The 144,179-nt window shown below is 39.9% G+C and overlaps 2 protein-coding genes across 8 annotated transcripts; one reads left to right on the top strand and one right to left on the bottom strand.

Moving 5' to 3' along the window:
- Window positions 1–43,095: 43,095 nt before the first annotated feature.
- GDI2 (GDP dissociation inhibitor 2) lies at window positions 43,096–64,693 on the top strand. 2 transcript variants are annotated; one of them, XM_040967942.1, is made up of 11 exons: window positions 43,096–43,342; window positions 51,730–51,837; window positions 53,512–53,611; window positions 56,564–56,698; window positions 58,398–58,596; window positions 58,843–58,974; window positions 60,927–61,026; window positions 61,479–61,650; window positions 63,244–63,388; window positions 63,628–63,682; window positions 63,769–64,693. In XM_040967942.1, exons 1-11 carry the CDS (start codon window positions 43,298–43,300, stop codon window positions 63,913–63,915), a joined length of 1,338 nt encoding a protein of 445 aa, XP_040823876.1. In that variant the 5' UTR covers window positions 43,096–43,297; the 3' UTR covers window positions 63,916–64,693. The 2 variants fall into 2 exon arrangements, with proteins under 2 accessions (XP_040823876.1, XP_040823877.1); XM_040967943.1 differs by lacking the exon at window positions 56,564–56,698.
- Window positions 64,694–65,078: 385 nt separating this feature from the next.
- TASOR2 (transcription activation suppressor family member 2) lies at window positions 65,079–134,472 on the bottom strand. 6 transcript variants are annotated; one of them, XM_040967939.1, is made up of 25 exons: window positions 134,172–134,240; window positions 121,006–121,133; window positions 116,671–116,816; window positions 116,310–116,405; window positions 114,873–114,945; window positions 113,690–113,781; window positions 109,655–109,792; window positions 109,392–109,516; window positions 109,289–109,308; window positions 109,104–109,203; window positions 106,300–106,400; window positions 105,584–105,687; window positions 98,138–98,210; window positions 97,969–98,031; window positions 93,573–94,286; window positions 91,418–91,660; window positions 85,131–86,001; window positions 83,187–83,607; window positions 75,600–79,400; window positions 70,660–70,785; window positions 69,745–69,898; window positions 68,485–68,590; window positions 66,502–66,683; window positions 65,947–66,061; window positions 65,079–65,652 (listed from the first exon to the last, which is right to left on the bottom strand). In XM_040967939.1, the coding sequence occupies exons 8-25, from the start codon at window positions 109,415–109,417 to the stop codon at window positions 65,649–65,651; spliced, it is 7,224 nt and encodes a 2,407-aa protein (XP_040823873.1). In that variant the 5' UTR covers window positions 109,418–109,516; window positions 109,655–109,792; window positions 113,690–113,781; window positions 114,873–114,945; window positions 116,310–116,405; window positions 116,671–116,816; window positions 121,006–121,133; window positions 134,172–134,240; the 3' UTR covers window positions 65,079–65,648. The 6 variants fall into 6 exon arrangements, with proteins under 6 accessions (XP_040823873.1, XP_040823871.1, XP_040823869.1 ...); XM_040967937.1 differs by lacking the exon at window positions 121,006–121,133 and having other exon boundaries at window positions 134,172–134,472; XM_040967935.1 differs by lacking the exon at window positions 134,172–134,240 and having other exon boundaries at window positions 121,006–121,311.
- Between the last annotated feature and the right edge of the window lie 9,707 nt (window positions 134,473–144,179).

Raw genomic sequence — 144,179 nt, 5'->3', positions numbered from 1 at the left:
AGAATCTATTGTTCTATATATATCAAAATGTAATATCTATATTCCATTGGTGATGATAATCACCCTTTTTGATTTCATATTTTGGCTATTGTGAGCGATGCTCTTATAAACGTGGTGGTGAGGTATCTCTGATGCAATGTGTTCCCTTTTTTTGGGCGTGTCCAGTAGTAGGATTCCTGGATCCTGTGGCAAGTCTGTTTCTAGGTTGTTAAGAAATCCCTGCCTATTTAGACTTCCTCTACATCTTCACCGGTCTTTGTTATTCTATTTTGGAAAATAGCCATCCTAGCAGGGTAATTTTGACTTGTAATTTTGAGGTTGTAATTTTGACTTGCATTTCCCTAATGACTAATGATGTCGAGTGTTTTTCATGTATTTGTTTGCCATTTGCATTTCTTCTTTTGAAAATTCTCTTTTGAAGTCTGTGCCAATTGCTTACCTGGGTTGTTTTTGTTTGATTTTTCAAGTTGCTGAAGTATATTCTGGTTGTTTTCCTTTTTATTCAAACAGGAAGCTCACAAATATTTTCCCCATTTTTTCAGATTTTCTTTATTTTAATGTGCAGAACTTGATATAAAGTCATATGGCTGGTTTTACTTCTGTTATGTGTGATTTGTCTTACACACACAAATATTTGTTGCATATACAAATGCTTTATATTGAAAAATGCTTCAATACAAAATCATTGATCACAATTATAGATCATAGGAACACCTTAAACAGGTGAAGTTATGGTTCTAATGTTTTCCCAAGAGAATTTTTCTTAACTTAAGATTACACCACTAGAACATGTAATGTATTTTGCCATCAAAGAATGGTTTTTAAAATTCATTGATTCTTCTTTATTAATTTTTGATAATTAGTAGACAGGAAACTTTTCATGAATTTCATATACACTGTTCTATAATAACATATTACCTTCTAATGTAACTAATCTCCTTCTCGTGCTTATTTATTTATTCATAATATACATGGAATAAATGTAAAAGGGACAATTTTTGCTTATTAGTTTCTCTAGCATCTTTTCATAGATACAGATGACTACTTCCATGTTTTGTTGCAAGTACCTAATATTCTCATTTGATTCACAGTAGTTGTTGACTTGTTCCAAATGGAATTTTTAAATTGTTAATGAAATATATACTGGTCAACAGGATAAGTTTAAAGTATTACACACAAAAAAAAACCATAAAAAAATTGAGGTGACAATATACATTTGCTTTCTGGATAACACTAATACAATTCAGTATCTTATATTGTACTCCCAGAATTACCTAACCATTGCCACAACCAATAGTGAGGTATTTTATTTACCTGTAAAACAAGAGCATAATTGTACATTATGCAAAGGCATTGTGTTATAACAGTACTGTAGCTGATACAGGTAACATGGACTGGCATAGTGTTGTGAATTAAGCCACCACCTGCAATGCAGGCATCCTGTATGGACACTGATTGATGTCCTGGCTGCTCCATTTCTGATCCTCTTATCTGTTAATGCACCTGCAAGTCAGCGGTCAACGGTGCCAGTGTTTGGGTCCCTGCCACACACATGGGAGTGAAGAAGCTGCTGTATTTGGCCTGGCCTAACCCTGCCATCTGTGTCCATTTTGACAGCACAAATGTCTTTCCCTTTCCCTCTTTTTTCTAAATATTAAAAACAAAAGCCATGTAATTGACATTATTTTTGTTTAGTTCCAAGGAAAGGAAGCTCAGAATGAAGTAGCACAAAATATTAAGAAGGCACAAGATCACTTGAAATGTTATACAAGGTATTATATATGTAAACAATAACTTCATGAACCTTATGAAGCACAGAAGCCATAGACAATGAGAAATAGAACACATGTTCATTATCATAAATACATTTATATGACAAGTGAAAAATCTAGTTTTAAACTAGTTTAAAATGCATAGTTTGAGGGCATATTCTCTAAATGTTCATTTCACATTATCCACATAAAACAAAAGGAAACATGACAGAGGTGTCAAATAACTTACTTTTCAGGTTTTTGAAGAATATCCTTGATTGATTTATTCTTTTTTTATTATTTTATGATACAGTTCTATAGGCTCTTGGATTTCTCTTACTCCTTCCCAAAACTGACTTTCTCCCCCACTGATTTCCCCTATTTTATTACAATAGTTGTCCTTCATAAAAAGCCTTAAGTCCATCATTCTGTTAGTTAAGTATATCCTGACATTGTAGGTATGGACAATGACAAAGTCCATCATCTTATTGCCAAAATATATTGGACAGTTTCACTGGAAGTCCATCTTTGATTTGGAAGTAGAGATGCACACTGTATTATAGCTTCATATCTGGATAAGATACTTCCTATTACACAGTTATTATACATCTAATTAAATGAAAAGCCATAAACAAAATCAATAACAGAAGGAAGATAGAAAATTTACAACACCATGAAGTTAAATAATATGTTACTGAATGACTGGTGAATTGCTAAAGAAATGAAATAGGAAATCAATAGCTTTCTTAAAGAAAATGATGCTATTTTATGACCTATTGATTACTCCTTCTTAATTCAGAAATAATATGTAAGTTTAGGTTTTGCATGAAAATGTTCTTCCATGTACCTTTTAGGCTGGACTCTGATATTTCAGAAATAAAAAATAACATGAAAGTGGGAGCTGAAAAAAAAGATGAGCACAAGAAAAACCAAATAAGACCTAGTACAGTAAGTCAATCTCTTAGCTTCTATCACACTTAACATGGAATTTTTATTTATCTGTCAGAAGATTGTAGCAATATTTTAGCTAAAATGAAGTCTGATTGGTGTGGTATATGTACTACCAATGCTACTTGCTACTACCAGTGTTAACCCAGATAGCTTTGTAGAAAGATACCAAATATATTTTTATCAGTTAGATGTGAAACAATCTCCATTGCAGTGGTGCCAGCCAGGAAGCACATCCTATTGCTCAGGCAGCAGTGAAAATGATGACACATTATTGCATTAAATTCTATGAAAAGACAAAGGATTTAAAGAATTTATTAGGTGAAAGCAACAGACAAGTACATATGGTAGTTAATGTGTCAATAGAAATTCTAGAAGTGATTTATTAACAGGAAATAAATTTAGGAAACAAATTTCAGTAAAACACAGCTTTCTTGCTCAATTTCATTGTGGTATTAGTGTTGCATTGTCATCCCAATGCATTTATTGATTAATCTGACAGTCATAGAGTACAGGTTTCTGGCTTTAGCCACTCTCTGATTGTTATAGAAAGTGTATACCACTCATTTTGGAATCATTTATTATTTGTGCAGACAAAATGACCTATAAATTATAAGTGGAAAAATACCTGGTTTGCTAATGGAGTTTTATGATGCTGTGTCATGAATGAACTCCAGACTTTATCTTCTCCATTGTATGTCATTTTCCATTTTTAAGGATTTATTTTTTATTGGAATTTCAGAGTTACAGAGTTAGGGTAAGATGGACAATGAGATTATCCACACAGGGGTTTACTCCCCTCGTCAACACAATGGCCAGGGCTGATTCAGTTCGAAGACAACACACAGGAATTAATCTGGGTCTCCCACCTAGGCAGCAGGGGCCTAGGCACTTGGGCCATTTCCTACTGTTTTTCTGAGGCCAGTAGCAATGAGTTGGATTCAAAGTGAAACAGATGGGAGTGAATTGGAACTCAAACATACTGTTGATATCACAGGCATTGGCTGTACCATTTTCAGTGGTTTGGTAAGGATTGAATCACTTTCACTGACTTGCCTGTCTGAAATGTCAAAATGTATACAGTAAATCAATAGATAGAATTCTTGACCTGATAGTATTATTCAAGACACTGCATAAAATGATAACTGTTGTAATAAGTTAACCCTGTAGTTACAACATAAATGTAGCCTTGAACAATAGACAAATGAACAGGCGTTGTTCTGTTCTAAAATAACCTTTAGTTGCAAAAGCAACTAAATGAGCAAATCTGTACTGGGTACTTACAAAGATTTTTAAAATTTTTTCGTTTAGCATCAAGAGGCAGGAGCTCATTGCCAAGAACAGAAACAGAATGTGCAGAACTCACAAAACCACCAGGATTGCTACAATCCAAGGTATCTTGCAGAAATAACTTGAGCCTTTACAAAGCACAAAAACCAAGGACAATGAGATGTAGTCCACCTACTTATCATTATAAATACATCCAGGAACCCAGGGGAATATGACAATGTTAAACTCTTTGAAGTGTATGTTTCTGCACATATTCCCTAAATGTTCATTACTCATCCACACAAACCCAGGAGACATGATTGAGTCGCCAAATTATTTACTTTTCAATGTTTAAAAATTTACCTAAACATACATTCTGATGTTTATTTGTGAGTTGTGTAAGTGTATAGACTAATGTGTGATGACATTGCCATATACATTTTAGGCTGGAGTCTGAAAATTTGGACTTGATATATACCATCACAGAGTGTTTCAGCATAACTGAAGAGCCACAGGAAAATCTACTACAAGTAATTTCCGTACGTCAATCTTTTGGTGTCAGTCACCTTTGTCTCCTGGGAGAGTGCAATAATGGTTACCTAAGATGAAAAGCCTCATTGAAAATATCTGTCTTATATCCTTTTATCAATTGATGGGCATTTGCAAAATTTTTACCTTTGGTCAACTATGACAAATGTCACCATGGTTACAGGTATACAACTGTCAGCTGGAGTCTCTGTTAACACTTACAGCACCTTTTAAAATGCCAGAGAGTGGAATAATGATGTAATGTAGAATTCTGAATCTTCTTTTTTAAAAATCTAAGATCTCCAATGGAAATTTCAGTGTGAATTCCTTTCAGTTTGTCCTTAGCAGTGTGCACACTGGTTCTTTATACATGCATTTTTACCACAAGGAATATTATTCCCCTTTGGATTTTTAAAAGGAAATAGAAATGACTAATGAAGCATTGCCATACAAAATAAGATAGTGTACTCAAAACTGCAGGCTCAGAGAGAAACATTCCCCTATAGTCTTGTGTTTGTCACCTTTTGTGAGATTTAATGTCAGTCTCACAGAAGATTGATATGTGATCCAGGATTCCAATGTAAAAATGGATAGGAAATACTGTATAACCTCTCACCAGGAATCTTGTTGGGGCTCTTTGATATACCTCGAAGAATCCCAAGTTTCCCCTCATTCTCAGGGAGCTTGAGAGAAAACTAGCCTTGACTATTTTCAGTTGGGTGAGGTTGGGTACATGCTAATAGGTACATCCCGACAAGCCAGCAGGGACATTCTTGATTCTTTTTGTGTCGGATTGAGGGAACCCCCATTTATTTCATGGGCTATGTTTCCAAGCCCAAAATCAGAACACAGTGAGATGGGCAGAAAATGTGACCCACCAAACAGCAGGCAGAACACTCCACAATGTGTAGCTTCCTCCTCTGCAGAGTTCAGAGAAAACCGAATTGGAATTGGCAATGAAACCAAATTACAATTGTCAGTTTGTATAGGTTAGCAAATACATCCTCTGATGTATTTTTGGAAATACATCCTATGATCCCCTGTAAGCCATTGCAAGTTCTAGAATGCAAGGTTGTAATAATCCCTGAGAAATCATTAATCAAAATAGACATCCCTCAATCCTAAATTATAAAGTTAGGGGAAATGTATACTAATAGAAATGCAAATGTTACATATGCAGAATGAGTCTGATTCCCAAAGAGAATGTTAGTATGAAAACAAAGGTCACAGTAAAATGCTATACTACCCTCAGGTAACATCTTATAAGCATATTTAACCTCAGATCCAAGCCCATGAGGAAAACCTTGCTTGATGCAGCCTTGCTGAAATCGTCCAAAAGTTTGATGACAAAAACCCAGAGCTGCCAGTGCTGCTTTCTGAAGGAAAACCCTTCAGTGGCCCATGATTCCAATCTCCATAACAAAAATGCGGGCTTGTCAAATGCCACAAAAATATGTGAATGCACCTGCATAGATGCTGAGGACCATGAAGCTATATCTATGCTTGCCAATTCTGCAAAGTCATGGAACTTTAGTATAATCACAAGGTCACATAAAGCATTGGTTAGAATATTAGTTGTGCAAATGATACAATTAAGCCATTAAATGATACTTTGTGTTTATGCCAGCACCAATGTTGATTTTACATTCTCTGCTGTAACTTTACTTTTCTCAACATTGCTGAATTCATATACAAGCATCACCCTCTGTACTTCATAGTCCCCTGGGTCACTCTGCTCGGGTCCTCCCTTATTTGAAGTTGATATCTGAGATTCTGATTAGATAGATTTCAGCACTGTCATCATATAGATTGTTTTACATGATCTTCCTAACAAGCCAGCAGTAACATTCCAGAGGGATTGTTCTGTACTTCTAGCTAATGAAACCCAAACCTAGAGTGACCTTGCCGAGGTCACAGATTTTCAAAAGGTCCACAGGTTTCAGATTTCCAAAAGGTCACTGAAAACTTGAACTTGGTTCTTCAGTGCTCATGTCTTAAGTAATTTCATTAAAACATTCTCACCAATCATACAGGATACCTGCTTCCAGTCAACCACCTCCAGCTTGGTCACACAACTTACTTTGGGCCATACCTGAAACCTTTCTTTTTCCTATGGAAAGCCCTGCATTGCTTTGGCCATCCTTGAGCCTGTGACAAAATTGGAAATGATAGTGGCTGACTCACGGGGTGTTTGAAGGTCTGAATAAGCCAGCCTTGTCTGTTGCCATTGGTGGATTTTTGCACATTTCCATTCTGGGTGGACATCCATTTCGGGAAGGTTTTTACTGTGTCTATTGTCTCCCAGAGCCATCATTCTAAATCATAAAATTCTTACAGAGAGAAACCACGGTGAAAACCCCAATGCAAAGAAGTGAATGGGCTGGTGTTTCCAGTGAATGCCTCTGCCCTGGATCCCGTTCACCTGCCATATGTCAAGGGCCCATTCGTGAACTTCCAGTTCCCATCTCAGAGAGCCACAGCCAGTGCCCCTTCCCTGAAGCACCTGTCTATGACTTTGAAGACATGGCCTCTGATGTGTCACACTGGCAAGGGGAGCCTGCGGAACCTGCCACTAGGCGCCTGTGATCTCACCTGGCTTTTCCAGCAAGATGCAATATTCAAAACCCATTGAATTTTCTAAATATTTACCGATCGTACTTTTTTATCTTAATATATTTTTATTTTGAATTTTGAATCATGTGGTACAATTTTGTATAGGCTGGGATTCCCCCCCAAACTTCCACCCCCCAGTCAGATTTTTCCCGTTTTGTTGCAATAGTGTAGTCCTTCATAAGGAATCATAATTCTATCAGTTTCTTGTTTAAGCGTACCCTAACATTGTTGGTACAGACAATGTCAGACAGTCCAGCATACCATTGTCTACACATGTACAAGAGATTCATTGGGAATCCATCTTTCATCTGGATGCATGTTCCATTATACCCCCACATCTGTATATGGTAGACCCCAGTACTCCATCACTATACATTACCATAAGTGAGAAGCCATGAACAAGGTCTACAACTGGTATGGTTTAGAACAGTCACAACAACAACAACATCAACAACAAATTACTGCTCCATGAGGGGAAAAAACACACCACTGAGTAACCAACACATGAGTGACAAAAAGGAAACACAGAAGTTTCTTGGGAAAAATGATGCCATTGTATAATCCATGAGTCTGTGATGAATTCGACTAGAGAAAAGAGATTATTTGGAATGAACCAAACTGAAATTTAAAACATTAAAACACCTGGGATACAGACAAAAAAGCAAACAATCAAAAAACAGTATGGATTGGACTATTGGAATTACATTTTCCATGTTGGTTTCCTTATATAAGAGAAATATATGGTATTTGTTCTTTTGTGATCGACTCATTTCACTGAGCAAAATGGTCTCTAGTTGGGACCACCTGGTTGTAAATAGAATAATTTCGTTCTTCTTAATAGCTGAATAATATTCCATGGAGTAGATGTACCACAATTTCTTTAACCACTCTTCTTTGGATGCACATCTGGATTGTTTCCATGTCTTTGCTATTGTAGATTGTGCTGCTGCAAATATAGGATTACAGATCTCCTTCACATATGTAGATTTCACTTCTATTGGGTATATTCCTAGGAACAGGATAGCTGGGTCATATGGCAGTTTTATTTGCAATTTTTCAAGCACTCTCCATACTGATTTCCACAGTGGTTGTACTAGCTTACACTCCCACCAGCAGTGAAGGAGGGTGCCTTTCTCCCCACATCCATCCCAGCAGGTGTTGTTAGTTGAGTTCTGAATGTAGGCCAGTCCTACTGGAGTTAGGTGGTAGCTCAATGTGGTTTTTATTTGCATCTCTCTGATGGCTAGGGAGCCTGAGCATCTTTTCGTATGTCTGGTAGCCATTTGAATCTGTTCTTTTGAGAAATGTCTGTTCATTTCTTTTGCACCATTTTGTTACAGGGTTGTTTGTTTGTTTGTTTTGCTGTCCTTGGGTTTCTGAAGCTCTTTGTAGATCCTGGATATTAGTCCCCTATCACTTGTGTAGTATGCAAAAATTTTCTCCCATTCTGTTGGTTGCTTCTTCACTTTGTTGATTGCTTCCTTTGCTGTACAGAAGCTTTTTAGTTTGATGTAGTCCCATTTGTTCATTTTGGATTTGATTGCCTTTGCTTTGGGTATCATTTCTAAGAAGTCTTTCCTTGTTCCTATATCTTGGAATGTGCTTCCTATGTTTTCCTTTAATAGTTTGATGGTTTCTGAGTGTAGATTTAGGTCCTTGATCCATTTAGAGCTAATTTGTGTATAATGTGACAGGTGTGGGTCTTGCTTCTTAATTCTGCAAGCTGCTATCCAGTTGTCCCAACAGCATTTGTTGAAGAGACCCAGGATTTTGCCTGGATTGTTTTCAGTTTTCTTGTCAAAGATTAGTTGACTATACATGTGTGGGCTCCCTTCTGGTATTTCTATCCTGTTCCACTGATCTTCTCTGTTTATGTACCAGTACCAGACTGGTTTGATAACCACTGCTCTGTAGTATGTCTTGAGGTCTGGAATTGTGATTCCTCCAGCTTCATTTCTTTTTTTCAGTTCTAATCCCAGCAGCTCCACTTCCCATCCAGCTCTCTGCTTGTGGCCTGGGAAAACAGTCAAGGACGGCCCAAAGCCTTGGCACCCTGCACCCACATGGGAGACCTGGAGGAAGTTCCTGGCTCCTGGCTTTTGGTCGGCTCAGCACCAGCCATTGAGGTCACTTGAGGAATAAACCATTGGAGGGAAGATCTTCCTCTCTGTCTCTTCTCCTCTCTATATATCTGACTTTGCAATAAAAATAAATAAATCTTTAAAAAAAGAGAAGTGTTTCTTTAAAATTAACCTTCAATTAAGGGGATTACTCTGGAAAGTTCAGTTTAGACTTTTATGAGTGATAGAATAAGTTCTGTATCATGTAATGATTTTCCTCTGTAGTATTTTGCATATTTTACATATTAAAATTGGCAATCTTTTCTTCATGCTAATGTGATTTAAACCTAAAAATATGTCTCCTTTATATTGAGCCCTGGTTTGGGACAAATATGACGAATTTTTACCAAGATTATGTTTAATTTCATGTTGGTCTTTATATTTTCTTACTTTGGACATTGTTACAAAGAACTTATTATTTTCATCTACATGCTAAATTGCTATCGTTTGGTATAGCTTTGTCTTCTGCTAACATAATGATAGCTGTCTGATTTGTTAATGTGGCAGTGCATTCCCATTTTCAGATTTGTGAGAACTGCCTGGATTAATGAGATGTAGTTATTGGGTAATTGGGGCGATTATAGTTCTGAGGTTTGGAGAGAGGGTGGAAAGGATACTACTTAGGCCCCTGGAAGTTATTAATATTTCATTGCTATTCTGAAATGGAAATCTCTAGGAAGGCCTTGAACAAAGGATTGAAAGTGAACACTGTTGATTTGATCTGCAGTGACAAGACTTTTTCTGCACTGAAGAAGTTATTAGTATCAATTCAAAAGTATCTGTTCTATGGAATTTGTATCAGTTTCACACCATCACAAATTTGAAAAATCAAATTCAAACCATCACAAATCGAACTTAGAAGCAAATATTACTAAAAATTTTTTTAAATAAAGTGCTGTACAAAATAGTAGCAGAAATGTCTTTTCAGGAATCGGTGAGCCATCTTCATCAACTGGGTGATGAAGAAACACATCCCTTATCAGAACTTTCACTGGGGGCTCTAAAAAAGTACTGCTTTCACTTTGAAGATGAGATAAAGATATAAAGAAGACATTAAGGGAAATCCAAAGAATGTAATTTGGCAATAAATATTTAATATTTATTAAGTATTCATGAATAAAATAAATATTAAATATTATAAGTATTCATGAATAAAATTTCAGTGAATATAGTTTTCTTTTAGCTTTTTACTATGTTGATTTTTCAGATAATTTTCTCTTTATGATGAATTTATTAAACGGTCTTTTCTTTTGCCACATTTTCTTACACATACATGATAGTGTCAGCCAATGGACATTGGAAGGGATTCCTCATTCATAGCATTTAGAAACAAATGCATCCACCTGGGGATAACCTTCAGAACATGTGCCACTGTGACCCTGGGTTGATATTAGGTGGCCTTTCCCCATCCTCAGGTACTGAGATGATAGAGAGGCTGGGTATAGACTATCCCCTTATCTCTCCCGTGCCCCACCCCCCCCAGAAGTGGGAAGAAGAAATAGAAACCTTGGAAACAATGATCACACCCATTTCTCCCTAACCCTAGATCTTTCCCACCCTGATCAACTATGTAAACATCATCTAAAATAAAAATAAAAAGTATTAGGAGAGTTTGGCAAAGTTTTGAAGCTTTCCTCACTCAGAATCGATAAATACAGAGGGTGACATTATAGTATGGAATGTAAAGCTACCTGCTGCTCCTGCATCCCACACAGGCACTAGTTCAAGTCACAGTTGCTCCACTTCCAATCCAGCTCCTTACTGATGTGCCTGGGAAAGGCAGTAGGGAAGATGCTCCAAGTGCTTGGACCCTTACTACCCAAATAGAAGACCTAGATGAAGCTCCTAGCACCAGTCTGGGCCAACCCTGGCAATTGTGACCATTTGAGGAGTGAGCCAGCAGAGAGGAGATCTTTCCCTCTTTCTCTGTGACTCTGCCTTTTAAATGAATAAATATTTGTCTTAAGCTTTGTTTTTATTGGAAGTTAGATTTAAAGAGTGAAGAAGAGACAAAGAGAAAGATCTTTCATTTGCTGGTTTACTCCCTAAGTAGTTGCAACAGCCAGAGCTGAGATGAACCAAAGCCAGGAGCTGCTTCCAGGTCTCCCATGCAGGTAAAGGGTCCCAAGGCTTTGGGCCATCTTCTCCTGCTGTCCCAGGCACAAGCAGGGAGCTGGAAGGGAAGTGGAGCATCCAGGAAATGAACCGATACCCATATAAGATCCCAACATGTGCAAGGCAAGGACTTTAGCCATTAGGCTACCATGCTAGGCCCAGTCAATTATTTTTTAATTCCTGGTGATTTCTTTAAATCATTTCAGACAACCAGAATATCCAGCCAGTATGCAATTTCTAACTTTCCCTTATAGCTTTAGACCATTCAGCCACCACTTTTGAAGCAAAAATCATCCCATTATCACTTTAGACAGTCATAGGCAGGCCAATTTAGGACAATTTCTCCTTGCAGGCTTTTCATGACTTCTCCAGCTCTTTCTTTCTTCTTCCTCTTTTTTTTTTTTACTGATGTATTTAATTATCTTTTTTTCTTCATTTTATTATTATTATCATTTTATGACACAGCTCTACAGCCTCTGGGATTTCCCTTACCTCCTAAGTCCCCTCCTCCATGATGTTCCCCCATATCATTACAACAGTATAGTTCCTCAGAAACAGTCATAAGTCCATCATTGCAGGCATGAACAGTGGTAGAGAATCCAGCACCCCAATGTCAAGACACATCCAACAATTTCATTGGAAGTCCATCCTCAATCTGGAAGTAGAGATGCACACTGTACCGTATCCTGACATCTGGACATGACAGTCTCCACTACACAGTCACTACACATCCCTTTAAATGAAGTCACAAAAAAAAAAAAAATCAGAGGAAGAAAAAAAATTACAACACCATGAACCTAAATAAGATGCTGCAGAATGATGACTGTGTTGCTGAAGAATCAAAAAGAAAATTAAGAACCTTCTTGAAGAGAATGATGCTACTGTATCATCTATGAGTCAATGAAAAATTTAATGAGAAAAAAAAGTGTTTTGAAGAAATGAAACTTAAAAAAAAACACATCAAAATTCAACAGATGTGGTTTCTTCTGATCTTTGTTGGTGAGATGTATCCTCTGTAGGCAACAAATGCCTGGGTTTTGTTTTTTTCAATCCAGTCTACTAATTATGACATTTGATTGATGGCACAATAGGGTGAGGACACGTTTAAACAGACAAAGAAACATTAGCCAGAGTGAAGCAGAGAAGGCACATTCCAGAAAATAGGAAAGGACAGACCGATCGATGGCAGAGGGGCACCTAGATACTGATGGACACAGAAAAGCAGTGGAGAGCACGCTGTGATGTTGCAGTGACCAAATAGCCCAGCAGCCTTCAGCAAGCAGCGATCTGAATTCCAGCAGCAGCCACGGAACTCCACAGCAAGCAGGTGGAAAGGGGAATTCACCAGAAACTTCAGCTTGTGAATCCAGACAAAGATCTGCCTGTCCCGCTGGTGTGATCAAGAGCAGAGTCAGAGCGGCAAATTCCAAACAGGTGATGCTGGAACGGGGTGGATTTCACATCCCAGACCCCAGTAAAACTGAATCAAGCGCCATCTTCTCTAGACTTTTCAATCTTGCACTGGAAGGCTTCTATCCACCCAGTGAAAACACCTACAAACATCAGGAGTTTAGATTACCTTGAGGCTATAACCACAACCATGAAGTCAATCTTCTAATTCTTCCTGGCCAACACACCCCTCATCTGCACTACTTTACCTGGTGTGAATATGGGAGGCCTGATTTGCACACCATTTTAAGGTAACTTGTTTTACTATTTTAGCTCCCAGTTTCTTTACCCCTGGTCTTACAATTAAGTAGCCAAGTATCCATTGTCTTTTTCATAATAATGGGTGGAATCAGGGTCATATTTTATTAAATATGTTGAGCCTAGTTTCAGAGTACCAACATGTTTTCCCCTTTTGTTTATCATATAGCCCCCTGGTTTTTGTCTTCTAGCACCCCGTGCGTGAGCCAGTGGTCTTGAGAATCAAGTCATTAGGCTTCCTGTGATTCTGCATAGGAGTACTTGGATTGAAACAAATGCAAGACAAGGAAGGCATCAGAGCTGACTGAAGGCTCTTCTCTGGCAGGGCTCCTTTCTCTGCAGCAGCTTGCTTGACCAAGCAGTCCCCTCGTGTTACTATGAAATTTCCCTGTCTACGTCCTCATCCTTGATACTATCAACAGTCGGTAGCAGCCTGATACTTGAGAAGCTTTCTTTCTAGGTGGCCCCTAGAGTATGAACCACCAGGTGATGCCAGGTGATGCTGTACTTAGGATCAGTACAGACCATGACCATCTTTCCTATTCCCAGTTCCAGCACCACACCCAGAGTTTTTATTTTTGCCTTCTGTGTTGAAAATCCTGACAAGACTCAGTTTGAACTGTCCCATGTAAAGATAGAGTTGCACACTCTGCTCTCTGCTGGCCATTTATCATAAATGCCACAAGGAACCGTGTTTCTTACGCATTATGTACAGCTTCCTTTCTAAGGTCTTAGGTCACCAGATCTGAGCCATTACAGTTAGTGTGTCTGGGGCTCCTGAAACACTGGCAGTAATGTTCAGAATCTGACAAGGTTTTAGAACCATATTAGGAGCATCCTGCTACTAGGCTTGTTAGCAAAGCCAGGCAACCAGTCAACCAAAGTGCCATTTTATTTTAGAACATTTGCCACTTGAGGTAGAAATCTTGCATCATATGTTGGCCATTGTGGCCATCTTGGGAGAGAACCGGTAGTTACAGTAGTTAAAAGAACTTTCTTTCTGTGTGTGTAATTCTGGCTTTAAATGAACAAATCCTTTACTTTTTTTAAAAAAATTTATTTATTTTGCCAAATGTATATCTGACCTTAATCTCTACTAGATTTTAACTAATCAGTCATGAAATCTAAGATTCAAAACAGACACCTGTTTTCGCCTTTATATCAAAGAAAATAAAAAATACAGATCATTTATATAACATCCATATTTAGTTGCCCAAAAATTCAGATTATTAGATTCAATTTTCTAATTGACTAGATGGTATTAAGATGTCCTTCAGCCCAAATAGCTACAGACATGATCATAAATATATTTTTGATATTTATTTATTTTTTATTGCAAAATCAGATATCCAGAGAGAATTAGAGACAGAGAAGAAGATCGTCCATCCAATGATTCAATGCCAAGTGACCGCAACGGCCCGAGCTGTGCTGATACAAAGCCAGGATCCAGGAGTCTCTTCCAGGTCTCTCACACGGATGCAGGGTCCCAAGGCTTTGGGCTGTCCTTGACTGCTTTCCCAGGACAGAGGAGGGAGCTGGATGGGAAGCAGGGCTGCCAAGATTAGAACCAGCACCCATATGGGATCCCAGCATTTTCAAGGTGAGGACTTTAGTCTCTGGGCCACCGCACCAAGCCCGGTCACAAATATATTTACCACAGACAATGAAAAGAAACATTTACTTTACTCAACATGAAACGCATGGGGAAAGGAGCAGCTGGGAAAGATATTCAGCGTAGCTTAATTTCAAGCAATCTGTTAATGAGACTGATTCATTTCTTGGGGAGTGAATCATCTAGACACTCTGTCTTTGGAGCTTCCTGTTTGATTGTAGATTTTCTAACCTGTATGCATTTATAAGCTCCCGATTGTGGCTGTGCGTGTCAGTTTTCTGGGTAGTAGAGAGAGGGACTTCCTTCCTTTCAGTAAGAAAAGGCAAGTCAAGAATTTGTGGTTATGACATCAATGGAAATTTATTTGTCCAAAATATTGAAAATCAGAAAAAGGGATTAGAGGTTACTAAGAATTTTGGTGACTATAAGGTTGCCATCTGTGGTGGTAAATCTTGTCCCTTACCTATGAAAACTGTGTGAGTAACAAAGTGTTGTCTGGTAAGGGGTAGGTGAGACCATCAATGTGAGTGATGAATAGAGACATGGAGGTGACTTTTGTGATGAGGGCTGAAGAGTGAGAGCAAAGTCAATGTTCCTTTGTTAGAAGCTGGAGTAAGTGTAGACCCTAAACTTCTGCTAGAACATAAAGTTTGTATTCAGGGGAAGGAATGTTATTTCTACAATGAGCTACCATTTAAATAGTTCTAGAGAAATGAACATGCAGTGACATTAGCTATTCTTCCATTGACTGTGGTAAACTGATGCAAAATCAAAGCACAAACTTTGAAAAGTGAATCTGCATGCAGAATAAAATGCGATCACTACACACTCACTTGATATGCCAAATCTCTTGCAGAGGCTAATCACTGGGAGATGAAAATGGGTCCCACATCAGGGAAGTCACTATGGCCTTGGGGATTCAGTGGCAGTTTCTCATGTTTGAGCACACTGTCATGGCTTTAAAGTAATAGTCACCGCAAAAAGGATTTATATTTTGTATGGTTAGCCTAAAACTATGAGAACACCTTTTGGCACAATCAGGCCAACTTCTTACTTCCAGAGATAAATCAATGATAATCTTCAGGTGTTAGTTCCTGAGTTTAAGACAAATTCATTTTCTCCAGATGACAAGTTGATTTGTTTCAAAGAAAAGGCTTCATTTTAACAGTAAAATGCACCGGAATTATTTAAGTATTGTGGTTGTTCTCAGTGAGAACAGTTAAGATTTAACTCTGCCTATGTAATTTAATGGGAATGGCCTTGAATATCCAGCGTGGTCATTCTTAGAGAATTTCCAAGACATTTGATCAGTAAATCAGGCTTGTCAGGAACCAGAATTCTAATTTAGAAAGTCTCTGAACAGAAGAGAGAATGATGAATAAGGCATGGCATTTTCCCTCAAGAGCTCACAGATCAGAAGGGGAGGTGAAAAGTTACATTCATTGCACATAAAGTAGGATAATCATAACCTAGTCTCGCTACAACTCATTTCTAGGAATGAAAATAAGGGAATGGGGACAGTTAGTATTATGAAAATAAAATTATATGAATGACTTACTATCTAAATATAAGTCTGATTATGTGAAGGAAAAGTAATAGTTTGTATTCAGGCATCAAAGTTGTGTGTGTGTGTGTGTGTGTCTGTGTGTGTGTGTGTGTGTGTGTGTGTGTGTGTGTGTGTGTGTGTGTGTTTAATGAGGATATATATCATCTTGGTTGGGAATGTGCACTTCACAGGGTAAGATCAAACCCCTGACTTCCCCCTTACTATGTTGGAGACCTTAAGCCAGTTCTAACCTTCTGGGCCTCAGTTACCTTATCTGAAAAGTGGTGTGAAATCGGGATTCCCCTCTCGCCCTCTTATGCACAGGATGGTTTCATTTTATTCTTCAAGTGACTGAATTGCAAATCTATCTAGTGTATAGTAGTTCCAGAACTTTTTGATATGCATTATCTGCAAAAGTAATGTGACAGCCCCATACTATGGAGAACAGATTTATCATAATTGGTCTTTATGTAAATGATAAATGTTTATAAATTGCCTTATATACCATTCTGAGGTGTTTCATTCCACCAGGAAAACAGACCTTTTTTTTCTCTCTTAAATAAGGCAATACAAAAATAATTACTTTCTCTCCTTTCCTAAATGGGAAAATATGCCAGGGACAAAGTCACCACACAAAAACAAATAAGAAGACTGAGGAAGAGAAAGGTCAGTGTAGCTCCTCCCTGGGTTCTGGTGGTCCTCTCTAGCCAGGTGCCTATGCCTCCTACAGAAACTGGAGAAGTGCAGAAACTTCAAATGACTGCTGCGACAGAGCAACTCTGCCATGGTGTCAAATAGCTCCGTCTGAACTCTACCACGACAGATGAAAGACTGCTCTAGGGTCAACCCTCAGATGTTTGAAATCAATAGCACTGTTGGTGGAGAAGCACAGCCACTATTAATAAGGAAGTTATTTCTGGAGCTTACCTCACACAATCATGAAAAGGGGAATTGAAGAATATGAAAGACTTTAGCCAGCTCTGGCTGAATCAGTGAGTTGGTGCTTGCATAAAACCTGCACATCAACAACACTACTGTTGTAGCAGACACACATCGGTGTCTCTGTGAGTTTGCAGAAAAGCATCTGGCAGAAAGAGTGAGAGCGGCAACTGGGAAAGAGACTTGTTACCCATATCCACCCGAGGTAATCAACCAAGGTGAAAACCGAGGCTGTCTTAGATGTTTTCTCACTGAGCGAGCGTCATCATAAACAGTCGCAAGTGTATGGAATTTTTCTTCTTAACTATCTCTTCAGCCTCATTACAAATGCTCATAATCTCTTTCTTGGATATCACACCTCTTTCTCGACTGTTCTTTCACAGGCTTATCCATACCACCACTAATGAAGTAAGTCTCAGCTCTGACTGTGCTTCAGAATCACATGGGGAACTGAGAAAAAACCCAGTGGCTGGGCGCCCGTGCAGCTCAGACAGCAGGCCTGCGCAGATACCATTTGACATGATGCTAACAGTGAGTTGACTTCTCAGGTGAGCTGATGGAGACTTGGAAAGGTTAAATGACTTCTCAAGGTCTACATAAGAAATAGTGGTTCTTGTATATATTTGCAGTTGTCTGGTCATAGCTAAAATGCTCACAATTACGTAGTGATTTTTTAAAACTATGCTGAAGTTTTAATTAGATGGATCACAGGGTCAGCATCAGAGCTGTGGAATACAGAAACATAATATTTCATTTGCAGCATGTAACACAATCTTAGCTTACTTACACATAAGTGAACTCTTAGAAACCCTAACAAAGGGACTATATGGAAGGGAAGTGGAAAAAAAAGCAACATAGAGAAGAAAATTAAGTAACAATTTATAAGGATGTATGACAGTGGTCTCCGTTAACATTTAAAGAAAAAATACTTTTTTTCATTTTTTAAGAGTGATTTTATTTGTACTGGAAAGTCAGATATACAGAGAGGAGGAGAGACAGAGAGGAAGATCTTCTGTCTGATGATTCACTCCCAAAGTGGTCACAATGACTGGAGCTGCGCCGATCAGAAGCCAGGAGCCAGGAGCCTCGAGCCTCCCCTGAGTCTCCAACGCAGGTAACAGGGTCCCAAGGCTTTGGGCTGTTCTTGACTGCCTTCCCAAGACACAAACAGGGATGGGAAGCAGGGTTGCCAGGATACAGAACAGTGCCTATATGGGATCCAAGCATGTGCAAAGCAAGGACTTTACCCACTAGGCTCCTGCACTGGGCCCAGAAAAATAAATTTTAAAAAGTTGTTCAACTTTATTGTTTTTTTAAAGATTTCTCAAAATATTTTTTTAATACTCATCAAAAGCCAGAATTAAAGAAAGAAAAAGACAGAATTTCAGTCTACTGGTTCACTCCCCAGGTGACTACAATGGCCAGGACTAGACCAAGCAAAGAGCTAAACACCTTCAGGGTCTCTCATGTAGGTTTCACAGGCCCACGCATTGGCACCATTTCCCTCGCCTTCCCAGGCCATCATGACCCCACCATTCAGAGCATCTCTGTGCTGTGTCAGGTCCTCAGATGCAGTCCAACAGCAATAAGAAGAATCATCTCGTGTCTAATGAATTTCCAATGACAACTGTTAGGTCACTTATGTAGATGAGATTTCTCAATCCAGTGGGATTTTTCTACAGAGGAGTAGCACAGGAGGAGATGGAGTGAGCAAGGGAGGATCTTCAAAGAGAATCCTCTGCAGTGCATCAGTAGGGAAGAGTCCCTGTGCATTGTGATGCTCATGTTGTTTCTACTGAACCCAGAGATAGAACCAGTGCCCTGGGTTCCTTTTCTGTCAGCACCAAAGGAGCATTCCCAGGAGAGATGGCAGGGAAGCACCTTAGAATGAGAACATTGCCACAGGTCATTCACTGAACACAGGTGAGAAGTGTCCCTTCTGGAAAGTAATCATCTCTAGGAAAGAGATTTTCCATAAAATGGGAGGCTCCAGAGGAAATGCTCCTGCTCAATTACAAATATGACTTTCAATCTTCTTGATTATGAGATTAATAAGAACACCTTCTTGTGGAAACCCACAAGAGCTACAACTGCTTCCCCATTTTGGGGGTCCATCCAGGGAAGCCCCTTGATATATCTTTTCCTCAGATCTCCTTGGTATTAATTTTCTAATTGCAATCCTGGTCATTCAGAAAAATCATGTGAGATGTAGATGTTTTAACTACATCTTTAACTCTTCAAAGAGAATCCTCTGTAGGCCAAATATCTACTCCTGAATTTGTCTGCTTTAATTCAGAACATTATTTTCAAAGTTCATCCATGTTAAGCATACATTCTTCTATTCTCTTTTATGGCCAAACCATGTCCTGCTGTATGGATACCTCTCGGCTGATGGACATGTCAATTATTTTAACTATTTTGATTAGCCTTACATACGTAAACATTATTTTACCAGTTCTTATGTGGAAACATGCTTTTTTGTAAATAGGAGTAAAATCATAGGATCATATGTGGCAACTGTTTTATAAATAACTCCAGTACAGAAGTTTAATCATTTGAGGAAATTGCCAGGTTATTTCCATAGCCACTACAACATTTTACATTCTCACCAGCAGTGTGTGAGGGTTCTGACTTTTTTACATCCATACTATTTGTTACTTGAGTTTATTAAAAAATTTTTATCATTTTATTATTTTCCTTTTTGGAAGGCAGAGAAACACACACACACACACACACACACACCTTCCAACTCAGTGTGGGTTTCCCATGTGGATGGCAGAGCCCCATATGCTTGAGCAGACACCTGCTGCCTCCTATGGTGTACATTAGCAGGAAGTTGAGGTTAGAAGCAGAGGCAGCACTTGAATCCACACTGTCTAGTAGAAGATATGAACATCACAAGTAACATTTCACTGCTGTGCCAAATGTCCACCCCCTGCTATCTCTTTTTCTTTTTCTTTTTTTGATTACTTATTTTTATCACAAAGTCAGATATACAGAGAGGAGGAGAGACAAGGAGGAAGATCTTCCATCTGATGATTTACTCCCCAAGTGACCACAATGCCCGGAGCTGAGACAATCCAAAGCCAGGAGCCAGGAGTTTCTTTCAGGTTTCCCATACAGATGCAAGGTCCCAAGGCTTTGGGCCATCTTTGACTGCCTTCCCAGGCCACAAGCTGGGAGCTGGATGGGAATCGGGGCCACTGGGATTAGAACTGGTGCCCATATGGGATCCAGGTGCTTTTAAGCTGAGGACTTTAGTCACTAGGCTACCGCTCTTGGGCCCACTATGTTTTTTCTATGGAATTGCAAGTCTTCTGGAATCTCTCCAGAATCAAGTCCCCCTTCCGCATTCATTCCCTTCCCTCCCTCCTCTCACTAAGAAAACACTGGAGAAGCTGATACAGTTCCTGCACTTAAGGATCTCACAGCCTAGTCCATAAGATAAACACGGCTAAGGAGCAATGCATGTCAGAGACGGGAAGTCTGGGTGGGTTTCAAAGATGATACAAGTAGAACTTGTGGGCACTCCTCTGTGCACCAGGACTTCAGCTACAAATCATTCTAGATTCCATTCTCCAACTTAAGTGGACAGTGAAGGAAATGTTCTCATTGCATTTGTGCTCATAGTCACCTGTATGTCAGTTCTAAGGGTAAGTACTATGACTGAAAACTATTAAATAAAGCTAGTAAATTGCAGCTATTTAACTTAAATAGCTGTTAACTATGCAGATTTGGCAGCCACATTTGCTGCTTTGGGGTTCCTAGGAGGCTCCCCTCCCCCAAAAATATAAATCTATCCTACCTTTTTATAAATATACACTAATACCATAGAAACCTCTTCTATTTACTCTATGGTGGCATTATTCATTAGGGAATGATAATATTCCTAATAATTTGTTAATCAGTAGGGATCTGTTGATTGAACACTGAAGTTAAGCTTAAGAAAAAAAATCCTTTAATTTGCATTTCTACTTGCATTCTATGGTGCAACCAACCATTTACGTTGACCAAACTCCAAATGACCCCATAAAATAGATTGAAGTAATGCCTACTTTAAGTGATCCAGCATATAGTTTACCCAGTTAGTACCTAGCCAAAACTCAATAGTGATTTTTCTTATTTAAAAAAAAAAGTTGCAGGCCCAGCTTGGTAGCCTAGTGGCTAAAGTCCTCACCTTGCATGTTCCAGGATCCCTTGTAGGCACTTGTTCTAATCCTGGTAGCCCCACTTCCCATCCAGCTCCCTGCTTATGGCCTGAGAAAGCAGTCGAAGATGGCCCAAAGCCTTGGGACCCTGCACCTACATGGAAGACCTGGAAGAGGCTCTGGGCTCCTAGCTTCAGATCAGCACAGTTCTGGATGTTGTGGTCGCTTGGGGAGTGAATCATTGGATGGAAGATCTTCCTCTCTGTAGATCTGACTTTCCAATAGAAATAAATAGATCTTAAAAAAAAATGTTGCTTATTTATTTGAGTGCCAAGGGACACAGGAAGAGAGAAAGAGGAAGATATTCAGGAGAGAGAGTGAGAGGGGATGGAGAAAAGAGGCAGGAGAGAGAGAGAAGGGATGAAAGCGCAGGAACTCCTACCCGCTGTTTCCTTCCTGAATGCCTGAAAGGCTGGAATAGTCTGGGCTGCTGTCAGGGACTCAGTCCAGGTTGCCCACGTGGGTAGCAGGAACCCAAGCACTGAGCCATTTTCTGCTACTTTCATTATTATTAGCAGAGAACTGGATTGGAAACCAAGCAGAGGGACTGCAGCTGTTGCTGTGACACAGACTCTGGTGCTGCCAAGCAGTGACTTCATTTGCCACACACTCTGGCCCTGGCTACGGACCAGCTGGCCTGACTTGCCAAGCCTGAATTGCTTCCTCTCAGGGGTAGCCATGTGCTGAAATGGCACAGAGCTGAAATCCTCGAAAACCCCACCTCCTTTGGGACTTTGCTCCCTTACTTTCCACCAGCCGTCAAGTGTTTGCAGTAGAGCTCTGGATAAGATAGGTAAGGAAGAACATTCAATAAATCTAGACAGAGGTTCTGGAGCCTCCAGGGATCCCTGCTTACTGCAGCCCCACCTGTGGCGCTCAGTGGGCACGGTGACCCACAGAACCCTCAGACAGGATTTGAGATGAGAAAGAAATAAGTCTTCTTCCTGTTTTTCTGTGCCAGCAGGGGGAAAAAAATTTACTTTTTCACTGCTCTATCCATACAATAATGATAGCTTTGTTTTTCTGTCCAGTAAACTGGTCATCTCTGGGGCTGCTGCTCAGGCCTGTAGGGGCCATAGAGGCAGGGAACATGCAGTCCTTTGATAATCACCCTTCAGCCCAGCCTCTGAAAGCAACAAACACCGTGACAATGCCTCCAGCCAACATGACCAGTGCTCTGAGGCCTGAGCCTGAAGAGAAGGCCCACCACTGTAGGGAAAAGCAGAAGTTTGAGCCTTCTTGTGGGCTGTATACTCAAATGAAACAGGAACTCCAGGTCCCTGCACACAGCTGCACTTGTCTCAGCAGCTCAGACCAAATCTGTCACTGGGGCAATCTGAATGCCCAGAGAGACTCTCCTGACCCCACACATGGTATGACCACCCCTCCTCTGGCCTACCTTTCATATGCTTACTCTAACTTATGTACAACTTCATTTGCCTTTTTTTTGCTTCTGAAGGAGGTGAAAGTCACGAAAGAGTAACCACTTAAAAGACATCATGGCGTTTAATACATTCATCATGCTGTGCATGCACCATTTCTATTTGTGAAACATTTTCTCTCAGAACACAGCTCCATCCCTGTTCTGTAGTCACTCTTCGTTATCCACACCCTCGCTGCCCCCTCGCTTCAAAGCAACCACCAATCTGCTTTCTGACACTAGGCATTTACTTAATATGGACATTTCATGTCAGTGGAAGTCATACACCATGTGACATTTGGCCTTCAGCCTCTTTCACTAAGATTTTCTAAGTCCAAGGTTCGACAATGTGGTACGCGTGTCAGTGTGTCACTGCTTTTGGTGGCTGAGTAGTATTTGTTTGTACGGATTGACCACTGTGCGTTTACCCAGTCTAATGAATATTTGGATTGTCCTCATGTAGGATGGCTTAAATGATGTGTACCAAATAATTTGAGGACTTGATAAATATTAGTTATTAAGTGATCCTTTGACACAAAACAGGATCTACTCTTAAAAAAACAAAAAAGATTTGTTATTTGTGTTTGAAAGGCATAGTTGCAGATAGAGAAGGAAAGAGAGAGGGAGAGAGAGAAAGATCTTCCATCTGCTGGTTCACTCCCCAAACAGTTGCAATAGCCAGGGGTGAGCTGATCTGAAGCTAGGAGCAGGGATGTTGGCCTGAAGATTTGAGCCATCCTCCACTGTTTTTCCAGGCCATAATCAGGATCAGAAGTGGAGCTTCTGAAACTCGAACTGGCACCCTTATGAGACACCAGCACCACAGGCAGAGGCTTAGGATACTAAGCCACCACGCCAGCTTCAGTATTCATTCTTAGTATTCATTGGACTCTGGGCCAAAGTATGCAGCAGAGAGTAGGCTGACTGGAAAGGCAGAATGGTGTGGAGTGATTGAGAAGCACAGTGGGTGGGCATGTTTTTGTCCGCTCAGTACCTCTACCCTTTCTTGTGGCCACAAAATCCTCCTTCTCCTATGAGAAGCTCATTCTGTGTGGTTCAGATGGGGCTGCTACTGATGCCCACCCAAAGGTGGTCACAGGCTAGGCCCATGTTCCTAAAGGTTCCCTGTCAGGCTTAATGATGAGCATGTCACCAAAAGCAGGTGAGACGAAGCTGTCTCCAGGTTACCCAAAGCAGGGTCTTTCTGCTGGCATGGCCATGAAGCATGCCACTCTGGAGAGCCCTTTCAACAAATGGAGACATAGAGATAACAACTATAGTAGCCTCTGGATTGAGCCAGGCTTGGAGCCTACAAGGAAACTGCAGTTCTGTGACCCCAAAGCTTTTCTTCTGGGGTGAATGTTGGCCTAGCATTTAAGATGCCACTTCGGACGCCTGCATTCCATCCTGTAGAACCTAGGCTTCAATCTCAGCTTCATTTTCAATTCCATCTTCATGCTGATCTGTATCCTGGGAGGCAGTGAGTGATAGCTCCATTACTTGGCATCTTGTCTCTCATATGGAAGACTCAGAGTGAGTTCCATATTCTGGCTTTGGATCAGTTCAGCCTTAGTGTTGTGATGTTTGGGTGTTGAACCAGCAGATGAAGATCTTTGCCTCTCTTGCTCTCTCTCTCTCTCTTTCTCTCTCTCTCCTTCTTCTCTCACTCACTCTTGCCCTCTCTCATTCCCTCCCCATCTCTCCTTCCCTCCCTTGGAAATGAAGATAAATAAGTAAACATTATTTTTACAAAAAGATAGTCATTATAGCTGGTGTTGAGACACAGTGGATAAGAACTGCTGCTTGTGACGCCACCTTCCTGTGTCAGAGTACTACTTTGGATAGTCGCTACACTGCTTCCAATCCAGCCTCCTGCTTAAATACCTGAGAATACAGCTGAAGCTGATAAAAGCACTTGGGAATTTGCCACCTAAATTGGAGAGTAGGTTGGAGTTCCCAGATTCTAGTTTTGGCCTGCCCCAGACCAGGCTACTGTGGCCATTTGGGAAGTGAACCAGCAGACGAAGTATCTTTCTGTGTATCTTTCCCTTTATCATTTCAATTTTCAAATAATTCAACTACTTTTTCAAGATTCACTTTTATTGGAAAGGCAGATTCACAGAGAAAGAGACAAAGATCTTCCATCTGGTGGTTCATTCCCCAAATTGGTCGCAATGCTCAGAGATGAGCCAATCCAACATCAGAAGCCAGGATCTTCTTCTGAGTCTCCCATGAGGGTGCAGGGTCACAAGCTTTGGGCTATCCTCCAGTGCTTTCCCAAATCACAGGCAGGGAGCTGGATGGGAAGTGGATAAGTTGGGATTCAAATTAGTGCCTAAATGGGATCCCTGTACTTGCAAGGTGAGGATTAGCCAATTGAGCCATCATGCTGGGCTTCTAAACTATTACATTTTTTTTAAAAGAGTTAAATTTTTACATTTTTGATGAGATGGTGTATTTGGATATCCAACAGATCTCTGAATTCTAGTCCTACCATTTGAAGATGGCATGGCGGCTGGCATAGTGTCTCAACAGGCTAATCTTCCACCTGCAAGTGCCAGCATCCCAGAATGGTGCCAATTTGTGTCCTGGCTGCTCCACTCCCAGTCCATTTCCCTGCTTATGAAATGGGAAAGCAGCAGAGGATGGCTCAAATCCCTTGGACCCCTGCAACCATGTAGGAGAACCTGAAGAGGCGTCTGGCTTCAGATCAGCTGAGCTCTGGCCAAAGCAACTATTTGGGGAGTAAACCAGCAAATAAAGGATCTTTGTCTCTCCCTCTCTGTAAATCTGCCTTTCAAATAAAAATAAACAGATCTTTTTAAAAAAATAAAGATGGTGGAGCAAGGCATTTGATCTCTCGAGACTGAAGTTTCTCCATGCGTAGAATGAGGATAAAATTGACCTAATCAGAATATTAAGGACTTTTCATGGTAGGGATGGGGACCATAGTGCTGGCCTTCTCTTCGCATATACTCATGTAACACAAAGCTCTTGTTTACTGGAACACATGACCAATTTCGCATTGTTTTTACATCTGTGTTTTATGCTAGGGTGAAATCTGTGGTGCAGGGACTACAACTGACATGTTTACGACCCTGTCCTTCTCATCACAGTACCTGGAATATTTTATTCATACGTATTTTGTAGAAATATTGTCTATAGTTGACTGAATTTTTGCATACTCCCTCTGAAATCACTGTCTCTATGGTCTCAATCTGCCTGTAAGAATTTTCCTGAACAATCTAGGATACAAAGTTCAGCTGAGGGCCCAGCGCAATAACTCAATGGCTAAATCCTCATGTTACACACACCAGGATCCCATATAAGTCCTGGTAATGTCCGGGCTGCTTCACTTCCCATCCAGTTCCCTGCTGGGAGCCTCAGAAAGCAGTAGTAGATGGTCCCAAAGTCTTGGGACCCTGCACCCACATGGGACACCCAAAAGAAGCTCCTGGTTCCTGGCTTCCAATTGGCTCAGCTCCAACTGTCGCAGTCATTTAGGGAGTGAATCAGCAGATGGAAGATCTTTCTCTCTGTAAATCTGATTTGCCTTTCCAATAAAAATAAATAAATCTTTTTATTCAGTATAGTTTAGTGGTAGGCGTTTAGCATAGCAGCTAATACATTTGGTGAGACTCCAACCTCCATTATTGAAGTTGTGCAGGTTGGATTCCTGTCTTTGGCTCCCAGTTTCCACTTTCTGCTAATATAGACCCTAGAAGACAGTTGTGATGGCTCAAGCAAATAAATTCCTGCCTCCAATATGAGAGACCTGGATTGAATTTCCTGCACACCCAGCTTTAAGCCTCAGCTGTGCATCATTGCAGGCATTCAGTGAACCAGTAGGGGACATATTCTCGAAAGATCTGTCTCTCTTTGTTGCTACACTCCTCATGTAAGCAAATAGGAATTTAGATAAGTAAATAAAAATAAATAGTTGTTCTGTTTCTTTTCACCTTGCACTATGAAAATTTACTAGCTAATTGTCTTGGGATACACATCTCTCCCATGTTTCATGAGCAAAATGATCAGTCTCCTATTTGATGTCCATACTTCCTAAAACAGTTCCCTTTCCTGGGAATCTCCTTGCTGGCTACGTGAGAGGGGTCTCTTGTTTTCACGTGGACTCCTTCCATTCCCTCAGATACCCATGTATGCTTGTGGATTGCTCAGTGTCTGTCAGGCCCTCCCACAGGTGTGAGGGAGGCTGGAATATAATGTTCCCAAGATGCAAGTGGCCTCAGACTTCAGTGACCACCCTTCCCTCTGCATGTATGAAAACATCTGATGTCATCAGATGAAAGCACTCTTCCCCTTGCACCATCCCCCAGGCTTACTGTCTCCAGCCCTCAGAATCACCTGAAATTTGCAAACCCTTCTTGTTCTCCTCCCTCCAGCCTTGCTCCCTTAGGCTCTGCACTTCATAGATAGCTAAACCCACCCATGGCACACTTGCCCTCACAGCATTGCCAAGCAAAGAACCTGATGGGATCATTGTCCCTTCAGTCCTGATCCCAAATATGCCAGGATGGGTCACTGACTCTGGCCCCGTGATACAGGGTGGGTGGGACAATTCCAGCAGGGGAGCATGAGCCAGGAATCCTGAAGACAACTACTCTACAGGCACAGCTTGTGGCTGGCTGACTAGATATCATGGAATGTAGGAGGATGGGGAGACTGTGCATGGGAGAAAGAACTGGTTGTCTAGATCCGTTTTGTCTGCTTTGGGGGTTTGTTGTTGTTTAAAATGTGATTTGATTTTTTTGTTGTTGCATTTTTCTTACAGATCTCAAGGCCTGCAAATCTGATAAGTCAGCCCTGTTTTATCTGCCAGAAGCAATCAGAAGACACTGTTGGGGGATTCCTGAAATCTTGGAACAGTCCCACTCTCTTTCCTTCAATTTAAACAGGCAAGGGTTGGCTTTTATAGAAGAGAAAAAGCCTGAAATGTCCTCAACTTAATGACAAAAGCTGGAGATTGTGCGGGGGGTGGGGAAGGGAAAATGACCTGTTAATAGCTATGGGGCCACACAAAAAATAGACTGCTTATGTTGATACCTCACTTAAATCTCATTACAGGCAACCACCATGCCACTCTTCCTCATTAGCCTAACCAATCCAGAAGCAGTAAACACTTGCTCCGATGGAGTCCCTTCCTATGCCCAAACCCTAACATCTTCACATTAGCTCACTCCTCTCATATAGTCACTGTAGGTAACTCCACTTCCCCCGCATCCCAGGCCCAAGATATATAAATGAAAAATCAATCCTCTTGTCTCTGGTGTTGGATATTTCCCAAGTGCCACCTAGTCTTGCCACTGCTGCTTCTGGTAACCTGTCCTGAGGGGCCTGGTTCTTTCTCAGGCTAATATCATAATAAACAGAGCTCCAGTTGGTTCATTAACCGACATCTGTGATGCCCAGCCTGCTATGGATGAGGAATGGTTTAGAAAGCATAATGTTGACCTCAAGGAGCTTCAGACTATTTGAAAGATAAATACTGATATGCAATGAGATGATTTACCAATATCACCAAAATCATGGCTCACCAAAGGTCAAGCTCATGCTCTACACTGAGCTGGGGAAGGAGGAGACCCAAATACAAATGAAAGTAGTGATGGGAAGGGAGTGTCTTCCTGAAACCACAGTACCCTGTGTTTATAAGTTGTCAGTAGTACTTTCTTGACTCTTGTTGATCTGCCATTGATCTGTCCTACTTCTGAGATAGGCATCATGATGTTAGTGCTGGGTCCTTCCAATCCAGAGCTGGGCCATTGGAACATTTCCTGACACTTGGCTCTGGGATCTGAGACAGAGCAAGGTATGATTTCTCTGGTGGTGGAGCCCAGATGGGATGGAGATGGGAACTTAGCAGGTAGATGGGTTTTTAGGGAGTGTCTTGGAATTAATACCTGTGGAATGCAGAGTAAGGGCACAGAAACAGGTAAAAGGAGAAGCCAGATTGTCAAGGAGCCAAGTGCTAGTCCTGCCATCCTGGACATGAGTCTGAGAAGGGCATGGCCTTGGTCAAGTGCCCGTCTTCAGGTGTGGGTCTTCTAGCCACAGTGCCAGGATTCAGGTAGTAAGTTAGTGGTTCTTGAAGTGGAACAGAGTGTCATATCCTAACACCAAGCAGATATTCTTCTTTATTACATTATTTTGAATTGTGTTTTGACTATTACAGTGTTCTGATTTTTTGAGGACAAACTGTTCTTTCTAGTTGGGAGTAATCATGGTTCTTCATGCTGACACTCTCAGAAAAAGCCATAGATGACCACTTGAAAATAAGTACTCTGAAAAGAAAGGAGAAAACAGAACAAAAACCGTTCTGTGTAAAAAGGGCTAATAACGTAAGGGTTGGGATTTAAATCCTGCCCGAGTTAAATCCTGCTAAGGGGGGCCAGTGGCACAGCCTAGCGGCTAAAGTCCTCGCCTTGAATGCAAGGGTTCTAATCCCAGCAGCTCCACTTCCCATCCAGCTCTCTGCTTGTGGCCTGGGGAAGCAGTTGAGGACAGCCCAAAGCCTTGGGACCCTGCACCCGCGTGGGAGACCCAGAAGAAGTTCCTGTCTCCTGGCTTCGGATTGGCATAGCATCGGTGTTGCGGTCACTTGGGGAGTGAATCATCGGATGGAAGATCTTCCTGTTTGTCTCTTCTCCTCCTCTCTGTATATCTGACTTTCCAATAAATAAATAAATCTTTAAAAAAATCCTGCTGAGGGAAAGCACATCATGTTCATATCCTGTCACGTCACCTCTGACATCAAAGCTAACTTCTTCATGACATGTATCTGCTTGTCAAGACCATTTCATATGTGTCCAGAGTGCAGAAACTAATTTTGTGAGTATGACAAACTTCCATTCAAGGTCAAATCTGTTTTGAATCCAGACTTCTCCAGATCACTTGTCATAGCTTATGTCTTATGCATCCTCACCTGTCACTGGCCAGCAGACCTCTTCCAGCCTGCTCTTATAAACATTCTCTAAGACTTCACCTACAGGGAATCTTCTCTTGCCTGAATTTATAGCATTTTGCCTTGTAATGGATGTATGATCTGTCCATCTTGTACGATTTCATATTGCTATTGTAACTCTTTCAGTGTGCCTGTCTTAAATTTATAACTAGTTTGGAAATTATTTGAACTAGAAAGACATTTGTAAATAATTTGACCAAGTTTCTCATTTTTATTTAACTGTTTCTAAAGATGTGTTTATTTATTTGAAAGGCTGTATTGGAGAGAAAGCACACAGAGAAATATCTTCCAACTACTGCTTCACTCCTCAAGTGGCCACAATAGCCAGATGGGGTTGGTCCAAAGCCAGGAGCCAGGAGCTTCTTCTAGGTCTTTCACATGCATGCAGGGATTCAAGAATCTGGACTAACCTCTGCTGCTTTTGTAGACAAAGTAACAGGGAGCTGGATCAGAAGTAGAGTAGCCAGGACTTGAACTGGCACCCATCAGGGATGCTGGTATCACTGGTGGTGGCTTAATGTGCTACACCACAACATTGACCCCAAGTTTCTCATTTTCAGAGATGAAGAAACTCAAGACCCAGGATGAGTTAGATGGCTTAGTTGAGATCACTCATTTAATGCTATAATTTAAAAGGGTGTGGCCAGGACTCCTAACATACTCTAGCTTCCTGTATTAATTGCAGGAAGTAGCAAATTATTGCAATTGAGTGACTTAGAAAACAGAAATAAGGTTTCTCATCATTCTAGAGGCTAAAAGTCTGAAACTCAGGTTTCAGCAAAGGTGTGCTTCTTTGGAAGACTCCAGATATGGAGCCTCCCTTCCCTTTTCTAGCTTCCAGTTATTCTAGGCTTTTCTTGGCCTGCAGCCACATCATTCCTATCTTGCCTCCATAGTAGTGTGACCGTCTCTGCTGTGTCCATGTCTTATCTCCCCCTGCTTTCTCTTATAAAGACGTCAGTCACTGGATTTGGGGCTTATCCTAAATCTGGGATGATTTCATCTGGAGACCCTGAACTGAATCACATTTGAAAGTAAGCTCACATTTATAGTTCCCAGGGGTTTGAACTTGGAGTTTCTGAAAACCACTACTTAATCTACTGTGTATTTTTTGAGGGTAAAAGCTCACTCACCTTGGCCTACCATACATACAATGGTAAACCCAAAAGACACAGGCTGCTATTTTATTTGAGTGTTTATAACAAGAGTCTGTTTTCAGCCTTATATCTCAATAACATTTCAAAATTTATTCTGTAATCTTAATGAATGAAGGTATGATTACTACACAACAAGGCAAATCCCTCAAGGCCATATCCCAGAACATACTTTGTTGTTATATTCTCATTTTATTGGAAAGTCGGGGAGAAGAAAGGAGGGGATGTGAATTCGTAAATTCCTTCTTCCATCTGCTGATTTCCTCCCTAAATGCACACAATACTCAGAGCTGAACCAGGCTGAAGCCAGGAGCTTTGTGAAGTTTTGTGAGCCTTCCATGTAGGTGGAAGGAACCCGACTACTGGAGCCATCATCTGCTGCCTCTCAGGATGTGCACTATCGGGATGTGCATCATCAGCAAGGTGGATCCAAAGCAGAGTAGCCAGAACTCACCCTGGTATGAGACTTAGTTTTCCCAAGCACAGTCTCAACTATGGAACCAAACAGCTGCCTCCCAGGACACTTTTACCCTGAAGCCTAAGGATTTGTTTTTTTTCCTGCTGGGAATATACAAATCCAGCCCCAAGAATCCCACCATTTGATAGAACTTGGAGCACAGACTAAAAGGGAATGAAAGATAGGGGAGCTCATGGTCCATGTCAGATGGGTGGGAATTTCTTAGTTGTGCCATTTCCAAACAAGACACCTGTATTAGTCAACTTTTCATGACTACAACTGAAATAACTGAGAGGAGCAGCTTAGAAGGAAAGGAGATTCATTTTGGTTTATGATTTAGAAGTTCACAGTTCATGATTAGGTAAGCTGTATTCAAGCATGAGATGAGGCTGAAGGGCAATGGGGAGAGAACCACATGGTGAGGCAGGAAACAGAGAGACAGGAAGCAGACTCAGCTTAAATAACCAACCCTCTCAAAAGAACTCTGAGGACAAGTGCAGCACGAAAGACTTTCCTCTAGGACCATCTCTCAGAGGCTGTAACTAAAATTAACCCCTCATCTTTAATCCACTACATTAGTCCATTACAGCTTTACCTAGGACTGGGAGGTTTAAAGATTTGAGGAGTCAAACCCTGTTTAAATCATAGCAATACCTTCTCATGCTGGTGATTTGGTAACTGTCAAAGGTGGTCTAGATTGCAGAGCTTGTGAGAGGAAAGGTCTGACAGAAAGGGGGAGAAAGAAGACAAGAAACTCAGAGGCAAGAGAAAACAAGAGAAACTGTAGGAAAGTGATGAGAGGAAATAGAATTTGCTCTATTATCCCAAGACAAACTAAATGGCCCACTGACTTGTCTTCTAATCTCCTGGTGATTTGCCCCTGCCAGTTACTGCTGCTAAAATATAATGAAAAAATAAAGTGTTGTTTAAAATAAAAATGAAATTTGGTCAAAGAAGGTGTAGGCATCAAGGATATTGTTACTGGGTGTGAGTGAGATCACACCAGACATGTCTAAGGTTTATGAAGGAGCCTTTATTAACCAAACTCGGTGATAATAGAGCATATTAGAAACAGCAAATCACAAGTCCATATGGCAATCCAACCAATCATAATCCAAAAGGGGAACAAATGGACATTACCCTTAAGTTTATCCATTAAGTTGAAGACCTATGTCCTAGCTTCCCCAATAATATAAGTTATCCTAAGAGATATGCAATGAATAACCTGGACACAATTACAAAGCTGCAGACATTCACCTTTCCCTGGGTTCTCTGCCCACATTCCACTACTGCTAGGCCTCACCTCTCCTGGAACTCCTGACAGCACACAAACCAGAAACAACATTACTATATCCATTGTCCCATCTAAGCAGTACACAGGGACCATGATTGCTCCGACCAGCAGAGCAGTAATGTGGACAGGGAGAGGGTCTGGGGATGAAGCACCGACAGGAGACCAGTGATGGTAGAAGTCTCTGCCAAATCTCACTTTATTGCTCCTTCACCTCTGCTAATATACTCTTCCCCACCCACGTCCTAATTTAGCCAGGATATTGCATACAGATGAGTCCAATTAGCCTAGGTGTTTTTAGCCGCAAGACCAGTTCCTGTTCCTGCCCAACTCAAGGAGCACTAATCAACTCCTTAGCCCACTGTCAATGGGTGCTGGCTATCACTGGCTGCACCCCATAACAATATGACAGTCACTGCCATTGCATATACTTGTATTTTCACTGCTCTATTATATGCCAACTGGTAAAATTTTAAGTAAAGCACAGAAACTGTTCAGCCAAACCTCTCAGCTCTATCTCCCTTACTGCAAAGACAAAGCACATTGACAGGTTTTCAGTGCAAAGAGTTTTTACTATATCAGAGAGCTAAAAGCTGAGGAAATTCCCAGGGCCTACATTACAACCTTTATAAAACAAAGCAAAGTTTCACAAAATAGAAAATCTCTTTAGTACATGTGCTCAGGAAACAAATTCCAGGACATAAGATTTACAGATCCTGAATTTACTAACACTATCAGATTTCTTTCCAAAATGACCATGGCAATGAAAACTTCTCAAATCCCTTCTCGTTGATATTGTGGCTTTCCAAATGAAGATTAAATGTGCATAGTTCTCAAACTTTCATGATTTCAGAACCCTTCTTGAAAGCATCTTGAAGCTTCAGTGTTACCCAGAATATGCTGAGATACTGATGTAGATTAAGCAGAAGTGGAAGAGCAGCACACTGTTTTGGAAGCTGAAGAAAATCCCTTTCTGTGAATTTTTTTTTTCTTATTTTAACCTAACTAGATCGTCCTGTATAATCTTTGCTGAAGAGTAACCCTTATTTGTTAGCTGACAGGATGGCTTGTTAATTATCTGGGACAAGACAAAAGGTCTTTCTTAATGTGTTACTATTTATCTATAATAGGTGTCAAGACTAACCTTGTACTTTTTCCACCAGAACTGTAGACACATTAGATTTAGCTGTTACAATTATGATGATTTCAGTAAAACAAGGATTTGTTGACAAAGTGTCATTACAATATCAGAAATGACATGCGGTTCTCATAAGCAGGGAACACCATAGAGGTAAAGAAGCAGAATGATTTTAAAAACTGGAGGACTGTTTAGGATTTGGGAGGTAAAAGGTTCTGCAAAGATAGAAACGCATGTTACTAACTAATGCTCAGAAACATAATTTAAAGGAGACACAATAAATAAGTGTTGAAGTGTTAATGAAATCAATTTGAAAAACAGATTTTTAACTTTAGACCCCTTATGGCAAAATACTGGGGTTGAAAAGTTTTTAAAGCATATAAACATCTTAAATATATGTCTAGTAAAATTTCCTCCCAGGAGTCAGGATACACAAAGTCAAGCAAGAAAATACTCAGTTGTAGGATTAAGACAATGTAACTGACTCTCCCTAAAATATCTGCCCACCTCTCTTATGTGGGAACTGGCCATCCTTCCCAACAGTGTGGATGTCTGGAAGCATATTTCTGCCATATGATCCTATGCTCTGGCTATAGTTAATTGGATCAGGTTGAACACAGTGCCTAACCTGGGCCACAGTTTCTCTTCCAAAAATTTGGTATTGAATCATGAAAGCATAGGTAATCCAACCTAGTCCCTCCCAACCGAGTTAGATTTTCCCATCTGGGGACTTTGGCAAAGTCTCGAGATATTTGTCACTCTTAGGTGCTACTGGTGCCCAGTGGGTAGAGGCCAGGGAAATAGCTAACAATTCTACAATAGACCATTCTACAATGGCCCTAATCTGTCAGCTGTCTGAGGTTGAGAGACCTTGCTCTAGGGTTGAGTATTTGAATAGAATCATTTTAATCCTGTTAATTGCAGCTACCAGCCCTCATATACCCTTCACATGCAAGAAAAGCAGACAAAATCAATGAGAGAGAGAAAGAGAAGAAAGGAAGGAGGGAGGAGAGATTTAAAAGTTATTCACGAAGAAGCTAAACTTTGAAACTTTTCTAATTCCTGATTCTAATTTCTTCTGGAAATTTAGCTGTATTTTTTTTAACCATTGATAGCAAAATATGATTTCATTATTTCTTATCAGAATTATTTTAATACAGGAAAAACACAAGTGAATGATTTTAAAGTGAACAAAGATTCACCAAGTCATGGAGATTGTAGAGGTCTTCTAACCTTTAGAATGGTGCAATAGAAATTTAAGAGCAAGTTAATTGTCACTGCTTATCCATGACCTCTCCACACTTCAAGACTAGATGAATTGAAATTTCTCAAACGACAGAGGAATTTAGGATATGCCTGCATGACGCTTATCAGTCTTTTGGGAATCAGGACACCTGGCTGACCTGTTCTGCTAAGTTCGAGCCCCGCCCATTGCCACAAACTCCCAAGTCATTATGTACAATGCACACCACAGACCAGTACTAAATTACCCACCTGGGAACTGATAAGTACTTCACAATTTCTCTATGTATATCTCCAGTCTGGATGCTGATTTCATTTTCTTATACAAGGGAAGACAAGACAATTTTCAATGCCTACAAGGGCTTGAAATTGTAATCTGTATACATGGGCCAACAAGTTTAAGCCACCTAAACCAAAAACCAAGTGTCCATATAGGAATGTGGTATAGGGATCCAAGAGAGAGAATTTAGCAGTGTATGCAGGGTTGTGGTGATGAGGTTGAAGGAACAGCAAGGATTTCTTTTAGGAGAAATGGCCAGAAGTTACTGTGGCAGCTTTGAGATGGTGCATCAGGTTAAACTACTTGCTGCTTGGGATGCCTGTAACCCATATCAGAGTGCCTGGAGTTAAGTCCTGCCTATGTTTCAGATCCAGTGTTCAGCTAACGTACTCTGGAGAGGCAGCGGAAGATAAAGATGGCTCAAGGACTTGAATTTCTGCTACTCACATGTAAGATGTGAATGGAGTTTTTGGCTCTGGCTTCAGTTAGGCACAGTCCTGATTTTGACAGACATTTGGAAAATTGATGAGCAGATGGAAGATTCTCTCTCTCTCTCTTTGTTTTTCTTGTGTGTAAATATGTTTTCAAAAAATAACTTCTGTAATAAAATCTTGTGATGTAATTCTTTAATTACCTGAGACGATCAATGTCCCTTTATCACTATTATTAGTACTACCCATAAATAATGAAGATCTAGTCCTCATTGTAACTTCATTAGGGCTCTGGGATACAAGAATGAACTCACAATGAAATGACTGACAGTCTCCTATATGACTGGGAGACACTCCAGTGGCAGCATGATGGACTTGGGAAAATCCATGAAAGACACCCATTGTGAGACTGGAGGGGAGAGCAGATGGGAGGAGCAGTGGGAAGGGAGACCCCAGTGCCAACTAAACTATCAAAAAACAACAACAACAAGATTCACTAATAGTTTTCCCGTTGAGATATCCATCCTTTTGAAAATATTTTTAAAGATTTATTTAATTTTATTGGAAAAGCAGGTTTACAGAAAAAAGGAAAGACAGAGAATCTTCCGTCCAATGGTTCACTCCCCAAGCGACTGCAATGGCTGGAGCCTAGCCAATCCGAGACCAGAAGTCAGAAGTTTCTTCTGGGTCTCCAACATGGGTTCAGTGTCCCAAAGCTTTGGGCCATCCTTCACTTCTTTCCAAGGCTATAAGCAGGCAACTTGATGGGAAGCAGAGCAGCTGGGAAAAAATTGGTGTCCATATGGCATCACAGTGCTTGCAAGGGGGAGGATTAGCCCATCGAACCAATGTACCAGGTCCCCATTCCATAATTATTTCTTGTGAATCTGAGTGTGATTTGCACTGAAAAATAAAACATGGCACAAGTGACACTATGCTAATTCCTGCACCCAAGCCTTAAGAGATGGGAAATTGCAATTTCTTCTTTCTTAGAGCATTGACTGAACACAACCTCCGTACTTGGAGAGGCACACATGCCCAGATGTGCTGGTTGACAATCCTAGTCATGTTTAGGGCTGATGGACAGCATCAACTGTCAGCCAGGTGTATATGACATCATGGATATTCAAGCCAGTCAAGACTTTGGGGACTATGACTGGGTAGCAGACCTAAGATACTCTCACCCAGCTGGCCTATACAGCACAGCGATCAATAAAAACTTGCAGTTGTTTTAGGACACTTTTTCTTTAAAAAGTTGTATTTATTTGTGTGAACAGCAGAGTGACAGTGAGTGAGAGAGAGAGAGATCTTCAATTCCCCCAAACGACTGCAATGTGTAGAATGAGGCCAGGCCAACAACACGAGCGAGGGACTCCATCTGTATTTCCAACATGGGTGGCAAGAATTCAGGCATTGAGACCATCATCTGCTGCTTCCAGACACGTTAGTGAAAATTAACTAAAAATAAAACAAAGACACAGTTGCAATATTGAAGGAGAGAAAAAAGTGGCCTGGACTAATGTTTACTCTAATTTTCTTTTTTTTTTTTTTAGACTCTATTCCTTTGCAAAGAGCCTTAGTAGAAACAGATCGGTAAACAATCATTCTCAATTACCCACATACAAAAAGACTTTCACGGATCCATGTTTTGTATAATGATTTGAAATATTTTCAAGACCGATGGTGCTTTCCATTCCTCTTCAAAGCCAACCTACTTCCTCTAAACCTAAGTTTCAATCTAGCAAGAACTAGGAACATCTGTGGTCTATGACCCACTGAACCAATCAGTGGTTTTCTAGCCATTTCACTATAAACAGAATTTGTTGTCCACCAAGTTTCGTGGCAACTGGAATAGGTGATGGTGGAAGATTTAAGAGTAGGTGCAAATTTTGGATGAACCAGTCCTAAAAGATTAGTTGATGTTTTTGGTATCTAAAAGGCCATTTACAGTAAGTATTGTCAACAAAACTGAAGTTCAGTGTTAGAGCTTCTTATTAAGTTAAAATTCAGTTCTTTCATTTCAATGTGATTAAATGCCTTATTGGCTCTAGCTGAATACATTGAAATATGCACCACTTAAATTATAGTAATAGAGTGGGTGTTGTGGTGCAGTTTAAGCCGCCATATCGGATGTCCACATCATACACTGGAATGTCTGTTGGTTGCAGTCCTCCACTTTTGATCTCACTTCCTGCCGGCGCATCCTGAGAGACAGTAAATGATAATGCAAATGTTTGAGTCCCTGTCACCACGTGGGAGAACTGGAAGGAATTCTGTGATCCTGGCATCAGGTCTGCCCAGCCTGATTGTTTATCTGCCTCAGAAGAACATGTCAAAAATTAAAATAGGGCCCAACACGGTGGTCTAGTGACTAAAGTCCTCGCCTTGAACGCCCCGGGATCCCATATGGGCACTGGTTCTAATACCAGCAGCTCCGCTTCCCATCCAGCTCCCTGCTTGTGGCCTAGAAAAGCAATCGAGGATGGCCCAAAGCCTTGGGACCCTGCACCCACATGGGAGACCTGGAGGAGGTTCCTGGCTCCTGGTTTCAGATTGGCGCAGCACTGGCCGTTGTGATCACTTGAGAAGTGGAACATCAGGCGGGAGACCTTCCTCTCGGTCTCTCCCTCCCTCTGTATATCTGACTTTGCAATAAAAATAAAATCTTTAAAAAATTTAAAATAAAGCATGATAAAAAATTAGCTTTTATGCTTAAGTGTCTTCAATATTCAGAAGCAGTCTCTGATCCCAGTTTTGGCAATACTTATAGAATGAACTAATGGAAGGGAACTCTGTCTCTCAAATAAATACATTTTTAAAAGATTTGCTTATTTTTATTGGAAAGTCACACATATATAGAGAGGGGAGGAGAGATAGAGAGAAAGATCTTCTGTCCGATGATTCATTCCCCAAGCGGCTGCAAAGGTCGAGCTGAGAGGTTCTGAAGCCAGAAGCCTGGAGCTTCTTCCGGGTCTTCTACATAGGTGCAGCGTCCCTAGGCTTTTGGCCATCCTTGGGTGCTTTCCCACGCCACAGGCAGGGAGCTGGATGGGATGTGGGGCTGCTGGGATTAGAACCGGTGCCCCTGTGAGATCCTAGGGTGTTCAAGGTGAAGACTTTAGGCACTAAGTTACATCACCAGGATCCTCACAAAAATGCAATTTTTTAATGTGAACTTTTTAAAAAGATGTATTTATTTTTATTGAGTCATCCTCTACTGCTTTCCCAGGCCATAACCAGAGAGCTGGACTGGAAGTGGAGCAGCCAGGACACAAACCTGGGATGTTTGTGCCAAAGGTGGAAGTGTAGCCTACTAAACCACCAATCAAGATTCTTTGAATATTTCTTATCCACTCAGCTTTGAACATAATTTTAAGAAAATCATTTGCCTAATACTTCTCGTAACCCACATCTTTGGGTTGAGAATATAACCTCTGCTTACCCTGAATTCACCAAAGCTGGAGATTGCAATGACAGTTCTAGAGAAAAACATGTGGGCAGAAAACAAAACAGGGTTTATTTTCTCTACATTCATGGACAAATCTTTTCATATACTGGTCAGTTAACCAGTTTTGGGGTGGGTCTGTTATACCTTGGGTAAATAACTGGTTCCAAGTCAAAGCTGGTCTTCCTGTTTCATAGTAAAGGTTCCTTTTTAAAGAATCATTTCATTTACTCCTTCCAAATTTTCCCACATTCACACAGGACAAGAAAGAAAAACAAGATGAATTAAATTGAATAAAGTTTAAGCAGAAAACACACAGGCTCTAGAACTGGGAGCACTCCTGATTGAAGGTAGTTCAGAACGTCCCCACCTACAACACAATATTTTTACCATAAAACAGGAAATGATATACAAATCAGTGTTTGCTTTAGTTGCACGTAATATAGTGCACTTCAGCCTGGGATTGGCTGAAGCTCAGATGCTTAGGTAACCAGGGTATATCCTTAGGTCAGGCTACAGCCTGTTTGCACATCAAGCCAGCTTGCAGCCCACTATTTATAGAAGATACTTTGCATGAAATTCTATCATATGGGGGGCAGGTTTGCAACAAATTTATCTTTAATAACTGTCTTCTTTGGGTCATCTCTTCATACACAGTCAAATGGCCATCAATGTGGGCATGGACAACGGCAGAGAGTCCAGCATCCTATTTTTAAGATATAGTGAACAGTTTCATTGGCAGTCCATCTTTGTCTGAAAGCAGATATGCATACTGCATTGTATCCTCACATCTGGATATGATAGTCTCCATTTACAGTTACTGTACATCCCCTTAAATGAAAAGCTACAGGGCCGAGCTGTGTGACCTAGTGGCTAAAGTCATCACCTTGAACGCCCCGAGATCCCATATGGGCGCTGGTTCTAATCCCAGTGGCCCGCTTCCCATCCAGCTTCCTGCTTGTGGCCTGGGAAAGCAGTAGAGGACAGCCCAAAGCTTTGGGACCCTGCACCCTGTGGGATGCCCAGAAAAAGTTCCTGGATCCTGGCTTTGGATCGGCATAGCATCGGCCGTTGCGCTCACTTGGGGAGTGAATCATCGGACGGAGGATCTTCCTCTCTGTCTCTCTTCCTCTCTGTATATCTGACTTTCCAATAAATAAATAAATCTTAAAAAAAAAAAAACTTTTGACTAAGTATAGCACACAATGCTAAGAAAATTAAGTAGCAGGCTCCATGAAACAATTATAAATAACCAATTCAAAGTCTACAGTATCCAAGTCTTTTTAAATTTTACTTTTTTTTATTATTATAATTTTATGATACAGTTCCATGGGCCATGGGAATTCCCTTATTCCAGCCCCAATTCCCTCTCCCCCTGACCTAGTTCCTCCTGTTTATCTCTTCAAAATACTTTCTTCTGATTAAACTCTTCACTGACTCAAATCATACAGTAGCATCATTTTCAACAAGGTTCTTGCTCTTTTTTCATTTCTTCAGAAACATATTAGTCATTCAGTAGCATGTTGTTTTTTTAAAAGATTTACTTATTTTTTATTGCAAAGTCATATATATATATATATATATATATATATATAAAGAGAGGTGGAGAGACAGAGAGGAAGATCTTCACTCCAATGATTCACTCCCCAAGTGAGCACAGTGGCAGGTGCTGCGCCTATCTGAAGCCAGGAGTTGGGAGCTCTTCTGGGTCTCTCACGTGAGTGCAGGGCCCCAAGGCTTTGGGCCATCCTCGACTGCTTTCCTAGGCCACAGGCAGGGAGCTAGATGAGAAGTGGGCTGCTGAGATTAGAACTGGTGCCCATATGGGATCCAGGCATGGTCAAGGCAAGGACTTTAGCTAGTACTCTATCAAGCCGAACCCAGTATCTAAGTCTTATTGGTCAGAGTCCTTGATGGTGGTTTAGGACCACAGCATGCTGCCAGACTTAAAGATGTATTCTAAAGAGTACTTGGTTGACATCACTTTACTCTCAAAACCTGCTAAAATGATTGCCAAGTTGCAAATGATCTTTCTAGGTCTGTGTTTTGTACACTGCACATTGCAGGTGTGCATAACTACATTTTTAATTTGCCTTGTGAAATGGATCTCAAGCTCTAATTTCTCTAGGATGCTACAAAAGGAAAAGACATTTTCAAAATTTCTTAGCCATCTGCATAGAATCAACTTTGTTATACTGTGAAGCATTTCAACCAGAAAACATGTGAAGTCTTCTAAGTACACATTAATGTTCCATTAAGGGTGGAAATGAAGAACTTCTCGAATGGGGTCAGATTGTCCAGCATAGTTTGTCTTCCCCATCTTTTTTTTCTTATAATTTGGGCACATGTTGGTCACCTGTGATGAGCGGCAGTAGTAAGTATAGGAAATGTTAAATTTCCTTGTACTGTTTCAGAAAATATATTACAGGATGCAGGAAACCTTCACATCAAGCAATCTGCAGTAGTGGAGATGTTGGAGGATGTTCAAGGAGCTTACTCCAAACGGCAGAAGGGCTGGTATTGTTATGCACTAGGCTGTAGATGTGATGTGGGAACCACATAGTGGCGTATCTCACTACTCAGCTTCTGATCCAGCATTCTTCTAACACCTTTTGCAAGCAGCAAAAGATGGCCAGCTACTTGGGTCACCACTGCCCATGTGGGACACCTATATGGAGCTCCAAGGAACTGATTTTGGTCTACCACATTAATCAATTAACTCTTTTTTCAGCTGTACAATGGACAAGTTGTCCAATCTTGGATTCATTATTAATAGTTAACAAGACCAGCTACACACCCAATTAAATTGGCAGCATCATTAAGTTCTGTTTTTCCAACTGCTTATCATAAACTACTGAAATATTCCAAGACTTGTTTTGCATTGTTTGCTAGTCTTGCAGATGAGCCAACTACTACCCTAAATAAGTATATCACATCTAAGCTTGTCAACTAACAGGAAATTTGTCCAGTACTTCCAGTTGCCACAAGAGATCACTGAGGTCAAAGGGTCTGGCAGGTTTCTGGTATGGTGGCTTCAAGCCCTCAAAAGCCCATCTGTCTAAAAAGAAAAAAAAAAAGTTAAATGTTGACGGGAACACGAATGGCAGCAGTACTTTGGGCCACAGATGGTGGTAAGTTGTATCAATAGCCAGATAAGCAGGAAATCCCCAAAATGACCAGACTGGAGCCATTCAGTGTTGGCTGTATTTGGGCTGTAATCTGGCAGGTTTCATTCAGCCTGATTGTTGGGGATCAGCGGTTTGAGTGCCAGCCTGTATTCATAGTTGCAAGCACACCCAGCTCATTGGGGCCAAATGATAACGCTCCAGAAGGGCAAGACACCTTTGTGTGACACAGCCAAACAGAGGAAGGCGACACAGGTGATTTCTGATCACTTCCTGGTGTAGGAGCGGCGAGAGCCTAGCTAGGCGGTCAGTGGCAGCGGTGCTGATGTTGCACTGGCATCAGAGTCCGAAGGAGGCCCTGGGAGTCCGCCAGTCCTTCACCCACGTGGCGCCTGCACACCGTGAACACTCGTTCAAAGTCCAAGGGCAGCGGTCCGGGGCAGTGGCCCTCAGACAAAGTTCCCTCCCTCCCCGGGGGCGGGGATCAAGAACGTGGCGCAGCGAGAGAACCTCCGCCCGGATCCTCTCCAGCAACTCCAGTACTGGAGCCGCACCTCGCCCCAACATCCGTGGCAAAGAACGGGAGGGCAGCCGGAAGCCTAAGATGGCGACGCCCCGTGCTTCTCTCGCGAGAGTGGGGTGGGAGAAAGGAAGGGAGTTAGGCGACTGACGGTTAACGCAGCCAATGAGCAGGCGGAGAGGGCGTGATTGGCGGCCCTCGCGGTGGGCCACGCCCCATCCGCCGAGGCGAAGTCACCGCCCTCCGCTTCCGCCCCGCCCCGCCTCCCCCATCTGCCTTCGCGGCTCTTCTCCGGTTTGGGGTGGCGGCCGGCTTTCCTTCTCCATCTGCTCCGTTTTCCCCTCTCCTGCCTTCCGTTTTTCCTCGACCTCAGGGCGGCCTGCGCTCCTCCCCGCCTCCTGCGAGTGGCCGCGGAGTCCCTGCGCTTTCTCTCTTGGGTCGTCTTCCTCGCCCTCCCCCGCCATGAATGAGGAATACGACGTGATCGTGCTGGGCACCGGCCTGACGGTGAGCTGCTGGCCGGGAGGGTGTGCGGGGCGGCCCGCGAGCCTCGGGGAGCCGGGCTCCGTCCCTCCTGGGCGCGCAGTCCCTGCCGCGGCCTACAGCGCGAGGGTGGGCGCAGCCGGCGGCCTGGGCCCGCTGGACTGCAGGCTGCGTCTGCTGGGAGGCGTTTTCGCAGTCAGGAATGGGTTTTTCGGGAATGGGTTTGATGAAGGGGTCTCAAGGAATCCCAGAGCCCCTGGCTGGAGCGGGTCGCTCACAAGTGTTCAAGGAGGGCCCAGGAAATGGAGACCTAGGTCAAGGCGTTGGAGAAGCCGGTCAAGTGGGTGCTAGTGGCCGGGAAGAAGTAGGTCTGGACTGGGCGATCCTGCAGAAGGGCGAAGGGAGAATGCTAGCCTGGCGGTGCCCCAAAAGGTCGGTGCCCCATCGTGATTGGAAGCAGAGAAACTCCGTGCGGAAGGGGGAAGGCGAAGCCTTGCACAGTTGCATTTCCTGTTTAGCCTTAAGCCTCTGCTGCTAGTCACCCCGGCTGTCAAACTGAGGCTGAAGGAGTGTCAAAATCATTAGATAATCACGACCTGGGAATTGCTAGCGTTTGGTAGACTTAAATTTGTGGAGAAAATGAAGGAGAGTGGTGGTGGTGTTGTTTTAAATCCCTAACCCCTCCAAAGATGAAGCATTGTTAATTGTTGCAAACCCATCTTAGCCCCATGGCTGAGAGTCCAGGGAACAAGTTTGATTTACAGATTTCTCAAAACTTGTATATCGAATGCTTTGGTACGTCACTTTACCACCACCACTACCCTTATTTGTAATTCCCTTACTCGGCTTGCCTACCAGTCAGGCATACCGAATATACGAGCACATGCTCTTGTGTAGGTGCAAACCTCAGCTTCAGACAGGATTGCTCCAGTTCCATCCCCCGAAAATGCTTCCAGTTTTTTGCTTGTTCTATCTCAATTGCCTCTTCTAGATGCCATCTCCCTCCCCCCAACTTGTGATGGATTGCCACAGGCCAAGGTTCTCTGTAACTCTGAACTCTCCTCAGGGGTTATCATAAATCAATATACACGTGAAGAATGCAGTTGTAATATATGAATGTAAGGGGCGTCAATACCATTGGCTATTTGTTTCCCTGGCTATTTCTCTGCTCACAGACTTTTAAATGAATGCCTGCGTGTAGGGTTTTGCATCTTGTACTTTTTAAAAATTCTTTTATGAAGAGTAGTCATCTATTTTTAAGATTTATTTATTTTTATTGGAAAGTTAGATACATAGAGAGGAGAGACAGAGAGAAAGATCTAATATCTGCTGGTTCACTCCCGAAATGGCTACAAGGCCAGAGCTGAGCCAGGTACCAGGAGTCTCCCACACGGGTGCAGGGTCCCAAGGCATTGAGCCAACCCTCCACCACTTTCCCAGGCCACAAGCAGGGAGCTGGATGGAAAGTGGAGCAGAAGGGACTTGAACTGGCTCCCATATGCTTTATTGGCCCTTGCCACTTGAGCTATTGTGCCTGGCCCTAACACTAGTCATCTTACAAAAATATTCAGCTTGAGGCAGGAGTATTTTAACTATCTTTTTAAAAATTTGAAATCGTGTCTGAACTACTTCCTCATAATAATGAACTCCACAATACGTTTCTTGGACCCTGTATGTTCTGACCACAGTACATGAATGCTTTTATATAATTTTCTTCTTTAATTTGTTGGAATGTATTTTGATTTCTCAGGGCACAATCATTTTTTTAAGTTAACATCACAAAATAACTACTTTAAATTTCTAAAAATGAGAAAACCTCCAAGTTTTTGACTCATTTTTAAAGAAAAAAGCTGTTAAGAATGTATGAGTGTGTGTGACCTACCTCTTTGCACTGTGTGATTTATGATGACTGGAGAACAGTCATTTCTAAGTGCTTCATTGTGTCTAGCTAGTTCAGAAACAGACATGTGACTGCCTATGAGATAGTACCAGATACAATTACCTACCCAGGAAGGCCATTAGGCCATTTAATTATTTTGAGTGTGTGTGATTCTGGTTGAATTTCTTTTTTCTCGTGGTGAATTGTAGGATGCCTAAATTAATAGTTCTCCTCACAGCAGTTTTTTGTTTGTTTGTTTTTGTCTCCACCCCCCCGCCCTGGAAGTGCCTCATTGGGATTTTGAGCAGAGCTTAGTTTGTGGTGGATTTTGCCCAATGGAATGGATGCCGTTGCTGTCAGCGTGTTGTGAGAACCAGTTGGTTCCACTGTTTTTCATTTGCTTCTGCTGGCCTTTCCGATTTGTCCATGATTCAGGTCCTTTGTGCGTGGACCAGTGAGTGCCAATCCATATGGTGCAGCCTTTTAACAAATTTAATGTACCTTGTTGATTGCCTTTAATTTGTTTTTTAAAATGTTTAATTTTAATTGACAGAATAGTTGTGCATTATGATGGGGTACAGTGTAACATTTCAATTTGTAATTGCAATTTATAATGATGAGGATGTGGTAGTTGGCTGTTACCCTATGCATTTGTTATTTACATTGGTAATATTCAAAATCCTCTCTGATAACAAAATATGTTTATTTATATTGAAATACGTGATTTTTCTTGACCTGCATTATCTTACTGTTCTGTAGAACGTGAGAGGTTGTTTGTCCTGTCCTCCTCATGCCCATTAACCGTCGTCTTGATATCCCCTTCTTTCTACCCTTCTGGGGCTCTGGTCACCACTACTGTGCTGAGTATGGTTTCTACATGTAAGTGAGAAAATGTGTAACTTGTCATTCTGTGACTGATTTAACTTAGCGTACCCCAGTTCTGTGTTGCTGTAAATGATACAGTTCCCTTTTGTATGGTTGAATAGTGTTCCAGTACATACACGTATGCACATACCATATTTTTTTTACTTAGTCATGCTTTAGTGGATACTTGGGTTGATTTCATAGCTAAGCTGTTGTACTTAGTGGTATAGTAGACATGGAAATGCAGCTGTCACCTCAGCTCACAGATTCTCTTTCCTCTGGATATTGAAAGCCTGTAATGAGATTGTGGGTCACATGAGTTATTTTTCTGTAGCTTTCTGGGGACTTGGTGCTAAGTTATGTTCTCAGGAGCATCCTGTGAATTTCCCTTCCTCCTCTCTGCTAGCACGTTATTTTGGCTTTCTGCTGAAGGCCTTCTCACTGGATTTGTGCTTTCCTGTAGGCGGTGATCTTGAGAATTCTTTCACATGCTTGTCCCTTGTTTCTGTCTCTCTTTTCTAAGACTTACTTATTTTTAGGACAAAGTTACCAAGAGAGATATCAGTCAGTTTTCTGTCTGCTGGTTCTCTGCCCAAAAGATCACAGTGTCTAGGTCTGGGTCAGATGGCCAGAGCTAAGAGAGTGGAACTCCACATTAGTCTAGCGGTGGCTGCAAGGCTCCAAGCACTTGGGCCATCTGCCACTGCATTTGCAGGAAGCTGAATCAAAAGTACAACAGCCAGAATTCCAACCAAGTCCTGTATAATATATATATATATCTGACCTTGCAGATGATAACTTAATGCACTAAGCCACAACTGCCCCCCCCCCCTTTTTAAAGATTCTTTTATTTTTATTGAAAAGGCAGAGTTAAGAGTCTACAATGACCAGAACTGAGCTGGTCTGAAGCTTCTTCCAGGTTTCCAACATGGCTATAGGTGCCCAAGGACTTGAATCATCCTCCACTGAGGTACATTATTAGGGAGCTGGATATAAATTGCAGCATCCAGGTTTCAAACTGGCACCCTTGTGGGATGCCAGTGCTGGAGGTGGAGGATTGGCCTTGTATGTCTTGGCATCAGCCCTACTCCAATTTTTTTTTTAAGATTTATTTATTTTTATTGGAAAGTCAGATATACAGAGAAGAGAGACAGAGAGGAAGATCCTCCATCCACTGGTTCACTCCCCAAGTGACTGCAACAGCCAGAGCTGAGCTGATCCCAATCCAGGAGCCTGGAGCCTCTTCCAGGTCTCCCACATGGATGCATGGTCCCAAGGCTTTGGGCCATCCTCTACTGCTCTCCCAGACCACAACCAGGGAGCTGGATAGGAAGTGGGGGAGCCAGGATTAGAACCAGTGCCCATATAGGATCTTGGCGTGTGCAGGGGGAGAACTTTAGCCACTAGGTTGGCATGTGCAAGGGGAGAACTTTAGCCACTATGCTACACCGCGGGGTCCACTTCAAAACTTGTAAAAATACCTAAATATCACAATTGAAAGAATCTATAGTTGACTTTACATGATGCATCACAGTCAAAATGTGGGTACATTAGGTATAAATGAAATTGATGAATTTCATGTTTTTTGTTAATTTCCATCCCCAAGATAACTCATTAGATAAGCTACAGTGTTCAGACTTGAAAAATTGGAAACAACTTTTGGCCTCATGCATTTGAAAAAGGGATACTTTCTGTTAGAAGCTGTAAGCATATTTAAGCTTACAAACTGTTCACAAACCATCCTGCCCAAACTGAAAAATGCAGCCAAGTATGGCATTTGTCTGATTTGTATATTTGGTTTTCTCTGATTTTTTTTGAGTGGTGGTGTTTTGAAGAACTATATGGTAAATGTTTTGGTGCACATGTATAGTAGTCAGTTGCTTTTATTTCCCATTCATGGTACCTTAATTAAAAACCTGCTGGGGGAAGGCTTACCAAATGATGTAAAACAAATGATGTAAACTGCCTCTGACCAATGTGGCCAGTTACGATAGTAAGAAAGGTAAAACCAGGTCCTGTCTGTGAGTAACTCATAGAGAAATCATTGTGAATGTTGACAGATTTGCTAATCCACATAAGAGAAGCACTCGTGGGGTGTTCAGACAGAGAATCAAAGAATCATCAAAAAGAAAGGATTCAGCTAGCTTTAAAACATTGCTAATCTTTGGATGTAAGAATCAGTGCCTTTCTCAGTGGAGAGGTTTAATTTGTTATTAAGACTAGCACACGTAGGGAATTGAGAGCGTATTTTGCTTGAAGCAGAAAGTATTAAGCATAATAGGAACCAGAGTTTGCAAGAAACTGTGTAACAAGAAAAAGGAATATTCTAGGTTAATGAATCTGAACATTATTTCTAGGCAGTGAGAGAGGATTTTAAATAGGATAGTGATACATTTAGATCAATTTCAAGAAAAATTATCTTTGATATTTTTTGAGAAGTTTTATTTTTTTCTCCATTCCTATACTTACATATCTATGCACAACATTGCAGTTAAATTTAAAAAAAAAGATTTTTTTTAATTTGAAAGGCAGAATTACAATAAAGAAGAGACTGAGAGGTCCTTTATTCCCCAGATGGCTGGAGCTGGGTCAGCTGTGAGGAGCTGAAAGCTGCTTCCTAGTCTTTTATAGCGAAGGCAGGAACTCACACTTGGGCTTTCCTAGTGCTTTCCCAGGCTTGTTAGCTGGAAGCTAGATGGGAAACAGAGCAGCCAGGACTCTGACCCAGCACATATATAGAATGCTGGCGACTTAGGCAGTGGCTTTAATACTGTATTACAAGGTTGACTCCTGAAACAGTTAAACTGTAACCATTTTAGCTAATTACTTACACATGGCAGATAGCATAATATATAAAAAGTACTTGACTTCTGAAAGTGGTTTGTCATCTGTTATTTTGAATGAGTGTGTGAGTATGTGTGTGTGTTTTATCCTGCTCAGGTCGTTTGTTATATTACATATTATACATGGAATACTCTTATTTTTAAATATAATATGTTGACAAGCATTCTTGTTTGTGTCTTGGTAAAAAGTTATCATTTTTGTGTGTGTTTTTTGTTTGTTTGTTTGTTTACCCCGCCCCAAGAGACAGTTTTTCCTATCTGGTTTGTACTCTAAATGGACAGCCAGGGCTGGGCCATGCTGAAGTCAGGTGCCTCCCCCGGGTCTCCCACGGAGGTGCAGGGGCCTGATAACTTGGGCCATCTTCAGGTGGATTTAATAGGGGGTTAAATCGGAACCTGTACACTGCAGACCACCTGTTACTCTGAACCGGAGCACAGGATGACCAGATTTTTAGTGTAAGCAAAGGAGACTTAGTGTTATCTTGTATCTTTCCTGTTCTTGCTTCTTGCTCTGTATTCTGATTTTGAGTTGTTTAAGGAGATACCAGCATTTTAGAAGCATTAATATACACCCTATGCCTAAATGGAATTGGTAAGTTTTGTCTAAATTAATGGTTTCTTCCCATGCTATTTTATTCTTGTAAGAATTTTGAAGACCTTTTTTTTTTTTAAAAAAGAATGTTTATTTGAAAATTTTTTATGATTGTTTATTTGAAAGACAAAATTACAGGAGAGGGAGGGAGATACAGATTTTCCATATGCTGCTTCACTCCCAGATGTCTGGGTGTTAACCCTGGGGGATGCTGGCATGACCCTGACCTGTGAGCCGCAATGCTGACTCCTGAAGCAATTTTTTACACATAGGTTTAGAAAGTCAGTGGATCTGTAGGTTTTTGACTATTGAGTTGTTTTGTTCTCACTTGGTATTTCAAGTGATGCCTTTGAAGACTTCTATCAGGTTTTTTGGGCTTTACCACTTTTATCTATTATTATGTCTTTTTTTTTCTTTCTTTTTAAATTTTATTTTAATGTTTACATAGTTGAGAAGGACTTATGCCCGTGTGGGCCACTGATTAGGGCAGGGAGGAGGGTGGGACAAATATTTCCAATTTTTTTCTTCAGTATCTGCTGCGGAAGGCAAGTCCACTCCTTACTGCTGTGAAAGTTCTCAGCCCCTGGGGATGGGGTGGTGATTTAATGTCATCTTAGAGACCTGAGTGGTTTTGATAGTTCTGAGACATTCTTGGTTTTGTTGCTCCAGGATTGAGAAAATCTTTGCACGGTCTATTGGATGACAAAGCCCACATTAGTGCATCCACACACTGATATACTTACTGTGAAGCTTGCTAAGATTGCTGTTGTTACTGTCTCAAAAGTCCTTGGACTCCTCCCCTGCTGTCTCCATAAATTCTTATTTTCATTGAAGATTTTTAATTTCTTCTGTTGGCAGCAAATAATCTCAAATATTTTTACATTGACTTTTTGGGACGTTATCTGCCATGTGGCAAAGTCTAAATAATCATAATTTGTCATTCACTTGAAGGTTCTCTGTACTTTCTCTCCCTCTCTCTTTCTGTAATTCTCCCAAATAATTTTTACAAAATAATTTCTTTGACTCAGAATAGCTATCTATGTATTCTTCGTTTTGTCCCAGAATTCTAAAAAGATGTGTGGTCAGGTTGTATGTTCAGTTTTTTTGTGTCTTGTCAGAGACATTCTCCAGTGAGTGCCATGGTCAGAATGTTAGGACTACATGTGAAGTTTAGAGTCCTTGCCTTAATTTGATCCAGCATTGATTTTGCATCATCAATGCAAATCTCAACACAGTAAAAATTAAGACTGATGCCCTAGTGTTGTGAGTTGTGAGAAGTTGTAGGACTGGTGTTGTGGCAACACACATTAAGCTGCTGCTTTTGCTGCCGCAACTCTTACTGGAGCACTGGTTCCAGTGTTGGCTGTTGTGTTTCCAGTCTTGCTCCTTGCTAATGTACCTGCACATTAGCATGATGCTAATGGCCAGCGTGTGATGGCCCAGGTGCTTGGCCATCTGTGTGGAAGGCCAAGTTTCCAGCTCCTGGCTTCTGCCTGTCTCAGATCCTGCTCTGGAGGCCATCTGGGGACAGAACTGCAGATGTCTATGTCTTCCCTCTCTGCCACTCTGCCTTTCAAATGAGTGAATAAATAGAACCTTTCTCTCTCTCTTTCAAGATTTATTGATTTTTATTGGAAAGTCTGATATATAGAGAGGAAGCGAGACAGAGGAAGATCCTCCATCCTCTGGTTCATTCCCCAAGTGGCCACAATGGCTGCAGCTGAGCAAATCTGAAGCCAGGAGCTTCTTCCAGTTCTCCCATGTGGCTGCATGGTCCCAAGGCTTTGGGCTGTCCTCAGCTGCTTTCCCAGGCCACAAGCAGGGAGCTGGATGGGAAGCAGGCTGCAGGGATTAGAACTGGCACCCATACGGGATCTCAGTATGTGCAAGATGAAGACTTTAGCCACTAGGCTACTGTGCCAGGCTCTAGATAGAACCTTTTAAATAAACATGATAGATAGATACAGCTAGATAAATAAATTAACTTAAAAGCCAGTTTCAGACTTGGGATCTACAAGGTCTATGACCAGAGCCTGGATTACTTGTATGCTTCTTTTATAAATTTTTGTCATTTTGTTTGAATGTGTTAATTTGTGAAAAGGAAATATATTTCATGTGTTTAATATATGCAGTTTTAAGAGGTTGTTTAATAGATGACTAGTAATAGGCTTAAAAAAAGAAATTAAACATGCTGCAGAACTTTGTTTTGATAATGCTTATGCTTTTCCTGTAGGAATGCATTCTGTCAGGTATCATGTCAGTGAATGGAAAGAAAGTTCTTCATATGGATCAGAACCCATACTATGGGGGAGAAAGTGCATCCATAACACCTCTAGAAGATGTAAGTACTAGCAAAAAGGGGAATATACCTTTTATACTTCATGTTACTTTGTAGAAACTCCACTCTACACAAAGATGGTTTTAATGTTTAGAATAGCTGGAATACTATCATTTCTAGTTTAGGTTTTTTAGAAATTAAAGGCTGAACATTTTTGTTGCTGTCTGGTATCTTATTAGTCTCTAAACTAATAGGCTAGAAAGGGTAGGAAGAGGTGCCTGATGTGTCCTGTATAATGCCACTGCTTTCCACAAATACATCTTTTTATACAGTTTTTTATTTGCAGAATTGTCTTTGTGGGATTAAAATTGCAGACATCAATTGTGAATCTGTACTATAAATCCCCAGCTTAGTTCATTTTGCTGCATTGTCCTGCTTCCTACGTGTTAGGACACATGGGCCATGAAGCATTTCTAAACGATGTCTTACCAAGTTTCTTTATTTCTCTGTGAGGCTGGCTGACACTCACTTGTATGGGGATAAACTGCACTGTCCTTTTTGGAAAGCTGCGTACATTTCAACAGTGATGTGAATCAGTGGCTTTTTGGAATTAATATCTATAAAATGGTTTTGTTCTATGTGCAGAAATTCAAAAAAGTTAAGATAGTGCTAGTGCATCAAAAATCTGAAATCTTTATTTAAAAGATATCCATCTGAATTCAGCAGTTGATGTCTTCCTATGCTTTATATATATTTCATTGGTTTTTGAATCATTGAAAGTAATATCACTGAATCATTGAAAGACATGCTTCTTGATAAATATTTCATATTCATCTGCTAAGAATATGTTTCCTAGCATAAATATATCTATGGAAATTGGAGTATTTATGGAAATTAATAGTATTTATGAGTGTATTGTGTTTTAAACCAGTGTTAACTAATGGTTCTATGCCAAAACCACTTTATCAATAAGTAGTTGTATGAAGAAGTTTCAAATCATCTAGGAAACACATCTTTTCAGGTTGTGTATTTGAAAGGTAGAGAAAGCAAGAAAGAACAAGCATTGTATCAGCTGACTCACAGCTATCTCCTTCCCCGTAAGTCTTATTACAGCCTGGCCTGGGCCCAGGTCAAGGCTGAGATCTAGGAAGTCAATCTAAGACTACTGGCTGGCAACAATATGCCAATCACTTGAATCATTACAGCTGGCTTCCAGGCTGGGCTCCAGAAGTAAACATCAGACCCAGGTACTCTAATATCGGATGTGGGAATCGTAACCCAAGGCCAAAGCACCCACCCTCACAATATCTTTTTTGTTTTAATGTTTATTCATTTTTACCTACATGAAAGGCAGAGTAACTGGTACATACACAAACACATACACACAGGCACACATGGGGAAGGCAGGGAGCTCTTTCATTCCTGTGGTTCCCTCTATAAACAAACAGGGATGGGCCATGCCGAAGCTGGGAGCCAAGAATTTCCATATGAGTCTCCCACATAGGTGGCAAGAGAACTGTGCATCCTCTGCTGCCCACCAGAAAGCAGTAACAGGAAACTGAATTGGAAGCAGAGAGCCAGGGGGATGGTGGTGTCCCATGCATAGCTTAATCCATTGTCCCTCCACACCTGTCTTGTGTATTCTCTTTAATTACCATTTTCTTGAACCTTTTGAGGTTTCTTTGTATTATAATAACCTAAATTTTGGTGCATTATGAGTCTTTGTTTTGCTTTTAGTTATACAAAAGATTTAAAATACCTGGATCACCACCATCATCAATGGGGAGAGGAAGAGACTGGAATGTTGACTTAATTCCCAAGTTCCTTATGGCTAATGGTAAAGAACTTTAATTTGAATTTATGACAGTACATTGAATTTGATTTGGAAGGAGCTATCTCTTGGCAGATAATATTGGTCTCAGTGTGATGATCTGAATTGTGTTAATAGGCAACGGTATAGCAGATGACATGATCCATGACTGGAGTTGTTACAGATGTGTGGCTTATTAGTTATTAGTTATCATTTCTGGAGAAAGCAAATTATAATTATGACCATTTACAAGTGAGAGTGTATTGTGATAAACCTCATCATATAGTTTTAGCACTGTAAAAGGCAATGTTACTTTTCTTAATAATCCAATTATTTCTTTAGAGAGGAAGAGACAGAAACCTTCTATCTCCTGATTCACTCCCCAAATACCAGAACAACCAGGTTTGGGCCAAGCCAAAACTAGGAACCAGGAATTCCCTGCTCTTCTCCCACATGGTTACCTGGCCTGAAGTACTTGGGATTCAATTGGAAACACAGTAGCTAATACTCATGATACTCATGGTACTCATGTAGTACCATGTAGCTAATACTCATGATACTCAATCAGCACTCCTTTAAAGACTCTCAAGCGATGCATTAACCTGCTAAGTGATTTACTTTTTACTTACTTAAAAGGCAGAATTACAGAGAGAGGCAGAGAGATTTCTTCATCCACTGGTTCATTCCCTAAATGGTTACAAGTTTCTTCCAGGTCTTGCACACAGGTGCAGAGTCCAAGCACCTGGGCTATGTTCTACTGCTTTCCCAGGAACATAAACAGGAAGCTGAATCAGAAATGGAGCATCTGGGTCTTGAAATCCTACTATGTAGGATGCCTGCATCGCAGGCAGAGGCCTAGCGTGCCATCCTGCAATGTTAGCCATGCCCTGCCACATTTTACTTTGATTGGTGGCATTGCCTTTTCCCCAGTTCCTTTATCACAACCTTTGGTAATTATTCATTTTAAGATTTTTTTCTCATATGGAATGCAGAATATGGACTTTTAAAATATCTGTATTGGAGAAAATGATTTCTAGATGTTCTTCATATTGGCTCGTCTTATGCTTTGGATGTTCTGTTGAAGTTTTTGTGTTTTTATTGATTTGAACGAGCTCCTTAGAGATAAAGGTTATTGTTTCTGTAAGAATTCTAGGTATTTGCCTAAAGAAACCATGGTATTTGCCTAAAAATTTCTGCGTTTTCCTTTTGTACGTAAGTTTTTTTATTTTCATGCCATTGTTTTATATTTTATTGTTTTTGATTAGCAGTGATTGCCTGGAAACTTTATTTCTGTCAAAGTTGTAAGAATACAAATACTTGCAGTTTTATGATTTATATAATACATTTATCATGTATGCTTACCTATTTTATAGTATTAGTGATTTTTGTTTTGTTTTGTTAAATTCTTCTACTTTTTATCCTGTTGAAAAATAGACTGACTTTATGCTAGGTATTTGCTTGCAATGAAGGAATCTCAACTGAACTTGAACTGAGGTTATGCAGCAAGGTGGAGGAATCCACTATCGGGGGAGGGATGTGGGAGGGGTGGGGGGAATCCCCAGTGCCTATAAAACTGTATCACATAATACAATGTTAATAACAATAAAAAAAAAAAGAAAAATAGACTGAAATTTATTTTTTTTAAATAGCTAGTTAGTTGCCCTTGAATACTGCTTAGCTTTCCATTTTTATTTAAAATTATATCATATCCTGTTTTCCTTCATATATAGTTGTAAAGTATGCTTTAACATCTGGCTCCTCATTATCTTTTTGTCCTGTTCTTAAAAGAGCTTTTTCTAATGTTGATTTATTTGAATCACTTGATAGACAGAGTGACAGATAGACCAGCAGAAGGAGATGCTCCATTCATTGACTCACCTGATGGCCCACCAGCCCAGTGCTGAGCCAAGCTGGAACTACCTCTGGCTCTTGCTGGTGGATGGCACGGGCCCTGGTATTTGAACCATCTGCTGTGTCTCAGAATGTGTTAGGAAGCTGGATCAGCCTTGCACTCAAATTAAGATATGCAATGTGGCATTCAAGCCAGCAGCTTAACCCACTCTGCCAACACACCCTCAAAATGTTTTTGGTTTATGTTCAACCGCTATAATGAATTTATCCTTTCAAAGTAGCTTTAAAATAATGGTATTTGATTTCTGAGCCATGTTTGCTATTTTTGCTATACAAAATTTGTGGCTTTTAGATAGATATTTGCAGTCATAAACATGGCCTTGTGTTCATCTGAAGTTGATGCAGAAACTGAATATATTTCTGAAATATTTTGCAGACTACATCTCTAAAATATCACAGAAATTGGAGAGTAATTCAAATCCATTTGCAATAACACTGTATTTCTAAACCTCATACTCCAATTAATCTGGCCTCAGTATTTCCTGGCTTTTGTAAAACATATTCTTTTTTTTTTTTAAAGATTTATTTTTATTATTTTTATTGGAAAGGCGGATATACAGAGAGGAGAGACAGAGAGGAAGATCTTCCGTCCGATGATTCACTCCCCAAGTGAGCGCAACGGCCGATACTATGCCGATCTGAAGCCAGGAGCCTCTTCCGGGTCTCCCACGCGGGTGCAGGGTCCCAAAGGTTTGGGCCGTCCTCGACTGCCTTCCCGGGCCACAGGCAGGGAGCTGGAAGGGAAGTGGAGCTGCTGGGATTAGAACCGGCGCCCATATGGGATCCCGGGCGTGCAAGGCGAGGGAGGACCTTAACCACTGCACCACTGCGCCACCGCGCCGGGCCCTGTAAAACATATTCTTGATCAGGAAGTTGTTTCAACGTGCTGTGCAGTAGTGTACATTACCCCATTTAAAATAATAGCGTTAGAGAATTTTTTGTAGGAGTTACTTAACAATATAAGGAAAATTGGGAAACCATTATTATTAATAAATGTATTAATGTTTCTTCTAACTTTTAATAGCAGTAAGATTTAAGTTGTATTTTGAATTATGTAACTTTTTCTAGGTCAGCTCGTTAAAATGCTACTTTATACAGAAGTTACCCGATACCTGGATTTCAAAGTGACAGAAGGGAGCTTTGTCTATAAAGGAGGAAAAATCTACAAGGTTCCTTCCACTGAAGCAGAAGCTCTGGCATCTAGTAAGTCATTTCATGTATTGTCTTTTAATAATGCGCTTTTCTAGGAGCCTCACATCATCTAGTCAGCTATGTTTGTTGAATGTCGTGTGCTAGACAGTTCTGTGTGTAGTTGGGAATATGTCAGTGAACAAAATATTGAGAAACTTCTCTCCTTTGGGATATTAGAAGACTTAGCTTTTAACAGTGTTATTTTTTGTTTTAAAAAAATCTTTTCAAGAGTGATTTAAAGTCAAATTAAATCTAGTTCACACCTTTTCATGCCACTTTTTAACCTAATAGGTAATCATATTCTGAGTTATAATTATATGTCTTATTGTAAGTATGTATCCTCAGGGTTTAGTTTATTGAGTGATAATTATGCAGAATATACCTGCCTTGGCATGTATATTTTTATGAATTTAGACCTGATCACTACCTTATCAACAATCCTTTTTATGTAAATAATGATTTTGAAGTCTCATAGCAGAGAATTCTATGCAGAATGAAAAATGGCATAAGAAAGTTTGTTGAAGTAGTAAAGTTAAGGAAAAGGTGAGCAAGGACATTATTTTATAATTCCGACGATAAGTAGTAGATTTTGAACACTGTGTGCCAGGTAATTTAATTTTATGTAGTCCTCTACTGCAACACAAGGAAATGTATTTTTGTCCTCTAGTAGGAAAACTGAAGTATGCAGGAATAAAGGAAAAACTCAGTACTCTAATTTAGTTAGTAAATGAGTAAAGCTAGATTTGTTACTAGTCTAGACCCACAGTAAAAAGCTATGTTTTTGTGTGTTAATTATATAAAAGTATTATTTGAACCATTTCAGTTTTGTTGTTTTGTGACTGAGCACTAGAATCATAAATGTTTCTAGTAGCGATTTTATCCATTTTAGTTCCGGAGCTATGAGAAAGCCTGACTCCTGCTTGTCACTTTGCATTGCGACATAAAAGTGAACAGATGGAGATATGTATAGACCCTAGTGCTCCAGACCATTGTGTCCCATATGGGAAGGAAGGCCTGTGACAAGTCCGGGCGCTGTGACTTCTGACTCCAATTTCCTGCTCATTGAGGCAGAAAGTAGTGCCTTGAGTAATTGGGGTCCTGCCTGTGTGTGGGAAACCTGGATTGGCTTGCCAGGATGGTGCAGATGTTTGGAGAATGATCCAATAGACGAGTAGGTGCTGTCTCTTTAACTCAAAAAGGGGGGGTGGGTGAGTAGATGGAGAAGCAGCCACATCATCTCTCCTGTACTTTTACTGTGAAATAGGAATTTTGGACATTTATGTGCCAGGTATATATATATATATATATATTTCAAGTACTTTGTTACATAATTTTATGTAGTCCTCCGTTGCCGTCTAGGGCTGCATCAGTAAGGGTAATGTGTGTTCTGGCCCGTTTTGGTTTAGTTAACGCAGGACAAAAGATATTTATTCATTTATTTAATTTCAAAGTTGAAAGATCTCTGTACAACTTGGTAGTACCTTTAATTTCCAGGAAGTATCCACTAGAGTATGATGAATTTTGACAGCAGTGAGAGTAAATTATATTTCATTTTTCCTGTCTAAAGTGTGAAAACAGAAGCACTGGTGTCCAAACTCCTGTATTTGAAATGTATCAATGTTGCATCAGTTAACAACATGGTGTGTTTCAGCGTGGCTCTCATGCTCCTCAGTGTCCTATTTTTGGGTTTCTTGAAAAAATCTTTTTTTAGGTTTAATGGGACTGTTCGAAAAACGTCGCTTCAGAAAATTCCTTGTGTATGTTGCCAACTTCGATGAAAATGATGCTAGAACTTTTGAAGGTGTTGATCCCAAGAAGACTTCAATGCGAGATGTGTATAAGAAATTTGACTTGGGCCAAGATGTTATCGATTTTACAGGTCATGCTCTTGCACTTTACAGAACTGATGAGTAAGTTATTTTGATTTTGAGATTTGTGAATTTCTTAAAACTCACTGAATTACTTTAGTTTCTCAAGTGATTGTTCTAACAACAAATACACAGCCATGTTATACTATGAAAGAAGAGATTCTAGTTGCTTATTAGTGGAACCTTTTAAATGACTTATGATTAAAATCATGTCAGAAAAGGATTTTAAATTGAACACCAGGGCTGAAAACTAAAGCTCTTTTCTAATGACTGTTTTGTTTTCTCCAGCTACTTAGATCAACCATGTTGTGAAACCATTAATAGAATTAAACTTTACAGTGAGTCTCTGGCAAGATATGGCAAAAGCCCATACCTTTATCCATTGTATGGCCTTGGAGAACTGCCACAAGGATTTGCAAGGTGAGACCTAGGTTTGTAAGTTGTTAGCTGAATATAGGTACATAACATAATATATTATTCATATATACACAGGTGCATAATGTATGGTTTGAATAATGTAATGTCTGTGAGAAATGAGGTACCTCTCTCGTTTTAATTGAAATAAAATTTACATACAATTAAAGGCACAAATTTCAGTACATATAATTTTTATAACTGAAACCACAATCAAGTTATATGAACATTTTCCTCACCCAGAACATTTTCTTATCACCTCATCAATACTTACTCCTATATCCACAGCAGCTGCATTTGCGATTTTTATCTCTGTAGATTTAATTTTGCCTGTTTTAAAGTTCATATAAGAAGATTAATACATAGCTTATGAATATTCATGATTCGTATCCAGGTGATGCATGTGGTATTAACTCATTCTTTTCTGTCACTGAGTAGTATTCAATTTGAATTATACAGATAAACCACATTTTTCTGTTGATATCCGTAGAAATTTTCAGTATTTAGAATTAGGTGATTTTTATATGCAAGTTTTCTTGTGGCTTTTAGTTTAATTTCAGGAATGGGATTGTTCACTGGGATGCCAAATATGTTTAATTTTATTTAGAGACTGTTGAACATTTTTCCAGTCATTGTACCAATAAGATTTATTCTTATTTCTTTGACAGTTACAGAGAGATTTCTATCTCATCTGGTGTCCTCCTTGAATGGCTGCAGCAGCCAGGGTTGCACCAGGCTGAACCCAGGGGTCTGGAGCTTTTCCGAGTCTCCCACATGGGTGTAGACCCCCAACTACATGGGCCATCTTCCACTACTTCGTCAGGCACATTAGCATGGAGCTGGATTAGAAGTGGGGCATCTGGGACTTGCACCAGCCCCTCAGTTGGTACTCTGTCAGCAAGTGTTTTGTCAGGTAGTCATATGCACAGATATAAAAATATTTTTGTACCTAAATAAACTAGGTATTTTCATACTTAGAAATAAATTTTAGCTGAATGAGTACTAGATCTCAACAATGAAACTTTAAAAACATTACTCAGACTTCGCCCCCCCCCCCCACACACACACACAAATCTAAATAGGTTTATAGAGAACATGCCACATTGGTGGACTGGAAGACTTGCTTTAAGGTGATTGTTTTCCTCCAAATTAATTTACAGATTTAACCACAATAAAAATCAAAACATTTTCTCTAAAAATCGGTGAACTGATTTTAACATGTAAATGGAAACGTAAAGGATTTAGAATAACCAAATTTTGAAAAAGAACAAATTCAGGTGAGATACCACTTGACCTTAAGACTTTTTATGAGCACCAACATTACAGCACAGCACATCATTGACTTAGCCACTGCCTGCAACACCACATCCTGGGGAAGTCAGGCTGCTCTACTTCTGAGCCCAGCTCCCTGCTAATGCACCTGGGAATGCAGCAAAAGATGGCTTAAGTATTTGAGTCCCTGTCAGCCACATGGGAGACCGGGGTGAAGTTCTTGGCTGCCATAGCTGTTAGGAGGAGTGAACCAGTGGGTAAAAGATCCCTCCTTTCCTCTCTTTAACTGTGTCTTTCCAATAAATAAGCTTTTTGTTTTGTTTTGTTTTTGTTTCCTCAAGGAAAAAACCAAGTGAATTACTTAGCCATCTCAATCAGGTGGTTCCTTTTGATTCTCTTCCATTTTCTGCTTACTCTTAGTACTTTTCAGTGCCTTGTGATAACATTTTTAGTCCAGAGTCATCTTATATGCAGGAGTATTAGAACAACATGTAAGCCGTTTCTGTTACCACTCAGTGTTTTTTCTCCATAATTGTGACTTTGGACATTTTGTTGATTTTGTGATTTGTGCGTTAATGAATGAAGCGAATATCCTGCTGGAAGGAAATTGAGCAGATATGTGGCCTTAACATTAAGATCAAAAGATAGTGACGGCAAATGCCTTATTGAAATTTCACCTTTTCTAGGCTAAGTGCTATTTATGGTGGTACTTACATGCTGAATAAGCCTATTGAAGAAATTATTGTGGAGAATGGGAAAGTGGTTGGTGTAAAATCTGAAGGAGAGGTATGTAACTTGTGAAGAAAATTATACTCTTGATATTATCAGTGATGTTAGTTTTCATGTTGTGTATGATTTTTGTATGGTAAGTTAGTCATGATGAAACATCAGAGTAACTGTTCTTTGTTGAAAGAACACAAATATATCTATTACGTTATTATGATTAAAATACATAGTTTGTGGGTGGTAGCAGAAAGCCCGTCATCTTGGTGTTTTCCCTTAACCGAGTTGCTCTGCTTTTTTGTATTCTGGCGGGCGAGTTCGTGCTGGTTACCGAGGGTCACGGCAATGGCAGCGGCTCTGGCCTGCCTCCGTGGCGTCCCCTGGTTCTCTATCTGATGTTGCAGCTCGGATGGGTTTTTGACACCATAACATTATTTGCTCTTCCAGTCCATGATATACTGTATTTCTATCCATTTGTCTTCATTGTAAAGTCTTTTAAAATGTTTTCTTCATAGATTGCTCGTTGTAAGCAGCTCATCTGTGACCCTAGCTATGTAAAAGATAGGGTGGAAAAAGTCGGCCAGGTCATCAGAGTTATCTGCATCCTTAGCCATCCAATCAAGAATACCAATGATGCCAACTCCTGCCAGATCATTATTCCGCAAAACCAAGTCAACCGGAAGTCTGGCAAGTATTGAGTAGCAGCAAAATTTTGTTTAATGCAATTACATTGGCATTCATCTGAAATTCCTAAATTCCTGTGTGCTGTATTATAGTGAATAGGCTTTAGTGTGTACATATAGGGAAACGTGATACCTTCAAAAGCTTTAGTGTTGAAGTGAGTAGTAGCTTAATTTTACACTTACTTGGACCTTATTTTCCCTTTTTGGAATTATGGACTGGTGCTCTTACAAAATCTTATCTCACAGTAGATAACTGGGAAGTTTATGCTTAATTGCTGAATTGACTGCACTATTTTTGAGCTGTTGACACGGCTGCTTGCTTTTATGTCATTATTTGTATACATTGTTATTTTTATGATTCATATGATTTGTTTGAGGAATTGAATCAATCCAATTGACACCGCCCCCCCCCTTTTAAGATTTTATTCTTTTGTTGGTAAGACAAAAGTACAGAGGAGATACTCCCCAAGTAGGCACAACAGCCAGTGCTGAACTGATCCGAAGCCAGGAGCTTCTTCCGCGTCTCCTTGGGCCATCCTCAACTGCTTTCCCAGGCTACAAGCAGGGAGCTGGATGAGAAGTGGAGCAAACAGGACATAAACCACCATCCATATGGGATCCTAGCATGTGTAAGGCAAGGATTTAGTCACGAGGCTATCATGCCTAGCCTGCTGCCTACATTTTTTTTAGCAGCCTAAATCTTTTCTAAAATCCAGCTTACCTGTCCTAATAACTGGTGTGTGTGTGTGTGTGTATTTTGGCATATAAGAAATCACATCACTGAGGATTATTATTAAAATAAGCAGATCTTTGGATTTCTGAAAGTCTTAAAAATAGTGTGTCTAGTAACAATTTTTTAAAAAATTATTAAAGACATAGTAACAGAAAAACAGGGAGAAAGTGATCTTCCATCTATTGGTTTACTCCTCAAAATGATCACAGTGGCCAGTGGCTGGCCAGGCTGAAACTAACTCCACATAGGTCTTACAAATGGGATTCAGGGTCCTAAGTACCTGCACTGTTGCCCACTGCCTTCCAAGCACATTTGCAGGGACCTGGATTAGAAGTGGAGCCACTAGAACTTGAACTGCAACATAGGATTGCCAGTGTCACATGCTGGCAGCTCAACCTGATGTGACACAGTGCTGACCCCTCCCCCCAATAATGATTTGCTACATTAATTGTGCAGTTTTTAGAATGTTGATACACAGACCAACTCGGGTACTGGGAAGTGTTTATGTTAGTTCATAAATATTTTATGCTGATCTGTCATATGAGGTAAACAGTACTTAATAAATCCTTTAACTATTTAATGCAAAGTCTGATGCTGATTAACAGTGTCCCCAAATAGCTAAATATGTGGCTTATTCAGTTTTTCAGTTAGAATCTCCCTGTTGTATAACAGCTATTTCCATTTAGCATTTCACTCCCACATACATCTTTAACCTCCAGTGGGTTGAAATAAATTCTGGTATTTTAATACTATGGCCCTGTTTTGCCTCCAGATCAGTTAACATCTGGATAAAATATGTTGAAGCCTTAGTCATGTCTCATGATTGTGAACTGAAGGCAGTGAGTTGCTATTGTTTGTTTCTAGATATCTATGTTTGCATGATTTCCTCTGCACACAATGTGGCAGCACAAGGGAAGTACATTGCCATAGTTAGTACAACTGTGGAGACCAAGGAACCTGAGAAAGAAATCAGACCAGCTTTGGAGCTCTTGGAACCGATTGAACAGAAGTGAGTGTTTTATTCATTTATATGAACTGAAATCCTAGCTGGGGTTTTGATTTTGGTTTTGAGGGTGGTAATTGAAGCATGTAAAGAAGGATGACAGCTATTAGATACTATGTGGATAGTCTTAAACTGACCCTGGCCTGTCTTCATCAATCTTGTCATTTAGATTGAGAAAGTCAGGCAAATCAGTGATAAGGTGTGGGGTTAACTAACCTGGCAACCTAATTCTTTCTCCCCTCCAGATTTGTCAGCATCAGTGACCTCCTTGTACCGAAAGATTTGGGAAAAGAAAGCCAGGTGAGTGTGAAGTTTGTAAAGGATATTAGGTTTTACTGGAAGATACCCTTAAAGAAGTCTTAAATGTAAAACCTTTTTATTTTCAGATTTTTATTTCCCGTACATATGATGCTACAACTCACTTTGAGACAACTTGTGATGACATTAAAGACATCTATAAGAGGATGACAGGATCAGAGTTTGACTTTGAGGAAATGAAACGCAAGAAAAATGACATCTATGGAGAAGACTAACAGTACATGCTATTGAATTAGGACAAACTTAAAATTTGGCAAATAATGCATATTGTATGAAATCAGTATTGTAAGGCCTGCTTTTGTAATCAAAATGGAGGGAGTGAACAGCGCTGTACCAGTAAAAATATTCCTACCCTTTATCTTTCTAATATCATGTATTAACTTCTTTTCTTGAGAGTGGCTATTCAGAATTGACTGGTTACCACTTTCTGTTTAGTCTAACCAAACCACCCCAACCCAGTGAAAGATCAGTTTTTAAAAACATGCTACTGATGCAGAACTTGATACGGTATTTTTATCTTTTAATCAGGGTAACCTTTGCAGTTACATGCTCTGCTGCTGTTCAGGAACTGGACAATTTGTGTGCCATCTCACATTAAGATCCTAAAGTGAATATTTCATATTTGGAACAGCACCCCCACATTTTCCCTGTAACTTTGTTTTGTGCTGTTTAAACTGTTAGGGCAGGAGCTCCAAAAACTGTAGCCACAGGTTTGGTTTGTGTGGGCATAAAATTCTAGTAAAACTCCAGACTTCAGGAGTCATTTGCAGGAAGCAAGTTTGTGGTAGTTTAATAATTGATGAGAACAAGGGGAAAGGAATCTATCATAAAGCAGGTAAGGTCAATGCATCTTTTCTATCCCAGGTGTGGCTTCTTCAGTGGACCAAACTGCAATGCAGTATTGATTTGACAGAGCCTCTACTTCAGTCTGTCTCAAAATGGCTCCAAATGATTTCTGTACTGCAAAATAAAGCCAAATTCTGGAAACGACAACCCCCTGTATTGGTCTGTTTGTGTTGTGATTCTAACAGCTATGATGACATGCACCTGTCCCTTGTCTTCTTAGGTAAGGCTGAAAGAGATGTATGTATACAGTTGCCAACAGTATCCTCAGAGCAGAACAGTCCTTACCCATCTGGCTTCACTATGTTCCCACATTTTACGATACGGCTGCTACTGGTATTGATTACTGATAGTTAAGCAGCCGTTTACTTACCACAGGCGAATACTAATTCTGTGAGGAGAGAAAAGAATGCTAGAAGCAGGAGCATGTCTGTGAGTGCCTTAAGTGGTAAGTTCCTATGAAAGGTGTTTTTGCTAAAAGATCAAGGCAGAAACTTTGGTTGGATGATTTTTTTTGTCATGTTTATTTAAAAAAAAAAAAACCAAATTAGTTATAAAAACTTCCGTTCCAAATAGATACAAAGTATCTTAAATGTTTTTTGCTTGTCTTAAAAGATTATATAGATTGTTTCTAATACCATAAATAATTTCTTCAAAGGATTGATTTTGTAGTGTAGTATTTACAAACATTAAACATGTGAAAAATGACGGCTTACAAATTTGTACCATTTATGAAAAAGATGTATTGACTGTGTAGTGTTCGTATAACAGCAAATAACCATTTAAGATTTAGTTTTCATAATGGTGGCAAAAACTTCAAAACGGACAACATGCATTATAAATGCCTGGTATTAACTTGAAAGTATTTGTTAAAAGCACTTTTTCTGCTCCAAGTAGAATTCTTATTTTGAAAAGTCCAATTCATTGCTAGGAATGCATTATTTAAAATGATAATACTCAAAATTGTGATTCAAAGCTAAACTATGAAGTCAGACATTCTATAGCAAAAATAAAAGTTGTAGAGCAATTGATTTTTCAAATGAGAAGACTGAAAATATTAAAGAAACAGCTGGCATCATCCATGTGTAGGCAAGCTTCAGCTGAATCACCTGCATAAACACAAAATGAGTCCATCTTTAAGTGTTTTATAAAATAGAATTCTATAACTAATGTAGAAAAATTCCCTTTTTAAACATACTTCAAACTTTTAGAAGTTTAAATAGTTGAGACCTTGAGCTCATCTGCTGGCCTCGCCCCACCCCAAGTGGAGTTTTAACCATTAGGTTAAAACAATCATTTTTTCCATGAACATTTGAAGTACTTTTTAATATTTCTGTCAGTAACACAAAATACCTGACAACAGCTGTAATATATCTGGGAGGGTAACATAAAAATAATCTTACCAATAGCTACTCCTAAATGGACATGCTACTTTTTGTATATTTTCAATAAAGTGATTTACATCTGTAACAAGGATTCCATTATTTTCAAAGATTTCTCTGGATACAGGAGGCCTGTCTGTTAAAACAAACATATATTTTAATAAATATATATGTATTTTTGGCAACAGAATAACTTATTTAAAATAAAATTTATCTGAAACTTCCTAAAACTTGGGCAAGTGGTTGAGGAGAGAAAAAGATTAAAATCTTTGGAGAACCTCCTTATATGGAGGTAGGGGTAATATGCTGATGTTATGTCATTTAAATACAGTTTTAAGAAAGGGTTTTAACTGGTCAAGATTCACAAAAGTACAAAATTAGTAAGTGCTCAGAGCTGATTAAACTTATGAATGGCACATTCTGCAATACCTGTTTTGCCTTAAGTGCATTTATCAAAACACTGGCTAGAAATTTGTTTTTGGCCTGCCATGCATGAGATGATAATATCCCATCTTATCTTAGGTCTTTAGTGGCTCATCAGAAGGGCACCAAATAAAACACAAGCTGTGAATTTACCTGTAAGGAAGACAGCAAATCTGGCAGTGATATGCTGAATTTGCAGCCTTAACAGACATTTTAAAATTTCTGTTTTTGTTGATGATGGAGAGTCACACGGGTGGTAATGAAGCAGTTCAATGATGTTTGCATTCTGGCATGATTTCAGTATTAGGTTCTTCTTATGTGCAACTGAATCCATTCTGGAAACACAGGACTGAATGTTATTAACCAAATTACAATGCAGAGCTATACAAAATAGTCAAAGGAATAGATAGTATATGATTCCCATCATTTGTTGAACAAATATTTAAAGCCAGGTTTGACAAGACAGATGCAGTAAAACTGATAAATACACTCAGAATTTGGTTTCTGTTTTTAAATTTTAACTTCCACATATAAGGGAGAACATGCACTGTTTGTGACTGGCTTATTTTTACTCAACATGAAACATGATATCCTCCCATCCAACTGTTTTGCCTTAGGTGACAGGATTACATGTATTTGTGTCTGGGTAATTACTCCATTGTGTATACCTCACATATTCTCTATTCACTGATCAGATCATGGACACTGTGGCTGTTTTGGCTATTGTGAACACTGCTGCTTAGACAAGTGGAACAGGTATGTCCGACACCGTGAACTCATGCTTTTTGAGTAGACACTAGATCATACAGCAAATTCTTATTTGCAGTTTTTTAAACCCTCCCCCGCTTATACAGCTGCTACACTACACTACACTCCATTCTTAGCAAGAGTGTGTTAAAACTTGCACTTTCTCCAGTTCTCACCGGATTGTTTGCTTTCAGTGTTTTAGAAAACAGCTATTCTGTTAGTGATGAAGTGCCAACTGCCTGTGGTTTTGATCAGAATTTCCTTGATGGTTAGTGATGTTAAGCATTATTTTCTTATAATCCTTGGCCATGAAACCAAATTTGGACTTAGTTTAACTTTGTGGCAGTTTATTTAACTATATTAATTTTCATTTATTCCATTCCTAAATATATAAGACACCTTTTATACAGAAATAGGAAAAGCCCTGGGAGGAAATTCATTGTAACATTAATACTGATTCTCACATGATAATGTGTAAGATTATAGTTTTCGGGCCCGGCGGAATGGCCTAGTGGCCAAAGTCCTCACCTTAAACGTGCAGGGATCCCATATGGGCGCCTGTTCTAATCCTGGCAGCTCCACTTCCCATTCAGCTCCCTGCTTGTGGCCTGGGAAAGCAGTCGAGGATGGCCCAAGGCTTTGGGACCCTGCACCCGTGTGGGAGACCCGGAAGATGTTCCTGGATCCTGGTTTCCGATCAGTACAGCACCAGCTGTTGCACTCACTTGGGGAGTGAATCATCGAATGGAAGATCTTCCTGTCTGTCTCTCCTTCTCCTCTCTGTATATCTTGACTTTGTAATAAAAATAAATAAATCTTAAAAAAAAATTGTAGTTTTCTTTAACAAGCAGAAAATACATGAAAATGGGACAGAATCAACATTACAAGTCAGATGATATCACAAATTTATGTACTGTCAAATCACTTCTTCTGGACCTTTGTGAAATAATGGGCAATAATGCATCTCTCTAATCTTCCATACGTATGCCTTGGGGTCCAATGACCAATAAATCATTAGAATTGGGTAGAAACTAGATTTTCATAAAATTCATTAGAATTCTTACCCTTCTTATGCTTGTTTTTAACATCTGTCCATGCTGATTCTCATTTTCATGTATGTTTTCTGCTTGTTAAAACTACAATCTTACACATCATTATGATGTGATAATCAGTATTAACGTTACAATGAATTTCCTCCCAGGGCTTTTCCTATCTCTATATAAAAGGCAGTTTATATGATGAAGATCCAACTAAGCAGCTTTAGGATACTGACGTCTGCACACCTCACCTGCAACAGTACCTGAAGTAAGACTTGTCTATACTTTTCAGACATTATAGAGTATTTCTAATGTACTTTAAAGGGGAAAGGGAAGAATAAATAGTTCTTACCTTGCTACTTCTTTTATTGTTTTATTTTCCCTGTAGTGAAGCAGCCATTTCCATCTTCCATTTTCATTTAGGTTTTCCAGGATTTTGACAAGCTCCTTGAGTTGAGCTGTAGTGTAAGTTTGGCAAGAAATGACGTGCTTAAGGATTTGATTCATCATAGTCTAGTAATAATTCTTTGTAAAATAGAAGACTCAAGCTTGAGTATGTCTTCATTGCCACTTAATGTGGTGAATACTCTGAGAGTACACCCTGTGGCCTGCCCCTGGACTCAGTCCTGTCAGCTCACACTAGAAACCAGGGCTCTGTGAGCAGCAGCAACTAAAGCTCTGAACTAGAGAAGCAAAGTGACAGAAACAGATCTGCTACTGATTTCATCCCAAGTGACCTCTCAGCAGCCAGGGCTAGCCAGGCTGAAACCAAGTGCCAGACACTCCACCCCAGTCCCTCATGTGGGTGGCAGGAGCCCAGCCACCAGAGCATCTTAAGCCTCCTTTTCAGGCAGTTTGGTAGGGAGCTGGATCAGAAGCAGAGCAGCTGGGACTCAAGTCAATACCCTGATATGGAATGTTAGCATTGAAAGTCCGGGCTTAACCTGTGGCACCACAGGGCTGGTCCCTTTAGAAAGAATACAGTAGGAGAAGGGAAATCCGAGGGCCTATGGAACTGTATCATATGATGATGATAATAAAAAGAAACAAGCAAAAAAAACCACATAAAAAAGGAAAAGAAAAAAGTAAAGCCATATCGGAAGCAGTAACCACAGTGAATGTTAATGTGATCAAAGCTACACTGGATCGTATAGTGTCGGCTCTGAAAGAAGTGAATTATGTATTCAAGGAAATTATGCAGGTTTTTATAACCATTTTTAGGATATTTGGTGTCAGCAATATGGTATGGATAATATTGTTCAGAAAATGAAGGCTGGTTGAAAGCAAAAAAGTAAACATCTAGCTGATGAGTTAAATTTAAGAACCCGAAATCTGTGAATGATAGTGCTAGTTAACTGTATGACCAAGGAAAGGAATTCATAAGCAGTTTTGGTAGTAAGAGATCAGGTTAAAGGGTCAAGAAAACTAAGGGAATTAAAAAGTGCTCAACTGAATAGAGATCAGAAATTAAGTCCTCCCAGACGACAACTGATATTTCCTAAAGTTGACCATTTCCTTTTGACAAATTAGATTTTTTGGGTCATGGAGTGAAGAAAAATTAATCTGACTAGACTTCAAAGAAAGAACCAACAAAGGAAAATAAAATACCAACCTAATGTTAAAGTTTCCAATATTTTGTCATCTGATACCACAAATCCTCCTGCGCAAAACAGCTCTTGATAGGTGTACTCTAGCATGTCCTCAGGACAATCTATTCCAGCAAAAACAACACCAGGTTGATGCTTGAGCTCCAGCAAAGAAGGAATCTGTTAAACATAAAAGGCCCTTATCAAAGTAGTTCACTGGCCACGCTTTGTCACTTTTCTAACCCAAGATCTCAAGGCTCAGGAACAGCTTAAAATATCTGTATCCCTGATAATTTTGCTAACAATAAGGAATGTCTGTACATTTACCATAGCAGCTATAAATCCACCACAGTTAATTACAAAGAGGAGTTTGAAAAACCCCTAAAGGCTAGAAAAAATGATTCACAAGGGGACAGTGCATGTGGGACTTGGGCCTGTAACCTGCCAGATTACACATTCAGCATCATTACATTTCCAGCTCACAGTGTCAGTGCAACTGGAATTTTCACCCACTACTGACACCACCAGCATTATGCACCTAGCCCATGTCCCCATTCTTTTTCGAAAAGCATTTGTAATTGTCCACTTAACAGGACAATATCAAAGTGTGAGAAGGATACTTTAAGCTCTCCTAAACCAAAACTGATTGCTAGGTATTCAAATGATGAGAAAATTTAGCAATTTCTCAACTCTTCCTAGTTCCCCTTGATTTAATCGAAACATTTTCTTGACTTTACAAAATAGTCTTCCTTACAAATATCTTGGCAATATTGCAGAATTTTATATTGCATCTTTATCCCATTATCTTGCCATGTAAAGGCCCAGGGGTAATGTGTGTTAGCTTCTTGCCTACATATAAAGGCAGTGATGAATGCAATCTAGTCAACATAGAACAATGTAAGTGTCTAGAATACAATTATTTGTGAGAATTTCAAACCTACCTGATGCAAATGTGACGCTATATCTTCATTTCTAATGATGACTATTAGTGTATCTTCCTCTTTCTGTAAAGCTTGGCAAAAATGCTGAGGTTCAATTTCCATATGGCCTTGTTTCCTCAGAATATTCTGTAGGATTTACAAATAATGATTACTAAAACCTGGGTTACTTTCAGATACCTACTTTTTTGTTTAATAAAAAACACACTGTTTACTAGATTGTACTCTAACATGACAACATAAATGGCAATTTTACTTATGGAGTAAATGAGATCCTTTTCTAGATAAAACAGGACTCCTGGTGCAGTGGGCAGGTGCCACTTGAATGCGGTATCCACATCAGAGTACTCTTGTCCACTCTTCTTCCCACCCAGCTGCCTACTAAGGAGGAAGACGGCCATGTGCTAGGGCACCGCCAGCTCCATCTGCTTTTGACCATTTGGGGAGCAAACCAACAAAGGCAATAACTTTGTCTTTTGTGTGGAAAGAGGGAGGGGGACAGAGCTGCAAAAGACAAAACAACAAACCATAAAACTACTGGTTATTACCTGGATTTAAAATTTACTTCAAAGGTAAAGTGGTTTATAATAAATCTTCCATGTCCATAAACTACCAAAAGCTAACTTTTGTTTACCATATTGATCTAGTTAAGTTCACCTTCAAGTGACTTGGGGGATCTTGGGTATTTCCTTTTTTGTCACCGTCAATGATGTCTCTAGGACTTTATGCAAAATATAACATACCCGTGCACTTTACCATAACAGGGACTGATGTTTTAATAGACGGTTGGACCCATATTTTTGAGTAAAATAGGTAATCTTTAAACTATACATGGTTGATTATGGTTGATTGTAAGGTGCTGCTATAGTGCACTTCACTTTTTTTTTTTAAATTGGAAAGTCAGATTTACCAAGAGGAGGGACCAAAAGATCTTCTATCCACTAGTTAACTCTAAAAGTGGCCTCAATGACCAGAGCTGAGCCAGTCTGAAAGCCAGGAGCCAGCCTCCTCTGGGTCTCCCACACGGGTGTAGGGTCCCAAGGCTTTGGGCTGTCCTTGATTGCTTTCCCAGGCCACAAGCAGGGAGCTGGATGGGGAGCGGGGCTGCTGGGATTAGAACCGACACCCATGGTCCGGCATGATTGTGTAGTGGTAAAGGTCCTAGCCTTGCACGCACCAGGATCCCATATGGTCACCAGTTCTGATCTGGCTGTTGCAGTCACTTGGGGAGTGAACCATCAGACAGAAGATCTTCCTCTCTGTATATCTGTTTCTCCAATAAAAACTTAGAAAGTCTTAAATAAATACATAAACGAACAATACTCTCAGCTTTAAAAAAAAAAAAAAAAAAAAGAACCAACACCCATATGGGATTCCAGGGCATGCAAGGTGAGGACTTTAGCTTTTAGGCTACAGCACAGTGCCCCACTTTACTATTCTTAACACAGTAGTAACCAAGTTTTGCTGGGAACATCTATGTAAGTAAAGAAATTCCTCGGGCCCGGCGCCTTTGCCTAGCGGCTACAGTCCTCGCCTCAAACATGCCGGAATCCCATATGGGCGCTTGTTCTAATCCCGGTGGCCCCGCTTCCCATCCAGCTCCCTGCCTGTGGCCTGGGAAAGCAGCCTAGGATGGCTGAAAGCTTTGGGATCCTGCACCTGCGTGGAGACCCAGAAGAGATTCTTGGTTCCCGGCTTCAGATAGGCACAGCCCTGACCATTGTGGTCACTTGGGGAGTGAACCATCAGACAGAAGATCCTCCTCTGTCTCTCCTCCTCACTGTATATCTGACTTTGTAATAAAAAATCTTAAAAAAAAATTCCTCCACCTTGCTTCCCCTTGTGGGAAGCATCTGACATTATGTTTGAGTTTCTTTTGCACCACCTTCATATTTCTATGGAAAAACTGTATGACCATAATTTATTTCCTTTAAATAATAAATTGTTAGTGTTACTTTCTATGCAAACTACTCAAATTTAAACAATTTTCATTACTCAAAGCATGGCATGATTTTCAAATAACTTAAATTTCTTTTAATAAAAAGCCTAATGAAATACTTAAGCCATCACTAATTTTCCTAGTAAAAAAATGAATGCATGAAACCCCATGGTGTTTTGGGTTGTTCTATTGTCAACTTCGATGTCATATCTTCATCTTTGAGGTGAATGAGCCTAACACTCCATCATTCCTAATCCTTCAGAACTCTGTAGGGAAGAGTGATGATCTAGTATATGTTTCTAAGCCTTTGAACACATTTACCCTGACTGGTACATTCTCAAGTTGACTTTAGAATGTGTTTACTTTCTCATTCAGTTTTACCTTTGCAGAAAACTTTTCATTTATTATTGTCACTCATAGCCTCATGCTTAAATATCACCATGGAACAATACATTCACTACAGAAAACTAGCAAGATACTTAGAAGTACTTCTACCTCAAGTAAAACTTAACATTACTATTTCTTGTGCATGAAAATTAAGATCACCTGCTTTGGGAAGGAGGCATGACTGAAGATGATCAGTAATCTTTAAACAATGGCTTCCCACACCCTATTAAGCTTCCTTTAAGCTGCGCAGTATGCTAACAGCTCGTAATAGCTATTTACCTTCCTGTTGCACAGTAACTTATTATCTCATAATAATTGTGTATACTAGGAAAAAAAAAAAACAAAACCTGTTCTCTTGTTTGGGCTCCTGAAAAAAAAAAAGTAACTGAACAGATTCGCTGCAGCCAAAATTGTGACTGGACAGATAAGCTCGGATTGACTGGAGTTACCTTGTGACTCATTACAATATTAAGTAACACAACTCGGTGACATTTAAGCTATCATCTTGAGGAGGTTCATGGAGAAATATGATGTGTTAATATGCATGCTCAAAGGACTTTCCCCATCCCTTTCTTCTGTACTGTGCTCTGCCAGAGTTTTGCTCAGATGTGTCACATTCACCCTAGCTCCATAAATTCTCAAATCCCCTAAATGGGGACATGTATCTGATTTTTACTGTTTTTGTTTGTTCCTTATCCTCTCAACAGGCCTGTAAACACTTTTTTTCAGGGTGCATTCTATAGTTTTCTAAGAGTGCATGCAAGTGAGATAAGCCTGTTGCTCAACAAGTACTGCTTTTGAGAAGATGCAAACAAAAAAAGATAACAAGTATTTTGTTCACTATGGCCAAAGAACAACATGTCTGAGGATTGACTGCTGACTCTATTATACCACAGTATAGTATGAGATATATTATTAACCAAAGTTGAATTTTAATTCATGTTGAAATAATTTTCAAATTGAGTCTGAACACCAAAAGCCTTCAGAAAGATTGAGAACCCTTCAATGCCTTGTCTTCTCAACTACAACTTAACCCAAATGGCATGGAATCCAGATCAAAGACAAAGGAAGGGCACGGTGAAATGAAAAAGGAAATCCTGCAGCCATGTATTAAGAATCTTGAAGAGCAAAGGGATCTTATGCTCTTCATTTAAAAAACAACAAACATGGCTCTTCGGAGATGGGTGATTTCAGGATTGGGACAGGTCAAATAGAAGATGAGCCTAGAACATCATACTGCACTATAAAAGAGTATAAAAGTTCCCAATGAATTATGGGGATCTGTCAAAAGGACATGGAAACCAACATAAAGGGACTCCCATAGGTTGGGTCTAGGACAATCTGAGTTTTACAGTAATACTCTAAGTATAATAATAATATGGACCATGATCCCTACTGACATATAAAAGCAAATGGTTAAATAAATATAAAAGAATGGAAAGTTCTATTGCAGAATACTAATATATTCAGAAGGAATTATAAACTTTATTACCATCTGGCAATAATCATAACTGATCAGTAAAGAATTAAAAGCAGTTATTAACAAATCTGGTGCATCAAAGTCTGGCAGGGAATTGGGTTTTTACTTGCAGTCTGAAATGTTTCCCCACTTTTTCCTACCACAATGATATTAACTTTACACTGGAGAAACTTAGAATCAGAGGACAGTGATCTGGTATCATGCAGCAAAGAAGCATTGTATCTTGGTGTTCTTGCTTATAGTGAGGCAACGTATGAGGAAAAAACATGAACACAGCTGGAAACGTTGCCAAACAACTGGCCTTGCAGTCTACAAAAACTGTCAAGATCATAAATGATAAGAAATGACACGGGAACTATTCAAGATCAAACACATGGAAAATTTCACACACTAGATGCAGAAGGATCAGAGGAGTACATGGTCATACTGGATTAATGCTGACTTTCAGACTTTTAGGGTTGCACTGTGATCATATACAACAGCATCTGTATAATCAGGTACACTTAACTATCAAGGACACTGGATATACAACACATATGCAAATGGCTCTGAAGCACTACCAGAGTAACTGATCAAGGGATTCAGAAACCCTCATGTAAATTCACATTTTTTAGACAATATAAAGCACTGCATGAAATGCAAAGGAAAGGAAAGAGAAATTCTGAGAGGATAAAATAAGGAAGCCAGTTATGAATCAACATATAGTTTCCTTCTAAATCAGAACTCACCATGGTTGTATCATTTAAGAACCATACTCACCAGAATATCAGTTATTTGAATAGTCAAACAAGGCAACACAAAACAAGAAAACACAACCAAAACCAAGAATTTCCTCTGACCAACGTACACGAAGCCTGGAAATAACTTTCGAAGATTCTGTATTTCAGCACTGGAAATAGTTTGGACTACAACTTTTCATGAAAATTAGTCACTGTACTACTGAAACATACAAAAAACAGAACAAATGGCAGCTCCTTGCAGGAAAACAATTTCTGGTATGCAAATAAAGATTGAACTGTGAAACCTGAACACCACATCACACCCGAATTTCTTCCTCAAGCCAGGAATGTTAAAATTGTTACTTACAAAAGTAAAATTAGAAGGCAATAAAAATATGAAAATAAACTGGCACTTTACCTTTATTCTTGAGAAAAATGATTTGTCTTCTGTTTCAACAAAATAGAACAGGAAGGCATTTCTATAAGCTTCTTTGACCACACTTTTCAGTTTGACATGTAACTTGGCACATAAGTCTGTAATCATGTCCTCAACTGAGACGGACTGTCTTAGGAAAGATGGATCTATCTCTTGAGATGGGTTTTCTCCAGAATCATCGTTTAAATCTTTGTTACGGAAAATTTGGCTGTTATTCATCATTACCTTGTTGAATTCAGCATATTCACTGAGAATAAGAGAAATATCGCTCTGGGATTCTTTCAACATACTGTTGTGTTTCAGTTTGTTGAGGTGGAATGAAGCAGTCCGATTTCTTCGAGAGCTTGTAAGATTTCTACTGTAACTACTCTCCTCGCAAGGTGAAGGCAGGCTATCAAGATGGCTTGGTGAGTGACCTCTCCATGGCTGACTCTCTTCCCCGTCATCTGAATGTACAATTGTTACCAGAAGGGGACTTCTACTCCTGGATGTAGGATGTCGAAGTGGAGTCTCAGGTGCCTGTGTAAAGGATAATGTTCTATCCAAAATTTGGGTAGGTGATCCCTTTGAGAAGGTGGAATAATAATCCTGGGAATCCTCATTCCTTACTATTTGTTTTAGTTTATGTATAAAACGCAGGTACTCCAGATCTAATGTGTTCTGGGTGAGGTCATCTGTCACCTGCCAAGTACTTGCCCAGACGTTGTGCAAGCCACAGTATGTCATGGAACTTTGCTGTCTCTTCGGGCTATGCAGATTTTTTGAGGTATCATTGAGATCTTTTGTTACAGTAAAGTTAGGGTAAGTTCTGGGAACACCATAGAGATCCAGGATCTGGACACAGTGTGGTACCCATTTATCTTCTTTCTTTGAATCAGTGACCTGGTTTCTGGGTGGAATGCTTGTTTCCAGCTCCAGAATTTTGTCAGAGTAGCTGCAATCTCTGTTAGCATCATTGTTTAAGCTCATAAAAGAGTCAACACCATCTTTTGCAGCATCTTCTTTTCTCCTGGTATGACTACCGTTCAAAGAACAAGAATCTTCCACATCTAATTTAGGATTTCTACCATTCCCAACAGTATCTTGGTTATGGTCTCCACAAAGTGGCTCACAGTATATGTCAGAATTTATCCTGCTCTCCATATCTATGCCTAGAGTTTCAGAATCAGCTTCAGCCCTGTACTCCTCATTAGTGCACTTTCTGTCCTTTTGCTCCTTAGAATCTGCACAAACAAGAGAGTTAAAGGATTCTGGAACAAAGAAAGCAGAGGGCTCTCTCCTGATATTTTCACTGGTGTCTGCTATTTTTTGGTAAGGACCAGCATACATGGGGAAAAGCCCACCACTCAATAGTTCTTTTGTTTCACTCAATGACCTATCTTGCAGCATGCAGATTTTCTGTTTACTCTTTATAAATGTGCTTTTAGACCGAGAGCTGCTAACACCTAGATTTGTGTTATCTTCATGTAACTCAGCTTCAGTTTCATTATTAAGCAAACTGGCCATTCTGAGTACTGAAATTTCCTGTGTTCGAAACTCTGGTTCTACACTTACTGGTTTGGCGTAGCAAGTTAATGTAGTACTATCTGAGGAAGAACCATGCTTTGGGATTTCTAGGTATGTACCATCAGGTTCATCAACAGAGTCGGAGTTTGTAAGATTGACCTTACTTGAACTGCCACTGTCTGTTTTCAAGTCACTGTGAGGTAAGTTTGTCTTAATGCTTTTAGGGCTAGTCTGCTGTTTTAATGACATATCAACAATTCCACTTGGATCAGTTGTAGACACTAATGTGTCAGCCAAAGACTTACTCTCAGTAATTTTTCCAGGACAAAATGGAGATTCACTTAACTCTGAGACAAGATGCCGGTTCTCTGTGCTAATTTGTTGCAAGGGATTTCCCGATTTTACCAGTTTTTCAGGAGAATATTTGAGGTTGTCTTCATATTTAAAAGTTGAGGCAGGATCGTTTAACTTTGTATCATTATGCTGCACTTGCTCTGAGAAAGATAAACCCTCATGTTGCTTACTCAGAGTATTTTCCTCAATTGCTTCACTAGGTAGTGTTAGTCTATCTTTTCCTCCTGGCTGACTGGTTAACACTAGAGGTATTTCAGCAGACAGATGCATTTGCTGTATCTGAGTTATCTTATCTTGACCTAGTATGGCATTGTTAGGCCCAGTAACAGAATTTTCTTTTTCTGCTAAGGTTAAACCTCCTGACACAATCTGGGAGAATTTATTACTTATCTCATATTGTGTACCATAAAGTTTTAAAGTGCATGGTGTCACAGTCTGAACTGGTCGTGTTTCTTCAATTGAAACTGGTGGGTCAGGATTAGAAGCTGGTGACGTTTCTTCAATGAGAGAATCAAAGTGAAAATCAGAGGTAACAACTTCCTCAGCAGTTTCAAGGGTACAAATTTCTTTAGAAAGTACTAAAGTAACTGGTTGTAACTTATCAGTGTTTCTCTCTTTATATTCTAATGGTTTTTCTGATACAGCAGGATACACTGAATTCACTTGTCTGTTTTCCATGAGGGTCACCTCTTCTGGCTCAGCCATTTCTTCACATATATCCTGAAGTTCGACATTTGAAATTTGAGCATCCTTAACGTGCTCTACTGCTTCGGAAGACATTTGTTCTCTAGGACTTGTAGGTGGCGATGGTGTTAGAGTTAAGTCAATATCAGAATCCTCCCCTGGTAAATCTAAATTAATTTCATCTCTATTTGGAGACAGACTGGTTTGTTGTGTGTCAAATACTGAACTGAATGTTTCAAAATGAATACTTCCATTGTTTAGATCACTGCTGTCATTCCTTCTTAGGCCTAAGGAGTCATTTGATATATTGATTCTTGATGGAATGTAATTAAGCAAATATTTTTTCTCCAAGGTGATAGAGGCTGATGATGAGGCAGCTTCAACTTGTGATGCCTCTAGTATTTCTGGAGATAGGCTAAAGTGATTCTGAGTCTGCATAAATAGTTCTGGAGGGTATTTCGCTTTATCATTGACTAATGGAGAATTAGAACTGTTAACTAATGATGATGTCTGCATTCCCACTACATTACCAGACGTTGATGAGGAAACTGGAAGAGACACCTCTGTCTGTACAGAATACGTTTCTTTAGCAAATCTCTCGTTATCTACTGAGGAGACGGAAAGGTAATTAGTGCCTTTCTGGTCTGACATTGTTAGGGATGAAATATCGCCAAGACTTTGTGCTTGTGACTTCTCGAAAGCAGATATAGGATGTCCAAGATCTGCAGCAGGTGATGCTTGCTTAATCAACTCTGTATTAACGGTAACTGGTTTGTCACCTCTATTTATAACTTCTGTTTGTACTGGTAGATAGGCATTTTTGTCAAAAGTAAGAGTAACTGGTTCCACATTAATCATTACATACCCCGCATCATCTGTCCTTTCCAAGGAAGGTTGACATTCATTAATGGGGGTATCCTGATGGATATGGCTATGTAAAGTACCTGTGTGTGTTTGCATATTTGCATGAAAAATATCATCATCGTTTTCAAGGGTACTGTACATAGACTTCTGACACACCACTGATTCACTGCTGCTCCCATTATAGGTTGCAGTGAATGGGGCTTGTGCAATATTATCATTATAAGGAACCACAGTTGTGTTATCAAATTGCTGAAATAATTTATCTTCAACAGGATTAGGAAGTCCATTAACTTGGGTATTTCCAATACCAGAAAGCACAAAATTAGAAGTCTCTAATTTATTTGATGAATCTTGCTTATCTTTTTCCCCAACTACCTGAAATGGCCAAAAGGAAAAAAAATTAAATGTTAGTTAAATAAATAAGCTATTATTTGAAACTTTCCCATAAAGCAACACTGTAAAGTAACTACAATTCAGATAAAAGTTCCTTATTCTATAGCTATCCTCATTACTTAAAATTGGATATAACTCTTTCCTATTTTAATACTTCTTATTCCACAAGGCAACAGAAAACTTAATGTGGTTTTCATTCATAAATTAAAAAGACTGGATTAAATGGTAACAAGACAGGTGTAGGTTATAAATTGGCAAAATAAGCTGAGGGCAATTCTGAAAGCGTTAACAGGCCATTCTGTTTTGTTAAAAGTCTGAAGCTTTGTCTTTTTCAGAATAAGGCAGAATGAGGAAATTACACAATGCATTACACCTCTGTAATATTTGAAGCATTATGCTCACAGACTGCGTACCATATCTTCAAGCACAACAGCAGTCAGGATCTGTGTTTCAAATCTCTAAAAGTTTATTTTTCTTTATTTGAAAGGCACAATAACTAAATGAGACAGCAAGAGCCATCTTCCATCCAATGGTTCACTTATCAAATGTCTACTACTGCTGGGGCTAGGCAAACCAGAGCCAGGAATTCCATCTGTCTGCCCCATTGGTGGCAGACCCAAACACAGGAGCCATCATCTACTGCCTCTCTTTTTCAAAGTCTTTCTGTCTTAATCAAAGACACATTAACCTAATAACACAGCAGCGTGGGCCTGAAAGGTAGAGTTTTAAGCACACACAACATTAGCAAACTCTTGATGACAGAAGTCTGAGAACTTTTCTGTGCCATCATCTCCCTACCTCTTACTCCTCAATCATGCTGTGGTTGATAATATTTTGCCACCCTATGGTCTTAATGAAATACCAACATGGACAATCTTGATATATTTATATTTAAGCAAATAAAAAATTATTTTTACAACACAGCTATTTATTTATGGGTGGAGGAAGAGTTAGGAAGAGCAAGTAAGCTCTTTTGCACTGGTTCACAGCTTAGATACCTGCACTGGCTGGATCTTAATCAGGCAGAAGCCAGGATCTGGAAACTCAACCCATGTGGGTACTAGCAACTCAGCTACTTGAGTCATCATCTGCTGCCACCTGGAAATGTATTAGCAGGAAGCTGGAAGTGTGAGCAAGTCAGTACTCAAACTCGGGTTCTCTAATTCTGCAGTGTGATATTTCTAAAATAAAGTCCAATAATTTTAAAAGAATTCAACTAAACATACGACTACAATGCTGCTGTCAATCTGGAATCCCTTCCATACTTGTGTGTTTACCTACTGAGGAAGGGAATGGTATATACAATACATATGTGTACTTTTTCAACTGCAGGCACTATAACCGAAATGAACTGTAGGCTGAGAACCCCTAATTTGAATTCACGATCTCTGAGTGAATTCGAATTCAAACTCCCACTGCTGAATTCAACTTTCCAAATTCTAGAGCATTTTAGATTTTGCATTAGCAATTCTCAACTGGGGAGTATCTACACAAATATAAAAAATCTGAATCACTTTTTGTCCTAAGCATTTGGGTAAGACAGACTTAACCTGTATAAAAAATATAGGGGGACTGTTCACAATCACTGATGCTAATATTCCATTTTATAGTCATTACTGTATTTTCATATTTGTCAAAAAACCTTCCTAAAATTAGTAAGATGAGAGTTACATTACTGTTAAATATTACCATAACCAAAATATAACTTGAGAAACTACCATGTATATGTGACCAGCACTGCAATGTAATGGGTAAAGCTGCCATCTGCAAGGCCAGCATCCCATATTGGTGCCAATTCATGTCCCAGTTCCACTTGTGCTCTACTTCTGATCCAGATCCATGGAAATAGACTGGGGAAAACAGCAAAAGATGACCTAAGTGTTTAGATTCCTGCCATCCACATGGGGAAACCAGAATGAAACCACTGATTTGACCTGGCCCACCATGGCCAGTGAGAAATTCATCAGTAGATGGGAGTTCTTTCTCTCTTTCAAATAAATAAACCTTAAAAAAAAAAAACAAAAACTAGTATGTGTATGGATAGTAAGCAAAATCTACCTAACTAAATTATATATTCTTATTCTATGGTCATAATTCTTAATTGTATTTTTATGTATCTCTTTGACAAGCAGATCAATTTTCTGAACCCCATTTTCAGGGAGGAAAAAAATAAATACACAATACATATACATACACATATATAAATACATATGAAGACAAAGATATGCATGTATGCATATTTATGTATTTATACAAATATATGTATATAAATATAAGGGTACTTCAAAAATGAGAAAAAAGTTTATTTTGGTACAAAGAAAGTTTGAAATCCATGCATTTTCCATGATTTTTTTGGAAATTCCTTGTATATACACCACATACCCTGAATGTGACATTGACAAGTATCTATATTATCTAGATTTGAATCTTGATTATTCACTGCACAACTTTAAAAAAATCTCCCTGCTTCTCTGTACCCACAGTCTGCTCATCAACAGTGAGATTAACAGTCCTTACCTGGTTGGTTTGAGAACTGAGTTACTGTAATTGAAGGGTTTGGGACACTCTAGCATATATACTTCAGAAAGCCTAACTTGAATAATGATATTGCTTATTTGAAAATACTTATAGATCCCCTAAGGCTTGGTTTACTTGTAGGTCCCCAGTCAATCAAGGTTTAAAATTGTCTATGCAATGTTAACACTGACATCACATTATTCTAGAGTAAATCCATGTTAAAGGCTTAAAGAACAGGAATTTTGTCAATTCTTTTATCTAGGATTTTGTTACAGCTTTCTGATTTGTTCCAATTAATAACTGAATTATCTGTTATGGCTGACTATCAGACAATAACAATGAAATAAAAAAGTATATTTTCCATATTTAAAAATAGTTATCAACAATAGTTCTCATAATTCTAGCATTTACTTCAAAATAATTTAAAATTATAATATAATAATTTAAAATATAATTTAAATATAATAATTTAAAATTATTTTATTAAAACATGGGTCTTCAAAAATAATTTAAAAATAATCAGTTTTAAGGTTGATCAAAGTACTCTTCGTATTTATTAACATGTCTGATTCTGAAAAATATTCTTTCTAGGTAAGACATGAGAGGTATATGTGTCACTTCCTTAAAAATTAACAGGGGCCGGTGTTATGGTACAGCAAGTTAAGCTTCTAGTTGTAACTACCACAAACCATACTGGAATGCCAGCTTGAGTCCAGGAGTTCCAGTTCTGTTCCTGATCCAGCTCCTTATTACTGTGCCTGGGAAGGCAGAGGAAGATGGCCAAAGTATCTGGAACCCTGACCCATGTAGGAGATCATGGCTTAAGCCTGGCCCAGATCTGGCTGTTGCAGCCATTTGGACAATCAATGAATATTCAGAGAATCTGTTTCTCCTTCCCTCTGTTGTTCTATCTTTAAAAAAAAATAAATATTTCATTTTAAAACCTCAAGAAAACAACCTGAGAGAATAAACATATACTTCAAAGGATAAAGCTAGTAACACAATTACAAATACTTAGCTCAAGATGTTTTTTTTGCTCCTTCTTTCTACCAGGATGACAAATTTACCTGCAGACAACTGAGATTTTAGGCTAATAATCCTTTATACACCTAAAGAATCTTATACAAATAAGATTCAATACAAATAAGAATCTTATACAAATAAAAACACATTCTAAATGTGACTTTACATACAAAAAAAGCTGAAAATTTCTTCAAAAGTAATGCCAACATTTACAGTATTTGGTCTTACCTCACTATTATATGAATAGATGAAATCCTGGCATTCTGAGGTATCTAGGTGATATTCTCTTGCAAAAATTTCTTTCTGTTCACACAGTTGCAAGCCTTTGACAGGTGGTGATTTAATGTAAGGAAGCAAACAGTTACGCTCAGGGAAGGACAGGTTGGCAGCACAGCCTTTGCAAATTTCATTTGTCTCCAACAGAGGGTCGGTAGAACATGTTTCCATTTTGGAAAACTCCTCAATTTCACTGAGTTCAAAAGATTCCGATGTACTATTTATAGACACATACTTTGCTGGGTTGCTGTGTTCTACCACTTTTCGGGATGATCTTATGACCTTGTTCTGACTGCTATAAAACAGAGCTACCCAGATATGAAGTAAAAGCTTCACTTCTTCCACATTATCAGGCAAATCAGTATTCCAGGGCCTAAGATTTTACAGAAAAAGAAAACACATAATAATAATTGAAAATGGCTCTTTTAGCTGCTAATAAAAGAGTCTCTAACATTAACCTCAGCTTTGTATTTTCTTTTAAAAATTAAATGATGAATAAACTGGAATTAACATAACTATGATTCTAACCCAATCATTTCAGAGAACAGAATTAATAATCAGTGTATTTAGGTAACTTCTTTTAAACTGTGAAACTTGTGAGACTCATCATCTCAACATGGGTCTACCAACTCGTACTTCAGCATTTGCTTTTCTATCACATAAACTTTTTTTGGACACAATATATTTATGATATGATAATGCTTTCAGCTGCTACCCAAATCTTATGTCTTGGTTTCCCTAAGTCAGGCTAATTTCTATTTTTGTGTTTTAGTAAGTTTTCTTATCTTTGTAGTAAGACAGATATAGACAATAATTTGGTTTTTTTTCCTAATAGTTGGGAAAGTTTAAAGATTAAACTATCTCTGGGCAATTTTGCAGAATTATACTGTTTTTAGATTACAGCTAATATAAAGCTACAAAGGAATATGTGAAACACTTCTGGCCTCTGAAGGGCAAAAGTAGACCGACACAGTGAGAATGACTGAGAGAGGCTACGTTGTTAGGCTACAATTCAACAGGATCAAGGCTAAGGAAATTATCCATATAAATAAATGCAAACAAAAGTATATATGAATATGTGCAAGGGAATAAATCTGATACCTATAAGGTCCATTTGGTCACTTCCTACAGCTAATGCTGTTAACAGTGATGGTTACTATTTATTTTGTAAGGCCAGTATCACCTCTGGATATAGCTATTGCTAAAACCAAACTCTTCTAAGCTGTCAACAGACTATCATCCCTACATTGACATCATCTGGAAGTTTGTTAGAAATGTCATCTTTTGGTTTCAACCAAACAATGCAGAACCTACAGTTCACTGATATCCTTGGATGAACCACATACACAATGAAGACTGGGGAGCACTGTTCATATAACTCGCCCAGGACAGATGTAATAAACTCAAAGAGCCTGGATTCAAACCTAGGTTAGTCTAAACTGCAAAGCCTGGCAGTTAACCACTCTACTGTAACATCCTCTTTAAGAAGATTTATAGAGTAACTCTAAATAAAATCATTCAGCTCCTATCACTGACAAATTGAAGCCAGAAATAATTTTTTGGAATGTTTTTTTCTGGAATCCATTCTGCAGAGCATCATCTGTATCTCATACAACTTTATATTAAGATCTTGCCTAAAACTCATATTTGAAGGAATACCGCAAAATAGAAATCCACTTATAAGCCTCTTGTTATCTTTATCTCTGACACTGATAAAACATAATCTATTATCCCCGATTTCCAGTAAGCATGTTTGCTTGATATTATTATCATACTATATGTTTCACACACATACAAAACTTTTTTTTCTCAAAATCTGGCAAAAGTTTCTTGTCTTAGTACACTGATCTCAACAGAACAATTACATCATTTTCACCATGTTTGATTTATACTTACCCATGTAATGCTCTTACAACAGTTTTCTCTAGTGGGTTATTTGTATATTTGCTATCTAAGCTGAATGCATATTCTGCCTCACATTTGAATGTGACCTGTAAAGAGTCATCACAGCTAAACACGGTACGAAAGCAAGAAGAATCTTTAAGGCTGGAAGACATCAATCGACTCTTGCGTTTTATCAATGGACCCTCAGAAAGTTTTTGTAGAGGGGAGGTATTTTGCTGATGCCGAAAAGGCATGACTTTTCCTACTGGGGTTCCTGCTTCAGGACCTTTTGTTCCATTCTTGCTAAAGGCAGGGCCCAATACTCCTCTCTGTTGTAGATATTTCTTGGAGTGTTCTGCAAGGAGTAGGGCATATGAATGTTCCACAGTAACCGAGGTGTTTTGGCTTGCATCTGAAAGGTCTGATGTTTTCGCTGCAAGTGCTGACTGGACTTTAGCAGGGTCCTGGCTATAAGACACCAAGCTGTCTTCCTTTTGGCTGACAGTTAAATCTGACCCTGAATTACCCATCATTTCAGATGGCTTAATTTGTCCACCTTTGTGACTTTTAATTCCCCTATGGTATTCATGGTCAGATGTACCTCGCAAAGTACTTTCTTTAGAGAATGAAACATCGTTTTGTGGCAATTCAGAGCAGGGAAGGTTTCTAGACTCAGTTGATGGTGCAGCAGATGGTACAGCAGAGCGTAATGCTAGATCAGCTAACATGTTTAGGGCCTGGGAATCACAGTTGATAATGGAATCTTCAGAAAGATCTTTCTGATCCACTGTGGTATTTTCTGGTTGAGTAGCTGTATTTACACTATCTTTTGGGTCATCTAATGAAACTTCTGATTCAAGTTGTGAAGCAGTTTCTCCTTTGGCTTACATACAAAAAGAAGAGAAAAAGAATATATTATGTCTGCTTTTCATAGGATTCTCTGCTATATTACTATGCCTTACTGAAAATAGTAAAATCAAAGTCCAAGATATGTTACACAGAATGCATTTTAAATTTTGCCACCTCTTCCAACTCTGATTGTGGTGCACTGATCAAAGTAACAAATCTAACTGTAATTCCTTTCTTTTAAAAAGAAATCTACCTGCAAAAATGCATGTGTTGGGTGACATACAAAGTTAAGAAAAAGAGTTTAAATAAAACAAAACAAACAAGGGAAGTGAGACCTGCCTTGCAGATCTCAGAATCCAATGCAGACTTAAGAACATAAAAGGTCAAGAATGGCGTTGTGACAGACGCCAACACCCTATATAAACACCAGTTTGAAAACAGTCTGCTCTAATTCCAATCCAGTTTTCTGCTAATGGCCTGGAAAAAACAACAGAAGATGACCAAAGCATTCCTACCACCCCAACCTAGGGAACCACAGTGAAATCCCTGGCTCCTGGCTTTGGCCAGACATAGCGCAGGCCACCACAGCCATCTCTGTCTCTCCCTCCCTTTCACATACACACATCTACATACATACATAAATCTTTAGAAACAATATAGTGTATATTAGAGTCTTTCTCAAAATCACTTCCCATCACAACTTATTTAAGAAACTACCTATGTTCAAATATTTTTAAAAAAATAATTATTTGAAAGGCAGAGAGAGAGAGAAAGGTCTACCATCTGCTGGTTCACTCCCCAAATGGCTGCCACAGCCAGAACAGTTGCTCAGAAGCTGGGAGCCACGCATTCACACTGCTTCAGGGTCCCAAGGACTCGGGCCATCCTCCAAAGCTTACCCAGGTTATATGCAGAGGTGGATTAGAAATGGAGCAAACATCAATTGTTGGGCCCAGCACAATAGCCCAGTGGTGAAATCCTTGCCTTGCATGAACCAGGATCCCATATGGGCATCTATTTGTATCCCGGCTACCCCACCTCCCTTTCAACTCCCTGCTTGTGGCCTGGGAAAGCAGTAGAGGATGGATCAAAGCCTTGAGACCCTGTACCCGCGTGGGAGACCCAGAAGCTCCTGGCTCTTGGCTTTGGATTGGCTCACTCCGGCCACTGCAGCCACTTGGGGAGTGAATCAGCGAACAGATTGTTCTCTGTATCTACTTCTCTCTGTAGATCTATCCTTCCAAGAAAAATAAATAATCTTAAAAAAAAACCAAAAAAGACACCAACTGTTACCCACATGGGATGACAGTGCCGTAGGGCACCTATGTGCCACCACACCAACACCTCAAATAAACTTTATAAAAATTGATTTTAAATATAAGATATAGGACATGAATACCTTATGATTTGCTCTTATTCAGAATCACTAATTATTTCATTTTCAGTACTAACAAATCTACTGATAGCTTTCTTTTGTGTAGACAATCAAATCTAGCCACTGCCTTTCAACAGCATGCTTTCCAGTGATTTGTTTAGGCATTCTCAAGACCTTAACTAATACTTCACAAATGCTGTTATTACAAAGACTAAAGCTCACAAGTGTACTACACATCCAGCCTGTTGGTAATGAGGTAAGCTGCCTTGTACTTAGCAAGTATAAAACTAACAGGAGAAAAAGCATACAACAGCTCATGGAAATTCTGGGCCTGGTGTATGCCACCTCTGTGATAATTATAACAATGTGCCAGCAGGGAGGGGACTCTGGGCTGGGACATGTCAACCTGGCCTCCATGTATGCTACTCGCCATCACAAAGGAGTAGGTTGGGGAGGTAGGGAGACACTGCAGATTGTCTGGAAATAACTTCTGGGGGCTTCCATAGACCCAGCCACTGCACTTGCAGGTAGGCAAAGGAGCTGAGACAGCGTGGGGAAAATTGGAGGGCATGTCTGAATCAGGCCAAGGTGCCACCCATGTAGAAGATCTAGGCTGCGCTAAACAGCATTGTTCAGCAGGCACTGGTACACACAAAAGCTGGGGATAGGGGAAACATCTGGCTGGGCTAGGCTATAGTACCTGCCTGCAAGTGGTGGGGTATGGGATGGGGCACATCCGACTGTGCTGCAGTACCCACCAGAATGTTAGAGAACCAGATCTGGGGGCACATTCTGTGGACTTTTGGGCTTGCCTCTGTGGGACTGCAGCACCAGCTCTGTGGGGGTAGTGACAAGCTGACCCAGTTTGGACCACGGAACTCATTTGACACTCAGGAGAGCCAGGACTGGGACAGCACCAGGCTGGGCAAGGCTGCAGCATCTGCAAGCACATGCAAAGGTCAGGGGCAGACTCTGCTTAGTGGGGCTAGAGCACCTGCTGGCATGTGTGCTATCTAGGATTAAGAATTGGCCTGGTAACAGAACTTGGGGAACTCCCCTACTAGGCTGAAGCACCCATGGCATACATTTGGGCTGGGTCTGGGAGTGGGCTGGGCTAGGGTAGTCTGGGCTGGGTTGGACCAATCTGCAGCACCCACTGGCACAGGCAAAAGCAAAAACAGGGTATGGACCATGCCACTACGCAAAAGTACCTGCCAGTTCACATGAAAGCCAGAACTGGGGGAAAGGCTGCAGCACTCTTGAAAGCTGGGACTGTGTATGGGCTGTAGCACCTCACAACAAATGCAGAGACTGCAGGCAAGCCATGCCAGACTGGGCCAAAGGTCACACAGGCAGCACAGAAGACGAGGGATGGCAGCAGGCCTGGTAAGGGGGAATGCAGGACTTGCCTGCTAGACCACTGCTTCCACTGCTAAATGTGAAAACTAGGACTGAGATGAGTCCAAACCAGGCAGGACTGCAGCATCTGTCAGCTGACATGTAGGTTGGGTCTGGGAGTTGGCCAGGCTGGGTTAGGAATCAGGTGCAAGTTATGTCAGGCTGGACCACAGTATCCCCTGGTAAACATAAGGTCTGGGGCTGGGAGTGGGTTTGGTACAGCAAGTAAGGGCATTCCTGCAGCTGCAGCTCCTATGGTGAGCACGAAAGCCAGGGCTGCTGCTGGGCCATGCTTTGACAATGTGGCATTGCTTGTTGGAATATGTGTGGGCTGGGTCTGGGAGTAGGTTTGGGTTGAGCCAAGCCACAGCACCAATGAGACTAGTTGGATTGTGCATAAGGACTGGTTGGATTGTGGATCAGGCTGGTGTAGGGACAGTACATGCCAGCATGTGCAAAACTGCGACTGGGAGCAGGCCTAATGAGGATTACTGGGAGTTGCCCTGACTGGGCTGCAGCACCTGCTGGTGTGCATGAGGGCTGGGTATATGGCAGGCTGGACTGGAGCTGGGCTAGGCCTCAGCACCCACCAGTTTCCATAAAGAGATGGGATGGGGAGGAGCTGACCAGGCACCTGCATCCACCAATATGTACTTTGGTTGATGCAGGTGATTGACCAAGGGACCCTGCTCTGGCTGGCATACACAAGAGTCAAGTCTCAGATCATCTCAAGTGAGATTTCTTGGAGGGTGCCCCAACTAGACTGCTGGACTCAATCCCTGGCCACACAGGAAAAAAAAAAAAAATCACAAGATATGTGGTCCAACCTTGGAGTGCATGCATATTTCAGGAATGGGCCTCCTCAGCAGTTGATGCCTGTGCAGTGGACAGCATGCATACAGGTAACACTCTTCTAGGCCAGCAGAGGACACTGAATGCTGACCAAGTTTTGCAAGGGTCTATGGACACACTAAGGTGGACTTTGTCAACCACCAGACATTGGAGAGATTTTCTCAACTCTGGTATAATGAAGTCAACAATATCTCAAAACTAGCAAAACTACTCCAATAACACCCTCAGAACATTCTTTCCCACACTGAGGTTTCTAAGGCATCATCAAATAGCCATCTCCCATCTTTAGGTGCTGATATAGTCTGACAGCATGGAGCAGCCCCTCCCCCTTCTTTCTTGCAGACACAGGGGAAAAAAATTCTAAAAAGGAAAAACAAATATATGTACCACTCACCTTCCTCTGTATCTCAACCCCTGACGCCCTAATTGGAAACCCATACGGACATGCATCCCTATGAACTATGTAAATAATATTAAAAATTTAAAAAAACAGGCCCAGCTTTAGTGGCTGAAGTCCTTGCTTTGCATCTCTGGGAATTCCATATAGGCCCTGGTTTGTATCCTGGCTGTTGCACTTCCTTTCCAGCTCCCTGCCTGTGGCCAAGGAAAGCAGTACACGACAGCCTGAAGCCTTGGGACCTTGCACCCACATAGGAGACCCAGAAGAAGCTCCTGGCTCCTGGCTTCGGATCAGCTCAGCTCTGGCCATTGCAGCTGCTTGGAGAGTGCATCAGCAGATAGAAGATCTTTCTCTCTCTCTCTCCCTCTCTGTAAATCTGATTTTTTCCGTAAAAATAAATCTTTAAAAAAAATTAAAAAGCAAGTGCACTAAGCAGAGATTCTGTTGTAGATAGATGAATTGATAGCAAAGCCAACGATGCTCCTTTACATAATTAAATAGTAACAGGCTTCAAATGAATTAACACTTTGCTCCGAAGGCACTGATTTGAATTAGAAGTGTGTATGTATGGGCAAGTGGGTAAAATTAACATACCAATGCCCAATTTTTATTTAAAATAGCAAAATCTAAGGGAAGCAAGTGGAAGAAAAGAGCCTCAAGCTGAAAATTATCTTTTTATTTCCATGAGTATATTTGATGATTTGATGCATTCACTGATCCTTAGTACTTACACACACAGATGAAGCTCCTGGCTAATGGCTCTGACTTGGGACTATTGTAGTAAGTTGGAAAGTGAACCAGTAGATGGATTATCTCTGTTTCTCCCTCTCTATGATTCTACCGTTCAACTAAACAAACAAATCCTTAAAAAAAAAAAAAAAAAAAAAAAAAGGAAAAGAAAAAGTTCTATCTAACAACTAGAAATCTAGAACTGTAACAGTCAGCACTAGTCATGTAATTAAACTTCACCATTCACTAAAGCAAAAATAAAAAAATTTAAAAAATGAAATCAATGCATGTTAAGTAAAGTACAGGATTTTGGATTGCTGACATTTTACAATCCCTTTTAGACAAACTTATAGCCTATTTTGAAAACTGAATTTGGCCCAGAAAAATACTATGAGAGCTACTTTCTTCTGCATTCAATGATAAATGAGGCTATTTATATCTTAACTCTGTAATCAATTTAAACATGTCCAGGCTTTATGCAAAGGGAAAGGCAGGGTCTATTTTGAGAAGGCTTCTATCACTGCAATTTTCCCAACTTAATCACAACAGTAAACTAAATGACTTATTCAGATTGCTACCTTATCTAAAGATTATAAAAAAATTACTGGTAAATTCTAACTGCTTGTACATTGTTCCAATGTATTATTTTGCAATCTTTACTGTGTTGTGTACATTGACAGGAAGAACGTTTCTTACCAGGTTGTGGCTGCTTCCTGACTCTGCGATTCTTCTTTCCTTTGACTGCATTTCCCCTCTGTTTGTGTGGAGATCTCTTTACAGTTGTTTTACTCCTTGAAACAGCTTTAGTTGGAGATCTGGCTTGCTTTCGTGCCCTTTTACCATTCGTTGACACTGGAACATCTTTAGAAATGGGAGCTTCTTGGCTTTTGCCATCCAACTGGGTTGTCTGTACAAACTGTGCTGTCAGCACTTCTGCACCTTACATAGAAAAGACACCGTTTGTTTTTTATGATATAGGGATCTCATATTAATAGCTTTTCTCTTTATTGTCATTATTTCATTCTGGGAATAATTTAGTATAGGAATAAAAGGCTGAATATAAAATTTTTAAGTATCTCACTGAAACAATTTTTTTTAACAAAGTAAAAGGTCATTTTTAAAAATTTCTTTATTTTTATTGGAAAGGCAGATTTATAGAAAGAAGGAAACAGAAAGATCTTCTGTCCAATGGTTCACTCCCCAAGGGCCCACACAGCTGGAACAGAGCCAATCTGAAACCAGGAGCCTCTTCCATGTCTCCACGCAGGCGCAGAGTCCCAAGGCATTGGGCCATCCTCTACTGCTTTCCCAGGCCACAAGCAGGGAGCTGGATGGGAAGTGCAGCAGCTGAGACATGAGCCAGTGCCCACATGGGATCCTAGCACATGCAAGGCAAGGTTAGCAACTAGGCTCTTGAGCCAGGTTTAAGAGTTCAAGAGTTAAGTACTTCTATAAATATAAAAATAGAAACGTGCTGTCTAAACTTCCACCAAGTGATGGAGAAAAATTTCACAGTAATAATTTTACAGGTTTTGATGATCTCCATAACTTTTCCTGACTGATGTGGCAGCTAAGACTAAACACTAACTGACAGCTCTGGGAGGTGGATATTTCTCTTTACTACATTATCATAGGGAATAATTCGCATGCTAGCTTTTTAAAGAGTAAGACTTCTCATTACTCAAGTTATGCTTTTAAAAATCTTCAGGTAAGGAATGGCGCTATGTTGCAGTGGGTTGAGCTGCTGCCTCCAGTGCCAGCAGCACACAGTGGGTACTGCTTTGAGTCCTGGCTATTCCATTTTTTATTTTAATTTTTATTTTTCATGATACAAGGCTATTACACCTCTAATCCAGCTCTCTGCCAAAGTCCTTGCTGTGAGAATTTGGGGAATGAACCACCAGGGGGTTCCCTCTCTGCTTCTCAGATAAATAAAAATAAATGTTTAAAAATTTAAGTAAATAAAAATCTTCAGGATAAGGAAGGATAAAATGTAAATTAAGTAGAAAAGAGTTAAACTAAATTTTAAAAGGGGAAGACTAGAGAATCAAAACATAGGAGGTAAAATTTCTGACATTTGCATACATAAGAAGGGATGCTAACTCACAAACCTAAGTTGTAAGGAGGGAGATTAAATAAACTAATCCTGAGAGATTGCTTCATTTATATTTATTGCTCAGTAACATGTTCCTGAGCCACCTTCTGAGCCAGCTCCCTGCTACTGACCAAGGAAAAGCAGTGGAAAAGTTGACCTAAATTCTTGGGCCACTGTCTCCCATACAGGAGGGGGATCTGCAAGAAGCTCCCAGCTTCAACCTGGCCATTGTGGCCATTCGGGTAGTGAACCAGCAGTTGGAACACGTCTTTCAAATAAGTATATAAATCTTTAAAACATAGCATTTCAAATAAATATGTAAATCTAAAAAACAAACAACTGTTACACAAAGGATTTGGAATTGCCCCATACTGCTTTAGTTCTCAGTGTGCAGACCATTGGCTATTACCCTGGTGTTAGTGGTATGCCTTATCTTAGCAGATCCTTTATTTCACCTCCACTTGTCAAAGGATGTTTAGAAACTCAAAGATCATCTTTCTTAGAACGGAAAGTAAACACAATTTGAGTTTCAGGTGCAACACACATTTTTGTTGGGTAAACTTCTGAAGTACATTAGTTTCTCTGACCTCTTGGTTTTGTTAACTAGTTTGGTGTTTCTCAAGTGTTAGCATGCACATAACTCACAAGCACACTGGTGTTTCTAACAAACCTCTATCATGCTGCCAAATGGCAGTTCACACAGGAATAGGATTAGAATAAAATAGTAGCAAAATAATCCATATGCATTGTGCTTACCTCTTTTCCTTTTCAGGGGACACTGTCCTTTCACTAACTTAAGAGTAGTTGCTGACTGTGATCCTCTGCCTGCTCCCAGCGCAGTACTTTTGGGAAAGGAGCAGCACAAATTCATCCTTTTACTTGGTGCCACACGTACCATGCTGGCCTTTCTCTTGGGCTGAACTCTCAGATTTGATACTGGGCTCAATGGAACGGCAGTCCCATTCTGTGCTTTTAACCTTTCTTTAAAATTTTCTTCTGTTCCCGCTTCTTTTCTTACTTGTGTTTCTGAGTCAAGAAATTCAGGATCTGGAGTCATAACTAAAGAAAATTCAGCATCACAAATTCCATCTGAAATAGGATACTGAGGCTGCTGTAACAAACCCAGAGCAGTTGACACGTCTAAAACATAACCGTCAGGAGCTGAGAAGTAAGACTGCAGCAGAGATAAAGACACTAAAGGGCACTTTTCAGCTGGAGGAGCTATGTCAAAGCTATCAGTCGGGCTTCTGCAGAATGTGGTCTCTCTAAATCCATCCTGAGGAGCAGTGGGCAGCAGAGGAGTGCTATGCACCTCACACAACTCTTGGAAGTTACGCTTCACTAATGTGTTTGGATGGATCCCTTCCTCAGGAAATGATTTCTTTGCTTCCAGTAGGGCACAATTAAGGGCAGGTAAAATAGGTGTCAACTTCAGAGAAGGTTCATCTTCAACTTTCCAATCTTTTGCCTCTGAAATACATTTATACATATATTAAAAGGCTGAATTTTTTTTTTACAACAAAACATGCAAGAAAAGTGCTTTAGGATTCAAAATTACGGGATGGCTAAATAGGCTAGTTTAAAAATAATAATCAAAATGACAACAATAGAAGACTAATTTAAAGAATTCCCTTAAGTTGAAATGAATAGACCTGTAACAGATTCATTTAACTAGCAAGTTAGAATGAGTGAACCCTGCCTTGCTCTCTCTTTTCACCTTCAAGAAGCTCAGCATAAACTGAATGATCCTCCACAGCCGCAGCACCAGCTTTGCGAGCTGACATTGGGTTTCTAACTTTTTGATTTTTATTGCTTTTAAAATATATCTCACTTAGATGACTGCTTCAAGTCTTTTTTTTTTTTTTACAAGTTACAGTGCAAGTCAATTGAACTGAAAACCATAACACCCTTATATAATCCTTAAATCCCTTCAAACTGTTGCCAATTTCAGTGCATGTTCTACCAAAAGAAATAAAAATGTCCAGTGACTACTAGATGAAAAGAGGAAGTATACAGTTTTTTTAAAAGACAAATTATATGCAGAATTACAAAACACTAAGTTAGTCCTAAACACAGTGTACTACACCAGGTATTAAAAAAAAGAAACATGGGGCCTGGCGGTGTAGCCTAGCAGCTAAAGTCCTCGCCTTGAACACACTGGGATCCCATATGGGCACTGGTTCTAATCCCGGCAGCTCTACTTTCATCCAGCTCCCTGCTAGTGGCCTGGGAAAGCAGTCTAGGATGGCCCAAAGCCTTGGGACTGTGCACCCATGTGGGAGGCCAGAAGAGGTTCCTGGTTCCTGGCCTTGGATCGGTGCAGCACCGGCCATTGTGGCCACTTGGGGAGTGAATCATCGGATGGAAAATCTTCCTCTCTATCTCTCCTCCTCTCTGTATATCCGACTTTGTAATAAAAATAAATAAATCTTAAAAAAAAAAAAAAAAGAAAGAAAAAGAAACATGGGGCCCGGCGAGATAGCATAGCAGTTAAAGTCCTCGCCTTGAACACACCAGGATCCCATATGGGCGCCAGTTCTAATCCCAGTGGCCCTGCTTCCCATCCAGCTCCCTGCTTGTGGCCTGGGAAGGCAGTCGGGGATGGTCCAAAACTTTGGGACCCTGTACCCATTGGGAGATCCGGAAGAGATTCTGACTCCTGGCTTCAGACCGGCTCAGCTCTGGCCGTTGCGGCCGCTTGGGAACCATTGGACGGAAGACCTTCCTCTCCGTCTCTCCTCCTCTCTGTATATCTGCCTTTCTAATAAAAATAAATCTTAAAAAAAAAAAAAGAAAAAAAAAAGAAGCATGAACAAGAATTTACCTTCTCTCCAAGTGAGTTCCCAGGCTCAGAAGGAAAAGAAAAACAAAAGCAACTACTCCCTTCTCTGCAGTTCATCACTTAAAAGACAGTAATATGTAAAGGGAAAATAAAATACAAAAAATTTTACATTTGGTATTCAGTAAGGTGAGTTCCACCTTTAATACTGTCTCATTTTTTGTTTTAAAGATTTATTTATTTTTATCTGAGAGAGGAGACAGAATCTTCCATTCATTGGTTTACTCCCTAAATGACTTTACCTGCTGGGGCTGAGCCGGGCTGAAGCCAGGAGCCTCCTCTGGGTCTCCCATTTGGGTTCAAAGACTTGAGCCACCCTCTGCTGCCCTCCAAGGCCACAAGCGGGGACCTGGATTGAAGTGGAGCAGCTGAGACTTGAACTGGTGCCCTTATGGGAAGCTGGCACAGCAGCTGAAAGATTATGCTCCTAAGCCTTGTGCTGCCCCCTACTGCTGCTTTCTTTGTCCACTGTCTCCATTAACTTCACCATCCTTTCACCCAAACTTTATTATAAACTTCATGTTTATTGTTAATTTTAGCAGCATTCAAATTTCTTTTTCTTTCCAACTGATGTTTTATTTTATTAGTGTTTTACCCTGGACCTTGTTCAGATGTTAAAAAAACTCAATACATGATTTTTGGGTACAAAAAAACCTTGAAATCCATGCAGTTTTTTCTTCATAATTTTACTTTCTATGAACTACTTAAAGTTTCTTTGTATGAATAACACTAGAGTTTCTCCATCTTTTCATTTATTATCTCCCCAAGAGTTACTTCAGACTTACTTTTTCCTAACTGGCCTCTTCAGTTCTAATATCACAGATACATACTCATGTGCTACATTAATAAAAATTACCGGTGCATGGCATGGTAGCCTAGCAGTTGAAGTCCTTGCCTAGCACACCCTGGGATCCCATATGGGTTCGTTCCAATCCCGATGGCCCTGCTTCCCATCTAGCTCTCTGGCTGTGGACTAGCAAAGCAGCCGAAGACAGCCCAAAGCCTTGGGGCTCTGCACCCACATGGGAGACCCAGAAGAGGCACCTGGCTCCTGCCTTCTGATAGGCTCAGCTCCGGCTGTTGCGGCCACTTGGAGAGTAAATCAGTGGATGGAAGATCTTCCTCTTTGCCTCTCCTCCTCTTTGTATATCTGACTGTCCAATAAAAGTAAATCTTAAATAAAGCTAAAAATAAATTAATTAATAAATTAAAAATCAAAAGCTGAGTTTTGTTCCTTCATGGAGTCAACATCATGCTGAGAATGCTTGCGCTAAATATGAAGGAAACTAATAGTGGCAACAGAGAAAACAGTACACAGGAAGAGCCTATATTTATGGACACACCTTGGTAAACGTTATCTTTCAGTAAATGTTGTTCAATAACAAATGAACTTAATTTTGAACATGCTGAGTTTGAGATACCTTTGCTGTAACTCAGTGGAAACCTCAATGGATAATGTGGAGAAACTCCGAGAAAAAGGGGCCTGTGATGTGCTTCAACAAGCTAATCTTTCATTCTACTATCAGCATCCTATATGGACACCAGTTGTATCCTGGTTCCTCCACTATCTGGGAAAGCAACGGAGGATGGCTCAAGTCCTTGGGACCCTGCAGCCACATGGGAGACCTGGAAGAGGCTCCTTGCTTCTGACTTAGATCAGCTGAGCTCTTGCCCTTAGAGCCGTTTGCAGAGTGAACTAGTAGATGGAACACCTTCTTCCTCTCTGTGTCTGTAAATTTCCCATTCAAATAAAAATCTTCAAAAATTTTTTAAAAGTTCAAAGGCAAAAATAAGCCTATAAAGATCAAGAAGTATCAACCAGTGGGACTGGTGTTGACCACAAAGGGCTAAGCCACTCCTTTTGACATTGGTATATAATTTTAGGGTTCTGGTTATAGTCTGTGCTACTCTGCTTCTGATGATCTAGCTCCCTGCTCACGCTCCTGGGAAAGCAGCAAAGGACAGTCCAGGTCTTAGGGCCCCCGCACCCAGACTGAGAGATCCAAATAGTTTCTGGCTCTTGGCTTTAGTCCAGCCTAAACCAACTACTGCAGCTATTCGGGGAGTGAACCAGTATACAGCGGATTTCCCCCTTTTGTTCCCTTTGTTTCACTCTGCCTTTCAAGTAAATAAATCTAGAAAGGAAGAAATAGAAGGAAAGGAAAAAGGGAGGACAAACCAGAGAGGTAACAGGATGAGAGTTACTGAAGAGGATAAATTAGTTAACTATTATGTGCTACTGCAAAGTCAAATCTATTAGGGACTGAAAAATACACAATAGACTGAGTCAAGTACAAGACACTGAATTCTTACCAGTTGGCAGAGATGAACGGGCTAAATGTAACCCAATGACATCTATCTGTTCACCTCCAATATCTAAACACAATGAAAACCAGAAGAAACTGTTAGATTATTGATCTTACAATGCATGAGTAATCATAATGAAGAAAAAATTTTTTCAAAACAAAAAGGTGTTCCTTACCTAGTTCTGATATGAAAGCTGATGATGTAAGTAAAATAAAAAATCCTCGATCATCTAAGCACTTGATGATTGCCTTAAAATTAGAAAAAAAAAATCATTCTTTAATTCTAGCCACATTCTTCATGAAGTTTGAGCTAATTAACAACAATGACAACAACAACAAAACCTTGAAACATTAAGAGTATTCTGGAATCAGGGAAATTCTGTTCCTAGTATCAGGAACATAATTTCTTTAGCTGTGATAATCTCAGCCCTATTTACCTAACAAAATAAGCAGCACATTCAAGAGACAGTTTTAGAACATGGTTTAGCTACATAACATATCAATCAGAAAACTCCTATTTCATTTTTTTCACTGAGACACTTGACACTGCATATCACTGGCCTACATATAGCTACTGATTTAAGATGAATCAGACATATAAGGAGCACCTGAGACTATTGCTTCATGTGAAAATTATCATAAAATCCCCAACATAGAAAGAGTGGAAGGTACCATTCAATAAAAAGGATTCTTTCTACAGCATTCTAGTAGGTGGACAATAACAGAGCCCCATGTAACAAGAAACTCCAATGCAAACAGATTCTTTCTCTCCTTTTTCTTACCAGTCTTTACTGGACTTGAGCTTATAAAAGATTATCTTCAAGGGAAAAAAAAAACTTAAGGTTTTAGTATTTTCAGCACCTAGGGGAATTTTGTCCTCAGACAGCCTCAACCGTACAGTAAATAGTTCCCTCTTATAGTTTACTATTTTAAAAACTTATCTGGCTCTTAACCGTTAAAACTCAATGTTCATGTAATCTTTCAGTTTAAAAAAAGTACCTACACAATATTTTATTTCAAAACTAATGACATAAGTCTAAAAGCATAATAAATCAACAAGTCACTCAATTACAACGAAAATATTAATTAAGTACTTTAAGTATTACTCTACAGCCAAGCTTTGACACTAAAATCTCATTTACAGGCAGAACCATCTATCTTGGGTTTCAACACATTTTTAATGTAGCTGCTATATGTTTTATAGCATTTGACTTACATCACCTTCTCTATTACCTTGTGAGACTTGTAATTTAGTGATGATTCTGCATCTTGCTCTAACCCTAATACATGGCAAACAGTAATGATTATATAACCCATGGCGCTGGTATCCATGAAACTATAAAACCATTTATTTCTGCTAATCTGAAACGGAGCAGTGACAATAAGGGGCCTCTATATTGTTCTCTAGTTTATGTCTTGTTGTTTGTTTGTTTATTATTTTATGATACAGTTCCACAGGTTCTGGGATTTCTCCTTTGCTTCCACAAATCTCCTTACCCCATAACTGATTTGTTTTTTGTTTTTAACACAAAAATTTATTTTTACTGAAAAGGCAAATCAAATTTACAGAGAAAGACAAAGAGTCTCTACTTGGCAGTTCTCTAGTCAAATGGCCACAACAGCTGGAGCAGAGCAATCCAAAGTCAGAAGACAGGAGACTCCTGCAGGTCTCCCACATGGGTGCAGGGTCCCAATGCTTTGGGCAGTCCTCGACTGTTTTCCCAGGCCACAAACAGGGAGCTGGATGGGAAGCAGAGCAGCTGGGACATGTACTAGCGCCCATTCAGGAATCCTGGTGCTTAGAAGGTGGGGATTTAGCCACTGAGCCATTGTACCAGGCCCTTAGTTTCTTCTTTTTTAAATTAATTTTTATTTTAAAGTCAGATACACAGAGAGGAAGATCTTCTCTCCAATGACTCATTTCCCAAGTGACCACAATGGCCAGTGTTGCACCTATCCGAAGCCAGCAGCCAGGAGCCTCTTCCAGGTCTCCTATGCGGGTACAGGATCCCAAGGCTTTGGGCCAACCTCGACTGCTTTCCCAGGCTACAAGCAGGGAGCTGGATTAGGACTGGGGCCTATATGGGATCCCAGCGCATGCTAGGTGAGGACTTTATCCACAAACCCACTGCACCAGGCCCCTATTTAAGTTTCTTAATGCAAATGAAAAGCTATATGTTTCCACTAGGTCAACACATTTCTGTTTTTCAAGGTGAATAAAACAAATAGGCAGCATCTCAAGTTATTCATTGGGGGAACTGTATATAGTTACTATTTAATCTTTGTGAAGAGAAATCTGAATCTCTAATATCTATTTCAAGACTATCCTATGCAAACAAAAACACAGCCTTATATGTCCCTTTTAAAGAGATCTTCTTCTGTATGTTCTAAAATTCATGTTCTACACATAATTCCATGAGCTTCTCTTCAAGGGACACTGATTTTGCTCACCATACATTAGGCACCAAGGTAAAACAGATGCCTAAGGCAAGATATCTGCTTTCGCAAAACTTAAGGTCTGGCTTGGGAGAGAGATAAGTAATTAAAAAAATCTGTAAGACAAAGCAATGAGCACTGCAGGGAAAGAATAATAAATGACGGGCCCAGCAGCGTGGCATAGCGGCTAAAGTCCTCAACTTGAACGTGCCGGAATCCCATATGGGCGCCAATTCTAATCCCAGCAGCTCCACTTCCCATCCAGCTCCCTGCTTGTGACCTGGGAAAGCAGTCCAGGGCGGCCCAAAGCCTTGAGACCCTGCACCCGTGTGGGAGACCTGGAAGTTCCTGGTTCCTGGCTTTGAATCAGCGCAGCACCTGCCACTGTGCTCACTTGGGGAGTGAATCATCAGATGGAACATCTTCCTCTCTGTCTCTCCTCCTCTCTGTATATCTGACTTTGCAATGAAAATAAAATAAATCTTTTAAAAAAAAAAAAGGAACATCTAACCAAAAATGTAGGAGACCTTTTTGAAGAAAATTACAAAATGCTTAAAAAAGAAATTGAAGAAGACTTCAAAATATGGAGAACATATCCCAAGCTCCTGGATAGGTCAAATCAGTATCATTAAAATGTCTATACTACCAAAAGCAATATATACATTCAACGCAATCCCAATCAAATACCCAAAACATTCTTCATTGAACTAGAACAAAATGATACAAAGGTTCATATGGAAACACAAAAAACCACGAATAGCTAGAACCATCCTGAAGAATAGGAAGTTAACAGGGGGAATCACAATCCCAGACCTCTGGACATATAATAGGGCAGTGGTTATCAAAACAGCTTGGTACTGGCACAAAGATAGAGAGGAGGATCAATGGAGCAGAACAGAAACAACAGAAGGGAACCCACAGAGATACCGCCAAATAATTTCTGACAAAAAGACAAAAGACAATCCAAGCAAATGGGAAGGTACCTTCAATAAATGCTGTTGGGACAACTGGTTAACAGCCTACAGAAACAACAAAATAGACCCACACATTTTACCATACACTAGGATCAAATCTACATGGATAAAAGACCTAAACCTACATCCAGAAACCTTCAAACTTATGTTAGAAAATGTTGGAAACACCCTGCAAGATCTAGGTATAGGCCCTGACTTCCTAAAAAGGACACCAAAAGCAATAGCAATCCAGACCAAAATAAACAAATGGGACTACATCAAGCTAAGAAGCTCTGTTCAGCAAGGGAAACAATCAACAAAGTAAAAAGGCAACCCACAGAATGGGAGAAGATCTTTGCACACTACACAGAAGCGGACTAATCTCCAGAATATACAAATATCTCCAGAACAACCAAAACACCAAAACAAACAAACCACTCAAGAAATGAGCAGACATTTCACAAAGGAATAAACCCAAATGGCAAACAAACATATGAAAAAATGCTCAAGTTCCCTGGCAATAAGGTAAATCCAAATTAAGACAACAATGAGGTACCACCTAACGCCAATAAGGATGGCTCATATACAAAAACCAACAACAACACTTGCTGGCGAGGACGTGGGGCAAAGGGAACCCTACCTACTCCACTGCTGGTGGGACTGCAGGCTGGTACAGCTTCTATGGAAATCAGTATGGAGACACTCAAACAACTGAAAATTTGCATACCATATGATCCAGCAATAGCACTCCTAGGAATATATCCAAAACACCTGTTACACGAGAAGCCAACATGCACCCCTATGTTCATAGGAGCACAATCAATAGTTACAAAAACATGGAAGTAACTGAAATGCCCATCAACAGAAGACTGGATAAGAAAGTTATGGTTCATTTACTCCATGGACTGCTACTCAGCTATTAAAAAAAACAAAATGTTGTTTTTTTGTGGCCAAATGGGCCCAACTAGATACCATCATGCTAACGGAAATGAGCCAACCCCAAAAAGGTTAAGATACCACATGTTTGCCTTAATTTAAGATGAAATATGTCAATCTGAAAAGTAGTACCTGTAAATTGTAATATTATTCCAACCCAAACAGCCTGTATCTCATGCAATAAGATATTGTGATGTAACCAATGAACGTACAGTCAATGTGAGTCAGACTGCTTATGATCTACATCAAAGAAATGTAAAACCTAATATACTTTTAAGACCCTAAGCTACTCAGAAAGGGGGCGGGAGAGCAGAGAAATCTTCCATCTTCTTAGAATGTGTGAGGAAGTATAACCTATCAGGAACATAACTGGTAACTCGACAACAGACTCGAATCAGCATTAGACAATAGTAAAACTACAAAAACATACGGGCGGGGAATGAACAGTGATCCTGACAACCTCTTAACAGGAGGTCATACGCATAGAGCAAGGTGGGGACCCCAGAGTGGAGCAGGTGGACAGGAGGAGGTTTGTATCCCAAACCTGAAGACTCCCAGATCCTCACCAAGGACTATTGGGCAACAAGGACTACATCCCAACTGCCAAGGAGACCACGGGGAATTGGAGTGCCTTCAGAGGCCGAGAATTCTGAGGTCATCCACCCCATTTGGATCTACCACATGGGATGGAAGAAGCCCAAATCCTTCCTTGCAGGATCCAAGGTCTTCGGAACAACAGCAGGAGCCCTAAGTGGTCCGCAGAAACAGAAGAACAGTAAACTTCCTCAGGACTAGGGAGAGGAGCTTTCCCTGGTCCTTGCTTGGTTCCAACTTTGGGTCCCCACCCTCTCTTGCAATGACCATCAGGATCACTCCAGAACCCCCTCAAAACAAACAAATAAACAAAAAACTAGAATAGATAGAGAACAAGAAAAGTTTAGACTCAGACGGGGAACGGTCAGTGTGGATTCACATATACCTTACTAGGTAGGACACAAATGATTAGTTACTCCTCACTAGGGTATTGAAGATTTCTCTGCACACCCTTCCTAAAACTGTTCTGCACCTAAACTGTTGGCATATGCCTTGCCAGAGTTATAAGCCAGTTTAGACTATCCTAAAACTGTCAGGTTCAGCAAAATTATACTTCAACACTGTAAACTGCTAAATACTAAAATGATAAAAGACACAAGGCAGCTGAATAGTATCATATAGTCATTTTAAGGTGTATAGAAGTTGGTTGTATATAAACTAAAATTGAAATGTCAATGAAGAAGTCACAGGATATGATTAAGAACTTGCATTTCCTAACATACTGATCACTCAATACCTTTTCAATTAATTCCATAATGTTGTAAATTGTTGTTGATGTTATGTTGGGGCTTTTAATTGATCAGAATGATATTCTGCCAGCTCTACCTTCAGACCAGAGATGGTCTCCCCCAAGAAACCGATGAATTGATCAGGATAATAAGATGCTGGACTCTATACTTGGTAAATGCTTGCAATGAAAGAATCTTGACTGAATTTTAACTACAATACTGCAACAAGGTGGAGGAATCCACCCTGGGGGGGGGAGAGGGAGGCCATGGGGAGGGGTTGGGCGAATCCCAGAGCCTATGAAACTGTGTCACATAATGCAATGCAATTAATTAAAAAAAAAAAAAAAAAGGAAAGAAAAAAAGAAACACGGGGAGGGGTTAGGGGAATCCCACAGCCTATGAAGCTGTGGCACATAATGCAATGTAATTAATTAAAAAAAAAAAAAAGGAAAGAAACATCAAGACAAAAACAAAGAATAATAAATGAATAAATGACACGCAATTTCTATTAGTAACTGTTACTGATGAACAGGATTCAAAGAAAAACCACCACCATTAAGCCGATTATTTTTTACAATCATAAAGACTCATAAGCAGTTCCTTTACCATTTGCATTTTCTGAAAATATTTCCAGACTTATTTCTTCCTAATTTCAAAAGAAAACAGGACTATGATAATTCAAAGGAATAAAAATAAAATAAAAATAAAAATTTTAAAATGCCATCCTACAAGAGACACTGCCTAGTTTTCCCATTCTAAACTGCAGAAATAGCTTGACTGTCAGGACCATTGTACACTAAGCAGGACTAACTTGATACCCATTTCCAGAAGGTCAGTTTTGAATAGTTTCTGCAAATCCGTGTCATTTCATGCCCCTTTCAATTTACTTAGCTGAGGGATGTGCAGACTACGTAAATTAGACTAAAATGATGGTTTGGAGGAGTGGTCCATTTCTTTCCTCCCTCTCCAATTAGAAATGGAAGTATGTGGCCTTGATTAACAGCCTCACTTCAAGACTACCACATGCAGGATAATAAAGGTGAAGGAGAAAATAGTGACCAAAAAAAGCTCTTGAACTCGTCTTACCACCCAGAATGAAAAACTAAGCCTATTAAATCATTACTTAAACCATTTGCAACTCAAGGTATCTTAATTATTATCACTTTATTTTTTACTATCTGAAGGGATAGACAGTCGTGTTACTAAACAGCTTAGTTTGTTTGCTCACTGTACAACATTTCCAGCTCTTCCTTTGTGATAAGAATTATTCACTATAAAGTCAGGATGATATTCAGTTCAAATGTTTTTCCTTTTCCTCATGCTTCTGAAACACAGGTTAACATAATAGAGAACATTCTGGAACGTATACTTTTCTCAATAGAATCTTACTTCTATGGACACCGCAAAAGCAGCAACTTACATCCCTATGGATTTTACTATAGGTTAAAAGAAGTATCTTACAAGTAATACTTTAACACATGAACACTAGAGATCTACTCAATTCCTCTATCAAAACCCCAAAGTAACAAAAACTTTGAGAAAAACCATCTCTGTGTTTATAGTCAGGAGGATATACTGAGTAATCACACACACACACACACAAATGAAGGAGAGACCAATTTTGTGGCATAGCAGGTAAAAGACAATTCTGGCTTCCCTTGTGGGCACCAGTTTGTGTCCTGGCTGCTATGATCCAGCTCCCTACTAATGGACTGAACAAAGCTGAAGCTGGTCCAAGTGTGCAGCCCCTACCACACGCGGGAAACCTGAAGAAGCTCCTGGGTCCCAGATTTGGACTGGCCCAGAGTCGGCCACTGCTTTTCTCTTCCAAAGTATTTTTTTTAAAAAGGAGATAAAAATGTTAGTAAATATTATATAACAAAAGTTAACAACCTATGGTAACTCAATTGAAGCACTGCCAACAAATATTTAGAAATCAATATTTCAATTAATTATATTTTAAAATAATTCTTACCAACTGTTTATTTTTAATGTGTTCTATTAGTTCATCTATTTTTTCCCCTTGTCTGTTTGATAGCTTTGCCTCATACAAACTGAAGCATAAATCTTGGCAGTAGACTGTAAATAAAAAAACAAAACAGAAATTTCTTATTTTTAAAAGTCACTGCTTTCATAGTTCACCTACTGACTTTATGTTACAAAAATTAAAAGAGGACTACCACAAAAAGGTAAAAAAAAATTTACAATTTAATTTCTTTTTATAAAACTTCTTAATGAAAAGTTACAGAAATAATTATTTCAAAATAATGTTGTCATACTGATACTTGAATAGGATTCACATGACATTTTAATACTATTTAAACAAAACACATTTCAGGTTCTAAGAATTAACCTGAAAGGGCACTCGGTTTTCTACCTTTTTTTTTTAATGAATTCAGAAGTCCATAAATAAAAACTGTTTTCCTTGAGAAGAATGAGTTTCTAATATTTTAATATCTGTTTAATTTCCTCAGTATTCTACAGTGGAACTAGTTTCTGTCATTTTATATAAACCATCTTTCAATTTCCAAGGAACATAAGAACACAGTAACTGTAGAATTTTCACAAAAAGTCCTTTTAAGAATCACATATTAAGAAAAAGGATTGTACATATAGTTGGAGGTAGAATGAAAGATAACTGGAACAAAGAAAAGGACATGCACTGTGCCATTACATCTCAACGAAACAGACCTTTCTGCATCAAGTAATTCTCTTTTTTAAAAGCAGCTTGTGGGAGTCTTTTTTTCAGAGAAGACACTTTCATCACATACTTAAAATCTAATTCCTGTGGTCTAAAAAAAAAATCATGGAATAAATATTGGAAAACACACATCTCCACAATTTTTCATTTTCTAACAAAAATGTAATACAAAACATAATAATCCCATATTTATAAACATTTCAGATGTTGAAATATATGACCTATGGACCATGGTTTGCAAATATGTTCACTTTTTTGGAACAACTGCATTTTTGCTATACCTACAATATTAGAAGTGGCAAGAAATCTTTACACAGGACCACTGAAAAGTTCATGGAAAATGCATACTCTGAAAAAGCTATGCATGGATTTCAAAATTTTTTTACACCAAAGTATATTTGTTTTCCTTTTTGGAAACTTCTATATTTTACTTATTTGTGTGCGAGAGTGTCACAGAGAGCCAGACTGAGTGGTATCTCTCACTCAGTGGTACACTCCATAGAAGATTTCAGGCCAAGTTAGCTAGCAGCCACGGCTGCTCCAGGCTCAAGAAGGACTTGGGCACTTCATCTGGGTCTCCATGTTGGTAGCAGGCACACAACAACTTGAATCATCACCTGCTGCCTTCCTGGAAATTCATTAGCAAGAAGCTGGAGTGGGGACGTGAACTTAGGAATTTCAGTATGGGATACATACATTCCAAACAGCATCTTTACGCGTAGGCTAAATGCCTACGTCTTCACTTGTCTTTTATTTCAATTTTCCATCAACTTTTTGGGGCAACACAATTTTTTATGCTCTTTCATAAATATCAACATAATACTGCACAGCATTTGCTTTGTGATTGTTTTTTTACAATCATATACACAATTTTTTATGAACCTTTGAGTGAGATGCAAGCCTAATTTTTTTTACACCCAATACTTGTGATTCCTTTAAAAACAAAATTTTCTTGTAAAATCACAAAACAATTAACAAGGAAATTTACAATGATATTAACACTCAGCCTATACCAAATTTAAGGCTTGGCAACCATCTCATTGAAGTCTTTCATAGCAAAAAAGAAAAAAAACCTTCAACACACAGGCAAATATACACAACATAATGCATTGTGTTCTATTTATTCATGGAACAGTTTCTTAGTCTTTCTTTTGAAAATCTCAATGACTTGGGCATTTTGAAGGACAGAGACCATTTCGTACCCCTCAGTCTATGTAGGTCTACTGTTTCTTCCTCATTAGAGTGGCAGGAGTAACAAAAGAAGTGATTACTCTCTGTGTGTCATTCTGTGTCACACAAGAAAGCACATGAAACCAATTCCATAACAGCAACAACTTAACCAAGTAATTAAATTGGTATCTGACTTGTCTTCTCCCCTACTTTTCCCTTTGTGATAAGTGAACAAGTTACACAGAGATCTAGCAAGGTATACAAAAACTTAAACTTTTACCTACTATTTTTAGCATCCACTAGTCGATTTATGTTATTGTCAGATGCTGATTCTCTAATCCTGCCAGTCTTCCTATGTATGTATTTAAGGAGAGAGAGGGAAATGAGATGGGACTGGGGAGAGAAGAGACAAAGTGGGAGAGGCAGTGAATGAAAGGAATGAAAAAAGAGGAGTTATGTGAACAGGGAGGGAGGAAGGAAGGAAAGGCAGGTGATAAAGGAGGGAAAGTGAGCAAGCAAACCTGCTGATTCACTTTTCCAATTGCCTGCAATCACAGAGCTTAGGCCAGGCTGAAGCTAGAAGCCAAAAATTTAACCCAGGTTGTCAATGTGGTGCAAAAACTTGGATACATAAGCCATTATCACTGCCTCCCAGAGCTTGTTTTGTTTTTATTTTTTATTTAATTTTGTTGTTGTTGCTGCTGTTAGAAAGACAGATACACAGAGAGGGGGAAAACAGAGAGGAAGATCTTCCGTCTACCGATTCATTCCCCAAGTGGCCCCAACAGCTGCAGTTGAGCCCATCTGAAGCCAGGAGCCCAGTTTCTTCTGGGTCTCCCATGCGGATGCAGGGTACCAAGGATTTGGACCATTCTCTACTGCTTTCCTAGGCCACAAGCAGGGAGCAGGATGGGAAGCGGGACCCCCAGGATTAGCACCCATATGATATCCAGCATGTGCAAGGCGAGAACTTTAGCCACTAGCCCACTGCATGTGCCAAGCCCCAGAGTTGATATTATCAGAGGATTAAAGTCTGGAGCTGGAGCTGAGTATGGAGCCGAGACATTCTAATACGGCATGCATATGGGGGCATATCCGCTGAGGATGGCTCAAACTCAGACCCTTCGTGCACGCTGGAGCCCTGGAAGAAGCTCCTAGCTCCTAGGTTTGGATCAACCCAGATCTAGTTGTTGCAGCTATCTGGGGAGTCAATCAGCAGCTGGAAGATCTGTCTCAGTGCCTCTTCCTCTCTGTAAATTTGCCTTCCAAACAAAAATAAATCAATCTTAAAAAAAAATCAGGAATTGTAAATTACATTACTCAGTTAACATGATGAAGTGGCTATAATTTGATGTATCTGTAACACAAGTAAATATGATTCCTTTTGTGGGGGAAAAGGAAGCCACTACTTTCAATTAATTGATCCAGAGATTATTCACCTCTGTGTCAGGCCTTCTGTGTCAGGTCCCTGTGCTCTGTCCAGCTACCAAATGAGACCTAATGTAAACCCGAGTACAGTTCCAGCACTTCACAGTTATTCATTTAGACTCCACAGTAAGAATTTCCAAAGCATTTTTTTTTAGTACAAGCTGGTAGGGTAAAGAACACAAAATGTAATACTTACAGCTGAGTTGGAACAGCTGTACCGTAAGTGGACCACAGTGTTATATCACATAGCACATAACCTCCAATAATTAATTTCCCTTTCCATGGAGGGACAAGAACTTTAAGAAATGAGAGTGAAAAATTATTATTTATGAGTGAATATTTTCTCTAAATACAAGAGAATAAATGAAAATAATCTCTTACCATTTTCAGCAAGTTCATGTCTAGAAAAAGAAAAAGATTGATTTTTTTTTAGTATTTAAAAAAAACCAGTCCAGTAAAACCAAGTATGCACATAATTACTTACATGCTTTTATAAATTGATGCTGCCATCTTCTTAGGTTCCCTGTAGTTAAAAGCTACAATTACATAAGGACAGAGCTGCCTGGGTCGCTCAGTAACAGTGTTTCCTGAAATTTCATAGAGGTAATACTGAAAGAAGAAAAGTAGGTATTAGGGTAGCACAATGGAAATGCATATGAATCAAGTTCAGTCTCAACCAACTGAGTCCTAAAAATTAACACATCAGATTCAGAAATACAGCTTGGGTCTCAGGAAAGGCGGTCATACCTGACTCAGTTTAAAGGCACGAAAATGACTCGTCTTAGGAGAAACCTTGTTTGCATCTGCAGCCACATGGCAATCATAGCCAAAAGATGGCTGAGTATAATTAGTTGTATAATTCTCAGACACGCACTTGATTCTTCCCTAGAATGAAAGAATGAGGAACAATTAGATATCTTTAAACAGCAGTAACTTTCACTCTAGGATTCATTTAAAATAGGGAAAAAGAGAAGAAAACAGTAGGCTGTAACAGACGTGGATGTACTTTTACTACCAGTAAGCTATGCTTTCTGCAAAAACAAACATCTTAAGGACAAGAGCAGTTTAATTATTCATGAACTCCCTAAAATTATACTTAAAAATCCTGTCTTGGCATCTTACCGAGAAACGTGTCTGTTTTATACACTATCAAAGAACATATGACTCACTCCAAACATAAGAAAACCACTTGAGAGAAAATCATGTAGCCCACTAACTTTTACGCAACACTCATTGAATTGGTTCTTCAGTGAACATAAAAGACAACAACATCTAAAATTTCAAAAAATAAGTTTCTAAACTGAATATTATCAATTTTAGCTATAGTCCAAGATCCTTTTATTATGGCAGGGTCCATTAAATCAGTAAGGATTACAAGTCTCCTAAAAAGGAAAAAGTCATTTACCATATGGTAACATGGCACAATTATTTAAAAAGTTGTTCTGAATACCATGATACTAAGAAATATTTATAATGAAACACTAAAGAATTAGCATCTAAGACTAGAAACTGTATTTAGAGGTTAAAGTATCAATATGGGAGCCAGCACTGTGACATCATGGCTAAAGCCACTGTCTGCAATGCTGGCAATTCTACACTAACAGTGGTTTTAGTCCTGGCTGCTCCACTTCTCATCCAGCTCCTTGATAATGTGCTTGAGGAAACAGAAGAAGAATCTTTTGGTTCTTGCACCAAATGCAAAACCAGGAAAAGCTCCTGACTCCTGCCTTTAGACCGGTTCAACTCCAGCCACTGAGGCCATTTGGTGAGTAAATTATCAAATGGAAGATCTGTGTTTCTCCCCCTCTCCATAACTCTGCTTTCTATCTTTTAAATGTATATATAAATAATATGTATATAACACATATGAAAAAGAAAAAATATGTAAAATATATAATACATATACAACAGTGAGGTATGGAATTATAGGCAATTTTGATTTTTATAATGTAATTACTTAATTTTTTTTGACAGTTGTAAAAAATATTCATTTATAGACTTCCAAATGCAACATGAAAAGCTAAGGAACAAAAACAGCACTATTTAGAGTCAGGATTCACACACTGGCACTGACCAAAGGCTCAACTTTGTGAAATAAAGAAGACTGGATTGCACAAATAAAAATCTGAATATCAATCTCCAATCAAAAGGGTAGCTTATCAATCAACAAAGGCTGAGGTACATCCTAATCAAAATAAAAACAAAATCAAGCTTATCTGCCTTGGCAGGAATAGTTTTGTAGTTCAACTTTATTATCAAAGTTGAAGTAAGGAAAAGCAGTGAGTATATTTCAGAGCAATGTTACTTTCCTTCCAGTTCTTTCAAAATACTGTTTGAAAGATTTATTTTATTTGAAAGGCAGAGTTACAAACAGAGAGTGAGAGAGAGAGAAATTATGTTGGTTCTGCTGGTCTATTCCTCAAAGGGCTCCTCAAAGCCCAGTCAGGGCTGGGCAGCCCAGAGCCAGGAGCCAGGAACCAGGAACCAGGAGCTTCTTCTGGGTCTCCCCATAACTTCAAGGGGACCAAAGAGTTGGGCCATCCTCAATTACTTTCCCAGGTCACAAGCAGGGACTTAGATTGGAAATGGAGCAGCTGAGACTCAAATTGGCACCCACATGGGATGGCATATTGCAGACGTAATTCTACCCACTATTACACAATGCCAGTCCCTGTCTCTAGTTCTGAGGGAACTCTAAAAAATTAAGGAGAAATAAAGAAGGAAAAGAAAAGTATTGGGTTTATTACCAAATACCTTGAGATACTAAAAAAATCTAATACAAACAAAAAACAAGATCACAGAAACATTTTCAAAATGCCCACGCTCCAATCATTGATTCTTGTTGGCACATTTTACTTAAACTGCAGTATTTAAGAAATTTAAGAATTTGTGAGGGGCCCAGCGTGGTGGCCTATTGCATAAAGTCCTCGCCTTGAATGTACCCTGGGATCCCATTGGGCTCTAGTTCTAATCCAGCTCCTGGCTTGTGGCCTGGGAAAGCAGTAGAGAATGACTGGAAGCCTTGGGACCCTGCACCCACGTGGGAGACCTAGAAGAGGCTCCTGGCTCCTGGCTTCAGATCAGATTAGCTCAGGCCATTGCAGTCACTTGGGGAGTGAATCATTGGACAGAAGATCTCTGTCTTTCCTCCTCTCCATAGGTTTGATTTTGCAATAAAAATAAATAAATCTTCAAAAAAAAATGAATTTGTGAGATCATCAGTTCTAGGTGCCACATAAAGCTCAGAACAGAATCTTATGTTCACACAAAAAAAGGAAAATAAAAGCTTCTTATTATGACAGGTAAACCAGACAAAATGCTTTCTAAATTCATGCTTTACAACTGTAATCATATTTTATGAATATATACTTGTTTTCCATTATTTTATGCTTATATATGGTTCTTAGGCAGGCAGGCAGCAGTCATACCCAAACCACATCAGAGAACCTAGAGTGGAGTTCTCCACCTCGCCCTCGCCCATGCTTCTCATCTTGCTTCCTGACCATATGCACTACAGGCAGCAAATGATGGCTCAAGTTCTTGGGTTCCTGTCACCCACTTCTGAGACCCAGATCAAGTTCTGGACTTCTGGCTTTGGCTGGGTCCAACCCTAGCAGTTTCAGCCATTTTGAGTGTGAATCAGTGATGGAAATGATTTTCCAAATCAGTAAAAATAAACTAAAAGGGGTGGGAGTTGTGGTACAGCAAGCTAAGCCTCTATTAAGGATGCCTTCAATCCATACTGGTTCCTGGTTTGAGGAGTTGGTGCTCTGCTTCCAACTGAGCTTCCTGCTAACGTTTTGGGAAGCAGAAATACATCTTAAAACAAACCAAACAAGAAAGTCCTTTGTTCACTTAACAGGTTATTTGAAAAAAATATATATATACATATATATGTATTTTTTTTACTTGAAGATACTAAAAGTATTTTCATTTAAATGTTTTCTTTCTGTCTTGCAAAGTCATCTTTTCTGAAGACATCAGATATTTCCTTTCTTTTTTTTTTTTTTTTGATTTTTTTTATTGGAAAAGCAGATTTACAGAGAAGGAGAAACAGAAAGATCTTCCATCCACTAGTTCACTTCCCAAATGGCCAGAGCTGAGCTGAGAGCCACCTTTGAGTCTCCCACATGAATGCAAGATCCCAATGAGTTGGCCTAACCTCGGCTGCTTTCCCAGGCCACAAGCAGAGAACTGGATCCGAACTGGAACAGCCAGGACACATGAACCCAGGGCCCATAAGGGATGCTGATGCTTGGAGGCAGAGGATTAGCCAGTTGAGCCAATGTCCCAGCCAAGAAGACAGCAGGTATTTTCAAAAATTGTGTTTTATTTGAAAGGCTGAAAGAGAAACAGACACACAGAGGACTCTTTTGTCCTCTGGTTCACTCTCCCAGATGGCCACAATAGGAAGGGTTAGGCCATGCTAACATCAGGAGCCAGGAACTCCACTCTCAGATGGGTTCCAGGGGCCCTAGTACCTGTGCCACCTTCCGCTGCTTTTCCTAGGTACATTAGCAAGGAATTGGATCAAAAGCAGAGCAGTCAGGACTAAAATCAGCACTCCAAATTGGATACTGCAATTGCAGATGGCTGCTAAGCTCACTGATACAACTTTGGCTCTGAATTTTATTTTTAAAAGAAAATTTTTTTGTTTACCCTGCATTAGTATAGCCATCGTTGGCAGTGATCCTACCTAGCTAGCGATCTATGAATGATATCATAGGTAGATAATCTTCAAATTTTGTAAGAAACTTACATAAAAGCACACCTAGGTTTTACCTTAATTAGATTAAAGATTACAATATAACCAGATTTTCCATGATACCAGGGTCTTGGATGAAGACAGTCTGAGTGTTTGGAAACATATACACCTATAAAAGTATAAAAAACAGATTAATTTACATTTTAAAAATACTACACAGAAACAATTAAAAAATGGAACTACTTTGACTAAACATTTGTCAAGTCTATATTGCGCCTAAGTGCACACACAAATGGAAACAAGTATTACTAAATACTAAATTACTAAATAGTAATTCATTTATGAAGAACTGTAAGAACACAGAAATAAAATAATTAAATGTCTGGACACTATGAGTTGTTTAGAAAGAGACAGAAATGAAATCCCAAGTAGAGAATAAACAAATATATGGAAGCCTAAAGGATCACACTTCTTTTAGGACTTCAGCCAGTATTGGGAGCAGGAAGTGAGTGGAAAGCAAGACTGAAAGTGGATAGTAAAGATCTTTTTGCAAAACTTGATAAATATATGAAGACTTTTATTCTGTATGCAGCAGAGTACCACCAAATAAGCAGCAGAGGAGAAAGAATCAAGATCAATTAGCAGAGGAGGGCCGTAACAAGACAACAGTGGTATTAGTGAGAGAAAAGAACATAAGGCTTTCACAGATATTCCCCCTTACGGAGTCTAGAGGACAATGAGTTGAAAAAGCACTGACATACTGAGAAGGAATAATCAATGTGTGGACATTTACTGAAGTCCTGGGTTAAAAAGTTATCCAGGCGGGCCCGGCACAGTGGCGCAGTGGTTAAGGCCCTCGCCTTGCCATATGGGCGCCGGTTCTAATCCCCGCGGCCCTGCTTCCCATCCAGCTCTCTGCCTGTGGCCTGGGAAAGCAGCCAAGGACGGTCCAAAGCTTTGGGACCCTGCACCCACGTGGGAGACCCAGAAGAGGCTCCTGGCTTCGGATCGGCATAGCATCGGCCGTTGCGCTCACTTGGGGAGTGAATCATCAGACGGAAGATCTTCCTCTCTGTATATCTGCCTTTCCAATAAAAAATAATAAAATAAATCTTTAAAAAAAAAAGATTCTCTAAGTTTTAGACTCAAAACTCATGTTAGTTCAGATGCTAAAAATTACACACTGACATGAGTAAAACTGGCTATTACTACCAATGTCTTATGAAATTAGCTAATTCTCATTTCATCTTACAGACTTACCTTTAGACGGGTCACCCAGAGTGGTAATAGAGCTGTTACCAACACAGAGTCCACGCTGACACACCAACTTTGCCTTCAAACAAAAGACACTAGATTGTTTGTTATTGGTCTTTAGGGGCACCATGAAATAATGCTATAATACATTGCTTTAAAATAAAACATTCACTCCATGTATTCATGGCAGAAAGCAAGCCTATGTAACAATCAAGTTTTAATTGTCTAAAGTTTTCTATAAAATATAATTTCTATGAATAAAAATATTACCTGTAAAGCCAAACTAAACAAGATCACATGTGAATCCTCTTGAATATTTCTTGCTCAGTTACAGCTTCAGAACCACTAAATCTGAAAATGTCTTATATCCAATGTCATCAAGTATGAATCCATAGCATATTTTTATTCTCTAAGCTAATCCATGCTATTTCTGCATTTTACAAAATTCTTTGCATATATAAATATAATTTAAATGAAAGGCAATTCTTTAGACAGACAGAGATATAACTGCCTAAAAGGTGAAGTCACAGAGAGAGAGAGAGACAGAGCAAATAGAACTCCTCTATTCAGCTGGCCCACTCCCCAAATGACCATGCTGAGCCAAGATCCTGGAATTTCATCTGTGCCTCCCACTTAGGTAGCAGGGACCCAAGCATCGGGGCCATCTTCCACTGCTTTCCCAGGTGTACAGCAGGAAGCTAGACCAGAAGTGGAGCACCCAGGACTCAAATTATTACTCATACAGAATGTCAGCATCACAGCTGGTGGCCAATTCTCTGTGCCACAATGCTGGCCCAGAGCTTCTTTACAAATTATTAACCCATTTCATGTATTATTTATAATTTTTTAGTAATTCTTTATAAATTATTAACCCAGCCTATGTATTCTCTCTGAATTATTTTCAGCTTTGATGATAATCTGATATTATTCAAATTATATTTAGGAAGCATTTTGGGGGACATACTATACAGTAATCTCTTTCTCCCACAATTTAAATACAAGCAATAATAAAGATGATCAACCTTAAAGACAAACATGAAACAATTCAAATTAACTACATTGAAAACCATACTCTAAAATCAACTCCAAAATCATACTATTTAAACTAGGAAATCCTTTATAGGAAACAAAAAGTTATATATGCAACAATGATCCAGAATAGATAAGTCCATCCACTTCATTAAAGCTTTACTGCCACTAAAGAAATCTTAACACAAATCTTATCACAAATTTACAAGCATATTAAAATAAAAGAAAAATCATGAAGTTATAAAAAAAAATCAATCTTTACTATGATCGGCTTTCGTTTTCATTTTTTACTACTATGAAACTAAATAACAAAAAGTAAAAGGCACTCTTTATAGAGAAGTCGGATATTAGTATTTAAGACTAATGATGCAACTGGTTTTGTTCATTAGTAACACAGAATAAATTTTCCCTTACCTGATTTTCAGTTTCAAATAGAAGAAACCCGTAAGTTTCACTTAGTTCTTCCAAAGTATAGTTACTTGCTTTTTTTTGTTGATAAAAATTTTTGTACTGTATAAGGAAAGAACAAAATGCTATAAACTTGATATTTTCTCTTGTAAATGAAATATTTAAGCATATAATGAATTCTTACTGATAAAATATCAATTAAATATATAGTTTTTATATTCCCCCGAATATATTATTTTCCAAGTAGATATTTATAGTAACCTGTTTGTCTCATCTGAAAAAAAGGTTAGTGAAATGTACAAGGCTCATGTACCAAAAATAATGGGTCTATTTAATTTAAAACTAGAGTGTGTACCAAGCACCTCACCTCATTTAAGAAAATGTCATTTTTCACCAAAGTCACTTGACTGTATTGAAAACCATGCTTAGACGTAGAGTCCAAGTAAGAAGTTTGGAGAAGCGAAACTGTCCTCTGGAACAGAGAGTCTGAACTCAAGGACACTTTCTCAAAAACTGTAAAACATAAACAAAAATAAAGCCACTATTTAAGATAACCAAAGAATAGGGTAAAAAAAAAAAAAAAACATGTTGACTAACACTTAATGTCACATATTCTTTTCCTATATAACTAAGAATTTCATGATATGTTGAATCTAAAATTATCTATACCACTACCAACATACTTAAAAGACTCATGTGGACAAAAGCTAAATTGTATCTAAGGTGAATTAGTTTCAATATAAGAACTAAACTATGCCCTCCCAGATACTTAATGGTTTTTATTTTAAAATTGTGCTTTGTGGCTAATACTTCAGCATAATTGTGCAGTGCCAGCATCCCACTAGTTCAAGTCTAAGCTGCTCTACTTCCAATCCAGCTTCCTAATAATGCACCTGGGAAAGCAGTGGAGGGATGGCCCAAACCCATGTGGGAGACCCAAAAGAAATTCCAGGTTCCTGGCAGCAGATCAGCCTAACTCTGGCCGCTGCAGTCATTTGGGGAGTGAACCAGTGCATGGAAGCTCTCTCTCTGTCCCTGTCTGTAATCTGCCTTTCAAATAAAAATAAATGACTCTTCAAAATTTTTTTTAAGCTGTGCATTGTACCATACTTAGTCGAAAGCAGGAGGTATATACTTTCAAGGCGGTCCTGGCAATTGCTTTGACCAGTACTTCTCACCTTTTGGTTTTCTACTCTTCCAAACTTCCCGTTGAATCTATAGTAACTATGTTAAGTTATTTTATGGGCCCAACTACTGGTTACTCTTCAAACACATTAAGAAAGCATTTTCTCTGGAATTTCCTAAGAGAAACCTTTTCAGTTTACTGCCTATGGCTTGTGTTATATTTTTTAATTTAACAACATAAAACAATATTACATTTCTTGAAAGTGCTTTTTCTTCAAGCCATGCCCAGGCACCTATCCCAGAGCGTGTTGTATTCCCCTTTCGTGACAACAGGTTTCTTAATTGAAAATCACCATTCAGATCCAGACCTTTGACCGAATCTTTGTGCCCTAAACTTTACTAAACTGCTTACTCTCTTCTATTTGTATTCTTTTTACTCTCTTCACCAAGGTCAGGAGAGTGATGTACAAACCACTCACATATAACGCAGTGATTTAGGTACTGGAACTTTTATCTTTTAAGTACATTAATCCAGCTTCTTACATGAAACTTCTGCCAACTACATTAAAACCTAAAGAAAACGTGTTTTAATTAAAATTAACTTACAAAAAACATTAAAAACTACTCTATTACGGAAGTGGAAATTAGTAGTTTACTAAACTCAATCTGGACTAAACCATCCTAATGCTTCAAATTATTAAGACACTTCAAAAATTCCTTCTATAACCTTTCTAGCATTCAAACAAAATGTTGTAAATAGAAAAGAAAGGGAGAAAAAGGATGAAATATTTTAAAATATTCTGCAGCTGGTAAACTTGAATCTATCTACTGTTTTGTTTCACATTAACTCTTTCACTTTTCCTCTTAATACCAGTATACTATTGCTGCAAAAACTTGGATACTCTGAAAAGATTTAAATAGCAAAATATCCATAATAGTTAACATTACAGATTTTAAAGTTACCTTACTCAAAACAAAACAAGCAAAATCCCCTAGCAACCCAAAGTACTCCTAGCCCAAATACCAAACAAAAATTCCTTAGAGGGTGCTGGCATTGTGGCATAGCAACTGCCTACAATTGGCACTGTAGCATAGGGGTTAAACCACTGCCTACAATGCTGTCACCCCATAGGGGCACTGGTTTGAATCACTGCTGTTCCAGTTCAGATCAAGCTCCCTGCTGATGCACCTCAGAAAACAATGGAAGATGGCCCAAATTCTTGGATCTCTTCCCACGCGGGAGGCCCAGCTGAAGCTTCTAGCTCTTTCCTTCAGCCTGGTCCAGCCCTGGTTACTGCTGTCATGTGGAAATGAATCAGCGGATGGAAGATCTCTCCCTATCCCCATCTACTACTCCCCGCCCCTCTCTGTAACTGCCTTTAGAAATTCTTTAGAAAACGGAATTTTGGCAACTTTAATATTTAACATAAAGTTTCATTTTTACCTGAAAGACAAAGACACATAAAGAAACATATCTTTCATCCACTGATCCACTTTTCAGAAGCCTTCAGCAGCAGCAAGTCTGGGCCTCTTCCTCTCCTATACTTAACATTTCTTTTAAAGCAAGATAAGGGTGGGTATTTAACATAGCATTCCATGCCAGTTGGGACACCTGCAGTCCATGTCAGAGTGCTTGGATTCAAATCCTGTCTCCATTCCTAATGGCAATTTCCCACTAACAACTACCCTGGTAGGAAGGAGATGATGGTTCAAGTAGTTGGATCCTTGTTATATGTATGTAACATTTCACAACTACATTCATTTACTAAATATTGTTATGGGCAATATTTGTTCCATACAGCTATGAATACAGCTATGAACAGACAAAGAAAGGGGAAGCAAGTGAATTATTTTACTTAAACATTTCTAAAATTATTTATAGCTAACAATGCTTTCCCCTGGGCCTGGAGCAGGAGACTAATGGCTAAATCCTTGCCTTGTATGTGCCAAGATCCCATAAGGGTGCCAGTTTGCATCCCAGAGGCCCTGCTTCCCATCCAGCTCCCTGCTTGTGGCCTGGGAAAACAGTCGAAAATGGCCCAAAGCTTTGGAATCCTGCACCCACATGGGAGACAACGAAGAAGCTCCTGGCTCCGAACTGGCTTAGCTCTAGCCTTTGTGCTCACATAGGGAAAGAATCAGTGGACAGAGAATCTTTGTCTCCTTCTCTGTAAATCTGCCTTTCCAGTAAGTAAAAAAAAAAAATATCTTCTAAAAATGAATGCTTCCCCCTTTAGCTCAGCATTCTCTAATTAGCAATATATTTGCAAAGCTATAATTTTAGTTACCAGAATAGAAAGAATGTCAAAAGTAAAGTCAGAAAGACTAACATCTTTGATGACTTCATAATATTTTCATTTACATGTATACTTGGTGTATTAAGAATATAAATACTCTGTAAATGAATGGCCTCATTTCTGTTAAGCAATACTCATGACTTTACTTAAACATGAAAAGTTATCAGAGTATTAAAGAAATGAAGAGGAGATAATTCAATAAACTTTTAAGAAGATAATTTGAAAAGTGCCTCCTATAAACTATTAAACAGTATCTCTGTGGGGTTTCTGTGACCAGAAGAGAGCACATAGAGAATGGTTAGGTTCAATCACAATGGCTATGGAAACTGAATTTCCCTGTAGCATCCAGCTTAAGGCACAGTTCTGTCACCTGAGTATAGTTAAGTTTTAGATTTCAGGTTGATACAGGATGAATTCTATCAAAATGTTTAGCAAAAACACCCATCTTGCTCAAAACACAGAAATACTGACTAGGGACTGGTTTTGCACACTTCTTTTTTTAACTTTTAATAATAGGAACGACAAAACTATAAACGAACTTGTTTTGTGCATGTCACCAGTCTATTTTCCATTCCATATGCATCTGATCTGAAAGCAGCTGATGACATAAACTGACGTCAACAGTTTAGGTATAACAATAATTCATTAAAAACTACCTGTTTGTTCACTTCTCCATGATTCTCATTACCACATCTCTCCACAGAAGGATTACAATCCACATTTGTTAATACTAATGGTGTGTAAATACTCTACCAGGTCCAAATGAGTCATTTGACAGCTGTTTACCAAAACACTGCTTAAACAATTTTACATTGCATTAATTTTAAGATGCTAAACAATAGTTGGGTTGATATGAATACAAATAACACTGAGTTTAAAAAAAAAATAAAATCATGTATTTGAAAGAAAAAATAATATACAAGAGATGGCAAACCAAACTATTAATAATGACTAGATCAATGGTTAGTGAGTTAGGAAAAAAGATAGAAGGTGAACTTGTATTTTTTATAAATATTAATCCAATTAAAACTTTTCTTACATATTTACTTATACCACTTTAAATACCTCAATTCAAATACAAAAATGAATCACAATTTCAATAAAGCAAAATAACTTTAATGATACAATTTGAAAACTTATGAACGAGCATAACTGTTGCTACCAGAAATTTTAATTTTTAAAAATTCCTTTTGTTTCACATGATCTAAATTAAACTAAACAAATTTGATTCCATTTTTGATTCAAAAGTAGTAATTTATAGGACTTAATTTAATACCTACTCTTTTCTGATATGAACCCTGTCTTGATCTTCTCTAAAACAGAGTATGGCTGGGAGTGTAATTCATTTTCACCACATACACCCCCAGAATTCTTGATACAGTCCTGTTCTTTGTTAATGTCATAAATGCTAAAGTGAAAAAAGAAAAGAAAAATCAGAGAGTGAAAAATATCATTTACAGTATATCTGCTCTTAAACATTTTTCTAATATCTAAGTCACATTTAAAATACTTTATCTACTACCTTTTTAAACATCTCCATAACAAAGATAAATCTGCTCCATAAGCAGAAATAACAGTCTGAAATCTTCTTTAAAAGTCTTTAACTTCTAAAGAAAAATTTATATGGAGAAATCAATTATGCTTGTAAGAATCACTTTTGCCTCACTGAAGAGAACATATTTTATAATAACAAGAAGTCACAAAACATCTTTATTTACTTGGCTGAAAATAACAAACTCCAGCAGGATATCAAGACCACGATATACCAGACGCATAGTGGCACAATAAAAAAAAACTGCTTTGGTACTTGAAATCTGGATAGTCATTCAAATGATAAAGAGATCCAATAAGGCAATGGTCTAGTGTGCATGCTTGCCAGATGGTAGAAGCAGTATGAACAAATATAAACATAATGCATCAAAGAACCTGCATGTAGTTTAATACAACTAATTAAGAGGAGGGGGGAAATAAAAGCAAATAAGGAGATTAAAAGGCAGTAAAGAAAGACGGTTGGTATGGGCCAGCATTGTGACAGCAAGTGAAACTGCTGCCTGGGATGCCAGCATCCCATATGGGTGCTGGTTCATGTCTAGCTGCTCTACTTCTGACCCAGCTCCCTGCTAACGGCCTGGGAAAGCAGTAGAAGATGGACTAGGTGCTTAGGCCCCACATGGGAGACCCAAATAAAGCTTCTGTTTCTTGGCTTTTGCTGGCCCTAGGCCTGCCTGTTGTAGGCCTGGGGAATAAACCAATGGATGGAAAAACTCCATCTTATGCTTTCTCTGTATATTTGACTCTCAAATATAATAAACAATTTTTAAGTGGTAGGTAAAATGACTAGTTTCATTGTGAGGCAACAGTACTGTGTTCTAAACATAATTACTGCAAATTTCAATATGCTTTACAAAACACAGCACGTGAAAATTTACAGTATATTCTTCAAAAGGGTATGAAGTAGAATTTCATGAATATATCCAAGAATCTTTAGAAAAACTAACTACATTGCTATTAATTAGGAAAATGCATTATTTAAGACAGAAAGGGAAAATTAAATTTTCAGCAGATGAGAATTTCACCACAGGCTCTACCACTGTACCTAGGGGGTACCTTGGTATGACAATATCATTGACTGGTTTTCCAAAAGGTTTTTTTTTTTAAGATACCAAGTAATTAATCCTATACTTTTAGAGTGGCTTGAGTGTATTAGAGAGTGGGAGAGTAAGTGTTTTCGGAATAAATGTTACTTAATTCTGGTGAATGAGATATCAACGGAAATATACTAAGGAAATTCTGGGGAATACAAAAGAACAGGAAGAAAGCACTCATTTTGTTTTTATCTTATTTTTCTAGCCTTGGAACTCTATCTAAAAATGTACTACCTAAAATTTCTTACAACCTAAGAATAGTAATGAAACAGAACAGAAAGAACTCACATTCTTAACTATGAAATTAATTGACCTGTAGATGGCTGTCCTATCTCTGCGCTCTGTATTTTTTTTTGAAATATTCCTTATTCAACCTGAACTAGCAGTTGAAAGCACATTAATTGATGGGTTTCATTTAACTAGTTGTATTCTCTAAGATCTCCCTTACTTGTGATTAGCTTTTCTTCCAGGTATCCCACACGGGTGCAGAGTCCCAAGGCTTTGGGACGTCCTCAACTGCTTTCCCAGGCAACAAGCAAGGAGGAGCTGGATGGGAAGTGGAGCTGCCGGGACTAGAACCGGTGCCCATATGGAATCCCAGTGCGTTCATGGTGAGGACTTTAACCTCTAGGTCATGAGCCCGTGATTAGCTTTTCTAAGGTTCCTTTCACTCTAACACTGTGATTTCACATTTATACTGAAGGCTTGTGATGAGCCACTGTACAATGTACACTGAACTAGCGCCATGCATACAGACATGTATTCTATTAATAATTAGTAGAAAGGAAATTTTTTTACTAATGATAAGAATAACAAACATTTGCTCGGTGCTTATTATGTTCCAGACACCATTTACTATTTCCACTTTAGCCCTAACTTCCTATCTTCCACATTTCTCAATAAAATTCTCATATAAATTCTCAACATTCCTTTAATGAAAAACATCTCTCCACACTACCAAAAATTCCATATTTTTCTGGTCTACCCTCTCACATTGTTTTTACTGACTTATCAATATGCCATGCCTCACTACTAAATTCTATGTATTAATCATGACTGAGCCACACTGGGTAGTGACTCCTTTCTTAAGATCATGTTTTTGTTTTTTTAATTAAAAAAAGCCTCTGCTTAAATTTCAGTTACCAATTATTACTATTCAGATTTTTCCAAAGGAAAAATTCTCTCACAGGACTAAAACTATCCTTTGAATACACAAAGATCAAGTTTTTTATTCTCTTCGATCTCTCTTGGCTTTTGTTGTTTTTTGAGGGGGAAGCACTCTGTATGCACTGCTCTGTCCTCTGGTTTCAGTTTGGGCTTGTGTACTGATACTACTACATAGCTTTGTGACTGTGCCTGAAATGCTGAGGCACTTCACACTATCCTAGTTTGCAGAAATTGATGATCTGATTCTAAAACTTAAATAGGATTCCAAAAGATTAAAAATTATCAAAACAATATTGAAAAAAGAACAAATCTGAAGAACTTACTCCTGATTCGAAAAATCACTGACCAAGCTAAAGTAGTGAAGACAACATAGTAATTAGTGAAGACAATGTGGGAATTATATAAAGGCATACAGATTAACATGACAGAACCAACTCCATATTAATTTTTAGCAAAGGTACCAAAATGATTCAACAGGAAAGATTTTTTTTAAGATTTATTTATTTTTATTGCAAAGTCAAATATACAGAGAGGAGAAGAGATAGAGAGGAAGATCTTCCATCCATTGATTCACTCCCCAAGTGGGCCCAACAGCTGGAGCTGAACGATCCAAAGCCAGGAACCAGGAACTTCCTCCAGGTCTGCCACACAGGTGCAGGGTCCCAAGGCTTTGGGCCATCCTTGACTGCTTTCCCAGGCCACAAGCAGGGAGCTGGATGGGAAGTGGGACTGCCAGGATTAGAACCGACTACCATATGGGATCCGGGTGCGTTCAAGGTGAGGACTTTAGCTGCTAGCCCACCATGCCAAGACAAGGAAAGAATATCTTTATAATAAATGGCATCATAACCATTAAAATGGGAAGCAGGTGGACATGACACAAAAAACCTAACTATAAAGCATCTACCAAAAAGAAAAATCATAGAAAAACATCTTTACTAAGGAAACGTAAAGTTTTACAGGGCACAAGATCAACAGTCATAAAAGAAAATTTGAGGAGCCAACGATGTGGCACAGCCAGTAAAATCAACAACTGTAGTGGCAGCATCAGATATGAGTGCCAACAGCTCGAGTTCCAGCTGCTACGTTTCCCACTCCAATTCCCTAACACGTGGAAGACAGCAGCAGAAAACTGCACAAGCCCTTGAGCCCTGCTCCCATGTGGGAGACCTGGAAGAAGCTCCTGGCTACAGGCTTGGGACCCAAGCAGCTATAGCTGTTGTGGCCATTTGTGGGTGAACAAGCAAAGAGAAGTTAAGATCTTTGTTTCTCCCACTGTCTGTAATTAAACTTTACAAATACCTTTTTTTAATCTTAAAAAATAAAGAAAACCTGATAGCTTGGAATTCATGAAAACAAAAACTACCTTCAATAGATTTAATTCAGAAATTAGTTATTAAGGAAGCACTAATTAAAATCACAATAACATATTACACTGGAACGGCTAAAATTAAAAAGGCTGAAAGATAAAAAGCAACTGGAATGGGGACTAGTCCGATGGCCCAGCGGCTAAAGTCCTTGCCTTGAACACGCTGGGATCCCATATGGGCACCAGTTCTAGTCAGCTCTACTTCCCATCCAGCCCCCTGCTTGTGACCTGGGAAAGCAGTCAAGGATGGCCCAAAGCCTTGGGACCCTGCACCTGTGTGGCAGACCTGGAGGAAGTTCCTGGTTCCTGGCTTTGGATCAGCACAGCACCAGCTGTTGTGGTCACTTGGGAAGTGAATCAGTGGACAGAAGATCTTCCTCTCTGTATATTTGACTTTGCAATAAAAATAAATAAATCTTCAAAAAAACCTAGAATTAGGATGGATTTCTTTTAGAAATATAAAGTTCCATAGTCAATTGAGAGAACAGCCAGTTTTTCTTTGTTAGAAAAAAGTAAACATGCACTTACTATATGATCCAGCAATTCTATTTCAAGATATTTAAAAAAAAAAGGCAGTGTATCTGTGTATCTGCCAAAATATCAGTACATGAAGTTCAAGAAGCAATACTCACAGTAGCCCAAAACTGCAAACAACTTTGTCAGTGATGCGTGAATGATAAACTATGGCACAATTATACGACATACTAACATTCAATAATAAAAAAAAGAACATTAAATCAGGCCACAGAAGTCAGATACAAATATAAACTGAAAGATATTATGCTAACTTCTAAAATTAGTAAAATTAATCTTGAGTGACTGCTTGGGGGAGGGAGAGAAACTACCTACTAAGTTGATTAAGTACAAGGGAACTTTCTAGGGTGATACAAATGTCCTAATTTTTATTGTCATGATGATAAATGTATACATTATGCACACATATACCACTATTAACTGAAATATACTTGAAAGGTGTTCATTTTATTATTTAAAACTTATAGCTCAATAAAACTGAGCAAAAAAAAATGACAAAGGAAAACTGTAACAATTATGTATTTGGACACGTGGGAAATCCTACGATAAATGTGAGCATCCCTAATATGAAAATCCAAAATGATAATACAACTGGAAAATTCCATGCCTGACTTCTTGCAAAGATTCATAATCAAAACACTAGAATATTAAAAATATTATAAACAATTATCTTTGGGTTATGTATATGAATTCTAGATTATTAGACTTGGGTCACAGTACCAAAATATCTCATTATATAATACATGCAAATACTTCAAATATGTAAAAAAAAAAGAATCTGAAATCCAAAACTGTGCTGATCCCATTTTGCATGAGATGCTATGTAAAAAAAAAAAAAAATCCGATTGTATACAGAATACAATCTGACCTAGCAAATAACAGTGTAATCATAAAACATTAATCTTACGAGTCCCATTTTTGAGGACTGAACTAGCAGATGGAAATTTTATCAGTTTTTCTGGTTTTCAAATAAATATTCTTTTAAATTTCAAAATTTAAATTTAAACTAGTCTATGGTGCCAGACCAGTTTTCTTCGAACATGTGTCTTTTCCTTATGAAATCGTAATCTTTCTACTGAAAGAGAGAAAACATCTTTAACTATACTTCACATATAATATTTTCAGCTTTTCTGACTTCTGCCATGGTAAAGCATCTCCTTTACCCTTTTTCTGAAATGCTTAAAATTTTACTCCTGTTCCTTTTCTGCCTTTTCTGGTTTCCATTTAACATCTTAAACTGGCCGTTTTCCTTAAGTTCTTCAATTTCTGCTTTATAATAACGCTCTATTACTTCTACGCTTCATTTGATCACTTCACAGAGGTTTTTAAAAACTTTGCCATACATAAGATCTTAAAAAGTAGATCTTAACGACTGTAGCCTCTCTCTCTCTCTCTCAGAACTAGAGCCACCTCTCCAGCAGTCCTGAAAGTCCCCAGCCTTATCATACTCTGAATCTGCTCCTGAATCAGGGCTGAAAGCTTTCAGTCAGTAAATCTTCAAGGACGACACAAACCCCTCTTGTCATCACCTGGTCTAGGCAGCAGAGATCCAACTTGCCCTACCAACATCTCATTTTCTACATACTCTCCATACTCATCATGGCAAGATATTACAAAGAATCCATTTTCCCTGGTTCTGGGATGCCCCAACCAGCATCCGGAAGTGTAGGACCCCCACTTTCCTCACCTCATGATGTGTGGGGGAGGGAGCAGCGGCTCCGCCAAATCGGCGGTCCCTGTAGCCCCCTCCCACCGCTGGTGGGGGCCAGTTTGCCACAGGTAGGCAGGCAGGCAGGCAGAGAGGCCGGCCAGAGCTGGGAGCAGGGTGCACCGGCAGGCGCAGGCTAGAAGCGCCTTTTGAAAGTCAACGAGGGCTCGTGCAGTGCCTCGAGCTGAGCGGTGGAAGGAGAACCCGTGCCCATAGCCCGAGGGCGCACCTGAGAGCCCGCGGCCGGCCGCGCACTCACCAGAGTCTGGCGATTACGCAAACCGACCCCAAAGGCCCAACAAACAGGCAGTCATACAGGAGCCGAGGATGGGACAGGACCCTCGATCCCGTTTCTCAGATGTCCCACGATAACGCTGTTAACCAAACTTCTTTAGTGTTACTATGATCATCCAAAGTTTTATAATTTCCTTAAGTGTCTTGTCTGAAAACTGTCAAATAAGGATGCCCGATTGCAAGCCCTGTGTCTAAACCAAGATCTATTGTTCTTTTCACTATAGTGACGCCCAAGTTGTTCTCTTTGTCACATCACTGTCCCAGGAACCTCACCAGCTATGGTCTGGGGAGGTGAGGATGGGGGGCAGGGTGGGACGGCGTTTTCAACTCACAAAGACAAAAAGCTTTTGGATATGGTTCCGAATACATCATTTATCTTCTGAAGATGCTGATATCGGTATCTGAGAAATGGATGGGTTATTCCTCCCATAACTGAGCTATGCAGCTCTAAAATTATTCACCAAAAATAAAATCACACCAGGCTGAAAGGGGAGGTGAAGTCCCCAGCTAAACTTAAGAAGGCTATCTTCTCTTCCAATTTATTAACACTGCTTTAACCAATTTAAAATACTTATACACAATATCTAGGAAAATCTATTTAGGATTTATAAATTGTGTTTATAGTACTGCACAAGACACACTTGGGATAATTTGAACTCATAAAGCAAATTACATCCATAAAGAATTATGTAATTAATTATATGCTACTTAAAACAGTAAATGCACTTATTTTAGTTTACCCAGAGAAAGAAAAATTGCCTTTTGAAAAACATTTTTGGGGGTTATATTCATTAAATAAAATAACATAGAGAGTTTTTCATTCACCTATGACTTGTTTACTTTTGGATTTAATATTGATTTTCTGAAAACTGTTTTAATATTCTCAAACTTCAATCCACTGCGAAGAGTGTTGTTGGTCATCAGATTAATATTTAATCTTACACCTATAGCAGTCTTTTTGTTTTTCACTACACGATATAAAAAGATCAATAAATTCTTTAGAGACCATACTTACAAATTTAAGATACATGCAGATTTTATTAGAATCAATCCAAACTTTAAATGGTGACTGTTTCAGACATTCATATAAAGGCACCAACCGTTATTCTGTGTCCTCATTAAACTGAGTTTATGAATTTGTGCCTGAACATTAAAATGTCAACATTTGGTAAAATGGCTGCATCAAACTGAAGTAGTTGTGCTTAACAAAAATATCCAAAAGATACATTTTCTCAGTTACAATTACATTTCAAAATTTCTCCTTAGGGGCTGGCACTGAGGCATTAACAGATAAATGCACTGCCTGCAGAATCAGCATACCATCCCACAAGGGCACTGGTTCAAGTCCCAGCTGATCCACTTCCCTCCCTGCTCCCTGCTAATACGCCTGAGAAAGCAGTATTAAGTCTGACCCAAGATCTTGGATCCTTGCACCCACATGACCTGGAAGGAGCTCTGGGCTCTTCCTACTGACTTGCTTTCTCTCACTCTGTATCACAACCTTTCAAAAAAACATTTAAAAAATCATAAAATAATAAAAAAAAATTTAAAGTGTCATTTGATCCATGTCAGAACAGGTATTTTATTCCAAGTTCCCCAACACAGTGAAGTAGAGAATACCCACTGGGGTGAAGTAGGTACTGCCACTGGACAAAGCAGGCCTCAGGAATTGAGGTCTTGAATATCACTTCTAATGAGGGAGCAGGTGTTCAAAGATTCTAAACAGGGTCTATTTCACCATGCAAAGGAGGGCAGTGCTCCTTTACACAAAATATTAGCAAGGGACTTAGTTCTCCAATTAAACTTATAAAATTACTATTAGGGGAAAACATGAAGGATCCCCCAGACACATCTCTTATGACAAAAACAGTAACTATGAAAAAGAACAAAATGTAAAAGCAAAAAGCAAACTGACTTAATCAATAAAAGCAAAAGCTTTTTCATTTAAAGTACTAAAAAAATTAGGTGCTCTTTCAGCAAGTAAAATCAGAAAAAAGGAAAAAACTAAGAATTGGAAGCAAAAAGGAATACAAATAAAAAAACCAATCTCTAAAATTATAAATTACAGCTAATTTATATCAATAAACTTGAAACTACAAGATACAATTTACTAAGACCTGGCGCAGCAGCCTAGTGCCTAAATCCTTGCCTTGCAAGTGCTAGGATCCCATTTGGGTACTGGTTCCAGTCCCGATGGCCCTGCTTCCTATCCAGCTCCCTGCTTGTGACCTGGGAAAGCAGTCAAAGACAGCCCAAAGTCTTGGGACTCTGCACCTGCATGGGAGACCTAGAAGAAGCTCCTGGCTTCGGATTGGCTCAACTCCGGGTTTTGTGGCCACTTGGGGAGTGAACCATCGGATGGAAGATCTTCCTCTCTGTCTCTCCTCCACTCTGTAAATATGACTTTCCAAAAAAAAATAAATCTTTAGAAAAAAAAAATACAATTCACTAGTATTGGTTTAAATGCGAGGAACATGAGTAGATCAGTAACAGTGAAACGGGCTCAAAAGAGTTATATTTCTACCCTCTGTTCTAAATGATCAGAGAATTTTTGCTTCACTTAAAAAATTATCAAAACTTCAGAAGCGTTTTCTATTAACAAATCTGAAGAAAACAGAAATGCAAAATGAGGGAGGAAATAATTATCATGTAGACAGTACTTATGTTCATGTATAAATAGCCATTTTACTATCAGCTTTGGTCCAGCCTAGCCCTGGCCATTAGGGACACTTGAGGAGTGAACTAGTAGGTGGAAGATCTCTCTGTAACTCCTTCAAGTAAGGGAAATAGATCTTAAAAGGTACGTGGACACACAATGAAAAATGTCTTTTTAATTTATAGAATGAAAGTATCCATCCAGCATTTACTATAGCAAAAATATAGTAAAGGAGATACTGGCATAAAGACTATAGTAATATGTGTTCCTATACTCAGAAATGCACTGGACAAACAGGACACAGAAAAGCTGAGACAGTGGGGATCAGCTGAACAGGAACAAGAAAGTACTTCACAAATATATGCCTTTATATGCTTTTCATGGTTTAAATACATAAATGACCTCAACTTTTTTATGAACAGGAAGAATTAATCAACTATTATATAACACAATTTTACACACATCTATGCATTAATAAAACACAAAACAGAAGGGGAAAATATAAGTAGACTGATCACAAAACATTGAACTAGCAAGCATAAGATCCTTAGCTTGTTTAAGCAGAAAAAGAAAGCTTATAACTATAAGAATATATCACTTCACTGCTACCACACTGGCAAAAATTAAGTAGGCAATGCTACATGTGAAAAAAACAGGGACTAGAGAGAGGTTCCACTTACTACAGCTGCAGAAGAGAGAAAGCATTCTGAAAACATCAGATAGTATCTAATAGAGTTGTATACACAGCCTCCTAAGGGATCCTGTGATTCTACCACCAACCTGCCTCCCTACTATACATTGACCTTGGAGTCATCAACAGGAAGGTTTATGGCACCATTAAATACCCCAAATTAGAAACAGCTGCCACGGGTAAATACATACTAAATTCTTACATAGACTAAACACATTCAGTGAAAATTAGTAAATTACAACAGGGTTCCCAATAATGAAAATAATAATGCATTTGATTTTTTTGGTATTACATCATGAAATATGAAAGATCTGTATAAATATTTCCCAAAGTGCAAGCCGACTAAGGAATTCTGTGTCACACAGTGTAAGTTCATTGACATGATTTCAACTCAACAATGCACCTAACCTTTACTTAAACTGTGAAGTTTTAATTAATATCAAAAAAAACAATTACTTGAAGAAGCTTATGAAAATCTTCCTCCCTTTTTCAACCACTTTACTAAGCAGGGCCAGATTTTCTTCCTACACTTCAACCATAACAAAACAGCGCAAGGAATGGCATGAAGAAGCAGACATGAAATTTTTGTAGAACATTTCCACAAGTCACTATTTTGCAGACTGGGGGGGGGGGGTGGGAATGATCATTCTGCATTAAAAATGTGTCATGCAGTTAAGATTATCGATGGAAGTGAGAGCAGTGGCACAGAAGGTAAAGCCTGTATCCCTCACGAGTTCCAATTCTGCTCCAGCTGCTCCATTTCCAACCCAGATCCCTGATAATATGCCTGGGAAAGCAATGGACGATGGTACGCACATGTGAGATCAGGAGAAAGCTTCTGGCTTCTGTCTGGCCTGGTCTTGGTATTGCAGCCATTTGGGAGTGAACCAGTAGATGGAAAATATTTCTCTCTGCCTAAGCCCCTGCCTCTGCCTCTACTCTGTGTCTCTGCCTTGCAAAATAAACAAATATTTTTTAAAAAAAAACCACTTAGTTGTTTTAAAGTTATTAAATGCATATTTACAATCATTCAATTCTCTTATAAGATGGTAACTATCATTTGACTTAATGCTCAAAAAAAAAAAAAAAAAAGATCTTTGGGGTTGTTAATAGCTTTTAAAAATGTAAAAGTCCTGAGAGCAAAACTTTCCGAACTGCTGAACTATAGGCACATACTTCAACAAAAGATGAATCTCAGAAACATAATATTTAGCAGAAGTCATTCAAAGATTATCAGTACAATACAATTCTATCTATGTATGTCCAAAAACAGGTAAGAGAGAATATTTATATGTGATGAAACTAAAGAACAGGTAATAATAAACAATGAATGCTATGAATAATGATTTCAGCCTCAAGCAGACACACCACACAGGGGTACTTGTGAAGTTCTACTGAGGTGGGTCCAGACATACACTTAAAAAAAACAAAAACAGTACAGATTAATAGCATACTTCACAACAAAAAAAAAGTTTGAAGAAACAGAGACATACCTATTCTTTTAGAAGAAAAAACTCAAAGTGTCTCTTCTCAAATTAATCTAAAAATTCACTGCAACCACACACAATATCCCAACAAGACTTTCTATAGAACTTGAAGAGATGAGTCTAAATTTCATCTGAAAGAAAATGCAAAAGAACCCGAAGTTTTTTTAAAAAATGCAAAACACAAAAATATGATATAAACCATAGCAGATAAACAGTATGGTAACAGTTAAATGGGTCAAAGAGAATTCAGACTCAATAAGCAAAAAACAGAATATGACCCAATCAAAAATGTTCAACTTTCTTAGTCACTGCAGATGAAAATTAAATTGTTGTTTCCCAAGTATAATGGGTAAAATACATTTTAAAGATACCTTTCTACCACCAGTTGCAGGCTGGCAGAGGAAAGCATATCTTTTGAGAGAATAAACGTAAAAGGGTTTAATTGGGAACTACTTCTATCAATTAACATCATTAAGACGGGTAAATGCTACAGAAATACTATCATGAACACCTGAAGCACTGTTCGCAACAGCAGAAAAGATCACCACTGCATCGTTATGGGCAATCTTGGAAATGAATGTATACCAATAGGCGAGGGAACTATAAATACATGCAAATATATTTATTTTAATTACATACCATTCTAGAGTTAACATTAATTCAGACAAGATTTTAGACACTCGATAAATCTTAATTCATTCAAGCAAATGTGTTTGCATTACAGGAGATGATCATGATAGATCTCTTTATTAGTCACATCTGAGCACAGGTCCTGAAACCACACAATTTCAAACACTCTTGTCTTCCTTACAATAGTTACGTACAACTACTGTCACTCTCTATTTTTCCTAAGTTGACTAATGATATCCCGGAAATATATCCAGAAATCCATTTATACGAGGCAATTTCCAACACAAGAGTATTCTTACACAATTAAGCAACATTTGCTTCATTAGACACCTTCCAGGTGGGATTACCACGACTCACACATGCCACGAAACTGAGTATCACATTTATCTCCGTTTCCTTTTCATGCTTTTTTTTTTTTAAGAACACTTATAGCACCACTTATGTGACCACAACTATACCACACTCTGCACAATCCCAAATTTGTGAAATACGTTCATGGTTCCTAACAGCACTCATTTTGCCACGTAGGGAGAAGAAAAGTTAAGAGCAGTTGGTTTTGCGAGAAAATTGAGAATTTTCAAACGATCTTCCTCAAATTGGAAGGTGTATCCGCCAGGTTCCCCCACAAAATTCTGCCTTAGTACCTCCTTCTGGCAAATTGTTGGGCCACGGGGACCAAGCTACTCTAACATTGTGCTGTTTCACTCCAGCGCGCTGCTAAACGACTCTCCCTGTGGAGACATTTCTTTCCTTTTTTTTTTTTTCTTTTAAAGGTCACGCACCGTCACCAAGTCTTTGCCGAAACCTGAGTAGCACCAGGCTTCAGAAACAACCCTTCTTACGAAAGGATTCCCCAGCCAGTCCAAACCCAAGGAGACCAACTCCAGGCAAGCGCTTATTATCCTGTCCTTAGGGGCGCAGCTGTCCTCTGACAAGCCACGCAAAGGGAAAAGCCCAAGATTGTGTCCTATCAACAGGAGGGAAAATCAACTTCAGAACCGCGTGCAGCCACGTTATCTCAATGTTGGCGAAGCGAGACCAGCCACAGGTTGCAGCAAGTCCAGTCGTGGAGAAAACCTAACGACTCGGAGGAGAGGTGAGAGAGGACACCTCGTCAGTCTCTCACACCCTCACCCCCGGGGGCTAGGAAGAAAGCGCCCGCCACCCTGTCACTCCCCAAGCAAGCACGACCGCGAGCAGCTGCGCGCCCCGCGCTCCCTCCCGCGCCGCAGCGGCCGGAGCTCCCACCCCGGCCGGAGATGTACCTGTCCTCGGCGCCGCCGCCTCCCCTGACAACTTCAGCCCCTCCATTCCATGCCGTTCCAGGCTGTCGGCTCCCGGCAGCCGGCAGGTTAGGCACGGGCTAGGGCGCCCGCTCCGCGGCTTGCCCCTCAGGAACGCCGCGCGCTCCCCGTCGCGCCGTGACAGCGCCCCGGCTCCCCTCAGGACAGCAGGCGAGAAGCACTCCCCCGGCTCCGGGCCGCCTGAGGGAACATGTCGACCCCGCAGGCTGACGGGAGCTACAACCGGAAGTAAAACCTCGCGGCACGAGGAAAAGGACAGGGACCCAAAAAAAAAAGAAATCGAGAGAGAAAGTGAAAACTGAACTGCGGAATCTCCCCCCCCACCCCCGAGAAGGCAGTAACCAATCACCGGAGAGAAGGCAAAGCGCAGGCGCCGGCTGTGCTCGACGTCCACGCGGCTCTCGCTGGCCCCTTTGCGCAGGCGTGAAAGCCGCTTTTGAGCCCGGAACTCGGTGGGGGCGGGTGACTGGCCGGATGCGGAAGGCGTGCAGCGGAAAAGGCGGAAGCTGCCGGCTAGGTCTCCTAGTTCTGTGTATCATTTTGGGCGTTGTGTCACCCATGGGGCCTTTTAGCCCCACGGGCTATGGCCACAACAGCTTCCTGCTCCGAACGCTTCATTTCTGAAATCCCTCCCGTGTTACGATGCATTTGTTGTATTTGATCCCGTGTTATCTCTCGTAACCGGCGTCATCGTGCTGATTACCTCGGAGAGACCTCTAGGAATTTACAAGTCTTATGTAGACAGAGGTAAAGTGGGCTGTTTGTACCCGCGGAAAGTATCAAAGAGCTACTGAGTCCGCTGACATTTCACCATGAAATGTGAGCCAGGGGTGGGAATACCGAGATAACAGCCATTTGGTGAGTTTGCTGTGTTCAGATACTGGTTTCCCAGACAGTCAACACCCCAGACAAGAATCTAGTCCATGAAGGAATCTCTTCTAGGAGTGGCTGCATAAGTAAGCCAACCTCCACAAAATTAAGCTTTAGAAAGCAGTACTTAATGTGAAAAGAAACTCCAAATACTTAGTGAAGTGTGAGGGTAGAGGTTAGACATCACTAGGTGCTGCCCGAATAGCAGCCAGAACCCATGAAGCAAATCAACAGTGTGTATCATTTTGGGCTTAAAATATACATATAATTTATTTTTATTGGAAAGTAAGAGTTACAGAAAGAAGGAGCTACAGAGAGGAGAATCTTCCATCCACTAGTTCACTCCCCCAATCCGCAGTAGGACTGAGCCAATCCGAAACCAGGAGTGGACTACCCACTTTAGGGTGGCTAGAGGTGGTAGAGAGTCAGGGACTGGGAACCCCACAGAGATAACGAGGATCTAGTTATTTAAGCCATAAACAGTTAAAACAATAGCGTGTTGGCTTGTAACATTAGTAGGTGTAACGTGTAGGTAATATCATAAAATGAGAAAAGAGCAACGTAGGTATAGCATTTCTGTGTATCATTGAAATAAACCCAATATAAATTCGAAAATTATTCTGATAGGTTGCCTATGGCAAACTGTAAGGCAGCCACTTTAAAAACACACAGAAAGTAATGAAGAAATCACTTAAGTAAAAATACATCTTTTGAAAATAATGCAAAATACAAGTAAGGAAAGAACAGAGGAACACACAAGAAGTGAAAAATATAGAAAACAAAAAGAGCAGACATAAATCTCGTTATTTCAGTTGTATTACATATGAATTGAACAATTCAGTCAAAAAGTAGATTTGCAGAATGGAGTTTTTTTTAATAAAAAAAAGGTTCATCCAGGATAATTTCACAATTAACAAGAAGGATGGTATTTTTTTTTAAAAAAAAAAAAAGCCTTTTCTAACACCATACTGAAAAATGACAGACTGAAGTGGTTTTGTAGCATTGTACCATAGTAGGTTTAGCCTTCACTTGCAGTGCCAGCATCCTGCATAGGTGCTAGTTCAAGTCCTGGCTGCTCCACTTTTGATTCCCCCTGCTAATTTACCTGGGAAAGCAGTGAAAGATGGCCCAAGTCCTTGGGACCCTTACGTGGGAAACCCGGAGGAAGCTCCAGGCTCCTGGCTTTGGAGTGGCTCAGCTGTAGCTGTTGTGGCCATTTGGGAGGTGAATGAGCTTGGCCATGTGAACTACTAATTAGAGTGGGAAGAGTCGAAGAGTAGGTGAAAGAGGATGAGACTTCTCCTCCAGAGTGTAATATGGGTTCCAGGTTGTATCTCAGAAGCTGACCCCTGCCCCAATTTCTTTTTAATAAATATTTAATTTTCAAAAATGTATTTTCCTAAAGGCAGAGTTACAGAGTGGGAGAGAGAGATCGGCCATCTGCTAGTTCACTACCCAGATGATCACAAAGGCCAGGGCTGAGCTAGGCTAAAACCAAAAGCAGCTTCTGGGTCTCGCATGAAGGTGGCAGTGCCCCAATCACTTTGTGTAATCTGCTGGTGCTGCTTCCTCCAGATCATTATTAGGGAAATGGGTCAGAAATGGAGCAGTAGGGACACATCGGCACACATTTGGAAAGCTAGAATCCCAGGTAGTGACCCAACATTCTACACAACAATACCAGCACCTGCGAGTCCTTACAATGACCAGTGTTGTGGCACCGTGGGTTAAGCTGTCAGTTTTGAATCCTGGCTGTTCCACTTTGGATTCTGCTACCTGATAATATGTCTGGGAAAGCAGCATAAGATGACCCCACTTTGCAGGCCACACTTTTGCTGGTGGATGCTACCACCTGTCTAGCCAGGTGCACCCCTAGCTGTGGTTCTAGTTCTTACTATTGGATGCTACAGTCCAGTCATGCTTGGGCCATGGCAGGCCCAGCTTTTGCATGGTTCAGCTGGTGCTGAGACCTAGCCCAGTCCAATTATACCTACTCTGGCTCTCATGAGCACCAGCGGATGCTGGAGCCTAGCTCATTCTGGCACATCCTAGACCCAGTCCACACCTATGCTGAGGGACACTGCAGTTGTGTACAATCCAGATATCTGCCCCCATTTAGGCTCTCATGCTCACCAGTGGGAACCACAACCCAAATGAAATGTCTTCTTAGCTACCTAACCAGGCTTATTCCCAGCCTCAGATCTTGCAGGTGCTGGCAGTTACTCTGACTTAGCCCAGAATAGCCCATCCCCTATCTTGGCCTTTGCCATTGGATGCTACAGCCAGGCCTGGCTTGGCCCACTCCCAATCCACATTTTTGCTGGTGGTTGCTGCAGCCTAGCATTACCCAATCTGCTTCCATCCATGGCTTTCATGCAAACCAGTAGGTATGAGACCCTAGCCTTGTCCAGCATGGCCCATACCCCATCCTGTCTTCTGCATATGCCAGTGTGCTATAGTTTGGCTTAGTCTGCCTGGTCTACGCCCCCATAACCAGCCCATACACTTACTGACAAGTAAAGTAGCCTTTCCCAGCCTGACCAACACCCAGGCCTGAATCACATACTCATTAACAAAAACTACAGCCAATAAGGGGAGTTCCCCAAGCTCCTTTACAAGGCCCACTCCAGACCTAGAGCTCATACATGCCAGCGGGTGTTAGACCCTTACCTGACGTAGACTGCCCCCTCCATCGTGGCCTCTGTGTGTGTTGGTGGATGCTGTGGCTCAGCCTGCCCTGTATCCTATACTTGAGTGTGCCTACAGGTGCTGCAGCCTGGGCCAGCCTGGCCTGTTCCCGACTCCAGTACACATGAGTATTTGGGGGTTCATGGTCATGCCTAGTTCAGCCCATCAACCCTCAGCTCTTGAGCAAACCAGCTGGTATTGCAGTCCACAAGGATGAGCCCACAAATTTCCCATGGAGTCTGCACCCAGATCTGGTCCTCTTACATGCCTATTAGTGCCCTCCCCCAGCCTAACATGAACCTGTCCCCTGTTCCGACACTCACTAGTGGGTACTGTGATCTAGCCCTGCCACATAAGCCCCCAGCACTAACTTTAGTGTATGCAGGTGAGTGGTGATCAGCAGTGCTCAATTTCAACTAGCCCAGCTCAGGTCTCCTGTGTGGGTAGGTGCAACGGTCTGACCCAGAAAAGTCCCTTCACTTCCTTCTTCCAAACTGGTCAGTCTCAGCCCCTCACTCACCTGCAAGTACAGTGGCCTCATTGGCAGAAATCCCACAGAAGTCATGCCTCACCTGTAACATACTCCCTCAGTGATCGTCCCACCACACATCCTATACCCTCTTCCCTGATCAATCCACAGCCCCATGCCTGCGAGCACTTGGGTTCCCCAGCACAGTCTTTTTGCAGGGTAGTGTGCTGGCATGAAGCCCTGCCTGCCCACCCAGGACCCCAGACCCAGTCCTCCAGAACATGTGCTGGTCTGGGACCCTATCACTCTACCCAGCCTGGACTCCAGCATGTTAGCTAGTCCCCAAGCCCAACCTACCAGCAAACGCCAGCATGCCTTCCAGGGAAGGAAAAGAAAGCTTGGAGAATCCTGTTTACTCTTGAGTAGCCATTTGTTTAGGAAGATAAACAGCATGAGTATCTTTAGAATACTAATTTATTTATTTGAAAATCAGAATTACAGAGAAACAGGAAGAGACAGATCTTCCATCCCCTGGCTTACTCTCCAGATGGCCATAATGACTGGTGCTGGGCCAGACTGAAGCCAGGAGCCTGGAGCTTTATCCAGCTATCTTATGCAAATGCCAGGGGCCAAAACCCTTGGCTTTTCCTCCACCACTCCCCAGATCATTAGCAGAAGCTGGATCCGAAGTAAGTCATCCAGGACTTGAATTGCACCTATGTTGTGATGGGGACAGGTGCAGGTGGTGAATTCTAATCCACTGCACCACAATAGTGGCACTAGATGTCATGTGACTTTCATTAATATTGAGGGTAAATAGCTTCCAATATGCTATGGTCAAGCCATTTGTTTTCTCTTTAGTTAACTCAGTGAGGAATGTGGAGTTACATCAAGCTGGGTTATAATCATGATGCTGACATGTGCTATGTATGTGTAGTTTGAGGAAATCAAACTTTCCTACACTTACTTTCCTTCCTGTGAAAATATAATCATTCTACCCATACAGGTAGAGCAATGATGAGCATTGGTAATGCCCTAAATAAAGTCTCTGGCACATGGCATATAATGTGTATTTCAACAGTGGCAACTACAACATCACAATCTGTTCTGTTGTTGACATTTGGGTATTGATGTATTTTCTTATGATCTGCTTTCTGTAGTAGACAATGTATTAATATGTGAGCCATGCAGGCCATGCATGATTTAGTGGGTAAAGCTGCTGCCTGCAATGTCTGGACCCCATCTAGGAGCTTTTAGAGTCCTAGACACTCCATTTTATGTTCTTTTCTTTCTTTCTTTCTTTCTTTCTTTTAGAGACAGAAAGTAAGAACTTCTATCTGCTGATTCACTCCCCAAGTGAACATGATGGCTGGTGCTGAACCAATCTGAAACTAGGAGCCAGGAGCTGCTTCGGAGTCTCCCACTCGGATGCATGGTTTCAAGGCCTTGGCCCATCCTCGACTGCTTTCCCAGGCCACAAGCAGGAAGCTGGATGGTAAGCAGGGCTGTGAGATTAGAACTGGCACCCATATGGGATTCCGGTGTGTGCGAGGTGAGGCCATTATCTGCCAGGCTACCACACCAGGCCCATTACTCCACTTTCAATTCAGCTCCTTGATAATGATCTGGGAAAAGCACTAGAATATGACCCAAGTGCTTGTGCTTTTGCCACTCTTGTGGGAGACCCAGAAGTTTCTGGCTAATGGCTTCATCCTGGCCAAGCCCTGGCCTTTGTGACCACTCTGAAAGTGTGCCATTGAGTGGAAGATATTTCTATCTTTCCCTCTCTCTGTAACTCTCAAAAAATAAATCTTTGAATGTATGCATTGTTTAAATGTGTATATACATATATGTACCATTTATTTTTTACATTGTCTGGAATATTTTCCTTTTTTTTCACTCTTCTATTTATAGAGTACATTTTTTGTTTTTCGTGACACAGATTAAGAAGCATAGGAGGGCCTGGCGGCGTGGCCTAGTGGCTAAAGTCCTCGCCTTGAACGCCCTGGGATCCCATATGGGCGCCGGTTCTAATCCCGGCAGCCCACTTCCCATCCAGCTCCCTGCTTGTGGCCTGGGAAAGCAGTCGAGGACAGCCCAAAGCTTTGGGACCCTGCACCCGTGTGGGAGACCTGGAAGAGGTTCCTGGCTCCTGGCTTCGGATTGGTATAGCATCAGCCGTTGCGGTCACTTGGGGAGTGAATCATTGGATGGAAGATCTTCCTCTCTGTCTCTCCTTCTCTCTGTATATCTGACTTTCCAATAAATAAATAAATCTAAAAAAAAAAAAAAAAAGCATAGGAGTGGGCCTGGTATGAAAGCCCTAGCAGCTAAATCCTTGCCTTGCAACCACTGGGATCCCATATGGACACTGATTAATGTCCTGGCTGCTCAACTTCCTATCCTGCTCTCCTATCCTGTGGCCTGGGAAAGCAGTAGAGGACGACCCAAAGCCCCTAGACCCTGCACCTACTTTGGAGACCCAGAAGAATCTCCTGACTCTTTGCTTTGGGTTGGCTCAGCTCTGGCCATTGCAGACACTTGGAGAGTGAACTAGCAGACAGAAGATCTTTCTGTATCCCCTTCTCTGTAGTTCTGCCTATCCAATAAAAATAAATAAACCGAAAGAAAGAAGGAAAGAAAGAAAGAAAGAAAGAAAGAAAGAAAGAAAGAAAGAAAGAAAGAAAGAAAAAAAGAGAATCATAGGAGCTCTTTTCTCTTCCCTCTCCTTCCTCCTCTATCTTCTGCTTATCTTTTCCCTAATTATTACAATGGCATATTAATTCACTTCACAGTCATAAAGCTTAACATTCTAGTAGCCTTTCCTGACTGCTCCTCACCCATTCTGGTTTTTGTTATTGGGTGTTACATCCCAGTCAGGTCTGGTCCACACCCAGACACAGTTCACACATGACTCAGTAGAGGCAGAGACCCAGCCTAGCCCATCCTACACTTGCCCTGGTTCTCATGAGCACCAGTGGGTGCTGGAGACTAGTCCAGTCTGGCACAACCCATTGTGCACATTTGTGCAAAGGGACACTGCGTGCATGCATGCTCACACTAAACAGCAGCCCCAACTCTGGTCCTCACACTTACCAGTGAGAACCACAACCCAGCCAGGGTGTCACCTCTCCTCCCCAGCGAGGCCTGTTCCCAGCCATAGATCTTACATGTGCTAGTGGTTTCTCTGACTCAGCTTGGTGTAGCCCCTCCGCTGTCTTAGCCTTTGCCTTTGGATGCTATAGCCTGGCCTGACCCAGTTGGCCCCCAGTCCCAACTCTTGCTGACAGGTGCTGCAACCTGTCCCTGCTCAGTCTGCTCTCACCCCTGGCTCATGCAGAGTGGTAGGAGTGACAACCTACGCCAGCATAACCTGTGCTCCATCCTGGTTTCTGCACTTTCTAGTGAGCTAAGTTTCGTCCAGCCATGCCCTTCCAAAACCAATCCACACATTAGCCAACAATTGGAGCTACCTTGCTGAGCCTTTCTCGGCTCCCAGGCCTGAGTCACGTGTTCACCAGCGAGAACTATGACCCACTATGGGAGTTTCCCAAGTTCCCCCACTCGGCCCACTCCAAGACCCAGATCTCACATGCGCCAGTGGGTGCTAGGCCCTTGCTGGCTTAGCCTGCCCCTCCATATTGGCCTAGTATGAGCTGGTGAATGTTGGGGCCTGGCCTCCCCATACCCTGTTGTAGGATGCACACACGGGTGCTGCAGCCTGGATCTGTCCAGAAGGTTCTCAGTCCCTGTACCTGTGAGTGTTGGCAGGTTCCATGATCACACCTAGCTCAGCCCATCACCACCCCAACTCTTGAGCTAACCAGTGGGACTTGTATTTCCACAGGATTTGGCCCACAAATCCCCCGCAGAATCTACCCCCCAGACCTGGTTCTCTCATGTGCTTGTTAGTGTCATGGCCCTGCCTAATGTGACCTGTCTCCTGTTCCAACATTCAGTCAGATACTGGGATCTAGTCCTGCTAGACAGGCACCCAAGCCTGGCTTTCACATGGTACGTGGTGGTCAGCAATGTTCCATGCTAACAAGCCCAATTCTGAATTCCTGTGTGGGCTGGTGCGTGAGTCTGACTCACACAGATCTTCCAGTCTCTCCCCTTCAAACCACCAGGTCTCCGTCCCCTTGCTTACCTGCAAGTACAGTAGCCCTGTCATTGAGTGTCCCTCAGGATTCATTCCTCACCTACATGTGCTATGGCCTTGTCTGTGGATGTCCTTAGGCAATAATTCCACATCCCCAAGACCCCAGAGCTCACTGCCAGGTGGCCAGTGAGTACAGTCCAGTGCCATTCATGCTCTGGCCTCCTACAAGCCCAGGATTCACTCACCGTTTGGCAGTGGTGGATAGGGAGTTAGGATCCCCAGTGGTTGTGTCTGGGAGAGTCAGATACCCACACCTCTGAGCAGAGTTACCTGGACTGGTTTGCTATTGTTTTTCTAGATACCTGAGATGCATTGATAGATCCTTGTTGCCTTTCTGATTTCTTGATATAGGCACTGATTTCTATGAACTTGCCTCTTACAACTGTTTTACTGTATTCCATGTTTTGCTATGTTGTGCTGTTATCTTCATTATCTTCCAGTAATTTTTGATGTTTTTCTTTTTTTTTTTTTGAAGATTTATTTATTTTTATTACAAAGTCAGATATACAGAGAGGAGGAGAGACAGAGAGGAAGATCTTTCATCCGATGATTCACTCCCCAAGTGACCGCAACAGCTGGTGCTATGCCAATCCGAAGCCAGGAACCAGGAACTTCTTCCAGGACTTCCACACGGGTGCAGGATCCCAAAGCCTTGGGCTGTCCTTCACTGCTTTCCCAGGCCACAAGCAGGGAGCTGGATGGGAAGTAGAGCTGCCAGGATAAGAGCCAGCACCCATATGGGAATTCCAGCATGTTCAAGGCAAGGACTTTAGCCACTATGCCACACCGCCTGGCCTGATGTTTTTCTTCTTGATGTCTTGTATGACCCACTATTCATTCAGTAGCATATCATTTAATTTGCATATATTTGCATGTTTTCTGGAGTTTCTTGAGCTTTTGGCTCATTGCCTATTGGTCAGAAAAGAAACATATGTGATTTCAATTCTTTTGGATTTGCTAAGGCTTGTTTTATAGCCTCATATGTGGTCTATCCCAGAGAAGTCTGCATGTACTGTTGACAAAAAGGATATGCATGCTGCATTTGTGGAATGAAATGCTCTGTGGATATCAATTACCTCCATTTGATCCATGGTATAGACTGGCTCTATTTTTTTCTTTGTTGAGTTTCCATCTAGTTGATGACAGGAAGTGTTGAAATCCCTTAATATTATCATATTGTAGTCTGTGTCGCCTTTTAGATCTGTTAACACTCTAGTTTTAAACATAGCCAGGTGCTCTGGAATTCGGTGCCTATGCATATACTATCTTCACTTCATCTTATTGAGTTGGTCCCTTAATCATTATGAAATCCTTTTCATCATTTTTGTGTTAATCTATTTGGTCTGATATCAGAATGGCTATACCAGTTTGTTTTTCCTTTACAATGGCATGAAACAGCTTTTTTCATCACTTTACTTCCAGTATGTTTTTTGGTGAGGTGTGTAGGCAGCAAATAGATGAGTCTTGTTTTTCATCCAGTCAGCCATTCTTATCTTTTGAATGGAGAATTAGGCTAGTTGCATTCGGGATTATTATCAAAAAGCAACTACTTGGTTCTGTCATTTTAACTTAAAATTTTCATTGTTTGCTTTATTTTCCCTTTGTACCTTCACTAGGAAGTTGTCTAGTTTTGCCTTCTTTGATTGTGGTGAGTATCATTCTCTTTTCCTGTGTGTAGTGTATCTGTTAGCATCATTTGTGGAGCTTGTAAGGTTTTGGTAAGTTCTTTCAATTTCTGTTTGCTTTAGAATGTTTTATTTTCCCTTAGTGTGTAAATCAG

The sequence above is a fragment of the Ochotona curzoniae genome, unplaced genomic scaffold (assembly GCF_017591425.1).
Source record: "Ochotona curzoniae isolate NIBS_2020 unplaced genomic scaffold, NIBS_Ocur_1.0 scaffold_4683, whole genome shotgun sequence".
NCBI classification, from domain to species: Eukaryota; Metazoa; Chordata; class Mammalia; order Lagomorpha; family Ochotonidae; genus Ochotona; species Ochotona curzoniae.
Note: the sequence above shows the minus strand (reverse complement) of the source record. Positions and strands in the feature narration are given on the sequence as shown.

Excerpts from the sequence above, each read along its gene's own strand:
- GDI2 (XM_040967942.1), top strand. The coding sequence starts at position 43,298 with ATGAATGAGGAATACGACGTGATCGTGCTGGGCACCGGCCTGACG. Across the intron at positions 61,027-61,478 it reads GTGTAAAATCTGAAGGAGAG|ATTGCTCGTTGTAAGCAGCT; the intron begins GTATGTAACTTG and ends TTTTCTTCATAG. Across the intron at positions 61,651-63,243 it reads CCAAGTCAACCGGAAGTCTG|ATATCTATGTTTGCATGATT; the intron begins GCAAGTATTGAG and ends GTTTGTTTCTAG.
- TASOR2 (XM_040967935.1), bottom strand. The coding sequence starts at position 121,204 with ATGTTTAAGAGCAGATATACTGTAAATGATATTTTTCACTCTCTGATT. Across the intron at positions 113,782-114,872 it reads TCTGGGTGACCCGTCTAAAG|GTGTATATGTTTCCAAACAC; the intron begins GTAAGTCTGTAA and ends ATACTTTTATAG. Across the intron at positions 109,309-109,391 it reads GCATCAATTTATAAAAGCAT|ACATGAACTTGCTGAAAATG; the intron begins GTAAGTAATTAT and ends TTCTTTTTCTAG.